The sequence below is a fragment of the Lepidochelys olivacea genome (assembly GCF_965140295.1).
Source record: "Lepidochelys olivacea isolate rLepOli2 genome assembly, chromosome: 7".
NCBI classification, from domain to species: domain Eukaryota; kingdom Metazoa; phylum Chordata; order Testudines; family Cheloniidae; genus Lepidochelys; species Lepidochelys olivacea.
Window position 1 is genome coordinate 60001791 of NC_140417.1, and position 144179 is coordinate 60145969.

Consider the following 144179-nt stretch of genomic DNA (forward strand, 5'->3'; position numbering starts at 1 on the left):
ACTTTTTTTTTCCAGTGGAAAATTGGGGTTCTGACGCAGTGAACATTTCCAAGAGTTGTGTCCATTGCCCTTGAATGTTTTTGACTTTTCATTGGAAAACTGAACATGAACCTCCCATAATTTTAACCCCCCAAATTTTTCAGTCTTTGGTTGAAAAAACCCTCCATTTTTTTGGATTTTTTTTTCAGTGCAAAGTTGAAATTTTCCAATGAAAATTTTGATAGAAAATAAGGGAAAAAATCATTTTGTTAAAATTTTCAGCAGAAGAAAAAAACCAAGCACACCCCTGCATTTTTTCAACTAGCTCCACTTTCAATCTTATATTTGAGATTCACTGGGAAAATGACTCAGTGATCTGGTGGAAGTATATAAAAGGTAGAAGATCATAGAGAAGCTCAATGCCACAGATCTTGTCATGAGGAGGGCAGATTCAAAAATCATTAGGCCGGAGTTTGAACTAAACAAGGAACTGGCACCAAAGGGAGCAGAGGATTCACCATTAGTGGAGTTACCTGCTCTCCGTCGGCCCACCACTTTCTCAGCTCTGCAGGCCTAATCCAACTCCACTAAAGTCTTTCCATTGACTTCAAGAGCTCTGTTATTTTTGGCCTTCTCAGAAGTTTCCACAGACCAAACAACTCTCAGCTGAGTAAGTGCCAGCAGCTCAAGTATGAGACCCAGCTCATTGTCAGATTTCTCAAAATGTTCACCTCTCAGGTTATTAAGTTTGGTCTTTGCCCCCATGAAACACATGAAATGAATCAATATCTCTTGCTAAAGCACAAAGGAATTCTCTGGCTTCATGCCTCATTGAGACACCAAAAACTGAGCAGGGAGGTGCAAGTTTCTCAGTCCGGGATCGTATGATAGTCCAAACATCAATGCTGTATGTACAGAAATAATATCCAGAAGGCAGATCTCTTTTAGCACTTTCCTGTCAATACATTTTCAGCTGTTATTACTTTTAATAACCAAGCATATGCTTAAAGGGCCAACACTTGGAAATATCATCGGGACTGCACAATATGCACGTGCTAACAAGCAGTTGTGCATGCAAAATATGTGTTTTATATGCAAAAACATTACTTGCATGCCAGTCGGTGCATCCATTGACCCTTACGGCACATGCAAATGCCTGCTTTATGCATTCAGCTATATTTTTGTGGGTAGAAGTGTATGCTTGAAAAATAGAACCTCAAATCTTTTGTTGTGTATTATTCATGATCATGTGGTTCTGAGCTGGCGCAAGCTGGCCCTTGTGAAGTCCACAAGATGCAACGAAGGTCCAGTTTGTTAGCATTGCTGCATCCTTTGGATAGTAAATTTGGTACCCTGTGGAAATGATGTCCAGCCAGCAACGTTTACCTTTGTTCCTGCACATTGTGACCCATCTATGAAGCTTAAGTATATATGGGTGTGACTGTTCATCTCTGAGAATAAATAAATAAATAAACAAGGAATGTGAAGACAAACCACATTTCTTCTTCATGGAACAATTTACCACGCGATGTTCTGACCAAATAGCTAAATCAGCAACTTGGTTATAAAATTGGTATTGACATGGGATGGACACAGATCAGAAATTAGCCAGGAATTTCTTCCTGCATGTATAGAGTTGCATGTTTAGGAGCATTCTCAAAGGTTTGTGCCTTTCTCTGACACAAGAAGAGTCAAATGCTTTCAGGAGTAGGATACTGGACTAAGGGGCTGATCCAACGAACTATGAAGTCAGACTCTTTCCACTGACTTTAATGAGTGTTGGAAGAGACTCTATGGGTATATCTACACTGCAATCTAAACCCAGGGTTTGAATTCAGGCTCAAGCCTAACCCCTTCCCCTCTTCCATCTACACACAAATTGCACTAACCCAGGGCTTGGATACAGGACCCCCCGGGGTGGAGTCCAAGCCTGAGGCAAGCCAGGACCCATGGTTCAAGCCCTAGTGCTTTGTAGTGTAGACACAGCCCCACTGGACATGTACTGTAGTAGTCTGCCAAAAGTATTCACAATCCTGTGGACTGACTGACTTTGTCTTCTGGACAGTCAAGTCTGGTGGCCAGTCAAGTTATCCCACATTGCACCACAAACAAAGGGCTACAGTGGCCACATTTTGGGAGGATGCTTGGAAGTCTGGGAAATGGGTGGCATAATGCATTGTGGACCCCAGAGCCCCAGGTTGGGACCTAGGGCTCAACAATTCCTAACCTGGGGTTACAAATGAGTGTAGACGCTCAAGCCCTAGGTTAAACCCAAGGTCTTGGAACTCGAGTTCTACTAATCCTGGGCTTATATTGCATTATAGAGTTATCCTGAAGGGACCAGTTTTCTCTATCAATTCTGCTATGTTCCCAAGTCTGCATATGAAGAGCAGAGACATTTGCCTCACCTCAACATATTTCCTGAACCTGTGGCCCATGCTAACATTTACAGCTAAATCTAAAGCAATAGTTGGGGGCTGCTCCGTATCTCACTCTTATCACGTGTTACTTCCTTCAAGACAGGAAAGGCCTGCTTCTGATCTCACTTTCGCTAGCTTTCTACAAATACGACTCCACCTAATTCAGCTGAGTTAACTGGGATCAGAATCATGATCCAGATGTCTTTCAGTTATCATCATGTTTATCAGAATGATTGCTTCCTGCCATGTTCGTTAATTATCCTGCAGTGGGTTTATGCAGACATCTATCATGGTGCTCTCTCACTCTGGCATATTAATTACAGCGTCCAGGTTAGCTGCACCAGCCACAGTGTATAGACTGAAAAGGTGTCTGTTATGTATGGTTCATACTGGAGGTAGGTTATCTTCTTTATCAATGGAAAAACTAATATGGAATCGCTGGGGTTTTTTGGTCTATTATTTTGCTGACTTTCAAATACACCTGGGCTCACAGTCTAAGCAAGGTGGGCGAGAGCTCAAGTTTGATTAGTGAGGTTTTGGTTCCTCTTAGCATCCAAAATAACAGCAAAATTACACCATAATTAAGGAGGTGGAGCTCCTATGGAAAGCTCTGAGCTTGCTCTGTAGTGATATAAATGATGTACAATTTCTACCTCAAGTGTCAGAAAATGGCCATTAGCAGTAAAGCAGAGCACCTGTCTGATGGGTTTTCCTCCTGAGTGTAACTTACTGTAGGCAAGGAGGGTATGAAAGGGGAGGTAGCAGAAAAAATAGCCAGCAGGTGGATGAGCTGCTTTTTCTTATATCCCCCTGGCAGTTGCTTTTCCCACTGGTCCACTGTCACAGGGTCTGAGCCATGAATGAATTTACCCTCCCAACACCCGTGAAGTGGGGAAAGATTATTATCCCCATTTTATACACAGGAAACTAAAGCTCACAGTGCTACTGTCACACAGTCACTTAGGCGTGGCGATGCTGAGCGTCACAGCGACGAACTTTTAGGTGCCTAGAAAATCACTGGGATTCACAGAGCCTGAGTCTAGTGCCCAGGTATCCTATACAATGCATGGGGCAAGATGGATGCCTAAGAAGGGGATCCACAAAAGCCAGCACACTAGGTGGAGCCATGCTTAAACTAGCCAATAGGAGAGACCCATGACAGGGTGTGTCCTAAGCCCCACCCTGCTCACAGAGATAGGCACCTACTTCCTGGCTGCAGGGATTCTCAGCTGCAAACACTTTCTTGGGGTTAGGCAGCTGTGTGATTTCTGCAAGGAAGCTGGGGTGGGGAGTGGGGGCATGGGGGAAGAACAATCTCCCTCATAACTTGTAGCCCAGCGGTTAGGAGACTCACCTGGGATGTGAGAGAGCCGGGTTTAAGTCCCCCTGTGACGGTGCCCCCCATAAGGCTTTATGGAAACATGCTTATGAATATATATGACATAACTGTAATATGTTCTATGTTACATATGCCATGTAACATATCTATGTAAAGGTTATAATCTACTGAATCTATTAATCCTATTTGCATGCATGTATCATTTTTGTATTCAAAGTTATGAATATTGGCTGTGTACTGGCTTGATTTCTAAATAACGTTAGTAGAGCATTTGGTCCGTTCCCAGAGAAAGGAATTCGCAAAGTTAAGTGCCCAATCAAGAAGCACTTAAGGAACAATGCATCTTGGAATGCTCCGATCCACATAAGAAGTCTTCCTGGAGACATTCAAGATGCCACGTGGGCAATGGTTTCTGCCTGTAAAAACTGTGAGTCATGCATGGACATGTGACTTGCCCAGGTGACTCCAGAACTCCATCTCGGAGCTGGACTTTGCACAGGAGAGAGGAGGGGGTCTCCACCCACAAGAGAAAGCCCATTTAAGCCCGTGGGAGACCCCTCCATTTGGTCTTCAGCTGGCTAAGCAGATGGCCTCTCTACCCCCAAGGATACCTGATAGAAACTGGAAAAAGGACAGTAACTACAGGGGGTGTGAGTGAATGCTGGACACAGACTAGAAAGAGACCAGTCTGCAAAAGAGAGCTTACTGGAACTGGTGACGATTTATCTGTATTCAGTTTGATTAGACATAGACTTTCGTGTTTTATTTTATTTTGCTGGATAATTCACTTTGTTCTGTCTATTACTGCCTGGAAGCACTTAAATCCTACTTTCTGTATTTAATAAAATCACTTTTTACTTATTAATTAACCCAGAGTATGTATTAATACTTGGGGCGGGGGCGGGGGGGGGGGGGGAAGGCAAACAGCTGTGCATATCTCTCTATCAGTGTTATAGGGGGCAAACAATTTATGAGTTTATCCTGTATAAGCTTTATACAGGGTAAAAAGGATTTATTTAGGGTTTGGACCCCATTGGCAGTTGGGCATCTGAGTGTCAAGGACAGGAACACTTCTGTAAGCTGCTTTCAATTAAGCCTACAGCTCTTAGGGGATGTGGTTCAGATCTGGGTCTGGGTTTGCAGCAGGCTAGCGGGTCTGGCTCAAACCAGGCAGGGCACTGAAGTCCTAAACTGCCAGGGCAGGAAAGCAGGAGCAGAAGTACTCTTGGCACATCAGGTGGCAGCCCCCAGGGGGTTTCTGTGATCGAACCTATCACTCCCCCCCCCACCCCCTGAGTGGGAGAAGGGATCTGAACAAGGGTCTCCCACCTCTCAGGTGAGCGCCCCTAAATACAGTGGAACAGCTGCAACAGGACAGATGGGGAGCCCCACATCACAATATGCCACAGACCAGTGATTAGAGCACTTACCTGAGAAGTGTGAAACCCCTGGTCAAATCCCTGAACCCCCTCAGGCCAAGGGGGCACTTGACCTGGAGGTCTTCACATCCCAGGTGAGCGTTCTAATGACTGGGCTAGAAGTCATGAGGGAAATCCATCTCCTCCTACCCCCCTGCTCTGAGCACACTAATGGGATCAGGCTCTGCAAGTGAGCGAGGTGGAGGAACCCGTCTTGCCTGGTTCATGCAGCGCTCTGGGATTAGGTGTCCAGACACCTGGGGTGGGCTGCAGTGCACATGTGCAGAGGGAGAAACGCAGGCAGCTAGGGAACTGTTACATGTTAAATGCAAAAATGTAGGTGCTGAGCGAGTTTAGGTGCCCACAGGGTTTAGTGGCAGTTGAGCAGCTGTTTTGTGAATCCCAGTGGGGCCTCGTTCTGGGATGTAGGCACCTAAGCGTCCTTTAATGAATCAGCCCAGAGAGATTGAAGCCTGTGGTAGAGGAGACTGGAACCTAGATTTCCTGAGTCTCCGCCCAGTGCTCTAGTCATGAGATCATAGACCCAGTGTAGCCCCACTCCCACCTGCGGGCATATAAATTAGTGTCATTTCGCACACTCACTGAATGCCACTTGGGTGTTGATAATAAGAGAGACCTAGGGCTGATTGTTAACAGGAACACATACTCTGTGAGTAAGCAGTGTGAGACTGTAGGGGAAAAAAACCAAAGCAATATTTTGGCTGAATATGCAAATTCATCTGGTCACAGACCAGGGAGGGAATATGTCTTTTTATATGAAGCTGCCAAAACCACATCTAAAATACCAAGGTCCGATGTTTAGAGTACATGAATGAGTTTCAGGACTAGATCTGGGCAGAACGAAGAAGAGTTCATGGAAAATTTCAGTGAAAATGAAAAAGTCATTTTCATTAAGATTTTCCAAGGAACATTTTGATATTTCAGTGAAAATTTAAATATTGTAAAAAGTTGTCTGAAAACCAAAAATCTTCCTTTTAGCAATGCTGCCACAGTTGCCCCATGATCTCATTCTCTTCTATGGGTTGGGCACCCTGGTCAGACGACATCTCAATTTTACACTGAAAAACAGTTTAGATGGGAAATTAAAGAGAAAAAAAAGCTGTTTCATTCAGCCATCAAAACCATGATTTGACCCGGACAAGTGGAATTTTCCAAGCTTGAAGTCACTGACTTCTCAGGGCTTTGTTAGGCTTCTATAATTAATCTTTGCAAAGGGTGCTGATATCTTTGCATGACAGTCACTATATTTATATGCAGATTATTATTAATATTGCATTCAGTCCCAGGCCGCTCATTACAAAACAACAACAACAACAACAAATTGGAAGGAATTCAGAGAAGCACAGTAAACATGATTGAGTGGCTAGAGGGTCTGATTTACGGAGGGGCTATTAAAAGAACTAAATATGTGTAGCTTGGCCAAAGTACAGCTATGAAGGGGATCGTGGCGTGGGGGGCTGTAGGACAGACATCCACAAGTATCTGACGGGGGCTCACCACAAGGAGGGAAAGGAATTGTTTGGTGCTCTCAAAGGAGGGCTAAGTAAGAGTAATTGGCTAGAATTGTGCGGAGGACAGTTCAGGCTCATTCTCAAGAAGGACTGAACACTAAGAACGATGGGACTGTGCAATAATCTCCCACGGGAATCGGTGAAAGCTCCAGATCGTAAGTAATTTAACAACAAGCAACAGGCGAAGCACAGGGACGATGTTGGAGGGGACAATAGTGTGCTGGTCATTGGAGAGAGACGCAGTGGGTCAGACTTACAAGGGCCATTTCCAGCCCCAATTTCTACGATTCTAGCACAATTCAGCTGTTCCTGTGAGTTGTGTGAGCGCAAGGAGGACCTGGTGACCCCTGGTAATGGGTTGCATAAACAAGAGACCAGTGAAACCACCCACTGAAAGGCAGCGATTCTCAGCCCACATGCCCCTTCAGGTTATTCTGACCAGCCCTTCCCTGGCTGTGTTTTGGTCACTCAGGGAGAGCCCGGTGAAGAGCTGGTGCAGGGGGTGATCACTGCCATGCTTGATATGTCCAGGAGCACTGAACTGATGGTGCTGCCCAAACCGGAGCCTCTGACTTCCCTGGCTCCATGGGAGGATCCAGAAGTTGAGATGCCAGAGGAAGAGGAAGAGGAGAGGCAATATCCCTTCCAGTGGAGTTGGAGAGAGCCTCACGCTAATCACAGGGCAGTGTCCCGACACCAGCTACCAAGGGTAACGAGTTTGGGTCGCTGTGAACTTCTGTGACGTACTAAGGCCAAGTCCCAGGCAAGAGCACCACGTTATAACCATAGCACTCAGGAACCCCAAATGAGGGCCCTGTTCTGCTAGGGACTGTACAGATCAGTCACAAGGAAGACTGTCCCAGCCCCAGAGAACTCACAGTCGAGGTTTCAAACAGGATAAGATGAGAGGACAAACAGGATGCGTTGGGAGGCTGAGGTTGCAATAAAACCAAGAGTTTAGCTGTGTAACCCTTCTGCCGGATACAGACAGCAGCAAGGGCTGGGATCAAAGTCTAGGGGTCCCTCTTAACTAGGGTGACCAGATGTCCCAATTATATAGGGACAGTCCCGATTTTTGGGTCTTTTTCTTACATAGGTTCCTATTACCCCCCATCCCCATCCCGATTTTTCACACTTGCTGCCTGGTCACCCTACTCTTAATATTAACACACACTGCTGGCTCAAGCCCCTGTCCAGCAACAAAAACGAAACCTCCCCCTATGGCGTACTTAACAGGCAATGCTTCCCTATTCCCAAGCACGGAGTCTGTATGAACCAAGAGAAACTGTGTTGAGGGAAAACACAGCTACAGTATATTTATGTGAATAGTAAGTAAATCACCTCCCCCCAGGATAACTTTGGCAGGGTCCTTCAACTCAATTCCCCAGGCACCACTGTGAACATCGGACGAGCAAGTATCCCTTTATCACATCACTTCCCCTGCCCTCATCTGCTACACCCCACTCATGGTTTGGGGTCAGTAGGCACTCAGCCAGGCCTGTCTCCAGCCCCAGGGGAAGTGCTGCTTGGTCCAGCTGTGTACCTGCCTATCCACTCAAGACAGGACTGGTCTGGGGCAGCAAGACAGAGATGAGCTCTTAGAGGGATTTAAGGGGGTCACAGCTAGGAACGCAGAATGTTGCTCACGGTGACAGGATGCGGGGGCTCTACCCTGGAAAGCAGAGACTCTGCAAAGAACTTAGGAGTCCTGTGGGACCCAACTGGACAGGCTCTCCCTGCACAGTGCTGTGGCTAAGAGGGCTACTGTGATTCTTGGATGTCTGAACAGGGGCTTATTGAGCAGGAGTAGGGAGGTGTCAAAAAGTTGGGAAGAGTCCAGAAAGGATTCAAAGGGAGAAGCAGCAAAACTTGGCCATGGCCTGGATGCACGGTTGATTTGTGTCTGAGTGCTCAAAGCTTGGTATCCTACAAATGGGCCTGACCCATAGCCCCAGGATCAGACACCCCCCTGGGGTCATCGAAAGCTGGGTCTGAACTGTGCAGCCCTGGTCCAGGTCTACTTTACAGCGACTGTTCTGCACATTCTAAGGAAGAATTGTGTTTGCAAGCTGGTGTCTGCTGCATTACAGCAGGGTTTCCCCCCGCTGCCAGTAACAAAAAAACAACCCGGTGCAGCTGTTAGAAGACAACAAGGCTCTTGAGGCAGAATCGTGGCAGCCTGTGGAGAGAGGAAAGCAAGTGCCATATCTGTATGCTGCACCATTGCTGAGGGAGCTAGTTATCCAGGAACAACATGCGTGCTGGGGAACACCCACCATGGAGTCGCACAGTGTCCCAGGAGGGTGTGCAGTACTGCACAGGACAGCAAGTTCTCCTGGAAAGGGATGAGTGGAAAGACTGTACAAACAAGAGATCAAACAGCATATGGCGTGCACTTCTCCCAGACAGCAAAATGTTTATTCAGAGCTTGGAGCAGGACTGGAATAGCCACAAGCTCTTCAGAGCCACAGTTTGCGCCAAGATTCCCCTCCTTTGGGGACATTGACTCAGAGCCAGTTTATCTTCAATTCTACAGCTCCACAGCCTGATCTCCACATCGCAGACCTTTCCCCATACCGAGTCACAGAGCATCTGTCAGAGAGAATGAAGTATGGAGACTTTTACCAGCATTACTGTCCGTATCATGGTATAGCCTACCATCCTGCACTGAGATCAGGGCCCTTTCATGCCAGGCACAGCACTGCACATGGAGCGGGAGATATTCCATGCCCCAAAGAACCATCTAGCCAGTCACGGGAAGGGAATTAGGCACAGAAAAGAGAAGGTACTTGCCCAAGGTCACACAGTGGCAGACACAGGTCTCCTGATTCCTATCCAGGACCTGCCCTATCCGCCAGACCAAACCCGACCTCTCCTGCAGTCACCTGGTCAAACATAATAAGCTCTAGGTTCATCACCACACACACCAACGCAGTAAGCAAGCTCCTCATTATTGGCTCAAAGTCTCATTAGTAGAACTGGAGCTGATCTGGATTTCATATCCCTCAGTGTCTGGGGCCTCTAGAGCTGGGGGTTCAGCCCATTACCAAGGTAGGGGAGAGCTGCAGAATTCCAGTCTGGATCCACATTTGGACTCTGAATCCACCCTTCTGCCCCCCAACCCTTCTGAGTTTACAGCTGTTGGGGTCCATGGTTTTGGTTCAGGCCAAGCTCTGCTCATTTTGGGTCAGTGGCCCTGAGTTGGACACAGTCTCGGGCAGATCCATCCATGTCCCGAAACCCACCAGCATAACTAGCACTAGTTGTCCCTCTTGCTGGCAGGCTTTGCAGAGTCCAGGCACTCGCAGGGGCTTACAGTCTGAATGCCCCTCTCCTGCCTAGATATGGTTGCTCCAGAACAGCCACATGGGTGGGGCGCTGCAGGGGGACAAGTGCTGCCTCTGTCTGCCCCTGCTCTGTGCATGCACAGAAACCAATCTGGCATCTTCCGCCAGGAAGTGTTGATTATGTACGGCGGCCTTCCACAGGGGCCCCAGACTCAGAGTATTGCAGAGAGCAAGTTCTCATTGGAGATAGACCTAAGCCAAAACCCCAGGTCCAGAGGGATTCCCAATTCCAGCCTTGCACCTTGGGCCCATCTCTATTGATAACTATCAGTATTGTGGCTTCATCCCATTGAGAGCACCTGTAGCCCAGGAGGACATCAGTGCAGCATTAGAGAAGGGAAAGCAGAGACTGGAGCCAGATCTGCAGGTCCCTCATGGTGGAGAGGAGACAGGCCATGGTAGCTGTCTCCTTCCTCCATAGCCCATTCTGTCTTCTGGATCACCTAGGTCACACTGTGATCAAACAACGAGCGATGTCATGACCTGGAGATGCCACAAGATAATGTGGCAATGTCAAGACTTTCTCCAGGAGGGAGTGGCCAAAAATAAAGACCCATCATGTGAAATCACAATGTTGTGTTTAGCCTACAGCCACTTGGTGGGGCTGGCTCAGTTTCTCTCCCTGGATCTATGGGCCAACATCCCAGCCTCTCTCCCAGATGTCCACGGGTTCTGCCTCTTCTCATGTACTCCTCCTTAGAGTAATTGTACTGAAGTTCTCGAGCCAGTGCCTGCTTTCCTCAGTGATGACCTGCCCACTAACTGGCTTTGGCAGTAACTCAGCACCAGTCACTGCCCTGGATGTACATTCCAACCCTGGAGCATACAGCTGGAACTCTGAGCCAAAAGTATGGCTCTGGCAGGCACCTCCCAGACGCTCCTTGACGTATTACCAAAGGCAGCACTGTGATCTCTTGCCATTATAAGCAGCACAGTGATCAACAAATATGGCTGAGGACAGCTATCCCGGGCCACACACGTTCCCTGTCCCACATGCCTGGAGTGGTGACTGTGCAGTGTTCTGATCCAGCCACATACTGTACAGAGGATGTTCAAAATGGGTGCTGTCAGGGGCAACCTCTTTGCCAGTACCTGACACCTGAATGCAGAGGAAAGCCTACATTGCACCATGGCAGAAACCACCTGCAGTCACTCTCCTCTTTATCCTGGGGGTGTGGCTCCTGGAGGCGCTGATCCTCTCATACCAATGGGCCCAATTCCCCTCCCATGGCAGAGTAAATCAGGAGTAACAACACCAAAGTGAATGGAGTTATAGCAGTGTAAGGGAAAGGAGAACCAGCTGCATTGACCTCATCGGAGTCACTCCAGATTCATATGGCTAAAAGGGAGATCAGGGTCAGAAACTACAGCATGGATGCAACAAGGAGCCATGCATGCCCGTCCCAGGCCAGAACTTGTCCCTCCAGACTTTGACATCAAGCTGAGGCTTCTGAATTTGTTACCATATCCCATCTGCTATTCATTGTGCCTAGCTTGGCTAATTGATCACAGAGTACATTGTGTTAGACTTGCAGTGTCTTTACTGTGTATTTTCTCCTAGTGATCGGTACAGAACCACCACAAGAGCCAAATCATTTCATACTCACTACTGTGCACAGCATTTTAATTTCATTTTATGAGCTACTGGCTGTGCCATTAAGACATGGGGACTCCACACAATCCACCTCCAAATCTCTCTCTGTTGCAAAATCTAACAGAAAGAATCCAGACAAGGCCAGCATAGATAAGCGTACAGGCTGCTGCAATCTGTAATATGCCACAGATAAAGCAGTGTCTGAGAGGGCTCCTCAAACACTGAGAATGGGCAGCATGAATCCATTACGCAATTAACCGACAAAGAACAGACAATAATCCCCAATACATTTTCACTAGGAGATTCCGAGCCATCACTCATTCATCTCATCATCCTTCACATCTGCTTCCTCTCAGTGGCTGTGTTATTAATGTAATGGCAGGAGTCATTAAGAGCTCTCCTTTCATGAGTGGAACTCGCAGTGACTGTGGGAATCCTGCATGCAGAGAAGCTACAGGATTGGGCCCTGACTTGCAACAATTAAATCAATGGAGTTTGACCACTGACTTCAACTGGAGTAGGATCAAGCCCTGAATAAGCAGAGCATGATAAATGTGCATTCATTACGCCAATCAGCTACTATCAAATGATACGTGTAGCTAGCCATAGATCTCTTAGCCAAGGCCCTGATCCAGCAAAGCACCTAACATAAGCCTAACGTTAAACATGCGAGTAGTCCAAATGGAGACAACGGGGCTGCTCCCGTGGTTAAAGTTAAGCATGCACTTAAGTGCTTTACTGGACTGGGGTCAGAGTTTGTAACTAATCGAGATCTTCAGATGGTGTAATTTGGTGAAGCTCTATTGATTCCAAATGGAGCTATGCTGATTTATGCCGGCTGAGGATCTGGCCTCAGACTCCGTCTGCCCCCTAGAAGCACTGGTCTCACTGGCCATATTAACCCAGTCTTGTTCTGGGATTAGATTCCCATGCTTTTGAATCTTAGAGCATGACCATCCATCATGAATGCACATCACCAAAGCAGGGGTTTCACTGGCCAAGAAAGGCTTGGCCAATGGTTGCCCGAGTTCATCTCAGGCTCTCAGCTCTGGGCCCCCTTTAGTGTTTAAATACAACCTGTTTCCTGTAGTGCTCTCAGACTGCTCCCTGCAGGCTGTGCTCTCTTCTGGCCTCCTCCTGGAAGTCACATATGAACTGTATTCTCTCATTCTTCAACATGGTCAGGCACCTATGGTGTCTGGCTTCCCACATCCTGGTTGTTGAGGTGACTTGATCCTCCAGCTAAGCCCCCAAAGTCCACTCCTTCCAGCAGAAACAGCATTCAATGGAAGACACCATTCTTCCATCCCAGACCATGCTGGGCCTGCAACAGTCCTTTCTTCCTCTCTTTAATTCCAGGGGTGACTGCTTCACCTCACTACATGGCAGCATATGGGGAACCCCCTCTCTTCTATGGGTTCCCAGCCATGGAACCCCAGAAGAGCTGAGGCCTCCATAGCCATACCAAAAGAACAACTCAATCTCTTTCCCAAGGCCTCTTCCTATGCTACCAGTTTACCGGGCTGGCCTCCTGCTCTCTGAAAAGAACTGATTCCTTGGGCTCCTCTCCTGGGAGTCTCTCTCTCTCTCTCTCTCTCTCCAGAAGCAATCCCAGCTTCCACCAGGTCTTCCTGAAGCAGCAGCACATCCTTGCTGGTGTTATCTCTTCTCCCTACTACAGCCAGATTTCAGCCACAGCACTCACACACCCCCTCTCCTCTTCCCTCCCAGACAGCCTTTTTACCCTCCAGCTCCTAGTCACCTGAATCCTTGCCTCCACCTGTGGAGACTGGCCAAATCTGACACAGGTGCTGAGAGTCTCTCTGCCCTCTGAAAGAGCCAGCTCACCCGGTGACAACAAAAACCCTTCCACCAATGATCCCTTGTCAAAGTTCCCATCGGGCTTAGAGACCTGGGCAAAGTGGGGAAGAGATGGCCAGCCCTCTGTGGAGATAGAGGTGGTTAGGGACTATTTAGAAAAGCTGGACATGCACAAGTCCATGGGGCCGGACGAGTTGCATCCGAGAGTGCTGAAGGAATTGGCGGCTGTGATTGCAGAGCCATTGGCCATTATCTTTGAAAACTCATGGCGAACGGGGGAAGTCCCGGATGACTGGAAAAAGGCTAATGTAGTGCCAATCTTTAAAAAAGGGAAGAAGGAGGATCCAGGGAACTACAGGCCAGTCAGTCTCACCTCAGTCCCTGGAAAAATCATGGAGCAGGTCCTCAAAGAATCAATCCTGAAGCACTTGCATGAGAGGAAAGTGATCAGGAACAGCCAGCATGGATTCACCAAGGGAAGGTCATGCCTGACTAATCTAATTGCCTTTTATGATGAGATTACTGGTTCTGTGGATGAAGGGAAAGCAGTGGATGTATTGTATCTTGACTTTAGCAAAGCTTTTGACACGGTCTCCCACAGTATTCTTGTCAGCAAGTTAAGGAAGTATGGGCTGGATGAATGCACTATAAGGTGGGTAGAAAGCTGGCTAGATTGTCGGGCTCAACGGGTAGTGATCAATGGCTCCATGTCTAGTTGGCAGCCGGTATCAAGTGGAGTGTCCCAAGGGTCGGTCCTGGGGCCGGTTTTGTTCAATATCTTCATAAATGATCTGGAGGATGGTGTAGATTGCACTCTCAGCAAATTTGCGGATGATACTAAACTGGGAGGAGTGGTAGATACGCTGGAGGGGAGGGATAGGATACAGAAGGACCTAGACAAATTGGAGGATTGGGCCAAAAGAAATCTGATGAGGTTCAATAAGGATAAGTGCAGGGTCCTGCACTTAGGATGGAAGAATCCAATGCACCGCTACAGACTAGGGACCGAATGGCTAGGCAGCAGTTCTGCGGAAAAGGACCTAGGGGTGACAGTGGACGAGAAGCTGGATATGAGTCAGCAGTGTGCCCTTGTTGCCAAGAAAGCCAATGGCATTTTGGGATGTATAAGTAGGGGGCATAGCGAGCAGATCGAGGGACGTGATCGTTCCCCTCTATTCGACATTGGTGAGGCCTCATCTGGAGTACTGGGTCCAGTTTTGGGCCCCACACTACAAGAAGGATGTGGATAAATTGGAGAGAGTCCAGCGAAGGGCAACAAAAATGATTAGGGGTCTAGAACACATGACTTATGAGGAGAGGCTGAGGGAGCTGGGATTGTTTAGCCTGCAGAAGAGAAGAATGAGGGGGGATTTGATAGCTGCTTTCAACTACCTGAAAGGGGGTTCCAAAGAGGATGGCTCTAGACTGTTCTCAATGGTAGCAGATGACAGAACGAGGAGTAATGGTCTCAAGTTGCAGTGGGGGAGGTTTAGATTGGATATTAGGAAAAACTTTTTCACTAAGAGGGTGGTGAAACTCTGGAATGCGTTACCTAGGGAGGTGGTAGAATCTCCTTCCTTAGAGGTTTTTAAGGTCAGGCTTGACAAAGCCCTGGCTGGGATGATTTAACTGGGAATTGGTCCTGCTTCGAGCAGGGGGTTGGACTAGATGACCTTCAGGGGTCCCTTCCAACCCTGATATTCTATGATTCTATGATTCTATGAAAGTTCAGTGCCAAGAAGGGTGGTGGTGGTCAGCACATCCTGAAATACTGTTGGCCAAAACAATTCTGGTCTTTATATATTTTAGTCCCTATGCCAATCCTTGATGTGTCCTTTCTTGAGATAGACCTGAATCAAAACCCTGGATCCAAACTGCCCCAGGCTCTGCAGCATTTCATCTTTGTCGTGGGAGATTGATTCATTAGAAATAATGAGCTCGCTTACACCACTTTCACACCATGACTTCACCCGATCTGCATGGAGATTACATCAAGAGGCAATTCATATCCCTCAGAATCCAGAAGAAACTTCTCATATTAAACTCCTTCAGACTCTGCTGCTAGCCATAAAAAAAAAATCACATTTCCTCAGGGTTGCCAGAAGCAAATGTAAATACAGAAGTTCAAAAGAAGAATCCAGTTTTCACAGCTGCATCTTAGCTAAATTAAAAAAAATATAAAGAAGAAGAAGAAAGGCAAACTGACCTATAGCTTTTACAACAGAACAGGGCAGGCAAAAGTAATTGTTCCAAAGCTGTTCTGGATGTTTTAGAAACTCTATCATTTCCAGATTTGACCAGACTTTTTTCTTTTTCTTTTTTAATTGCATTATTTTAAAGGCAAATACTATTTTTTTTTTGTTAAAGAGCCTATATGAGCATCAGGTGGCAATAAAATATATATGGAGCAGTTAGAAAAACATGCCATTTCAGCCATAAGTGTGACTAATTGCATTCTGAGCATTGCCTAATTGTGTGACACTGGTTAACTAAACAACAATGCATTTTTTCACAGGCTCTGATATTAGCTCAGACCATTTTGTGACTTTCCCCTCCTGAGAGAGACATCGTATTTTTGAGCATAAATCTAGGTGGGATGCAAACTGGGAGAGGGACTCTTGCTTTGTTTTTGCATGTTAACTGCAGTTTGAAAATTCTGCCGGTTGTCATTTATAGTGCATGATATATTTTAGCGACAGTTACATCTTGGAGAAGGTTGGATTCCAGATCCACACCACTGACTCTTGTATTTATGTATACACATAAATGGGTTTGAATTGTGAGTAAGTATGCTTACCATTGTTGGCTCCAGTTTACTGGTTTCTTGGTATGTGTTTGAGAGATCACACAGACAGAAAAAGAAAAGAAAAAGAAAAAACATTTTGAAAAACTTGCAAATATGGGATGCTCTCAGAGGAGCCACTAATGAAATAAATTCTACAGGCAGTCAAAATACCTCTTCTCCCATCCCCATAACATGGATCACCCTACTGGTCATATACTCAAGGGAGGCAAATTAAAAGGACGTAAAGAAATCATCTCTTTGGAGGAGTGTTTGATACTACACCAGTTGGTGAATTTCAAAACATACAGCTCAACCCTTTGCTTCTAGAACTATGTGTCACCATTCGACAAATGAGAAGAGATGTTCAAATTGTTTGCTGTGAGTAAATTATCTGATGGATCTAGCCCTACTTTTGGTAATCATTTTCTAACAGATCCTGATGTCTCTAAATATATTTGTTTTTCTCAAGTGTTCATCAGATGGTTCAAAGAAACAAATTTCAGCCTCTAGGTTCTTTGCAAATGGTTCATTAAGACCCAAATCTTCCAAATTTGGGGTGCTTTAGTTTTAGGGATCCAACTGATTTTCCAAAGTGCTCAGCACCGGAAGTCCAGTCAAAGCCAAATCAGGCTCAAAGCATTTCCAGTTGAACATCCAGCAATTAAGGTGCCCAATATAGAGATAGTCTTTGAAAATCTTTTGACTGTTTGGACCCAGATCCAGAAAGATATTTAGACTCCTAACTGCAATGGAAATCAGTGGAAATTAAGAGCCTAAATACCTTTCTGGATCTGATCCTTGATATTCAGTATTCATGATGTGTCTGGTCACCTAAATCACATTATGTTGTTTCTGCTCTCTGATAGGATAACTGGAACTTTTAAAATGGGCCGTAATGAATGGTAAGAAATGAAGCGAAGAGTGAACACTCTCCATTCACAGAGATCTTTGTTCACATGTGAATATTCGCACCAAGAACAGCCTTTGTATGAACAAAAACCTGGCCATGTGCACATAGGCACCTGGTAAAAATATTCTTTTGGGGGACTGGGGGAGGCTGAGCAAAACTTAATTAACTATTGTGCAGAGAGGAGACCCTGGGGGACGTGGCTGGAGTGCGAACCTGCCCCACACTCACTCTGCAGCAATGGCACCTGTCCTATGTGGCTGGGCCTGGCTCCCCGCTCCAGCCAGTTGGCTCTCACCGCTTGCAGAATTCAGGGGAGCCGATCACATGATGCATGTGTAACGTTACACCCCATATTATTCATATAAATATGGTTATGATATGAATATGTGCTAACGAAGATATAGTTTATGCAAGATGGGTCTTGTAAGGTATCATTGGAAAGGTTATAATTTACTGAGTGTGATTATCCAATTTGTATGCCTGTATCATTTCTGTAGCTAAAGCTAGGAATATTGACTATGTAACAATTACAACTGTGTGTGTATTTGGGAGACACCCACCAGACAACTGGCCATCACAGCCTTGAGGGGCCATTAGGAAGAAACAATATGACTGTAAAGATACTAATCTCTCTCCTTCCTGAGAGGCATCCTGGGATGTAGCTGTGACACGACCAGGTCAGGTGGTCCTGTCACCTGATACAAAATACCAGCTTGGACACTGCAGGTACTTTTCCTCTGTAGGGGGATGGGGATCAAACAAAGGTTTCCTGCTTTAGGTAAATTCTTTTTAAGGCTGGAGAGAGGGTTAATCTGGACTCTCCTCCATTGCCTACCCAAGTAGAAAGACTGCTGAAAGTACCTGAAGGGACAAAGGAACTAACCTGAGGGGAAAGGCAGGTGTGAATCCAGACTTGCCTAAAATAACATTTTTTCTTCTTGAAAATTACTTCTTGAAACCAGTGTCTTTAAGGTCTTAAGCTTAGTATGAGTGTTTTGTTTTATTTGCTCAGTAATCTGCTTTGTTCTGTTTGCTATCCCTTATAATCACTTTAAATCTGCCTTTTATAGTTAATCAATTTGTTTTGTTTATTATTAAACACAGTCTGTGCAATATCTAACTGGGCGGGGGGGGGCAAGGAGTTGTGCATCTCTCTTTTCACATTGAGGGAGAGGGCGAATTGTTATAAGCTTGTGCTGTGCAGATCTTTCTATATAGTGCAAGACAGTATTATTTTGGCTTTATTCCCCAAAGGGGGTGTGCACGTGAGTTCTGCGTGAATCCTCTCACACAGAGCTAACTTCAGTATGTGTCTGCAGCTGGGTGTGGCCCTACCTGGGTCCCTCAGCTCTCCAGGCTGGTGAAGCAGGAGGGGCTCAGTGAAACCCCAGTACATCAGATGGTATCCCAGAAGGGGTGTCCAAACCATCACAGTGTGCATCTGCAAGCAGGTGGGCCCTCCTCACTTGATGCCATGCCATGGCCTTGGTGCCACTAGATATGGGGCTTCTTCTGATATGCTGGGTGGGCAGAGATAGATGGGGGGGGCTCAGACCCTCTAGACTTAGCCACCTGATGCCTATGTATGTGAATAACAAATAAGAAGGGGCAGAAATATTGTCAAAACAAACAGCCCGTCTAAAATCAGGCTGGTACCCAGCAATGAGTATAGTAATAACTGTGCACGGTGTCAATAAATTGTGTAGTCAGTGGCTTGGCCACGCTTTGGTTCTCTATGAAATATAGTCAAGGGACCAAATAACCCATATCAGGCAGGTTTAGTGCTCTAAGCCAATAAGAATATAGTACAGGAATAAGGTTCAATACAACACCAGTGTCCGGGAAGCATTGTTACATTCACCTTACACAGAAGGTGTGCTCCCAAAGTGACACCCCAAAGCTGTCTTTTTATACCCTATCTGTTTCAAGTAAAAGGTACTGTGTACATCACCTGAAATTAGATCTAACCGATCAGCAGTCTACCTTGTTTTTCTGGTGCCATGGTGTCCCTCTTATCTCTTTGTTCTGAACACAGGCATTCCAGGTACTGAAGGATGAGAAGGCACCTCCTAGGTCGGTATTTGGGTAGGACAGTCACGTGTCCTCTTCCTTTGAGACATTCCAATAATGGACTGTGAGAATAACTCCCTGTGAGAATAACTCCCTACCTGTTGCTATGGTAAAACCCCCATATGTTTTACTCCAGCTAAAACAAGGTGTTATGGGATACTTGGCATGGGTGAGCAGAATTGTGGGGAGAGTATAATACAGTCTGTTAACATACCTTGCCAACACTTAGGTATAGTATTAATAGAACATATATGTATAGGCTAACGACTTACCAGTACGTTCACTGTAATTTCTCCAAAGGGAAGAACCGAAAATACTGAGAGGAAATGGAATTCAAGGCACTCCATGTTTTCTCTTTATTGCTTTGCCATCTGTGGTTCTGCTTTGGGGGAGGAGGGGTGTCCGTCTGTGTGCGCTCACTATTTGTGTAGATGAAGGCTGCATTCTCAAAATAGCGTACTGGGAACTGGCTCACATTGATGTTACTAAAAGCTACATGGCTACATCTCAGGTTCTGCTTTGGAAATGTACCCTAAGGAAATGCCCTGGCTCCTTCCCACATGCTTCCCTCATTAATACGGAGGAAGAGAGAGAGAGAATACTACTAGGAAAAGAACAATCTGCCAAATGCACAGTATGCTGTGCCCATCAGCAACTGCCACACCATTCATGGCATGAATTTCTGTAGATTTCAGTTTAATGACCTGGTCAAACTGAGAAGAAGCCATAAAATACCACTGCAAACACTTGTATAAACAGGACTTTATTTGATTAAACTGAAAACATATTCTGACTCATCATTAGAAAAACAAATACTAGGAGTTGGTTATATGTTGATTAACCTGAGAGTTAGCCACAGAGCCAGGAAAACATCTGCTGGCTTGAAGATCTAGCTGCGAAAGAAAATTATATGTTGTTTTGGGTTGATTTTCAAACCAATCTGTGGTTATCTAGGGAGTTTATGATTGTTACTTTGCATCAGATCACGGCCATTGAGAACTTCACGGCAGGAGTAGGAATAGAACTCTGACCCTCCTACATCAAAAGCACAGGCCTCTACCAACTGAACAAAAGGAGAATTGCCACTAGCTGTTTGCAGTATAGGGCCTATGACACACAGCTGAGCACTTCTGATAGCATCCACTAGAGGGCAAGAATTCACACCCAGACTGTTCAGTTCATTACAATGTTACACCTGTTATATAACTTTCATACGGTTCAGGAGCATGCCCAAACCATTCCACCCAGCCACAGTGTTTTCCCCTGTGGTTTGCTTGAGATTCTCTTTTAGGCTAAAAGTTTCACTGATTGCAACTCAGAAGAAGGCTGGGGCAGGGCGGGGGGAGGGACATTTTTCAATTACAAACTAATTTCAGTGAAAAATGCAGATATGACGACACCAAATTATTCTTATTATTTTTTAAATCCCTAAAAAATTCCAATCTCCACGCTCCAAAAACTCCAAAACATTCTGTTTTGTCATTTTTCAGAATGAAACATTTCAATTTCTGACGTGACGTTCTGTTCAGAATTTCTTTTTATTTTAATAATTTCAAAACCATGTAAAGAAATGGTTGACATCAAATGAAACATTAGCGTCAACCCAAAATGATGTATTTATTTCTTTATTTTGAATCACCAACAATTATGAATATTTTTGGTTTTGGTCAGATCTGAAACAATTTTTTTCTGGGTTTTCAACACTGCTAACGAATTGAAAAATCCATTATTTATCCTGCTCTATTCAAAAGCTAGAGAATACAGGTTTGAGTTCATTGCATCCAAGATCTCACCGGAACACAGTTCTACTAATGCACCCATTGGACAGTATACACTACAAGGAGGCTTATCCCATGGGTGCTGAGTGCACACAGCACCTCCTAGGAGATGTTCAGTCTCTCACAGCATGGTCCCTAGAGCTGCCCTGCAAAAACTTTGTGCATCCAAGAAGAATTTATTAAACACAAGAATTCTGTCTGAACTGCCTCTTGGGCTTCCCTGCAGCTTCTTTTGGCAAAGCTAGCGGTAATGTCTCCACGCTGCTATGATTTACACCTAATATGTCACCTATGACTGTCAACACATCTGCCATCATCAACAGAGTAATAAAATATATATACAGCATATTAGCATCTCCTTATATATATATATATATATATATATATATATTATGGGACTCTCAAACAACTCATTCTATGGGGGCATATAAAATACTTCCTGCTATTCAAAGTTTATCCACGCCTCTTTGATTACGTTATACGGCTACAAATCAAGACCCACCTCTCTCCTGAGTTTTATTATTATTGTTACAGTATTTGTCCCAGGGCTGAGATCAGGGCCCATTGTGCTGGGCACTGAACAGACACACAGGGTACGTCTACACTTCAATAAAAGACCCTCAGCACAGCAGTGTAGATGTTCGGGCTCAAACTGGAGCCTGGCTTTGAAACCTCTCAAGGAGGGAGGGAGGGTCTCAGAGCCCAGGCTCCACCCTGCACTGCAATTTTGAGCCCTGCAGCCCAAGCCCTGTGAACCTAAGTCAATTGACCCAGGCTCTGAGACTCGGTACCGTGGATTTGTATTGCCGTGTAGATGTGCCCATAGTGAGAGACAGGCCCTGTCCCAAAGAACTTACAATCTAAACAGACATAGAGGGGCAAATGCTCAGAGAGGTAAAGTGATTTGCTCAAGGTCACACAGCAGGTCAATGGCAGAACCAGGCCTAGAACCTAAGTGTCAGGCCACCAGCCCACATAGCCTAGCCACTGCACCACATTGCTGTCAGATCCTCAGTCCCTTACTCCCTTATTTCAGCCAAACTGGATATACTTCAGGACTAGCCCATCTCCGCTGAATCCAAACAGTCTGGAGGAACGTGCCACATTTCATAACGAATCAACAGTCAGCAATAATAAAGGAATCCAGTGTCCAGCATATCTCTGATTCACCACAAAGCTCTGGATTTGTGTCAGTGCCTTGGGCCTTTGGACATGCCTCCAATTCAGTTGGCTTCACGTTTCCTCCAGATCATTCCACCCATCTTGGACAGCTAGTAATGACTGGCCTGGACCAAACCCCTCCCCAACTTTGGGCTAACAGTGGATCCAAATCCAAAATTCATGGCTCAGGCTTGTCTCTGGCGTTTACCATCTTTTCCATTTAAGGGCCTAGTTCCAACCCCACTTCAAAAAGGGAAAGTAATGATCTCAATGTACTCCTGTCAGAGTGACACATGTGATGGGGAGAACCAGGCCATTTAAGTGTTTAGACGTGTCAGGGTTCTTCTTCCCCTGAAGCCCAGGGCCCTGTGCAGCGAGGTAGGATTGGAGAGCCACCAGCCCCTTGCAGGACAGAGCCACAAGGGAGAGGAAGAGGTGGCAGGCTGTGAGACATGGCATCTCCCCAGCTTCTGCTCTCCTTGGATGAGAGAGGACAGACCCCATCGCTAGCCCTTCCCCCATTATCGAAATGTAAACTTCATTGCACTCAAGTGTCCGACAAACTTTAGAACTGGAGCTGTTTACAGATGTCCTTGAAGTCTGGTTGGAACCACATATACAGTCAGGTCTAGTGTTGGCAAGGATAATGTCCCCTTTGTACATTTATCTTTCAAAGTACATTCACAGACAGCGCTGTTGCAAAAAGGGAATTTCCACTGCTTGCATTCCTGTCTCTGATCCATCCCATTATTTATCTCTCTCCCAGGGTATCTGTGGTTAGGAGAAAGAGTTCAGAAAGTGCTTTCTAATGGGAGACAAACTAAATAAATACAGCAAAATAAACAATGTCAACATGTGGGACTGCAAGCAAACCAACCTACCTTCAAGGAAGGGAAAATAAAGCAATGCATTGCGTTTATAAAACACTTTCCATTCTCAAGTCTCAGAACACTTTACAAACAATCCCCTAGCCTAACTCCATGGAGCAGGTATTATTCCTGTTCCACAGATGGGGGAAACTGAGGCACAGAATGGTGACTTCCCCAGGATCACACTACAAGCCTGCAGCAGAGCCAGGAGGGACTGAAAACTTGACACCTAGTTCAGTGGCTTGGCCCTGTGCTCCCCATTCCTCTTTCAAGGAATGCTGAGGGCTGGTTTGATGGGGGTGGATGAGAGAACAGAACTTAGATTATACGACTGATTCATAAAGAAACCCGTTCATGTGCTACTGCTTTCCCTTTCCCACAAGAAGAGAGATAACACATGGAAATTCAAAGGCAACACATTGAAAATGAATAAAAGGAAGCGCTCATGATAATGTGTTTGTTATTAACCCAAATACACCTGGCTTAAAGTTCTGGAGGCCTTTAACATAGGTTTGTTACTTGCCCCATCACCTAACAGCCAATTCCATACATAGCGTAGAACCCCCCACCCTCACTGTGCCATTGTTCTGTGACACTTGCTGGGATGTTAAGTCGGACAAATAGCTCAGTGAGATTCAACAAAGGAATAACTACGTATGTGATCTGATATACAGGGCCAGATCCTCAGCTGGGATAATTTCCACCAGCTGAGGATCTGGCCCAGAATCTGTAGCTACACGAGCTAAGATAAAAGATAGCCCTTATCTCACTCCCATACTGCAGAGCACAAGCTGATTGCCTGGAAGCTCTAGGACACAATACCTCCCACCTGCATCCACTTCTCTACAGAGTACAGCACAAATGCCCAGGTGCATTGCGGGAGGACCTCTGACACAATTAATTTAGGCCAGTGCTTGAGAGTGGATACCAGACTACAGGGCTCTTTCGGTTTAAATTGCCATGCATAAATTTAGGCTGGAAAAACAGAAGAAAGTTTCTAACCATCAGAGGTTCTGGAACAGCCTCTGAGTGGGGGCAACTAACCTAACTAATTTTAAAATGGAGTTTGATAAGCTTATTTGTAATGGGATTATATAATGGGGTTGCCTGTAATAGCAAGGGACTCAACTTGCTGATTTCCAGCCTTCCGTCCTATGTTGCTATGTTACTTCTGACATAGAAACATGTAGGTTCTTCCAACCGAGCCCCTGCAGGTTGAGTGCTTCCCAGGAACTTTTCATAGACCACACTGTGAGTGGGGAGGAGACAGACAGGGTGATCTTTGGCCAGAAATATCTCCATGTTTCCCTGGAGCAGTGTCCGTAATGGCATTTAGAGAGCTCAATAATAAAATAAAGCTAGTAATAGTGATCACTTGCATTGCCTTAGCCAGACCTCTCCCCGCGCCACCCCCAAAATACCGAACACTAATTCATCCTCACCATACCCCTGTCAGGTGAATGTTTTTATCACTTACAGATGGGGAAACGGGGCCAGGGAAGTTCAGTGACTCGCCCACGGCAGTACAGAGCTGCAGTTCATGCTCAGGAGTCTCTCGTTCCCAGCTCTGAACTCAATCCCACTAGTGCCTAGCCAGCAGCTAATTGAGATTGGTTTGAGTTTCAGCCAGCACAATCTCATCCATGGGTGATGATGCTGGCTTCAGGAAGCGGCTGGAAGAAATGGTGGAGCAAATATCATTTCCTCTGATTGAAGGACTACGTCTGCTGTTGATTACTAGGGGTCACAATTGATGGGGGGAATCTAGACACACACACACCCCCAGCTGTTGCTGGATGATGATATTACAGAAAGGACCCAGTCAGTGTTTTACAATCTAAGGATCTGTCTACACTAAAATGCTACACTGGCGTAGCTGCAGGGCTTCAGTATAGACACTACATATGCCGATGGGAGGGGTTCTCCCACTGGCATACGTAATCCACCTCCCTGGAAAGGCCGTAGCTAGGTAGACAGAAAAATTCTTCTGCTGACCTAGCAGTGTCTACACCAGGGATTAGGTCGGTATAGCTACGTCTTTCGGGGGCATGGGTTGTTTACACCCCCAAGAGACGTAACTATACTGAGGTAGGTTTAAGAGTAGCAGCCGTGTTAGTCTGTATCCGCATAAAGAAAAGGAGGACTTATGGCACCTTAGAGACTAACAAATTTATTTGAGCATAAGCTTTTGTGAGCTACAGCTCACTTCATCGGATACATTCTCACGAAAGCTTATGCTCAAATAAATTTGTTGGTCTCTAAGGTGCCACAAGTCCTCCTTTTCTTTATACTGAGATAAGTTCCTAGTGTAGACCAGCCCTGAGTCTAGCTAGGAAGCTGTGTCTTTTCCTTTCCTTTGTGGACCTTACCACTGTTATCCGAGCTTTTGTTACCTTGAGATTGAATTAACACCGTGGGCTACTGTCATGTCTTTTGGTATTTACACAACAACAGTAACATGAAGGAACCAGAGAGGCACAACTGGGTTCCAAATAACCACGTCTGCTAACAACACACAAACTTGCATGGCCTAGGTACATACATATCGCTCCTCCAGTTGGTTTCTGGCAGCTTTTGTAATATAGAACATGGTGAGCTCACAGACTCCTTAAAGGGATACACTCCTGCTGCTGCACAGTACAGCTCTATCCTCTCCAACCATCCGGAGACTGCAGCTGGCGCAGAATGCAGCAGGCTACTTACTGAGCAGGGCACTTTCCTGGGAGCTTGTGACCCCAGCATTCCGGGAGCTGCACTGACTGCCCATCGGTTTCGGGGCAGTGTTTAAGGTGTTGGTTATAACCTACCATACCATATATGGCTAGGGACCTGAGGTATTGCCACAGCTCTGGTCAGCAAGGGTGTTCAAACTGGATCCCCCCCTTACAAGGGAGTGGGCAGCTGGCAGGGTGTTCTCTGTGAGGGCTCCAGGACCCTGGAATTCACTTCCCATGTGATCTGAAACAGTTTGAATTTGGTGACCTTACAGGCATGCTGCAAAATCCACCTCATCAATTCCCTGCCAGTGCAGGGGCTTTGGCGTTGGCGGTGTCTTGGTCACTCCTGTTCTCTGCCTGTGGCACACAAGAGTCTCTTGAGGACCGAAATGCTTTAGTTTGACTGAACCCACTGGGCTCAGTATGCGGGTATTTGGGGAGAAATACCCCTGGTCTGTGCTATGCAGGAGGTCAGATTAGATGATCTAATGGTCCCTTGTGGCCTGATCCTCTATGAAACTCAGAGAGGGGGTTTGGAGAGTGTCAAGCTGTATGGAGTGGCTCACAACCCTGAACACAGACCTCAGGGCAGACTGTCACAAACGGGGCAGACACTTCAAACTGCTGGTGTGTTCCATAATTAGATTTCACCAAGCCAGTAACAAACGTAAACTCCTGGATCACTGTAACAGTCTCACCGTGGAGTCACAGACAGTCCCCTGAGATTCTCCATCTATCTTGCCACCCAGACAAACTGAACTTGGTGATAAATGGTCACTTAAACCAAAATCACATCACACTCAGGTTGCTTCCAGTCCAACTGGACCAGTCACTTACTCCCAGATTAATTGGTACTCTAGATCCTACACCAAAGACAACGCCTGTAGCCAGTTCTGTGATAAACTATCTAAAGGTTTATTAACTAGACAAGAGAAATAAGAGAGTTATTTACAAGTTAAAGCAAGCAAACATTTACACACCAATGAGTTAGCAGCTAAATACTAAGGGTATGTCTACATTGGCGGAGTTACAGTGCCGGCAGTTACAGCGCCGCTCAGAGAGCACTGAAGGGAAGCTGCTGTTGTGTGTTCACACTGTCAGCTGCCTGTGCAAAAGCGTGCTCACACTCGTGGCACTTGCAGCAGTATTCGGAGTGGCGCATTCTGGGCAGCTATCGCACAGAGTACCTCTACCTCTTCTGCCACTAAGAGTTGCGGGAAGGAGGAGGGGGTTGCAAGGCTCCCTGGGTCCTGTCCCAATGCCCCATGATGCATTGCTTTGCAGCCCAGCAATCCCTGTGCTTCTGTCCCCATTCAGCACCATCTTTCAATGGTTTGTATACTGGGTGCTCTGCCTCTTCGGTCTGCAGGAGTGGATCCCGCACTGTTGACCAATATGCTGCTTGCTCTGACTAACATGTCATGAGTGGCAGTGGAGTTATTCCTTAAACTGCAAAGGCAAGAGGAGTTTGACATTGATCTCACCATGCGTAGTAGCTACGACACAAGATTGCTTGTGGCATTCACAGAGGTGCTGACCACAGTGGAACGCCGCTTTTGGGCTCAGGAAACAAACACTGAGTGGTGGGATCAAATCATCATGCACGTCTGGGATGACGAGCAGTGGCTGCAGAACTTTCGGATGAGGAAAGCTACATTCATGGGACTGTGTGATGAGCTCACCCAAGCCCTGCGGCACAAAGACATGAGAATGAGAGCTGCCCTGCCATTGGAGAAGCATGTGGCGATTGCACTGTGGAAGCTGGCTACTCCAGACTGCTACTGATCGGTCACTAACCAGTTCACAGTGGGAAAGTCAACTGCTGGACTCGTGTTGACGGAAGTGTTCAGGGCCATTAATCACATCCTGCTTCGAAAGACTTTGTGTGTGACATTGTGGGTGGCTTTGCACAAATGGGCTTCCCTAACTGCAGAGGGGCGATAGATGGCATGCATGTTCCAATTCTGGCACCAGACCACCTAGGCACAGAGTACATTAATTGCAAGGGGTATTTCTCAATGGTTCTCCAGGCACTTGTGGATCACTGTGGGCATTTCACAGACATTAACGCAGGCTGATCCAGAAAGGTGCATGATGCACACATCTTTCAGAACACTGGCCTGTTCAGGAAGCTGCAAGCAGGGACTTTCTTCCCAGACCAGAAGATCACTATATGGGAAGTCGAAATGCCCATTGTGATCTTGGGAGACCCTGCCTACCCCTTAATGCCGTGGCTTATGAAGCCATACATGGGGAACCTTGACAGCAGCAATGAGCGGTTCATCAACAGGCTGAGCAAGTGCATAATGACTGTTGAGTGTGCTTTTGGCCATTTAAAGGCCCACTGACGCTGCCTATATGGGGAGCTGGACCTGGCCGATTACAATATTCCTATGCTTATATCTTTGTGCTGTATGCTCCATAATACTTGTAAAGGGAAGGGTGAAAGCTTCACTCAGAGCTGGACCACTGAGGCTCAGTGCCTGGAGGCTGAATTTGAACAGCCAGAGACCAGGGCTATTAGAGGGGCCATAAGGATCTGGGATGCCTTGAGGCAGCAATTTGAAGCTGAATGCCACTAATATTTGTTGCTATGCTTTGGAGTACAGTGCTTGTGTTATAAACATACGGCTAAGAGTAGCATTAAATCCCTCCTTTACCTGTAAAGGGTTAAGAAGCTCAGATAACCTGGTTGGCACCTGACCAAAAGGACCAATGGGGAAAGAAGATACTTTCAAATCTTGGGGCGGGGGGTGGGGAGGTTTTGCTTTGTGCTCTTTGTTTGTGTGTTCTCTCAGGAGGCAGAGAGGCACCAGGTCAGTGAAATCCATCTCGTCCAAACAATCCTGAAACGAGTCTCTAATATTACAAAAAGTGTAAGTAAACAAGGCAAGGCACGTTAGGTTATCTTTTGTTTTAGCTTGTGAATTTTCCGTGTGCTAAGAGGGAGGTTTATCCCTGTTTTTTGTAACTTTGAAGTTTTGCCTAGAGGGGAATCCTCTATGTTTTAAATCTTATTACCCTGTAAAATTACCTTCCATCCTGATTTTACAGAGGTGTTTCTTTTACTTTTTTTTCTTTATAATAAAGTTCTGTTTTTTAAGAATCTGATTGGTTTTTAGTGTCCTAAAAACCCAAGGGCTTGTCTGTGCTCATCTGGTTTACCTATTTGGTTGGTAGATTATTCTCAAGCCTCCCCAGAGAAGGCGGTGAAGGGGTTGGGGGGATATTTTAGGGAAACAGGAACTCCAAGTGGTCCTTTTCCTGAATCTTTGTCTAACTCACTTGGTGGTGGCAGCAGTACTCATCCAAGGACAAGGAAGGATTTGTGCCTTGGGGAAGTTTTAACCTAAGCTGCTAGAAATGAGCTTAGGGGGTCTTTCATGTGGGTCCCCACATCTGTACCCCAGAGTTCAGAGTGGGGAGGGAACCCTGACAGCTTGTAATGCTAGGAGGTGCATGATTCTTCTTCATGGGGGGATGGGGAGCAATCAACAAAGTCATTTGTCCTCTGAGGTTCTCCAAAGGTTTGTCTGATGTCTATGGGCCTCCTTGTGTTGGGCAGGAGATAACACCTCTTGTGTCAATCTAGTATTTCACACTTGGTACTGCTTCTCTCCTGGCTGTGGGGGTGTACAGTTTTAGAACAAACACTTAAATATTACCTTATGGCATGGGACACAGATACTATACGTGAGATTAATTCAGGCAGCAACATACAAGCATTTCATAGAGTCTAAACACTAAATACATTCTTATAGGACTAATACCTATTTTGAACAAAACTAACACAGAGATGACCTGGTCTGGTCTCCAGCTGCAAGGTTATCAGTTCTTACCTAATGCCTGCAGCCTGGCTAAGAGCTGGCATATGCCCTGCCCTCATCACAGAGACGCCTGAGAGTTTGCTTCTCAGAATGATGAAGGGGCAAAGGAGTTTGTATAGATGGCTGTCTGACTGAGTTAGTTGGAGTTATTATTTTCATGCTGCTGGGTTTGGTTTTGGGGCAGTATTAATTATGCCTCAGGGCGCCTACAGTTTGAATAGGTGACTTTTTTATTATCGAAATTGAAATAAACAAATCAATCAATCAGCCAATCAGTATTGCCTCTCCAAACCCCAGATTTTGTTTGATAGTACAGGCTTCCATGTGATCAGATAAGTCATCGTAAGTTACTGGAGCTTAAAGCTACTTGCTTCCAATCGCTCCCATGCTTCAATCGCTCCCACGTCTGACCACAATGATTTTGTAACACACCACAACAACGAGCAAATCCCTTCCCTATAAAATAATTGACTTCTAATTTCGTACAAGGTTTCACTTTCCTAGCCCGACCCTGTCTAATAAATATACTGGGTCCATTTAAAACAGCAGGTCCGTGGTAGTTAAACGCAAAGCATTGCAATTAAGTGGGAGCAACCTGATTAAAATGTTGTCTTTAATTATGTGCTATCACAAGAAAAAACATTTTATAGACAGGGCCCACCCTCCCCAGGCAAGGCCTAATGCTAGACAGACAGGACCCTGGCCTGAGCCCAGACACTCGGCAGACATTTCCTTCAGACAGCACTTGGTGCAGAAAGCAAGCTGTCCTGTCCCATGTGTATTTTCAGCAGACAAGCCTAAAGACAACACAGTCATGAGCAAATCTGGGGACTGGGGTAGAAACTCATGTTATCTTCAGACACGCCTCACCCCCAGGTCAGCAGGAGTATAGGGTACGAGGTTAGAGTGGGACGAATGCTTGTAAATATGGACCCCATTAACATACAGCATTAATTACATTAATCAGCTCATTCATGAAATGGCTGGGCTGCCAAAACTTTCCATTTTTTGATTAGGGACGGGCAAGGCAATATGGGCATGGGGCCAAAGACCCGGGGGCCCAATTTAGTTTTGATAGATTAGAAACAAGATGAATCTACCCTGGATAGTATTAAAGAATCTTTTATTATGTGCAGGGCTGCCTTTTAACGGCCCAGGGGACGGCACTATCTCTCTGCACTACTCCAACCAAATAGCTGTCAACATTCATAACATCTGCAGATCCCATTAGTCCTGTTGGTATGACAGCCTGGAAGGGCTGACGGGGCCCAAAAATAGCTTGTTTGGGCCAGACTCTGCAAAGCTCTGGGCACCCTCAGCTCACCTGCAAGTCAGCAGGAGCTAGGTGCACTCAGCCCCGCACACGATCGGGCCCCAATCTGTTCCTATGATGCATTCATTCACTCTTTCATTTTTTCTTCTAAAATACTAGGTGCCCTGAGAGCTGCTGTTGTTTCCTAGTGGGCTAATGGTATTTAATTGCTGTCAGGTCAATCTGCCCAAGACAGAGGTACGTAGTGGACCCACTGAAGTGTGTGAAATCCAAGGATCAATTAAAGAGCGAAAAGCTGGCAAGTCTCCCACTCGCATGGCTTCGGAAGAGCGTTCTATTTATTGTTCAGCGGGTGCCAACTTCCTGCTGGCTCAGGTACAGGCAGTGATGAGCTGCCAAAATCTTAGCAATGGGTTCCCTCCTCACCCCACGAGGGGGTCGTTGCCCACCCCTGCCCCCCGGGACTCCTGCCCCATCCAACCCCCCGTGTTCCTTGACGCCCCCACCCAGGACCCCTGCCCCATCCACCCCTCTCCCCTGTCCCCTGACTGCCCCCAGAACTGGGCAGAAGGGTCTCATGGGCCACTGTAGTGGGTGCCCACCCCACCCCTGAGAGCCAGAGGCACCTGCCGGGGGGGGGGAGGTGGGGAGTCCCGGGGGTGCTTACCTGGAGCAGCTCTCAGAAAGCATCTGGCAGGTCCCTCTGGCTCCTAGGGGCAGGGGAGCATAGCTGGGGGGGAGCAGGGGGAGCGGCCACTCCCCCACTGATCACATCAAAAGTGGCGCCTTAGGCACCGAGTCCCTGGGTGCTCCAGGGCTGGAGCACCCACGGGGAAAATTTGGTGGGTGCAGAGCACTCACCTGCAGCTCCCTGCCCCGTGCCCGGCCCCAGCTCACCTCCGCTCCTCCTCTGCCTCCTCCCCTGAACGCACCGCCCCGCTCTGCTTCTCCACCCCACCCCAGCTTCCCGCAAAACAGCTGATTTGCTGACTAACACGGCTGCTACTCTGAAACCTTTCCCTCATCATTCCCTTGCCCCCATCTCCCATGACATTGAATGACATTACCCTCATATAGCAAACAAGAAGTCAGGTGTTACAGCAGCATTGTGTGATTAGATCATAGGAGTGACTCATAGATTTATATGTTTAGAGATGCTAAAGGGACTGCTGTGACCGTCTATTCTGATCTCCTGTGTGCAATATCCATTCTTGATTTAAAAATGGCCAGTGATGGAGAATCCACAGTTATCCTTGGTAAATTGTTCCAGTGGTTAATTATCCTCAGTGTTAAAAGTATATGCCTAATTTCCAGTCTGAATTTGACTAGCTTCAACTTGAAGCCACTGGATCTTGCAGCCTCCTTTGTCTATTAGATTGAAGAACTCATTATCAAATTTCTGTTCCTGACATAGGTATTTGTAAACTAAGATCAAGTCACCCCTTCACTTTTTCTTTATTAAGATAATTAGATTAACCCACATAAAACCTGTTTTTACATAGATAAGAGAAAAATCGTGGCTTGTGATTAGCTCAAAAGAGTTATACGATGAATCAGTAAATCTTCATTGTTTGCCTCCTTGGACTTCAATAACGCTGAGATTCAGAGCAATATTAACCAATCACATTGCATACACAAACACATGAATCCTGACTGATGGCAGTCAAGTTCAATAAAATCTATTATTCCCTTCTGATGAGGCTATCAGATAGCATATGCAAATCATAGGTGAATAATAGTTTTGTTTGTTTGTTTCCCTTTGGATCTCTAATTTAACTCCCCTTTTAAATGTTACTTTAAGCGGAAAAAATCTGAAAACCAGGAAATGTACAAAGTGATCATTATTCCCCTAAATCTAAATCTTGTTTTCTTTACTCTCTAATGAGATTTTCATCTGAGTGAATATTTCAGGCTTTGCCCCTAGATACCACAAATCAGCAGAGAATCAAATTTTGCCCTGTGATATACGTATGTGGGATCTACACATATTCATCTTGGGCCAAAATTTGGCTCACAAATACACATAACTAAGCACGAGAGATTAAGCAAATCCCACTACCCTTGCACATGTTTCAGAGGAAGAATAATGTTCTTTGCATGTTGGAAATATAATAAATTCCCTTACCAAGGTGGTAGACACTTTAAAAATACCTATGGTAGCTGGAAAGGAAGGAATGTGCAGCTGTGGTCAAATGGCAAACAAGATGTTAGGACAAATGGAAAATAATACAGAGAACATTCTGCCATTAAATAAATCAATAATGTGGCCTCAGCTGGAATACTGTTTGCATGGCTGGTTACCCCATCTCTAAAAGGATGTTGCAGAACTAGAGAGGAGAGGGGGCTTTGGAAAAGAGGAATGAGAATGATCACGACCCTGGAAAACTCACCTAAAAAGAGAAATTGGAAAGATTGAGACTGTTACCTTAGAAAGGAGACCAATAAGAGGGGACATGATAAAAGTATGTAAAATAATGAGTGGGACAGAGGCAGTAGACAGGGAGAACAGAAGCTCCCAGTCTCCTAACACAAGAAGAAGGGGACAGTCAATCACATTAAAAGGTAGCAAATTCAAAACCAATAAAAGGAAATACTTTTTCATGCAATATGTCATTAAGCTGTGGAACTCACTGCCACAGGATACCACTTGGTAAGAAGATACCAAGATTCAAAGACCAGCTGTACATTTACATGGGTATTAGGAATATCCAGATCCACCTCATCAAACATCCTTCAGGGCTTAAGTTGATCTTTAACTATTGGAGATCAAGAGGTTTCTTGCAGGTTCCTCGGATGCATCTGATACTGACCATTGTCAGAGACAGGACACTGGATTAGATGGACCCAAGCCTGATACCATGTGGCAATTCCTATGTTCCTCCAGATAATTATCCTTAAACAGGAAAATTGTCATTAAGTGATAGAACAGTGACTATAAATGTCAGTTGTGATTCTGAGACAGGACTAAGTTACATGTGAGAGCCAAGAATGATTCCACAGAAAGGATAGATCAGAGGCATTCATCTGAGAGCACAGGGACAAATCACCGTGCCAGAAACAGGCTGTGGTTCTTATGGAAAAGGGTCTGCAGAAATGGCACTAACCTTTGGACTACAGTACTCAATAGAGCTTTCTGTATAAAATATACTACAGTCGCCTACAGTGAAAGTCTAAAGGATCGGGGTGATCAGATGAAGGAGTTAAATCCTATCTGGCTCTAAGTCTCTTGAAAAATATCCAGTCTTTCTTAGCAGATGCTCTGCCAGGAAACCTCAGATGTATCAGATTTGTCAGGGGTAGAAAGGGAGCTGGGTTGGTTTTGTCTAGGAATGATGTTTGAACAGTATCAGCACAGCACCCATGTAGCAGGGCTCCTGTAGAGACAATTTCACCTCCCCACACACCAACGCTGACTTGATCTGATCTCTCCAGTCTATTGGTTTGCAGATTAGAGGAGCTCTGCCCCCTGGTTTCTTGTTATTTGGCTTTTTTGGTAGGAAGCCTGCATGCTTTCTCTACACAGACTGGATCATTGCCCATCTCCAGTTGTGAAATCTCAGTGAACTGGGTTCTTAAGAAGTATTTAGCCCTCCATACCCACAGGCAGGCCAAGCATTACAGCATTTCAGCCGCTCATGTGACTTTCCAGCATTTCAGTTTGGCATCAGTGTATTTCTCGCTGTTCTGCACTCAGGGCAGGAGCGCTGGCCAGCTGGCTGTGCTCGTCAGCCTGTGTTTCTGCAGCTCGTTCCCTGTATGTAATACCATTCTAAGTTCTCTCCATCAAGATGCTGCAGCAGGCTGCACAGCAGGGGTTCCACGGGGTCAGGGCAGCACCCACAGGCGTGACAGTTGCTTGGGATTGGTGCATTTCCTTGGTCGTCCATTTCCTTCATAAGGGGCCAACAGAGAAAAGTTCCCAGAGGCTACTTCATGGGAGGGAGATGGGGGAACCCAACACAGCTACTTGGTCTTCCCTCTGCCTGACCCAAGGGAGCTCCAGTAGTCCGCACCAACCTTCACATTTCGGTCTCCCTCCACGAACAGCCAGTGGAATTCACAGCCCCGACCCAGGCTCCCCACCCATTGGATGGGGATTGTCACAGCCCAGCTGGCTGAATGGGGAGCCACCTAAGTTAGCCAGGTATGCAGTGCACCGGCCTGACAGGCCAGAGGGAGGAGCCCAGCTCTGCTCAGGATTCTCAGACTGGGTGACACTTGGTGGGGCAGGGGGGGCATGCAGTGTCACATGCCCCTCCCTTCCCCCAGATTTTCTGCTTGCTTTGTACTGAGCATGCTCACATAGACTGGGCATGCTCAGTAACACTGCTGAAGCCAGCTGCCCTCACTCTGCGCCCCCTCCCCGTCACCGGCAGGCACGGGTCATCAGTAGGCCTTAAGCCAGCTCAGGGCTTTCTCTGGAAAAATGAGAGCTAGAGAGAGACCACCCAAAAATAGCCAATAGCCCAGCAGCCAGGGCACTCACCTGGGCTAGGAGAGACAGGGCTCAGTTACCTGCTCCAAATCAGGCCACGTAGGGATGTGAAAACAGGTCTTCCACATCCCAGACCCCTAACCCCTGGGCTGCAGGATGTTCTGGCGGACACCCAACTATTTTCTGTGTGGGTTACGCATGGTCTGAGCCCCACAGGAGAGATAGGCAGGGAAACATCTGGTCTGAGAATCTCGCCAGGACGTAGGTGTGAGCAGGGGCTCCGAGAGCTCTTAGCTATGTGGTGGCATCAGAACTGAGGTAGTAGCCATGTCACAGATGGGGCTAGGCAGCAACTGAGTGTGGGGTTTGAGAATGTTAGTGGCACCTTAATGTTGGACTTTGGTGCCTCGTTCCTTGTGAATCTAGCCCAGATCCCACTGAATTTCTAAATCCTGGAGGCTCCTCTGAAATTCCCAGCCTGAGTTGTGCATTCTGTCCTCCCAGAACTTTGGGCCAAGCAAGGCTCCTGATGAAGGGAGTTTGGGATCTGATCTCCTCCAAACAGGTTCAGTGAGTCCTTGCTGCAACAAGGAGCACATTCCTAAAGGGAAGGAGCTGGACCAGCCTTCAAGGGATGATTATCGCTGGGCACCATGCTATTACGGTTACTAGAGAAAATTCATAGCGTCTAAGGCCAGAAGCGACCATTAGATTGTCCTGTCTGACCTCCCGTGTAAACAGGCCAGAGAATTTCACTCAGCTACTCCCTTACTGCGCCCACTAACTTGTGTTGGACAAAAGCAGAGCTCCCAGAAAGGCATCCAGTCTGGATCGGACGATTTTGAGAGAAAGAAAATCTACCAGTGCCTAGGGAACTGGTTCCAATGGTCAGTCACCCTCAGTGGTAAAAATGTGTCTTAGAAATTGGAGGGTCTAATTCTGCATCTATAACCAGTGTAATAAACGAGGAAATTATTGTGCAATAGGTATTTCATGTGTATGTGTGTTCAGTGCTACACCAGTGCCCTCTCAGAATAAAGCTGTAGGGTTACTTACTCTCAGCTATTGCTCTGGCTTGGATGAATGAAGATGTTAATTTTCCCCATCGGTCATGCTCAGAGCTGTACGGAGTTTTTGTTTTTTTATTAGATTAGATTAAAGTAAGGGACTAAATTCTGGTTGAAGAGGCTCTCCAGAAGGGACATTAGAAAGAGCCTCCTAGTAGGCTATCCAAATTATCCTAATTGCCTAATTATTCTTATCACAGTAGCGAATTAGGCTGACTTTACAGCTGCACTCATAAACAGACTGCAAGCTATTAAAGCCTGCAAGCAGCTGGGCCAGGAAGGAGGGACTTGGAGAGACAAGTGGGCCATGGAACTCTTTTACTGAAAGAATTTACTGAGGACAGCAATTACTCAGAGGGAAGAACTAGGGACACAGCAACCCACCAGGAACACAGACAGACAGTGCCAACCACAGGCGCAGAAGTGAATCTGCACTACCAAAATTCTGAAGCCACCCGCTCCCAGCAGATTCCAACCTCTAACCCTTCAAAACCAAACTCACTGTTTCCTCACCACAACCCTGAAAGGCAGGCTAAAAAACCCAACCCCACTACTGAGAACCTTCACTTCTCCTGTAACAGAGGAGCAAGGGCAGGTTGACCAGAGAATATTAAAGGAAAATATTCCCCAGGTGCCACCGTGCATGTCGACACCACAGCTGGGAGCGTGCCGAGGTAGACAGGCAAGCGCTAGCTCGGCTCAAGCTAGCACACTAAAAATAGGACCATAGACGTTGTGGCATGGCAGCAGCACGGTGATGTGCCCAATTCCAAGCCAGTCTGACTCCCTAGGTCTGAGCTCGGGCAGCTAGCCCATGCCATAGCATCCACACTGCTTTTTCGCACGCTAGCTCAAGCAGAAGTAGCGTGTCTCTCTAACCAGGCTGGGAGGCAAGGTCCCAGCTGCAGAGTAGACATACCCATAGTGTCTTGGTAGACAAGTGGACTGGACTCATTTGTTCTATTATTACACTTTGGTGCCCTTTTCATTGGTGCCCACTTGTAATTGCTAAGGGCCAGATCCTCAGCTGGTGTAAATCCGTGTAGCTCCATTGACACTGGCATCTAGAGCCTTAAATAAAGCACAAAAGCATGATATTGCCATGAAGTTATGGCGCTCGATTCGCTTTTGCATCAGTGTTAAACAAAAATCCAGACTAACAATCCCACAGCACAGTTGGCAAGGACAGAGGTGTTTTTTCTGGTGACACGGCCAAATTCCAGGTTGTGGTCTCTCAGCCTAAAATTCCCTGCAGGGGGCTGGGATATGGAACAGGGAGCCATGTGGCTCTGAACTTAAACAGTTGCCACGTTCCATCCCAGAGGTCTGCCTGTCACGGGAATGAGAATTGACTTACAAAGGGCTTTGACATCCATTGAGAGGAAAGCTTCCTTCTAAATATAAGATCCATTGTTATTATTAGTAGTATTTATTACTCAGTTTTGGCTCCCAATTAGAAAAAAGCTCGCTATAACCAAGTCCAGAATGTAAACGTTTTGACACCCCCGCAATCTGTGTCCCTTGTGGTGATTGTTTGTGATGGGGGAAGGAGTATATCACTGTTTCTGGCATTGATCCTCGCCCAGACAAATTAGTTGCTTGTGAATAAAAGTCCACGCATTTTCCTGCTGAGATAGGTCCCCAAGTGTCTGCTATTTGAATTCCTGTAAAAGGACTTTCATGGCTGGAGGAATGGTTAAATAGAAACCAGAAATCGCTCTCGGAAGGGCTATGTATACGTAATTCAAAGGCGACCCAACTGAGTGGTCATTTTTTCCCCATGAGACTGCAAAATTTTGACTTCCCTCATTCTGAAGGGCCCAGTTTGCCTGATTACATCCATCATCTCTTGTCTGTTTCCTGCAAAAAATAAATCCAAGTATTGTAGGCTGCATTCAGCACCAGCATGCAGAATCACAGGTCAATCCGGGCACAGAAAAGAACACTCCTTCCGGAGTAAACTCTACCTTTTCCTGAAATGCCTGAATGCTGTTTCCTAGCTAGGACCTGAAGTATCAAGATGATGCTCCTTAGCATATAAATCTGATGGGATCCCAGCCCAAGATGGCACGGCTGCAGAAATAGAGTGGTAGCTTAAAGTTATCCCAGCAACCTTTTATAGATACTTGTTCTTCCTGAAATTAATAGAAATCCCAGTTACATCTTTCATTTCCTTACCAGAGTACAGCATGTGCCTCTTTACTTTCTATGCTGGGATGTTTTCATGTATGCAGTTTTCTCATTAAATGTGCACAGTTCAAATAAATATTGCAAAAGAGCTGTTTTGTACTGGTTACAAGTTCAGAACTGAGATTCCTCAGGTTGCTCTTGTAACCCTAGTAGCTTTGCACCCAGTAATGACTCTGGAGCCTTTAGCAATCGAATGCATTGGTCAGACTGGATCCCCCTGTTCATGCACCCGCTGGCATGGATTCATGCAGTAAATGGGGAAGCTTGTATTTTAGCTTATATATTATATAAGGGTTTGGAATTGTGTAGATGCTGACCAAATCACTGAACGGGAGGTTTGTGCTGAAGGGAACTGAGTTTGAACGGCTAAAGCCATGAACACTGAGCGGTTCTAGATTCAGCTCAGTTTTACTTAGTGTTAATTAACAGAGGTTGCAAGGTTACGCTCTGTAATGTCTGCCACTTTCCTAACTGAATGGAGGGGGAGACAAGCAGAACGGGCTGGCTCTCACAGCCACTGTACTGTCCAGGGCCTGTTTCTCGGGCTACAGAGAGCTCAGAGCTCCCAGTGGGAGTTATGGGAGCTCAGCGTCCTGTGTGAGGCACTCTGCACTTTGCTGGGTGGAGTCCCTGCTGCTGGAAAATACGATGGGACTTTGGGCCACATTTTTCCAGGTGCTCTGTGGAACCACTGAACCTCTCTGGATCAGGTCCTGAGCTGGAGTAGGGCAGCGAGATGTGACCAGCAGGCCAATTCAAAGTAAAAACATTTGGCTCTCTCAGAAGAAAGAAATCTTTCAAAGTGGCAAGATAGTTGTGCCAACATTTGCATCTTATTCGGTAGGAAATGTGGGGGAAGCTCAGGTCCTCTGTGCAAAGCACAAGGAACCTGGTTTGGGGCAAGGGTCTGGTGAAGGTATCTCCTCCACTTGGCATCTGGAGATGGAATCCCAGGCATTCCACTGCAGTTTGGTATTTCCATTGTTAGGATAAAGATATTCAGGCCTGTCTGCAAAGGCCTGTACTTTAAGAATTTAGGTGTATTCTTATCACTTGGCTAGTTAGGGGTATAAAAGAAAGAATCAAAATCACTGTCTGCCAATGTAAGGTCCTTCTCTTACTGTGACAATCTGAGGCCCTGTTCTTAGGCTAAGGCCTTTGGCTAAGCAGCAGAGGCAGCCATAAGCTAGGAAGCGAACAGTCACATCCTCACATTCCAAACTAGTCACATTGAAATAAGGTGCTATTGGGCTGTCAGGCACTGTCAGGACAGAATTATATTCCTATCACCTCCAGAGAAAGGGAAGTGCCTAGAAAATGTAAAAGGAAACTTAGTTTGATAGCATCCTGTCTGGCAAGAACTCACTTATCAATAGCTGGGATGTGAAATCCTCACTTCTGTATTGTTTTGTCATTATAGTTCCCACTTTGCTACTGTTTGTCTGTATAATCTCTGTCTGGTTCTGTGATTGTTCCTGTCTGCTGTATAATTAATTTTGCTGGGTGTAATCTAATTATTGTGGTGGGATATAATTGGTTAGCTAATCATGTTACAATATGTTAGGATTGGTTAGTTAAATTTCAGTAGAATGATTGGTTAAGGTATAGCTAAGAATATTACTATATAAATTAGGGGCAAACAGGAAGTAAGTTGGGATTCAAAAATAAGGAAAAAGGAACTTGTATTTAAGCTTGCTGGAAGTTCACCCCAATAAACATCGAATTGTTTGCACCTTCGGACTTCGGGTATTGTTGCTCTCTGTTCATGCGAGAAGGACCAGGGAAGTGGGAGAGTGAAGGAATAAGCTCTCTAACATCCATAGTCACAAAGAGCACACAAGTTTCACAGGTTCATAGATGTTAAGGTCAGAAGGGACCATCTAGACCGGTCATCGAATCTGACCCCTCTGAAACAGGAGAGTAATTTCACAAGTGATTCCTGCAGTAGACTTGGGCCAGGACTAGAGGGCATGTTTCAAAAAGACATCATGCAGGATTCACCTGTTCTGAGTCAATTTAATATTCACTGCCCTAAGACTTCGGGAACACAGAATTAAAGTTGTCTGGTGTTGCTTGGTACCCATCCAGAATGTGGAGAGTGGCTAAATTTAAACCTCTGACAACCAGGAAATGAAGAGGTAAGCTAACAAAAGCTTGAACATTTGTGGACCTTTGCCAGGCACCCAATATGCCTGTCCCTTGCTCCATACCTTGCTCTCAGCAATGTACGCTTGGTGCATGCACTGAACATGCCTGTTCTCAGCTCCCCAGCCCAGACTCAGCAGTTTGTGCCTGTACTACGCACCAGGCATGTCCATTCTGAGTGCCTGTCACAGACCCAGTCCACCATTCCCAGTGCTTCCCAGCAGGAGTTCAGCAAGTGTATCCCAGGAGAGATCTGAATAGCCCTGGCTGGGACTTCCACAGACCTCTCTGGAGCTACAGTGTGGTAACAAGTCCCTCCCATATCACCGCTCCATAGTCCTGACTCAGCACTGCTAACCAAACCGTCCCAGGTTAGATAGCACTGGGGGTGCATTCGCGAGCTGCTGAATTCCCTCCAAAGTGAACATGCCACTCGAACTTGCAAATGGAGCTCCATCCACCCAGAGACACCAAGGGCATGACTACACTTCAAGCGGGGCTGATATTTCCAGCTCAAGGGGACATACCCACGCTAGCTCTGATCAAACTAGTGTGCTAAAAATAGAGCATAACCATAGCAGCGCAACCAACAGGAGGGGCTAGTACCTGTGGTCTCAGAGGGGATCGTACTCAGGGCAACTAGTCTCTGCCCTCCAAAAAAAGAGATAAGAAGCGTACAATTTTGATATTATACTGTGATGCAGTGGGGGCTCTGGAACCGTTTTGTAAAAAAACCCCAAATTTGGACCAAATTTGGTTACGCCTACTCAAAGCCCCCATGAGGCACTCCAAGTATGCGTGCCGATTTTAGAGTATTTAGAAAAACCAGCTCTTAAATCGTTACATGAATCTTCCCTATAGCACAGCTCCCATTTGGCTATAATGTAATCTGCATTTGCAGGCTTGAAATGTCAGGTTTCATGAAGCATGACATATGGGAGCATAATCAGAAGCAGCCTGGATCCAAAATGGTTCACTCCGAAACACAAGTGCCTTTTAGCCGGGATTATTTGGTACTTTTTTGGCGGGTTTGGAATGATCTCAGGAAACGTTGGGACATCATCAGCAACATCGCTTTTAGTTCCATTTCTTTTCGCCTCTGGCAGAAAGGACAATGCGAGGAAACACTTTTTTGGCCGTATGGCCGACTCCCCTGCTATGTCTGCTGACATGCGGGCAGTGCTAGGCCACACGCCAGTTACTGAGTGTGAAATTGGTTTGCAACATGGCATAGGCTGAACCTTTGCAGTTCAGTGCAAGATAAGATTGTTCATAATGTTAGTTTTACTAATTTTTTTTTTTTTGCTTTTGAGCAACAGAACTCATCCCTGAACTAACAAGACCCAACTGGGAAATGTTTAAAACCTCAAAAGACCTATTCTTTTTTTAAATTTTTTAATATATATGTTTGAAACTCAAGCCAGCTACTGTCACTAACCCACAAGCCTGATCTGTATTTCCATGGAATCTAGGCCATTACACACAGCTGTAGACTGAGTATAACAATCCACCATTGACCTTTCGTCAGCATTGCTGAGAGTGGATCGGGAACTTGGCTTAAGCCCGTTGAAATAGAAAGTTTATTCATTTTAAGCTAAAATTCCTTATGCTGTAGAGATACACACATTTGTTGTAATGGGTTTATTTGTGTTTTCTCCATTCTACGTTAGCCAAGATTTTCAAAAGAGGGAACCTAAAGTTAATTTCTGATAGCCATGTTTAGGGACCTAAATTAATGGCCTAATTTTCAAAAGTGCAGAGCACCCAGCACCTCCCACTAAAGTCAACAGGTGCTGCTAGGGGCTCAGCATTTTGAAAATAATGCCACTTATTTAGGTGCCTAACCATGGACTTGACAATTTAACTCTTGGCTTCCATTTTGTAAAATCGTGACCGCTGTGGGTATGTCTAACCTGCAATTAAACACCCGCAGCTGGCATGGAGTTTCATTGCAGTGTAGACATACTCTTCGTTTAAAAGAAATACAATGACCGGAGCCTGATCCCGCAGCTCTTACTTGTACAAGTAGACCTTATTCCTGCAAGTAGTCACACTACAGCAAATAGAACGACTTGTATGAATAGGGATGGCTCATGTGGGTGAAGGATCAGGCTCCTTTCTGTGTATGCAGAAGTCACTACACAGAAAAGTCAGTACCTATTGAATTCACAAAGCCACTCTGAGACTAGCAATGTGTAAGAAGGGGTGTAGTGCTAGGCTACACTGATTGGAGCCACTGTAATATTTTGCAGTAGACAGGCTAGTGAAAGCCCATGCAAGAAATAGGCATCTCGTTGCACATATGTTTTCCTTTAATTATTGGAAAGCACGATTTGGCTTTTCAGGGCCTTTTCTGGGCTAAAGATTGGGAGATACTGCACATAATGGGATATATTCTTTGAACGGAGTCCAATATTCCCAAACTAATTTCCAATCTTCAGAATAAGGTCTGTCTTCTGGGGATAGCAATATCTGTGGTTTCGATCTCTCACATGCTACCCAAATGTTTCCTCATTATGGTCTCAGGTTTCCTTGTCACTACACAGTTTACCCAAGCTCAGATGTAATCAGCAGCAAAACATTCATCCACATGAACCAGGGCCATTTCCCCCCCCCCCCCAAGAATACCTCCATGTTTGCTAAATATTTGTCAAGCAAACAGTTCCCAAAACACTGTTGACCATTTCCTCCCTCCTTCTGGTCTATTGCAATCTTTGGCTTCTTCCCTGTGCTTACATTTATTTATCGCAAGGTTTGGGAGATTTGGTGGAAAGCTATTTTTGCCTCTGGGCAGGGAGTTGACGAGTTCGAGACCTAGCTGTAGAACAAAACCAGGCGTTGTGTGTTCACTAACACCCTGTCTTGGTGTCAGGGAGCTTTGGGCTGCTCCGAATATTTCTTCTGCACAGGATACTCAATTAAGATCTTGTCTGGTACAAATATTTAGCCTATGCTCTGCTTTTCAAAAACAGGAATGTGCAATGTCTTTCACTGTATCATTTGCAGTTCTGTAATCAACGAATACAACCCGATGTGGATTTCAAAGTGCTTTACAAACATGAATTAATTAAGTCCTACACCACCACGCTGAGATAGGGAAAGAGCCTCATTTCACAGCTGGGGAAACAGCATACAGAGTTGGCCAAGATCATCCAGCGAGTCAGTGCCAAGCTCAGGAACAGAACTCTGAAGTCACAGTTCTCTTCTCTAACCACTAGACTCCACTGCTTCTGTTTATCACCCAAATATGTGCTTGTCACTTCTGCTTATCCCTGTTTTGACAGGTAAATTTGCATTGTCAAGTTTCCTTCAAGGAAAGTAATTTGTAAGGGTAGCATAAAGGCTGTACTTCTTTGCAGCTGCAGCAACATTCACTTTTTCTGCACAGTTTACATTCCCTTGTAACTTTAGATATCTGGAGGAACAGGCTCTGAAATTAGCAATATAATCAACAGTGCCAAAAATCCATTGTAGAGTCTATAACAGCAACAGGTGACATGCAAAAACTTCTGAGATTCCAGGCAGATGACTGCTAAAATTTCAGACACTTTCCCAAAATGTATGCTGGTTTGTGATGGCTGTCGAATGTCACTGAGTTTTGTCTGAATGAACAGAGCACTGGTCCCAATGCTAAAAGTTGTGTCCATCCTTTTCTGTTGTTGTTGTTTCCCAGAGCTTCATACTGGGCTGCTATGGTCTAGTTGGGAGCTAAGGACGGAAAGTCAAACTAGATGATCAAGCTACAGCTGGATGAAATTTTTCAGCCAAACATCTTTGGTGAAAAATGCCGATTTGTGAAACCAAGACATCTCACAAATTCATATTGTTTTCGCCAAATTGTTTCCACTGGGGAAAATAAAACAGAAAAAATTGAAATGCTTCATTTAGATATTTTCTAAACAAAATGTTTTGATTTTTCAGTTCAAAATGAATTTTCCTTGCAATATTTCCTTTAATTTTATTTAAAAATAATAAGAAAAAGTTTTACATGATCAAAACCTAAACATGTGGTTGCAAAATATTCAAAAGGAAAAGTTGCATTGGATCAGCATTCATGTCATGCTCCCCATCAGTACCTGACCTGGGCCAGGGAAGCTAATGATCCAACCAGTGGACCAAATTCAGTGATGAAACCTGGTTATGTGCCAGCTGAGGCTCATTGCGCATACACTTAGAAGACCTTTTTTAAAAAAAAACTTTTCAATTAGATGACATTTTTGAAAAAAAATTCATTTTTGGTTTGACCTGAAACAATTTGTTTTTATAGAGTTAAGGTGGGTGAGGTCCTATCTTTTATTGGGCCAACTTCTGTTGGTTAGAGAGACAAGCTTGCGAGCTTACACAGAGCTTGTCTCTCTCACCAGCAGAAATTGGACCAATAAAAGATAGGACCTCACCCACCTTGTCGCTCTAATATCCTGGGACCAACATGGCTACAACACCACTGCAAACAAATTTCTTTATGATTTTTCGGAAATGTCCATAAACTGAAAAAAAACATTATTTGCACGGTTCTAGAGCTAAGAATCCCTTCTGGCCTTCAGCTCTATGAACCTGTGAATTACCGAGGTTAGGTCGTTGTGTGCACTGATGAAATGCAGCTTCTTGACCAGCTGACAATGGCAAATTGCATTTCTCGTGAATGGTGCTGGGTCCAACAAATCTTACACATTTTGCTAAAACATTTAACACAATGACCTTTAGCTTTGGACTTTCCTTAGCTGCAGCGTTGGTCACAGACGTGATTCAAAGTGGCAGCGTGGTGATACATGCTAATCCTTCCAGATCACATTGACTTACTGTACAAGCTGTGGCTTGATTTTTGTCAACTGCCAGAGCTGTGGCTCCAGACGTGTATCAAAAACTCCAGATGTGGCCTTTCTGCTTCACCTCTCATCCCTCAGCCCACCGACCACAAGCGCTAGAAGATCTTGGGGGAGAGCATGACGGGAGCTGGGCTGCAGGGAATCCAGGACAAATACTGTCCGGGAGTCATTCAGACCAGGACCGGGACTTGAAATGTACATTTTGGGACTGTCCGACCCAATTAGGGATGGGTGGTCACCCTACTGCACACTGGCAAGAACCAATGGGTCAAAGCAGGGTGCTGGGCCAGCCCTCTGGGACAGGAGTGTTGTGGCATGGGTGCGGGGCCAGCTCATTCTCCAACACCCCTCCAGGTTCTTCCACCCTCCCCGGTCCTTCCCACCATCACCCCTCACCTGGTGGCAAGACCTGATCTGACCCTTCAGTCTCTCCCATTCCGATGGGGCTGGAGCAGCCCTCGACCTCCCTAGGTCTCTCCCTCCACTGGGGCCTCCTAGCCCCCAGGGACAGGGGAGGGGGCTCTAACTGCAATAGTGCACAGGACCCCAATTTTTTTAATCTGGCCTTTGCAGCTGATGATCTACCTCTCCCAAGTGAGACAGGCATAGAGAAAGGTGAAGGGGCAATGGAAACAAAGCTTCAGACAGAGCAGCACTGCCTTGGAAGACTATAGAGTCCTAGCAAGCATTGCTGGGCATCTGGCTCAATGCGGGAATTCCCTTTGTGAAAATGCCAAGCCTCAGATCTCCAGATAGCTGCAGGATGGAGAACCAAACCCCATGGAGGAGGAGGGATAATGCTGCAGGAATCCCACCATCTCAAGGGTGCATATTATTATTGTTCCTGTGATATTTTTTTTAATGCACAGAGAGCATGAAACCAAGTACATGAGCACTGCTTTCTTTGAAAGGAATGGTGCTGCCTCAGGACAGAGGGACATATACAATTGTTTCCACAAGGGCTTAGTACTGGGACCAGTAATATCCAGCCAATTTCATTAACAACCACGGGAAGAATGAAATTCAGCAGGGATCAGTTTTACAGATAAAACAGAGCCAAAAAGAGCTGTGATAACTGATCAGAAACAGAGATCAGGAGAACTTGGAGATTTGGTCAGACCTGTGGGAGATGAGATTTTAATGTGACAATCAGAAAGTGTAAGATAATAAAAGTGAGAGCTGGTATAAATAGAAAGAGGTCTCAGATGGAATTCAGGGGAAAGAGAGTTTAGCCAGAAATTTATTATTCCAAAGTAAATGTGAGTTCACAATTCCACAAGGACATTCTGAAGTTCTCACTGACACTGGTTTATATCAGGAAGAATGCCATTAAAGCTAATGGATTTACACTCGTATAAAACCAGTGTGTGAGATTAGAATTGTTCTGTTCGCAGCATACACACAGTGAAGCTGGATAAAAACAAACAGTCTTTCTGAAAAGTTGCAATGTAATGTGACATTATTGCTTAAAATCCAGAACTTTTACACACAAGAACCAAAAACAGAGAGAGACAAAGCAGGCTGCTCCCGAAGGCATGGAGATACAACTCCTCCATTTTGCTCTAAGCTGGCTTTTGTAGGCTGACTGCTGAAGACCCAGATCACTCTCTAACCTGCAAGCAGGACTAGGAACCTCCCCTCCACATGAGAATTTAAAGTGATAGTTTATAATTTTACCTCAGTTTTAAATATACCACAAGAATCAGGCCCAATATGCCCTGCTGGCCCTGTGCACTGCCTTAGTGAGTCCCCATGTGCACTTTACAGCTGCAGTCAAAGGATACTGATCAGAGAAGAAGGGCTAACATGAGTGAATTGAGTGAGGTCTGTGTTCCCTTTTCTGTCACTGTCCCACCGCGCAAAGGTCAGTGAGGATTAATAAATACCTGCTACTCGGATTATCCTCTCCACTCTGCAGACAGTGGGTCAACCCCTCCACCCCACCCCATAGATCCCTGTCTGGGGCCATGGAAAGAGAAGTGCGGCCTCCAAGACATCATTCTCCCATCCCCATTGAAGCTCACTGGAGGATCAAGATCTGTGGCGGGGACAGGTATTTCCGCCAAGGTTTCTACTCTGATGTAATACTATGAACTATTATGCACATGGTCTCAGTGCCCCAGATACACCCCTTTCCCCGTCCCATTTCTAAGGGGGCTTTATGGGAGACATGATGATGCTGTGAAGCCAGGAACTCTGGAACATAACAGCTTCTGCTCAAGCCCTCTGTGACTACCCCAGATCCACATCAACCTCAGGTACCCACTGCCTTGGAGATCCTATCCCTGCCCTTTCCACAGGGGTCAGACTTGCCCTCCATCTACTAGTAAAGATCCAGAGGACACCTGGTGAGGGGAATCTTGCTGGGTTCCTTATTACCTACGTGGGTTTCCCCAGGCCATGGCCTATCTGGTTTTATAGCTTGTAAGGCCTGCTGAGATCCTCAGATGGAAGGCGCTGCAGACATGCAACTTATTCTCTGCCAACAGCAAATTGAACGCGACCCCCCAGTTCTGTGTGGGGAAGGGACATTTCCAGAGAACTTTTTGTACGATGTCTTGCAGCCAAACCACAGGGTAGTGTTGAAAGACGTGAATGCATCCTTTTTGTTCAACTGGCCAAAGCACAAAGAGCAGCAGGAATAATTGCAAAAGGTCAAATTAAGCTGCAGTCAAGAGTTTGTGGCTGGTCATTAGAAGGAACGTGGCAATACATGTTTACAAGAGGGCTCCAGTACAATGACTCTCCAGCGCAGATACGGGAGATGAGCTTGTGGATTACAGATGGAACGGCAGTGCAGGTCCGGTCTGATCCCCATCAGTGCATGATTCCTGCATGTTGGAACATCAGCTCTGGCTGCCTAAACTGAGCAGTTAGATTCTGGGATTTCCCATGTTGTTACGCAGTGTAACTCTCTTGAGAGATTTATACCAGTGAGAGGAGAACAGACCCTGGTATGTGTATGTGTATGTTGTATGGAGATGGACAGAGGAAAAGGCATTTCTTTCGCTTTCCCCACCACCCAGACACACACATACGAAATGGTATGAATTGGGGCTTCTTCACCACTCAAACAACTCAAAGGAATAATCTGAAAACCAATGTGCAGTAGGTTTCAGAGTAGCAGCTGTGTTAGTCTGTATTCGCAGGTCCTTAAAGAGCTCATCCCTGCTTACAGGCTTTCACCAATACACGTTTCAGAGACATTAACACTCTGTGCGGGCTGAAGAAATACAGGCCGAAGTCGGTCACTCCCGCACAGCAGTGTAACTCCACTGAAGTCAATGAAACTACTTCAGTGTCTGCCACTGAGAGCCTTGTGATATTATAATGTATTGGTACAAATGATTAATCACTTAGATCTATATGGTGTATTTGCCTTTGGAAACTGAAGTGATTTATAAACTGAATGATTATTCTACACTAGGGGTTCTCAACCTTTTTCTTTCTCCCCAACATGCAATAAAAACTCCACAGCCCACATGTGCCACAACTGCATAGAAAAGCCACAGCCGGCATTAGGGGGTAGCAAGCAGGGCAATTGCCTGGGCCCTGCGCCACAGGGGCCCCTGCAAAGCTAAGTTGCTCAGGCTTTGACTTCAGCCCCGGTTGACGGGGCTTATGGCCCCAGGCTTCAGCCCCATGCGGTGGGGCTTCAGCTTTCTGCCATGGGCCCCAGCGAATCTAATGCTGGGCCTGCTTGGTGGAACCCTTAAACCTGCTCATGGGCCCCCAGGGGGCCCCAGACCCCTGGTTGAGAACCACTATTCTAAACTACATCAGCATTTCTATTAGTGATCACAAATAGATAGATCCTGTCAAACCAACTTGAGATCTTTTTTTGATCACATTACGAGTTTGGTTGATAAAGGTAATAGGGCTGACATAATACACTTAGCCAGCTTTTAATCCATGTGTGCCATGTTTTCATTAATGTGTGCCATGTTAATTTTATATCATTCTAGTTTTTTAATCAAAGTGTCTAAGTTATATGTCTCAAAATGTAATTGTAAATGGGGAATCATCATTGAGCGACTATGTTTCCATGCGGTCCCACAAGTATTGGTTCTTGGCCCTAAGCTATTCAACATTTTTATCAATGACTGGGAAGAAAACAAAATTATCACTGTTAAAGTTTGCAGATAACTCAGAATTGAAGGAGTGGTCAATAATGAAGAGGACACATCACTGATACAGAGCAATTTGGATGGCTTGGTAAACTGGATGCAAGCAAATGCTATGTGTTTTAATACCGCTAAATGTAAATGTATACATCTGGGAACAAAGAATGTCAGCTATATTACACTAGGATGGACTCTATCCTGGGAAAAAACTGGGGGTTGTGGCGGATAATCAGCTGAACATGAGCTCCCAGCATGACGCTGTGGCCAAAAGAGCTAATGCGATCCTGGGATGCACAAACAGGGGAATCTTGAGTAGGAGTAGAGAAGTTATTTTACCTCTGTATTTGGCACTGGTGAGACTGCTGTTGAAATACTGTGGCCAGTTCTGGTGCCCACAATTCAGGAAGGACGTTGATAAATTGGAGAGGGTTCACAGAATAGCCACGAAAATGATGAAAGGTTTAGAAAACCTGCCTTATAGTGATAGACTCAAAGAGCTCAATCTATTTAGCAAGAGAAGGCTAAGGGGTGATTTGACCACAGGCTATAAGTACCTACATGGGGGGACAAATATTTAACAACGGGCTCTTCAATCTAGCTGAGAAAGGTTGAACATGATCCAATGGCCGGAAGTTGAAATTAGACAAATTCTGACTGGAAATAAGGAATAAAATGTTAACAGTGAGGGTAACTAACTATTACAACAGTTGACCAAGGGTCATGGTGGATTCTCCATCCCTGACATTTATTAAATCAAGATTGGATGTTTTTCTACAAGAGCTGCTCGAGGAATTATTTTGCGGGAGTTCTCTGGCCCGTGTTCTACAGGAGGTCAGACTACATCAGAGGTTCTCAAACTGGAGGGGCAGGCCCCCTTAAGGGGGTCCAAAATGTATTTTGGGGGGGCAGACAAGCTTTAGGAGGAAAAATGTACTGCACACATTTTACCCACAGCAATGAGTAACTAGCAAAGCTGATTCCTCCAGACATATCAGGTCTTCACATGGCTCTGTGCATTTTGATGGATTTCTGTGAAGCTTGCATAGCATTATACAGAGTCATTGCCATCTGTACGTTAAGCCATTTGCTACGATGCCTACATTTAATTGTAAGCATTGACCACAATTGCAGTTTTGCTTTTGCTCTTATTACAATGGATCGTTGGCTGTGTTTGAATCGATGCCTCACTGCTTTTCATGTTTAGCAAGAGTTGCAATCTGGTTTTTTTATCCGTATATGTACTTGTGGGGGGGAGGGGGCGTAAACTACTATAGATACAAAGAAGAGGGGTGCGATCAAATAAGTTTGAGAACCACTGACCTAGATGATCACAATGGTCCCTTCTGGTCTGTGAGTCTCTGAATCTATATAGATCATACGGCATTATATAGCCCAGACACAACCTGAGCCCGATCCTCAGGTGCGCTAGGACAGTATTGGGCTAATCTATTGGTACAAAGCTGCCCTAGTTGACCAATCCCACTGGTGGTGTAGAGCCAGCCCAGTGGCTCCTTCCCCATCTCCCTCCCCTATCGCAGTACATGGAATCCCTACACCCCATAGATTCCCAGTTTCCTGGGGCACTGCCCACAGGCAGCCTGTAGTTTCTGGTAGCAGTGAGACTGAGCTACTTCTGTGTCCTGGATCCCCGCAGTGTCTGAGAGCCTACGTTATTAATGGTCTAACATTGGAGGTCAGATCTGGTATTGAGCTGCCTGAAATCTAGGGAGGCACAAAGTCTATCCTTGTTGAATGCAGCCTGGAGAGTGGCGGTCCCTCAGCTGTCTCTCCGAAGCATGTGGCTGCACTGAATGGGCCTCCATGTCTACGCAGCAAAGAAAAATCCGCAGCTGCCCCGGGCTGGCTGACAAAACTGGGAGGAGAGGTCGATACACCGGAGGGTAGGGATAGAATACAGAGGGACCTAGACAAATTAGAGGATTGCGCCAAAAGAAATCTAATAAGGTTCAACAAGGACAAGTGCAGAGTCCTGCACTTAGGATGGAAGAATCCCATGCACCGCTACAGACTAGGGACTGAATGGCTAGGCAGCAGTTCTGCAGAAAAGGACCTAGGGGTTACAGTGGACAAGAAGCTGGATATGAGTCAACAGTGTGCCCTTGTTGCCAAGAAGGCCAATGGCATTTTGGGCTGTATAAGTAGGAGCATTGACAGCAGATTGAGGGACGTGATCATTCCCCTGTATTCGGCATTGGTGAGGCCTCATCTGGAGTACTGTGTCCAGTTTTGGGCCCCACACCACAAGAAGGATGTGGAAAAATTGGAAAGAGTCCAGTGGAGGGCAACAAAAATGATTAGGGGGCTGAAGCACATGACTTATGAGGAGAGGCTGAAGGGACTGGGATTAATTAGTCTGCAGAAGAGAAGAGTGAGAGGGGATTTGATAGCTGCTTTCAACTATCTGAAAGGGGGTTCCAAAGAGGATGGATCTAGACTGTTCTCAGTGGTACCAGATGACAGAATGAGGAGTAATGGTCTCAAGTTGCAGTGGGGGAGGTTTAGGTTGGATATTAGGAAAAACTTTTTCACTAGGAGAGTGGTGAAGCACTGGAATGCGTTACCTAGGGAGGTGGTGGAATCTTCTTCCTTAGAGGTTTTTAAGATCAGGCTTGACAAAGCCCTGGCTGGGATGATGTAGTTGGGGATTGGTTCAGCTTTGAACAGGGGGTTGGACTAGATGACCTCCTGAGGTCCCTTCCAATCCTGATATTCTATGATTTTATGACTCAGGCTCGCAGGGCTCGGGCTGTGGGGGGTGTTCATTGCTGTGTAGACTTGTGGGCTCAGGCTAGAGCCCAGGCTCTAGGACCTTGTGAGGGGGAGGGTCCCATAGCTAGGTTGCATATCTACACTGCAGTGAAAAAGCTTTGCAGCCCAAGCCCCAGGAGCCTGAGTCAGCTGGCGTGGGCCAGCCACGGGTGTCTAGTTGCTAGGTAGACATATCCATACAGCTCCAATTGCTCCCTCTGACTAAAAGGGATCTAGCACATCAGAAAATGCTCCTCACTGAAGCTGGAATTTTGTGGGAACAGATCAGTTTGGACTAAATTTTAATCAGGAAGGTGTCTCAGGTCCGGGATGAAATTTCTGCTTCGAGAGAGGGAGAGGCCTGCGCCAGAATAGCAAACAGCCTAGTGGCCAGGGCACTCCCCAGAGATTTGAGGAGACCTTGGTTCAAGTCCCTGTTCTGATTCAGGAACTTGTACCTGGATCTCTCACCTCTTAGGTGAGTGCTCTGAGCAGCACCAGGCTATCTGGGGTGGGGGTGCCTCTGTTTATTTATTTATTTATTTATTTACTTATTTGGTAAAAAAGTTCCCAAAGGTCTTGGTTTCCTTCCAGTGCAGAACAAAACCAAATTTCAAAACCTCGACATCTTTCACGAAATGGAACTCTTGTTTTCCAGCCAGCCCTATTCAGGACATGTAGAAATACCACAGAGGTGCCCCTTTCTGAACTCAGGAACATGGAGGTTCTCTGGACCCCCTCCTCTCACTCAATTCATAACATGGGCTGTCATACGGGGAATGAGTTCCTGTAATTGTGAAATCTGAGAGCTGCTAACACAGAATGAAAGAAACTCTCGCCTGAAATGGCCGATCCCCTGCTGCCCTGTGAAGTACAGAGACAGCCTTTATGCTTCGGGCTCTGAACCACTTTATAAAATCTTTTTATAGAAACGTGGCTACATTATTAAAAATCAAATGGCTGTTTCAGTGAGGTTCAGAATCTAGCAGGAGAGAAAGCATTTGGGGTTATTTTACATAAAACAACCTATGTTATTTTTCTCTGTTGGATTCTTAAACTAAAACTCTATTAGAGAAGAGGGATTTGTAGGAGATGATCTCTTCTTCCTCTCCACAATTAAAAATGTCAGTGGGAAGTAGCGCCTAATAATATTTTACTGAGCTTTTAAATGGTCTCATCTTACCAATAAAAAAACAGCTTAGAAAATGTGTAAGAGAACAAATCATGATCAAATACCGCGTTGTGTATACGTTGGATCCAAATCCAGCTGAAGCCAATGGTAAACTCGGGCATGGCCTGTCGTTTACTATGTATTTAATATTACTAGTATTGATATCATGGGAGCACTTAGGGACCCCAATGGTGATCGGGGGCCCATTGCACTAGGTGTTGTACAAGCACAGAAGAAAAGACAGTCCTTGCCCCGAAGAACTTGCAATCTAAATAGCAGAAGTCCTTCCTAAGATTGTAAATGAATACCACTGACTTGCAAAACACAAGAGTGTTTTTCTAGCAAGCAACTGGAATGCTCTAGCCGGTTGGGGTGTTAGCCTGAGGCATTGGAGATCTGGGCTGAAGTTTCTTGCAATGCTGCACCATTGACTTCTTGTGTGACCTGGGACAAGTCTCTTGGGGTTTGTCTACACTGCAGCTGATAGTGTGCTTTCCAGCACAGACAGACAGACACATGATACTGCGCCAAAAATAGCACAGTGGCAGCAGCTGCTTGGGCTAGCCACCTGAGTACCATCATGCCAGACCCTCCGGGCACTTGCTCGGCGGCAAAGTAGACATGTCCTTAGACTCCCTGCGCCTCAGTATCCCATCATAAAATGGGGAGAGTTGTGCTTCCCTAACCCACAGGGGGATTTGTGAGGCTAAACACAAGAAAGACTAGGAGGTGTTCAGATGCTATGGTAACGTGGGCTATGTAAGTACCAGTGATAGATCTTTACCATAAGTCCTGTAGAGTATGGCAATTTCAATGTACTGAAATATTGTGCTACCTTAACAATATTGCCAGCCTCACACATTCCAATCTCACAAGTTAATCCCACAAATCATAAGATTGGTTTAAAAATCATGAGATATAAAAATACTTTTTATTGGCCTGCTGGTGTTTGGGATTCCTGTTCTCCAGCTTTTCTCTGCAACCATGAAGGCTTGCCAGCAACATAGTATTGTAAATGAAAGCTAGATTCTCAGGTAATCGGATTCTGGCAGCGGTGACATTAAGAAAAACACTAGATATCAGGAGACTTGCAATAAAATGGTTAGCGCTGGTGACAGTGCATTAAACCAACTACCCCAAACTTGCCCATCTTTGTAGTTTTCTCTCGGTAGCAGGTGATGTCAAAGTGGGCCATGACTTTCAGAAGTGATGACTGATTCTAGGTACCTCGGTGTTGAGGCAACAAACTTGTAACACGTTGAAGGGGCCTGGTTTTCAGAATGTGCTGAGCAGCCACCCTGTGGAAATCAGAGCCCTTTAAGGTGTCACAAGTTGCGTGCCCAAACATCACGAGTCATTTTTGAACATCTTGGCTGTTACTTTTCAGATGACTGCTTCCCAACTCTGTTCATCTGTAGCAAACTTCTGAATAGCTAATAGACTGAACTGACTTACCATTTGCTTAAGATATTTCTATGCCAACTCAGGAGGTTATGGGGGTTGGGGGTGGAGGGAAGCCATGTATTCTCTAAGGAGTGTTTCCAAACCAAAATAACACTTTGCATGTACAGCATCTATAACCTGAGGATTTCAAAGCACTTTATAGAGGCTGGCTGAGTATTATCCTGAATTTACAGATGGGGAAAGGTATAGAGTGGCTACATGATTAGCCCAAAGCCATGCAGTGAGACAGGAGTATATCCCAGGTCCCACTTCTAACCCCAGCACACTGCCAGTCTAGACAGCAAGAGAAAGGAAAGGAGATTGAGCCCCAAAGGAAAGAAGTGGAAAAACAATCATTCAGAAAACTAAGCATATATGAGTTAAGTGCTTGTCTGAGCCACAATGAATTGATTAAGACCAATGGGTAACAAGGTGCATATTCGTCTTAGTACCAAGGAAAGTTGCAAATTAATATCACTGTCTTACAGTATGTGGAGAAGTTATTCTAGCAATGATCTCGTGCAGTGGACTGGGTGAAGTATGGGAATCAATAATGAAATATTTTGTTACATTGAACTGTGTGTTCTGTGCATTAGTTTTCCAGCAGCCGTCTTACCACTCCGGGGGTTGTGCATGGGTTTGTTTGACAAGATGGGCCAGTTGATTCCTTTACAAACCCACTGACATCGCTTGAATGTTGAGAGCACGTAGCACAACACTTGGGGATGGGAAGAGCAGAAAATTCCTGTATCCAAATGAATGTATGGAGAATTTTGGGAAGGCTGAATGAGTTCAATTTGGCCATGACACCACAATTCACATCCCTGGGCTTTCCACCCTTACCCTCGGATTTCCACTCAGCCATCGAAGCTATTTCTAACAGTACAGCACTTCTACACCACTATGAGAGTTTGTATCCTGCAGGTGTGCTCAGCAGAGCAGGACAGATAATTTTGGGGGGTGGAAACTGTTGCTGAGAATGAATATATATATATATATATATTTTTCATCAACATTTTCAGTGAAAAATCTAAATGTCACCCTTCCACTCAATTGTATGGTTTGTGTCAACCAAAAAATGGGGGGGAAAATTGGCCCAAATCTCCTGCAAACTAAATATTTTGCAATTTTCAACCCAAATGTTTTGGTTTCCCAATAAAAAGAAAATCAAAACTTTCCAAGGAAAGCAGATGCTTTCTGCAAACCTTGTCATGTAATCAAAACCCCAATTTTTCACCAAAAATGTCCAACCAGCCCTAGTGCCCTCTGTGTCCAATGGGAGTTGAAGGCCCACATCATGTTGCAAAACTGACCTCTTGTTCAGTACAGTCACACAGAGAACATATCTTATACTTGGCCATCAGCACCACTTCCCAAAGCACCATGGACCTTCCACAGAACGGCTAGCCAGGACCAACCATACTCAGCTTGTGAGATGTAACTGGCTCACAGCACAGAGTGGTGAACCACAAGGGAGTAGGGTACTAATAGGTTAAACAAATGAAAGCCTACTGCCTCCTGGAAACATCAGAACATCCTCTTGTGGTAAGGGAAGGTGAAAGGAGAAAAAAAGCAAACGCTCTCATTACTTTCCATAAACATTCACTCTGGAGTGACACTGCCAGGAGCCTAACTCCATAACAAACCAAAATATCCCAGCAGGGAAAGTGCACTCATCCATCCAGACATGCTGCTTGTGCCAGGGGCTACCAAGGGGCAACATTATGCCTGGCACATGGGTACTGCAGAATCCATATTGCCAATCCAGTGAGGGCAGAGAGTAATGCTTGCTTCAGTCCTGGAAGTGACCGGACTCCAGTCTCCTTGAACTGTGGGGCCAAATTCAGAACTGATGTGAAAACTGATGTAAATCCAATCCCTTTGACCAACTCAGGGAATGTCTGTGTTAGAAACCCTGCAGCCAGGGGATGAAATCTGTCTAGTTACACTAACACAAACTCCTAACATACACACTTAAATGTGCTTTCCTGGTTCAGCTTAATTCGGTGATTAACTGAAGAAGTAGGGATGAGATCCCAGACTCCACGGTAGCTATTTAATCTCAGCATTTACTCCCTCCCCCGGGGTGTAAACTGAGCAGGCTGCAGAAGACACATAAGTCTTAATATTTTTGCTTCCTCATTTATTTTCAGTGAGATCCTCTTTGATCTCCAACAGATCCTTGTCCTTTGCCAAATCCACAGCTTGCTCAGAGATGTCCCCCCTACCCCTGCCTCCACATAGGGTACTTTCACATGGGTAGGCTGAGAACCAAGATACTCACGTTGCTTTTAAATGAGCCTCACACAGCGCACAGAGGCGTTTAGTCACCAGGCCATTACACCTGGTCAGAGAGCCCCCCATCCCTTCCCTCACTGCCCAGGGCTGACCCCATCTCTGGCCTTGCTGCATTTTCTCTGTGGGTGGCAGCTGGAAAGGAGGCATTGGTGCATTAAGGAAGACTCCCCGCTCTGTTAAACATGCTGGAGAAGCCAGTATGGAGGAAGCTTTGGATTTTTCAGCAAAAAATCAGATTTGCTGACAGCAAAACATTTTGAAAATTTGGGTTGGTTTCACCAGCTTGCTTCCGTCAGAAAAAAACCTACAAAAAATTCTGAAAAAATAAAAATATTTCCATGTTTTGGTTCAAAATGACTTTCCGTTTAGAAATTTCCTTTAATTTTGTTTAAAAAACCGAAAACATTTTAAAATAGTCAAAAAAATCAGAACATTTTGATCTGAAATTAGGTTGTTTGTTTTTTACATTTTTCAATTTGCCAAAAATGTTTAAAACCCCATCGTTTTCGGTTCGATCCAAAATGTTTTTTTTTTATTTTTGGAATTGCCAGTGATCTGAAAAATCAATTATTTGTACAGCTCATCTCAAGAATACTTAGGGGCAGATGCTTGGCCCTACTGAGACCTCTCTGAACTGCTCTGGTGGTGCAAAACAAACCTGAAATTGAGTTAATTTGTCAGCTGGGGAGAGCCCCAGGGTGGGAATCATCCAATGGCATAAAGGAAGTATAGCTACCCACTGCAGACCCCCTCACATGTAGGGGGAGTGTCAGGGTGGGAGAAGGCGCAATCAAAAGCCACTGCACTCCAGTGCTCTCTGGCAGCACAATGGCTCCTAAGGGCTGTTACAAGCCAGAGCAACTTAGAGCATTCCCAACTGCTGCCAGCTGAGTTGACCGTTACATGGTCTGGGCAAGCACTAGCAAAGTGGAGACTGTGATTTGCTGAGTGGGGATTGTGACCGCCCTCCTTAAATTCCCTTTGTGACAGGGCCTCCAGAAGGCAAAGGGAAGATTGCAGTGGAGCCTCATCAGGAAAAGCTGTTTGGCTACTAATTGGGAGGTCTTCAGTTTGCTTGAGAGCAGCCAGAATGTTCCAATTCCTCACAGCAGCCTTGGTAGTCTGTGGTACAGAGTACAGGAGTGCAAGACATGGCAAAGAAATGGACTGAAACAGCCAGCACCCCCTTCAGAAAAACAGCATTGACCATGCCAAGGGACTATTGGTGTCCAGAGAAAGAGACTTAGGATGAGGACCTGCTAGCTACTGTAACCAAATGCACCAGAACTGACTCCTGGATCAAATCCTAACATCTGTAACTCCTACTTCAATGGGATCTTTGCCTGAATAAGGACAATTGAGTAATGATTCAGGATTGGGCCACAGACAGCAGGAGAAGCAAACCTCTCATGACACTCTTCATTTTTCACATCTCAGTTATTGCAATCTCCTCCTCTCTGGCCTCCGAGACTCACCTTTCCCCTCCCTTCAGTCCATATGAAACACAGCCACTGGAGTCATCTCCCTTTCCTTTGGATTTGATCACACCTCCCTCCCCTTCCAAATCCCTCCACTGGCTTCCCATCCACTAAGGCAGCGATTCTCAACTGGGGGTCCGCGGCCCCCTGAGACTCTGCAGCTGAAACCCAGAGAGCCCAAGCCTCAGCACTCCGTGCCACAGGTCTGAAACCCTGAGTCTGGTCCCCCCCACCGCCCCCACTGCAGTGCCAGAGTGGGGCAGTCCTGGCGGGGGCAGCTCCACACACACCCCTTCCTCCTCTCCCTGCCCCTGAGGCCCCACCCCTTGGCCAGGTCGGAGCTGGGAAGCCAGAGTCAGGCAGTGCACACAGTCCCTAATTAACCCCTCCCTGCATCCTGAGCAGTTTTCAAACTTTTTGAGCTAACCCCCCCCACACACACAACCCAGACAGACTGGGTGGCCTGCTGAGGTGAGTCAGGGGGTGGAGGTGGTGCTGCCTTCCTGAACCCTGCTGTGTGGAGCTGGCCCAAGCCCCACTGGCCCCTACCCCCCAAAATAGAAGTTGGACTACGCCTACGCTCGAGGGCCCAGCCCTGGCCTGGAGTCCCAAGTCCCTCCCTCCACCCCCAGCTGGGCCCTGGAGTTTTTATAGCATGTTGAGGGGGGCCTCAGAAAGAAAAAGGTTGAGAACCCCGCACCAAGGTATCACATGTCGGTTCCTTGCTACCACCTTCAAATCTCTATACATCTCCCTTTGCATCACCCCTCACCAGCCCCTCCCCATCACCAGCCTTCCACCCCCATTGACCCATCTGTTAGTCTCTCAGTCATCTCTGTGCTTTTCCCACACAGCCCCCCTAATCATTTGACAGCCTCCCTGAGCTCATCCACAAGGCGCAGACCTTGTCCACTTTAAGTCGCTCTTAGAGACCCAACGCTGCCCTGCTGCCCGCAGAGAATCTAGTTGACGTGTATAAAATCCATATTTGTGGTTCCTCTTCCCCGACCTCGCCTGCCTGTCTAGGACCCCGTATGTATAGCCGCTACTGAGAGGAAGGATGGTCCAGTGGTTGGATACCACAGACATCATGAGTGATCCTGAAAAATCACTTATGCCCAGATCCTCAACCTTTCCTATTAATACCTTTGAGGATCAAGGGCTTAGTGTCGCCATGCCTCAGTTTCCCCATCTATTAAATGGGGATAATAGCACATCACTGCCTCACAGGGGTGTTTTGAGGTTAAATCCATTAAGGAGTTCTTAGGTACTATGGGGATAGTAGCTGCCTTAGATAGCTACTGATAATCAGTAATTAGTATTACACATACTAAGTCTGGACCAGGCTTTGCATCCCCCTATGCACACCCTCTGTGTGCTTCATCTTAACAGTGCTGCTCTAGAATCTGCTGGAAACATCAAAAACAGCATGCTCTGGTTGTTAGCATCCTCACCAGAAACCCAGCCACCAGACACTTACTCTGCTCAGGAGCAATCTGTACCTCCTAGACTTCCGGGAAGTGCTGAGTGTTCCCATGCTGCGCTGCCTCTTCTTGGGGAGTGATTTATGACCCTGACCTTTTTCATCCTGTGTTGGCTCACTCTTAAGCTGCTGGGCTGGCTCTGAGAAGGTCCTCCAGCACACTCTCTGAAGAGAACAAATCGCTACGTAGGCAGGAGCTGTCCCTTTGCGTTTCTGGAGGGGTGTACCTGCAGAGTGCCTCATGCTGCTGTCCTATGATCTGTGCTGCATTTCACGGCAGCTCAGGTTGCCAGGCAACAGGAACCAGAGTGTAACAGAGTTTTGAGAAAGGGCTGGATAATGTGATGAGCATTAATATTACTGGTAGGTACAGAAACAGCATCAGTGATATATAGGAAATCAGCCATCAAGTTAACCACCAGCAATGGCTGGGGAGCAATTCCACCATCAGCACCTCCATCTTAATGCACAGCATTCTGGGCTGTCATCTGGAGTGACATCCCCAGATGGTTTCCTAGTCCTGGCCTGAGCAACGGCCTTGAGAGTTGCCTTGGTGTTGGTTATGGGCCTAATCCGACCCCCCCCCCCACCCAGGACTTTGACCAGGGACCATGAGTCACAGCTGCTCTGCTAGTGGCTCAGCACAGCTGTGCCTCTTCCCTCCATCCTGATCAGCTGTTTAAAGGTGTAGACAGGAATAGGTGTAGTTTCCACCCCTGGCTGATCAGCAGTGGAGAAGAGGAGCCATCGCTAGGATGGGCAGAGCCAACCTGAAAATCTTGCTGGAGGTGAGGGGGTTCTAACCACCTGTACAAAGGAGGCTATGCGTGAACATGTCCAGCCCATGCAATCTGAACTCATCAGCACTCCTGGATTATTTTGTTCTATCATTTCCATCCAGAAGCAGAGGCATTTTCTGGGGTGATCCTGACCATGCTGCAAGTGGTCTAATAAATCGTAAGCTCACAGGGGCCGGGACCATCTACTACCTTGTGTCTGTGCAATGCCTAACCCAATGGGACCTCAACCTCAGCTAGTCCCTGGGTATTTCCGTCATGTATGTGACTAATAATAATATCCACTGGCTCTGGGAAAAATAGTCCCTAGGAGCTGAATCTCCTCCTCCCACAGAGACACACATGGGACGGCGATCCAGGTGATAGTGAGCAGTTTACACACCTCTACCTCAGAGCCAAGTGATAGCGGAATGGATCCCTGGGTGACTTTGCAGCTCCAGCTGCTGGTGATGACCAAAACTGCCTCCCCTACAATGGAATGATTTGGGGGGAACTCAACAAAGGGTTGGGAAACTGCAAGGAGACCTCAGTGGGCTTTCTCCCAAACCATTCCATTGGGGTGGGACAGTTTGGGACCGGAGTTTGTCTCCCCCCAACCCAGCCTGCAAACACACACACATGGAATGGGCAGCAGTTTCTTCCTAAAGTCCAAGGAGTCCAGGAACCAAGGGCCAGCTATAGAGACTCCCTGTGCGAGCTCTACCCCTTCCCTCCCTTGCCATGTGGCCCCTCCCAACTTCACTGAGTGGCTCAGTTGGAGCTGCCTGGCCAGATTCTCTCTCAGCCACCACTGGCTCCAGGATAGAGAGGATGGTGGAGGAGCTAATATAGTCCCAGGTTGCATGCCAGGTCTCGTACCAATTTTGCTTGGAAATGGGCCTCTCTCAGTGAAGACCAGCCCTGGAGTTTGGTCCCAGATACTCCTCTGGCCTTCCCCAAAGATCCAGGTAGAGAAGGAGACAATCATTCAAAGCTTTTGGCTCAGGCTCATTGCTAGATTCTGACTCCAAATCCTTCCTCCTCATGGTCTTTTCTCCTACTTCACGTGGCTCCTGGTCTGGAAACCAGTGGTTGTGAAGGAACCATAACCCTCGCTATGATCATCCCTGACTTTCCTGCCTGCAGCACTCAGGAATTGTAATTCCATGAGGACTCTCCCAGGGAACTGTTGATGTGGAGCTCTGCTCTATGCCTGTTGCCAGATGCAGCTTTGGGAAAGTCACCCAAAGCTCAGCCAGCCTCGCAGCTCATGTCTGTTCCTCAGTGCAGGAGAAGTCAACTTGGGGATCCTCTCAGGTGAGAAAGGGTTAGTGGATCCTGGACCTGGTGCACCCTGATGTCGAAGTTTCTCTTTCCCTGACTCCATCCTGTTCACAGTTCACAGGCAGCAGCCTGTGCTGGATCACCATACATGGATCCAGCCTCCGCTTTCACCCCATCTGCATGCTGCTCCAGACTGCCGTGCTGCCATCAAGTCTCTAGCCTGGTGCACCCCATAGGAATGGCAGTGAAGGAGAAGAAGTTGTCTAAGAGATGGAGATGATTTGCTGTGTGGCTTTTAAATACCGCCAGAACCTCCCTAGTGCTCTCATGCTGCATTTTCTTCTCTTGCTTGCTTTATTCCAATCCCCTACTCTAAACACACTTTTGCTGTTCAGTAACACTTCTTAGCACCCACTTCTTTCATCCAACCGAGACAAGAAAGAGAATTCTACGTACCACTCTCTGCCCACCAAAGGCGGGATTTCCAAAGATGCCAATAAGGAGTAAGGTAACCAGACCCCATTGAATCCAATGGGATTTGGACATGTAACTCTCTTAGTCTCCTTTGAAAATCCCATCCCAGTGTATTAGGTTTCTGATCTGTATAAAATACAGAGCTGAGAAAAGTTCATAACAAGTCATTTATGCGGCCAATCTAGCTTGTTTCCTGCTCTCGGGATTTTCAAGGGCAGATCGAGATTTTCTCAAATGAAGTTATTTAAAATGATTTGACAAACATGCTTAAAAATTCCTTGGGTTAATCACAATCATTTCTCTGCAAGTAGCTGATATTCACAATGGTCCAGTCTGTGTGGGGGTGTGAGGGGGGGCAGGGTTGGGTCTCACTTTCTCCACCCCAACATGCTGTTTTATCTTCAGCCACGATTCTTGTCTGCCGAGTCTCTAGCTGGCTCCATGTTGGAGTGTCTCTCTCTCCCAAGCCTGCCATGGAGTTGCAGCTGCCTACATTACAATGGGTTTGGCCCAGAAAACTTACGTGGTTTGCCCAAAGTCCTACAGGAAGACTGTGGTGAAGCTGGGAGCAGAACCAGGTCCCCGTGAATCGTGACTGCTAGTCCTGTGCCTGGACCACAAGACCATTCTTGCTCACTGGCTGCTTGGTTCCTCCCCTCCACTGTGTGAATCTGAGCTTGTGAGCATTTCATTTTTACAACACAATGTCAAATTGTTTGCGTGTTACAGCAGATGCAGTTAAATTGCCAGTGCAGCCATGAGTGTTGGAAAATCCAGGTACCGCTAAACTAACGCTCCACCTGGTCTGAGCTAAGGGCCACAGTCTGCACCCAGATGTCCATCCTCTGAGCCATCTCACCACTCACTCACTGAACTAAGCCGTTGAGAGAAAAATATCAAAATGTACAGGCAATAGGCAATCTTCTGAATTGCCATCCACAAAAAGCCTCCTGATCAAATCTGACTTAATCCCATCTAAGTCCCTGTGCACAGAGACCAGTGGGAATGTGCCACCGCTAGGGTTTAAATCTTCACTTTGCTGGAGTTCAAAGGCCGCCCAGAGCAGGAAGTTTTTGACGTAACCTCTGACCACCAAAGGACCACAGTTCATTATGCATCAAAGAAGGATCTCCAAAATGGCGCATGCTATATAAGGAGGGTAGCTGAACCACTCTGTCATGTACACATTGCCTAACCCTCTCCGTAGCTTGTTGCTGTACTGCTGTAGGCCGCAACTAGTAACAGCGGGCTGGGAAGCAGCTTCCTGATGCAGTGTAGACATATCCTGAAAGATCCTTCACCCCCACGGTCCCTAGTACACAGCTTCAGCCAGAATTAGCCAGAGCAGACACTCTGGATACGGGACTGAGGGCCAATGTAGGATCAGTGGGCTCCTCACCCCCTCTGGCCAGGGCTTGCTCAGCTCGGAACTTTGCCTCTCCCCAACTCTGGCCAGTCCCCTACCCCCACCCCCAGTCAGGCCTCTCACACAGAAATCAGCCTTCTCCAGTCTTCTGATTTCCACCAAAGTCAACAGGGTTCTGACAGAGTGGTGGATGAGGAGAACTGGCCACAGTGCATTGAGGGCCCAGCTGCATACCTAGCTCGGCCATATAAGCAATGAAATATGCAATCCTCTCATTATTTTTAATCTGAGCTGCCCTCACCAGGCACCTCCCTGTAAACCTCCTCCTGGCCCTGGCCAAGCAGGCCGTGCATCAATGCAGGTGGACGGAGCTCAAGTGCCCAGGGCTCTCTGACAGTGGGACCATGTCCCTGCTCCTCGTTCATACACCCAGGTGGAGTCCATTTGGGCAGCGTCCACCAGCCCCTCAGTCTCTTCTCAGAGCAGCAGGCATTGTCTGGAGGGGGGGTCTCTGTTGTGGAGCCCCCTTGGGATCCTTTTTGCTGTCTCACACCCAGCTCAGCACTCGCTGTTTGTCCCTTGAACTTAGTTGACCACAATTCCTTTTTGTCCCCTCCCTCCTCCTGAGGGAGTAGCCAGTATCAGCTCGTGGGTTGCCTTGGGGGTCTTCCCTTCCTCACTGGGGTCACACCTCTCCTGTGCCCAGTATTAACTCTGCCCGAGCCCAGAATATCAGCACCATAGAATCATAGAAGTGTAGGACTAGAAGGAAGCTCAACAGGTCAACTAGTCAAGTCCGTGGCACTCAAGGCAGGACCACATAATAACTAGAACATTCCTGACAGCTGTTGGTCTCACCCCCTGACTTCACTGGAGATTGCGAGCTGTCCCAGCACTGCTGTGGTGACACAAGGAATCTCTCCCTGAAAGGTGCTGGCGACATTTGGGGAACATCAAAGACAAGGGCTTTGGTAGGTTGCAGAGTAATAATACCTGTGGACCTCTTCTGCCCATCCTCTACCTTCTAGACCATCAACAGGATTCTCAGCTCCAAGAGAACCAGGAACTGCACCCAGCTCTCCCGAGATAAATACCAGCGCTAACTCAGTGCTTCTCCAACTTTATACAAGAAAGATTCCTTCCTGAGCCAGCTCCCCTCCATCCTCCACTGCTTTGCTCTTGAGCAATTTCATAGACCACCAGAAAGGGTACATTGGATCGCCATGGACCACAATGTGACTTAATCCTTAGCCAGGCAGCTTCAGTGTTGTTATCACTTTCAGACATCACAGGTAATTACCAAGGCTCCTGTAGAAAGGCTTAAATGGTCAGCCACTATCACTGCAGCTCATTAATTATAACTCGGATCGTAACTTTGCCTGATTGCAACAGCATTATTTAGAACCAAAGGTAATTTAAGCAATCATGTCATTGCTGTTCTAAGCAGAAAATGCATTGTAATTCCCCTTGTACCCCCCCCCCCGCATTTGGCTTGGCTTTGAGTTGGGTCCTTTTGTGACTGTGGGATTGAAATGTCAGTTTTGGTTTAGAAAAATAAAGGTAATTTGATCCATTCTGATTCAGTTCTGGGGCTGGCAGATGCTGTACAGGGAGCTGGGACCAGATTCCTTCCAGCAAGAGTGCAGACTGGCCAGCATTGCTTATTCATAGACTTTAAAAGGCTGGTGGGCATTCCGCAGCTTATAGAGCCTTCTATTTTAGGGAGTAATTGATGCTTTTCTACAATAATTAGTAAAACCGGATTGAGCTCATATGGCATTTATACATCAGCTTTCAATTACAGAGCTGCCTGATGGCTGATCTAAGATGTGAAAGGCCATATCTGCCACCACAGCCGCTATTCTTATGCAGGAAGAAGGGTCCCATGGGAGGTACAGGAAGGAGGCCCTAAGTGGAAGCCTGCTCACCCCCCAGACCAGCAGATTCCCCAAGATCTGGGTGGATCTCAGGGATCTGGAGAGATCCTGCACCTCTGCATTGGCTCCCGGTTCCTCTCTCCTGAGTGGGTCAGAACTGACTTACCCACCAGAGCTCCCGTTGTGTCAACAGTGAGACAAAGCCACTCTGTGACCAGACATAGCCCACCTAGGTGGGTCAGCAGACAGGATCAGGTTACTTGAGCTTCACTCTCATTGTTTATGGTATCCCCTGAACATCCTTAATAGAACTAGAGGCGTGTGATTCTGCTGCCTTCTGCTTTCTTTGTATCTATAACAGTGGCAGTAAGAGCTAACAGCTCTTGTGAAAAGACAGCAACGTAGATTCAGATTCTGGTCTCAGCCATACCAGTGCAAACCTGGAGGGATGCACTGAAGGCAGGTGTAAAAACCTCATCTGCACGGTGCATGCTGAGTCTGACATTCTGCTTCCCTTACACGCATGAGACAGCAGAATGTGAGAGTCGAAGATAGACTTTGACTTGATGGACAGTCAGCACTGTTGAAAAGTCAGCACTGTTGAAAATCAGTCATGTATCTACGAGTCTAGATATGGATTTAGGAACCTTGAAGGAGGCTTTCATGTTTTGGAGATTATCTATTATTGGAGTAGTGCCTTGGAGCCCCACACACAGTCCCCACTCCCACTGTGCTAAGCACTGTAGCAACATAGAACTAGAAAGCTGTCACAATTCCTTGAGGTAAATATTGCTCTGGGACCTGATGCTACATTGCCCTGCAATGTCTTGTCTGTCACTTATACCAGTGCAACGTGCTACCAGATCACACAGGTGGCACTTTATACTTGCCTTGTATCTTCTTAATACCTTAACAGCCTGGAATCTTGACTAAAAACTATATTGAGATTTTACTTCTCTCTAGGGACATGCATATTTTTTTAATCATTACATTAAGTAAAATCGAGTGTGAAAAAGGAAAAGAACAAAATTATCATTTCATTATGTTAAAAATACAACACTTCTGAAGAAAACTACCTTAATTTTAACCTTTTAATGGCATCTTTACATGTGCACAGCATCTCCCCCGCCCAAACCAAGGTTTAGAAATCATAGGCTACCAAAGCATGCATAACTCAAGAGTGGATGTTTTCCTAGAAAACATGGTCTAGCTCAACCAGAAGTTCTGGGCTTAATGCAGGAAGGATTGGATGAAATGCTCTGGGCTGTACAATGCATGTCAGACTAGATAACCATGATCCCCCTTCTAACTTTAAAATGTATGAAGCGATGAGTAATAGCGACTGAGAAGCGGAGAGATGCCTTGATGTTGACGGTAAGATTTAAGACTGAGGCATATCCATTATTTCTTGCCCAATATATCTAAGGGAAAGGCAGCAGACAGCTCTGTAATGACATGATGTGTTATTTATGTCTTTTTGCTGCTTTCCACATTCAACATCTCCTACATCCATTGTAGATCCAACATCTACTACATCCATTGTAGGTCCAACATCTCCTACATCAAGTTCCAAACAGGAGAGCTGGAAGTTTTCATTTGCTTGCTAATTGTTTTTGTCTGCCGTGATCAGATAAGAACAAAGATCACTGTCCCAGCTCAGAGCTGTGTCTGCGGAAGTATTCCAGAGAGGTAGCTGGGATGCTGGGGACAGGGTAGCAGCCTGGGGTGGCTTTGACCCCTTATAAGTGCAGCCCCTTTTGCCAGTTTGGCCACTTGACAGAAGGGTGGTTCCCACAAACAGCAGCACTGAGGCAGAGACTGTGGAACTGCAAGTGAGCCCGCCTGCCTCCCCTGTGTTGGAGAGACATGAAGCCTGGAGGCCCAGGCCAGGAGCCCAATGGACAGGCCAGGCATCCAACTGCAGGCCACAGAGAGCCTGCCCATGGCTGGGACTGCCCCAGGGCGGGCACTAAGCCCAGGCCAGGCAGCGTTTGTGGGATGAGCTGCCTGCAGGGAGCCAGGTGCCAGCAGCCAAGGGGAAGCAGACCCTGATTTCCTTCCTGCAGCAGAAGAGGAGGCGCCATTTTGTCAGGAGACCAGCCTGGAGCTCCCAGCTCTACAAAGGAGAGACTGAGCCTCAACATGCTGCTGCACATGTGGGACGACTGCCTGTGAGCTCAGCCCAGCAGGCCTCCCTGTATTGGGCACCAGGACATGGCCAGGGACCCCCTGCCCTGAAGAGCACTATTGGCTTCCCAGCAAGGCACCATCCCTTCTTATGGAGCTCCAACAGCCCTGCTGTGGGATGACTCATTCCCCTGCCATTCCTTGTGGTCCCTGCCTTTCTCCCTTCTTATATTCGGTCCCTCGCTTTTCCTCAAATACTACATTTATTTATCACTATCCTCTGGTGGTCCTGAGTTCCTGTTGTTATAAATTGTCATGGCCTAGAGGCCATGGAGGCTCACTATTAATTCCTGCCCTTGGCCACTTGGTGAGGACACAGCACAAAAAACCCAGTGCCATTGATCCTAAGGTGGGTCTTCGCCCCTGACAAGTGAGGAAAAAGATGCTCTGCCCTGTTGGGACAAGGGGCGCCCTGGGAGGGCCTGGACTAAGGACCAAGGCACCCCGGGACTGCCCAGCATAAGCTTTCAATTCTTTGTTTTTTCTTTTGAAAACTTTATTTGAAAACAAGCTGGGGGCAAAACTGTTGTTCATTGTCATGACCCCCAGCAGCGCCAAGCCGCTTTGCCCGCCTCCCAGCAGGCACTCGGGGAGATGCTGCCATGCCTCAGAGGGGGGGCTGCATGTGTTCCCTTTGAGTGCAACCAACTCTGCTGTCTGATGATGATGGGGTGGGGCCCTGACTCCAGTTCCAGGCTAATCCCAGCCACACTAGCCTTGCAGAGTCCTGGTGCTCCCAGAGAGTAGCCAGCCATTTGGGGAAGTGGCTCCTTTCACCCTCCATCTCCTACACACCAGCCAAGATGTTGCTTCTAATTTGCCCTAAAGAGGTTGACTCTGCCCCTTTAAATGTACCGTTTAAGTGTCTCCTTAAGTTACTCTTGAATCTTATATTCACCTCTTCTAACCCCGAGAATTGCCTCAGGCAGCTATTTCAACTGCATTTTGGCCAGCTCGCCTTCCCATAATCCCCTGGGGGAGCTCACCTGTCTGGAGTTACTCTCCATGCAAAAAAAATGAGGAGTACTTGTGACACCTTAGAGACTAACAAATTTATTTGGGCATAAGCTTTCGTGGGCTAAAACCCACTTCATCGGATGCATGCAGTGGAAAATACAGTAGGAAGATATATATCCACAGAGAACATGAAAAAATGGGTGTTGCCATACCAACTGTAACGAGACCAATCAATTAAGGTGGGCTATTATCAGCAGGAGAAAAATACTTTTGTAGTGATATTCAGGATGGCCCATTTCAAACAGTTGACAAGATGGTGTGAGTAAAAATAGGGGAAAAAGATTAGCATGGGGAAATAGTTTTTACTTTGTGTAATGACCCATCCACTCCCAGTCTTTATTCAGGCCTAATTTAATGGTGTCCAGTTTGCAAATTAATTCCAATTCTACAGTTTCTAATTGGAGTCTGTTTTTGAAGTTTTTTTGCTGGAGAATTGTGACTTTTAGGTCTGAAATTGAGTGACCAGGGAGGTTGAAGTGTTCTCCAACTGGTTTTTGAATGTTATAATTCTTGATGTCTGATTTGTGTCCATTTATTCTTTTGCTTAGAGATTGTCCAGTTTGGCCAATGTACATGGCAGAGGGGCATGTACATTGTCTCCATGCAAAGGCCAAGAACCCCCATAGGAAGCCTTAATCTAAACCATTGTGTTTGCAAAAGAAAACTCATTGCTAGTGTATTCCTGCTGCTAAGAGCCTCCCCCATGACATCATCATTGGCAATCCTGCGATACGAGGATGATCGTTACCACAGATTTACATATGGGTCCTGAGGTGCCTCAGGAGTCCAATCCTGGAACCACAGATCTGCCTGCAATAGGTACAGACATTTCCTGGCAGGTCAGATGCCTGCTGAGAGAAAGTTCTTTCTTTTTCCTTCCTTCTCTCTCTCTCTCTTCAGCTTCGAGGGCAAGGTGCTTCTCCTCGAAGCGGGCCACTGCCTAATGGAGGATGTGGCGGCATTGAGTTTGGTTGGTGGTTTGCTCCTCCCAGCTTGTGATGTCCACAACAGTTGTCTGGAGATACTCTTTCAGTGTGTCTTTGTAGTGTCTCCTCTGACCACCAAGGGATAATGTGACCATGGATGAGTTGAGAGTAGAGGGCTTGGTTTTGGGAGGCAAGAGTCTGGCATCCGCACACAATGTGCAACCCAGTGGAGTTGGTACATGAGGATCATTACTTCAATGCTGGTGACATTAGCTTCAGTGAGGGTGTTGGCGTTAATGCAGCAATCTTGCCACTTGATGCGAAGAATCTTCCTGAGGCATTGTTCCAGAATCTTGAGGAGCTGTCAATAGGTCACACAGGTTTCGCATCCATAAAGAAGCATAAGAATAAAAATTGTCAGCAATAAGTCACGGTCCGTGAAAACGCATCGGAGCAATTTCCCAAAAGAAGCACTTGCGCACTGGGTCCTGTGCTGGATCTCACTGTCGATTTCTGCATTTTGAGAAAGTTGGCTACTGAGGTAACAGAAGTGCTCAACTGTCTCCAAAGTCTGTCCCTTGATGGTGATTTGTGGTGGGTCATGTACAAGGCCTGAAGCAGGCTGATGGAGCACTTTGTCTTCTCAATATTGAGTGAGAGTCCTAGGCTTCAGTAAGTTTGTGCAAAAAAATCCAGTGTGGACTGAAGATCATTCTCAGTGTGCGTGAGGATGGCATAGTCATCAGCATACTGAAGATTAGTAATGGACACCTTGAGGACTTTAGACGTGGAGCAGAGAAGTCGAAGATTAAAAATGCCTCCCATCCATTCTGTATTGAATGTCAACTCCATTGGGGAGGTGGTCTTTAATGAGGACCAAAATGACTGCTAAATAGATGGAGAACAAGTTTGGGGCAATAACGCATCCTTGCTTAATCCCAGTTTTGATGACAAAAGGGTGCATCTCCAGGCCATTACAGAGAACAGTGGCAGTCATGCCAATAACCTATTTCCCCTGCCTAGCCCAAAACTGTTCCCAGCCAGATGAAAGCCTAGGAAGCAGGTGCACTTCTCCCCTCACACCTCAGAGAAGTGTGATCAGGCTCAGCTAAAACCATTTAAATGTTGATTCTAGGAAGCAACAGCGATTTAAGGCTTAGTCTACACCTAAAAATTAGACCTACCTAGCTACATTGCTCAGGGCTGTGAAAAATGTTATCCCCTGTGCAGCACAGTTAGGTTGACTTAACCCGCACTGTAGATACAGCTTGGTTGACAGAAGAATTCTTCTGTGAACCTAGCTATTGCCTCTCGGAGAGGTAGATTACCTACACTGACAGAAAACTCCCTTCTGTCAATGACGGTAGCATCTACACGACTGGGGCACAGCTGCACCGCTGTAACTGGGCCGCAGCAGCGTAGGCAAAGTCTCTGAAATAAATGATGAGGCCCAAATTCTGCAGTCTAGTGAGTACATGCAAATCCCATCCATGTCAGTGGGAATTTTGTGCTTATTTCCAAGATTAGAATCATGGTCTCTCTTAGCAAGGGGCCTAACAATAACATTATGGTGGGTGTCACTATCTCTATACAAATCTTTTCTGAGTGTGCGAGAGGGGTTCAGTCTGAGGAACTGCTGCCTTGCTGTGAGTCTTGTGATGAGGTTTTTGTTTAGGGAGCTGTGGCAAGCAGCAATGGAGTTTCCTCTCTGCCTTAATCTCTCTAAGTAGAGTCAATGCTGGAGGCAGAGCTGCTCCCTGGGAACCAGGCATTCTTGTTTGGGCTGTGATTCCTGAAAGAGGGGCTTGCCTGTGCGTGCTCTTTGTAACCACTTCTGTGCCAGGACTGCTGTATAGAGTGTAAATGAGAAAGCTGCACTGAGAAAGTAACCGCACTCCCTGTCACTGATTTCTCCTCCAATGGGAAAACAATCATCAAGGCCCTGAAATTGGAACTGCTTTACCAAAAGGACAAGAATAATGATAGCACGTTTTGAAAAATTGGGACAAAATAATCCCTGATGCTACTCTATTGGAGGTGGCTGAGTGGCCGGAATGCACTAAGATGCGCTTCTCAAGGCTGTGTGAAGACCAGAAAAGGTGGAGGAAGACTGCTGGCCGGTTTCTCTGGTGTGTTGTGATGTGACTCTAAGCTATTTTGCAGCAGGAGAGAAAGTATGTATGACTGTAGTGCCGCTACACTAGGATGAATTTGCCCCCACTGCTCCTGCTCCACTTCCCTCTGTTACCACTTTGCATTGCTTCCAGATTCCAGAAGGGAATCTTTCCCCCTCAGGGACTCTAAAATGGGGCTCTCCTGATGCAGCTTCCCAATTGGAAGGGGTTTGAAGGTGACACTGGAAAGAGAGCGACAAACACAAAATTCCTTGCTGACATTACAGCAAACAGCTGACAGCGCCATTCCACTGATTTTTTGCTATTTTTAAGGGCTCAGATAAAATTACTTTAAGGGGTCTGGTGGTTTTGCTGAAAAACTGTCACACTGCAAAAGGAAAAAACGGTAATATGCATTTTATGACTCCTTTTAGTCACTTGATGTTTTTGGCCTTCAACATGCAGACACTATGGAGGTAGTCGTGGAAACCACAAAATGTGCCAATTAACTGTAAAAATAAGAAAAATGCAGCAAAAGCGATAATATATTGGGGGAGAGAGTTACTGTAAGAAATATAACCCAAATCTATTGAAAGGAGCACTTGGTAGACCAGGGTCAAGTCCCTTCTCTACTGAAGACTTCCTGAGTGAGCTGAGGAAATTCTCTTAGTCTCTCCGTGTCTCAGTTTCCCCCACCTCTACAATGAGAATAGTAGTACTTCCCTACCTCACGAGGTGTGGTGAGGATAAAAGTATTTAAGATTGTGAGGTGCTCAGATACTAGGTCATGGGTACCAAGTAAGTACCTAACATATAGTTGTTCTGTAACACCTATCACCATAGTATCTAAGCACAGAATGCCAAAAATATCATGGAGAAAAGAGACTGTGGCTAGAGATGGGTTTTCTTCCCCAAATTGTTTGAGGTCACTGGATCTCCACTTGAGTTAGGCCCCAATCTTGCAAACACCTTTAAACAAGTGAGCAATCCCATTGGCTCAAATTCACCCACATACACAAGTGCTTGCAGGTTCAAGCCTTAACCAGAATCATAAACTGCTTGTGCTTGCACCAACTGCTGGCTTCTCAAGGATGCTCTCAGAGCTGCTCCAATAATTTGTTGTTGAACAATATTTGTTGCAAGTGTTGGCAATTTTTTTCCATTGAATAATTGCTTGTGAATAGATTTGTCCATGATTTGCCCTGTTCCATATCCTATCTACAACCAAACTGGGGCAGATGTGGGAGTGCATCTCTCTGGAAATCAATTAATTCTGACACATCAGGGAAATTCTAATCTGTATGTCTAACTCAGCTAGGCTTTTGCATAGCTCTTGTGTGTGGGTCAGGGTGGCTATGCTCAGATCTGACAGCAGGGGGTGCAGTCTCCCTGCCAGCTACAGACGGAAAAGGGGGCTTTTCATGGCTGTGTGGTTATCTGGAAGCCTCGAGGAGTGAACAACAAGGCAGCTGATTGTCCTAAAGATATGAGAGTAGATGCCAATGGATGTAAAAGGCTACAGTTAGAACAGTAGCAATTTATACCCATTCACTGTACTGTGAAGCAACTGACCACACGCACATGGAAAGGTGCCGGGCAATGAGGACCCGCTCTTGGATCTATTTCAAATAAGCAGTAACAAGCAAATTGATGTTCCTAGAAATTAGAAAGACGGTTCAATTACACAATTGGGGGGTAGGGGTGTTCGATTCCCCCACGTTGGAGAGTGAGTCATCACCGAAGTCCCACTTATGCTCTCACAATAAGAAAAGAAAATGAGGCTTAGATGGAACTTTAGTGATGTGTAGGTCTTGTGCCAATCATCTGCACAGGGGCTAATTCCACCCCAGGTGATCAGCACTTGGAATCCTCTGCACCTGGAGATGGTCGAATCAATCACACCAGGATTCAATGTGACAGCTACTTGGATCTCAGTGATATCTGGGGCTGTAAACGATGGGATTTTAAAAGCATCTATGTGAGTTAAAAGCACAAGTCTAGAGTTGATTGAAATGGCTATTAGCCAAGATGGGCAGGGATGGTGTCCCTAGCCTCTGTTTGCCAGAAGCTGGGAATGGGTGACAGGGGATGGATTACTTGATGATTACCTGTTCTGTTCATTCCCTCTGAAGTACCTGGCATTGGCCACTGTTGGAAGACAGGATACTGGGCTAGGTGGACCTTTAGTCTGACCCAGTATGGTCATTCTTATGTTCTGTTCTTTTCCATCACCAATTCTTTTGATTGAAAATTGAGTTTTTTGACTGAAATCTTTGTGGCAAGTGTCCACTTTCCTCTACATTTTTTATCTGAGAAGCAGAATTTTTCCTCTCGGTTTCTTCACAAAAAGGCAAAAATTCACCTGCAATATTTAGACAAGAACAAAAATGTTTTTAATCAACATTTTCTTTGGGAATTTCTTTCCCAGCCAGCACTATGGAAACCTCATTGACAAGATCTGGGCACTTAACTCACTTGGGAGCTTTCAAAATCCCTCCTGAAGAGGGACAGGGTCATGATTTGGAAAAGTACCCCTAGCTAGCACATTATTTCTACACGAGCTTTAACTTGAAGTCAGTGGGACTGAAGCATGTGCTTAAAGTTAAGCATACATTAAATATTTATAGTAAGGCAGCACCCAGAAGTCCCAACTGAGGTTGGAGACTCATTATGCTAGGTGCTGCCCAGACACAGAAAGAGACAATCCCTGCTCTGAAAGACTCGGAAGCTAAAGACACAAGCAACTGAGGGTGTGGGATGGGGATCCAACATGCAAATGCAAGAACCCAGCTACTTAACTTTGGTGACCATTGTTCACACATGCACACCCTCCTGCTCTTCCCCAAGCTTAAGACAGGAAGGAAGTTTCCCCCTGGAGGGGGTTGCCACCCACCTCTGGAGACCTGATCATTGAGCATCTTGTTAGAAGCAGGTGGGTGTATCTCAGATGATCAATTTCCTACAACCCCATTTGTCCTGCTGTCACCTTCTCTGTCTCTAGACTCACCCCATCCCCCCTTTGTTGGCAGTCTCAGCAGAGAAGCCAAGGAGTGAATGGGTCACCTCTCACCCTGAGAACAGGCCCCTAGATGTCCTGGAGGAAACGTGTGCTGTACCTGCTCCCTGGATAAGCCAGCTGACAGCCCTGGAGTTTCCAGAGCTTTGGTGCTTTTCATCAGCACTAAACTCACTGGAAGAATTATACGAACAAGAATGATTTTCCTCCAAGTTCCCTGAGTTACAGCCCCCAGGTCTGGCACAAACTGTAAACGGTTTGGAATGTATTAATATAATATCAATTAGAAAACTGAGCCGGCCCTGTGACAGAGGCATTTCAAGCAAGGTCTCCACTAAAAAGTAGAGAGCGGTAGATTTCCATTGCTTGAATGTATGAAGTCATTTAGCAGTGGGTAATATTAAATCCAGACATGTCCAGAATTTAACTCCAATTAGGCACTTCTGGCCTGAGGTGTGGGGCGGGGGGTGAGCAGGTCTGTGCTAGCAATCTGGACTGTGTTATATTCCCCCCACCCACCGCAAACTATCTGACAAGCTGAAGGTGGAATGACCTGAAATAATAATAGCATTGGCCTTTGACATTATTTTTGCTATTGCTAACAAGTCATATTTTTCTGCTTCCTGATTGCTCACCGTTTTCATGTGTTACAATCCAGGCATTTTGGGGTTTCTCTCCCCACCGGCATCCAGCACGGCTTGCTAGCTATCCCTTTGCGTCTAATTCCAGATGGACTGAGCCTCTCATATTCTGGAGCCTCTAATACTTTCTGAAGTTATATCACCAAGTAATGATTTGCAATGGCTTGAGATCATGTCTACAGAAATGATTCTTCAGCAAATCTTTTGTGGTTCCAATCTGAGTAACAGTGGAGGAGGGGTGGGATTAGGTACATGCCCTGATTTGTCATCTGGTCACACGTTCTCTCCTTGAAAGCCTAGTTGGAAGTAACAAATGTCAAATTTATGTGTTTAGCTCAGGGGTCTGTGCTGTCAAACACCGTTAAGGCTTCATTCAAACAAGAAGCTCTGCCAGGCTGCTGAAGAATTCACATGCTTACTGCACAGAGATCTAGCTATCTAGGTAATAAATAATAATATTAATTTCAGTAGTAGATCTCAAAGCACTTTACAAAGGCAGTCAATATCACCCACCCATTTCATATCCCGTATGACCCTCATTGCTACCATCTGATAACCATTAATGGATTGACCTTCACAACAGCCTTGGGAGGCAGAGCAGTGCTAGGATCACCATTGTACCAATGGGAACAGAAGCACAAAGGGCCAGATTTTCAAAGGTAAAAATGCAGGGAAGTGCCTAGTGGGACTTTCAAAAGCACCAAATTATGCATCTTTAGCTGCTTAGGTACCTTTGAAAATCTGGCCAAAGGAGTCTGAGTCTTTCGCCCAAAGCCTGACAGGGAGAGTCTGTCTGTCATAGAGCCAGGAAGCAAACGTAGGTCTGCCGAGTCCCAACCACTACCTTCACTGTCACTTTGACCTTTGCTTTGCTTCGCTTCGCATCCAGATGCCTAGGAGTCCCAAGTTCAGGGTATGAAATGATGTGCAGTGCTAAACATTTTGGGCAAACTTCTGCTGCCTTTACTCACATGCCATACGACTGAAATCACTGGGCCAGATTCTGATCTCAACTAAACCGGAGTAACTGCAGCGAGATCAGCATTTCCTCTGGTTTAAAACTGGAACAACTCCATTTGCTTCTGTAGAGTTACTTGGGATTTACACCAATTTTTCCGAGATCAGAATCCAGGCCAATGGACTTAGCTCACAGCAATAGACTCTAAAGCCAGAAGGGACTAGTGTAATAATTTAGTCTGACTCCCTGTGTAACACAGGTCAAAGAACTTCCCCGAAATAATTCCCAGAGCAGATCTTCTAGAAAAACATCCAACCTTGATTTAAAAATTGCCAGTGATGGAGAATCTACCACAACCTTTGGTGAATTGTAAATGGAGGGACACTGTCAATATGCATGGAAAAAAGTTAAAGTGAGTAAATATGAGAGCCTTACAAAACATTTTGGTTGAAAACAATTCCCATGAGATATGGGTTTAATTGAAATAATTCACAGGGAAATGTCAAAAATATCAGCACTTTCAAATTAACATTTTCATTTCACTTGAAAATGGGGACGTTTTCATTGTGAGATTTTCTGGGACTTTCCATCCTGACAACATTTTGAATGTTTATCCCATTTCGGGACAAAAACAAATGTCAAAATATCAGGGTGGGAATTTATTTTCTAAACAGCCACCACCAGCAACAATCACAGCCAACAACAACAACAATTAATTTAGGGCCAGATCATGCCTAGTTGCTGTTTAGATGGGGATAAAAAGCAAGGAACTTTCCATTCCCTGTGCTCCCCAAGATTGCTCTCTTTTAGTAGCTTGGGGTGTGAACCACCTCTCAGGGTCATGGCTCAGTCTCCTTCTCAGCAGGGGCATCATTTCAGAAAAATTCTGTGGGGAGGTGGGCAGCATAAAGTTGTCAGCATACAGGACATTCTCTGTTATTCTATTCTATCTGCAAAGTTGGGAGGAGTATTTAGGCCGATGAAAACTGAGTGGGAGCAAACCAACTGCCCCTCTTTGCCCCTCTTAGCAAATGATACCGCTACTTCACAGCAGCCAGCAGAGCTGGCTTGATATGCAGGTGTGATTGTATTGCACCCTCTGAAAGGATTCAGTGAGCTGAAAGGCGCTGTGCCTCCCTGAGGCAGAATCAGCCCTGAATGCTATACAGGGGCTAAAAGTCACCATGGAGCCCATGCTTTGCAAATCCCTAATACAAGTCTGCTACCTTCTGTGTGACTAACACCAGTGGTGGATTAACACAAGGGCCTACGGGGCCTGTGCAAGAGGCCCTGGCCAATTTGGGGGCTCCCTCAGGAGCGCCAGAACCTGGGTAGAAGTGGAGGAGCCACCAGTGCCAGAACTATGGCCCTGCCTCCTGCTCCTTCTTTTCCATTGGGATCCCACCCCCTGGCCAAGCCAGAAGGTGGAGCTGGGGAGTGGTGAGAGCTGCCCAGGGAACCCAGGTCACTGTGGGGAGCCCCAGACCCTCCATATTCCCCCTGGGCACACCGCTGCCAGTGGGACGCAGGGGTGGGGACTCCGCTCTGGCCTCCTGCCCCCTCCAGGGGGCCTGAAGACATGTTTACAGGAAGATGAGGCCACTTCTAAAGTGTGGGGTGGGGGGATATGGCCCTCCTGCCCCTCCCCCAGTTCTGGTGCTCCTGGGCCCCCAGGATGTGGGGGGCCCAAATGTTCTTTGTGCCCAGGGCCCTAATAAGTTTTAGTCTGCCTCTGCTAACGTGCACATTTATGGGATCTGGGGCAATGTGCAGTTCTGCATACGTCAGAGTGTGATGTGTTTAGAGGATATGGAAGACTCTAACAGTGACCATAGACATGGGTGAATATTGCCTTAAATTCATATCCAAATTGAATAGCATGCCAGTGGGGGATAACACTATCTGCAGCACAAGTACATCCTTAAAAATATAAATGCCGTTTTGACAGGCTTTCTGAAAAATGTCTGATAATAAAATCAATAATAGTGGTAGGATCTAAATCCCTAACCACAGATCAGGGCCCCATTGTGGTAGGAATCTTCCAAACACAGAACAAAGACAGCACCTGCCCCAAAGATCTTACCGTCTCAGTATAAGACAAGAGATAACAGGTGGATACAGGCAGCTGTGGGTGAGCTCAAGGGACCAATATGACAATCCCGGTTAACATAATGGGCATCAGTCGCAGCACATCAGCTACATAAGCTGTCAGGTGTCAACCACTCGAGCCCCAATCTAGCAAAGCACGGAAGCCCGTGTAGACAGTGGAAATAATCACATGCTACAAGATAAGCAGGGGTGTAACATAATGTAATTGTGCACCACGAAGGCAGGGGCAGCTGGAGGGAACAGAAAGGGGTGAAGTATGGAGAGCAACTAGTAAGGATGTGTAAAACACCCCCCCCACACACACACTCACATCTTAACTTACAATCTCCTGGTAGTCACTATTTCCTGCCACATCCTGCCCAGTGCCCCATTTTCTCCCCCAGGAAGGAGAGTGACCCTTATTTGGCTCACTCTTCAAGAGAAGCCCTGCTCACTCTTTGGCTGGTTACAACACGGGCGGGTGAATGGGAAGCAGGCAGAAGCAGTGCACCAGGCCTCAGAACAACATCTTGCCATTCGGGGCTCAACCCAAGTCAGAGGGAGTCTGTCCACTGACCTTGTAGAGGTTTGGATCAGGCTCAAGGGCAGAGAGGGGAAGCACAGGCCTACAATGGTTGGGAACCATTGTTTGGGAAAAGGATGTTTTTTCTTGTTCTTGTTTTAACCCCATTCTGAACCGAGATAAAGTTCAGCAATAACAGCGCTGAATGCACTGCAGACCTTCACAGCCAATGCCAAGTCCTTTCTATCACTGCTCTTCCACCCACTAGCTATCACCACCCTGTCTACTATCAGAGTCATCCAGCTAGAATGGGTCTCTGTTCTGTGATTATGGGGCCACTGGAACTGTTCTGGATTCAGGATGGGATCAATTCTCCTCTGTATGTTTTAATAAATGTGGCATTATCTCCAAAGAAAGTCTGAGGAACATAATAAATACTGACCCCAAGTTTTGAATTTCAGCAGAACCTGAGTCAATCACTATCCCTTACTACCGGCCCCATCAAAATGGCCACTATAGAGAAGTCTTGTAGAAGTTACTAGGGATGAAATCCAGGGTTCTATAGAAATGACTCAAGAAACCGACAGAAAGTGACAGAGGCTGAGTTCCTGTCTGTAGAGTTCTTTTGTTTTCTCCAGTAGAATTCTGTAGCCAGGATATAATTGTCAATTCCATACAATGGCCTAAAAACCTGAAGAAAGGATCTCATTGGCGATCATATTCTATAAGACTTTGTCATAAGGGCATGGACAAGACAATTTTTATATCATTTACATGTGTCTGATTTTGGTTATTTACCTAGTAAATTGTCTTTATTGTTAATTATTTATTAATTATTTATCTGTTCACCTGTTGCAGCTTTATATGAACAGGATTAACCACATTTAATTATTGTGTACAGTCATAATAATCTATATTGCATTCAATACATGTTTATAAACCACCCAAATGGCTGCATTATGTTTTCCTTCACTTTCCTACTCTTCCCCATTGTAACTTCGTCCTGTTTGTCCTTATACTAATTTAGACACTGATCCTGCAAAGGAATCCATGCACAAACCTTATGGCTGCACAGAATCCATTGACATCATTGGGACAACCTATAAGCAAGAAGAGTCTGTTTATGTGGCCTTCTTTGCACGATCAGGGTCTTTGACTGCAAGCTCTTCAGGATAAGAGATGTATCATCGGTCTGTATTGTAAAGTTCCGGGCACACTTACATGCCCCGTGTCAGTAGTAAATAATATTAGGATATTTTTATGTTGCTGTATGGAAAAATACTGAAATACATATTTCCTCTCCAGCTCCTGACTCCATGGGCTCCACGTACACACACACACACACACACAAAATCATATATGCCTTTCAATCAGCAGCTAAAGGACAGCACCTTCTTCTCCAAAAACAGGCCTTTGCCCAGGACATTGATCAGCTGTTGCTAGTGTGACAAAGTTCCTGCTCTACCTTGGTGGGTCTTGCTCTTATTGGCGGATTTGCTCGCCTTGGAGCTTCACAGCAGCCCTCAGCTGCGCCGTTTTTCTGAATTCACAGTCCAGGTTGACTCCTCCTGTGTCTGACCAGGAATTGGGAGATTTGGGGGGAACCCGGGCCCGCCCTCTACTCCGGGTTCCAGCCCAGGGCCCTGTGGAATGCAGCTGTCTAGAGTGCCTCCTGGAACAGCTGTGTGACAGCTACAACTCCCTGTGCTACTTCCCCATGGCCTCCTCCCAACACCTTCTTTATCCTCACCATAGGACCTTCCTCCTGGTGTCTGATAATGCTTGTACACCTCAGTCCTCCAACGGTCCGCGTTCTCACTCTCAGCTCCTAGTGCCTCTTGCTCCCAGCTCCTCACACGCACACCACAAACTGAAGTGAGCTCCTTTTTAAAACCCAGGTGCCCTGATTAGCCTGCCTTAATTGATTCTAGCAGCTTCTTGATTGGCTGCAGGTGTTCTAATCAGCCTGTCTTAATTGTCTCCAGAAGGTTCCTGATTGTTCTGGAACCGTCCCTGTTACCTTACCCAGGGAAAAGGGACCTACTTAACCTGGGGCTAATATATCTGCCTTCTATTACTCTCCTGTAGCCATCTGGCCCAACCCTGTCACAACTGATACAAGAATAGTACAGTATTCTATAGTAATAAGGCCTCCCCCTCAAAAATAAATAAATTATAGTAACAAAAAAAAAAACCGTCCCTGTTACCTTACCCAGGGAAAAGGGACCTACTTAACCTGGGGCTAATATATCTGCCTTCTATTACTCTCCTGTAGCCATCTGGCCCAACCCTGTCACAACTGATACAAGAATAGTACAGTATTCTATAGTAATAAGGCCTCCCCCTCAAAAATAAATAAATTATAGTAACAAAAAAAAAAAACCGTCCCTGTTACCTTACCCAGGGAAAAGGGACCTACTTAGCCTGGAGCTAATATATCTGCCTTCTATTACTCTCCTATAGCCATCTAGCCCGACCCTGTCACACTAGTCATAATGCTCATAGCCTTTGTAGCCCTAAGAGTTGCCAGTTCTCATGAGTCTGCCAATATTTGGCATTTATCTTAAAACCCCAGCTGCTGGAATTAAGGGATTCTTTGAGAAGCTCAGCTGTCATCTAACACCACAAGGAAGTTTCTAGCCCTCATGGTCAGGGGAAGAAAAGCTTGAAAATGTGATCCAGCAACTTTCCTCCACCAGGAGGCCAATAAAAAGAATCCCCATTTATAATATTTTTAAAGCCTGGGATGTTTGGGGGCTGACTTGTCATGTTTCAACTCTTAGGGTTGGCCATACTGAAGACTCCAGGCGCTATTGGGCAATAGCCACATACCCTTCAGCAGATTTGGCACTCCATCCAGGGTAGGAGAGCAGAGCACATACGGATGACCAAGTATCCTACATAATGTCCCTCATAGGGCTGGTCGAAAAATTTCTGACAGAATAGTTCTCTATTGGAAAACACTGATTCAACAGAACCCAACGTTCTGTGGGGATGTGTTGGTTTAGTCAAAAGTTTTGACAGAAGCCAGGCAGGTAGGCTGGGCGGCCAACCCACCAGCCAGCCCATCCACTAGCCAGCTGGCCAACCAGGTGTCAAGTAGATGGACAGGCTTTTCAGCCTCCCAGACTGCCTAGCTGTCTGTTTGGTGAGCTTCCCTGTTCTCTGAGCTGCTTGCACCCAAATGACCAGCTAGCCAGCTTCTCACCTGCCTGTCTCCATGGCTACCCACCTGATGGGCTGCCTGGCCAGCTCCCCTCCCAGAAGGCAGGAAGGGTGAAAAGCCATGGCCCCTCTAATTCTGTGACTAGCTCAGGAAAGTGACGACAGATGACAATGTACACAAGCTGCTGCATGATGACTAGACCAGTGATATTCAAGTGGCTCTTTAATGCAGCTCTTTGCAGCACCTGATATTAAAACACTGTGTGATTTCATTATTAACCAATCTAAGTTATTAACCAATCAGGATACTTTTACTATGTTATTAACCAATTGTAGCTGATAACATAATAATACTTGTATTTTCCCATTATACTGTTTAAATATGAATATATAGTACGACAGTAAATGAAAAAGAGACTGTGGCTTTTTTGGCTAATGCTGATAGCCAGTTTGGCTCCTGAACCACTGAGGTCTGAGTATCATGGGTCTAGACGCTCCTGCGCTTGTTTCAGAAAACGGCCCATAGGCCCTAGAAGAGCATCAGATTCCAGGCTCCCTGCTCAAGGGCTAAACCTATAGGAAGAGCACATTGCATGGCTGTTTGTTGGGCTACTATTTAATACATATATATTACACACCTATACATTAGCTACCCCATACACAAAAAGGCCTGTGTGCTGCTGAGTATACAAAGTATGTTAGCAGGCACATGTGCCGGGTATTTACCTAGTGCTAAATACCATGTTATTTGGCAAGCACGAGGGATGCTTGCAGCAGGAGCTTTGGAACAGAAAGAAGATGCATGCTGGAGGCTTTGCATAGCCAGTGCTGAGGAGTGTTTGAGTCTCAGAATGGGACAAGGAGAGCAAGGTTGGAGTGCTAATTAGGCCGGACACAGGTTTTGTTTGGAGTAAAGTTGCTACTAGGAAAGCCTCCTATGCGTACCATTGAAAAAGAGGTTGAGTATTTAAAAAGATTGAAATCCTGGGAGATTTCCTAACGACACATCTGTTCTAGCATGTTGACAGGTTTCAGAGTAGCAGCCATGTTAGTCTGTATCCGCAAAAAGAAAAAGGATGCATCCGATGAAGTGAGCTGTAGCTCATGAAAGCTTATGCTCAAATAAGTGTGTTAGTCTCTAAGATGCCACAAGTCCTCCTGTTCTAGCATGTTGTGTCCCAACTAAGCAGAACATACCTTGGCATTGAGCCTGTGACCCAGTGGTTGAGCAGTTTCAAGTCCGTCCAGTAGAGGGCAGCTGTGCAAACAGACACTCCCCGGTTCATTTTAATTCCTTTGCAGACCAAGGCCACTTGTGCAAGGTTGCTGTGCAATGTTAGAACGAGTGTGAATTAAACAAGCTGTCTCCCTCCCAAGCCCACTCACTCCATTTCCAATCTGCTCCTTCCAGGAACGCCCATCCTCACAGAAGGAGGGTTTTCCCAGGCTGTATGCATGTAGATTTTACATGACTCTGAAGATCACATGGAGTCAGAGTCTCTTTTTAATGTCCTCTTCCCTCTCTCTCTCCTTTCTTCCCCATGCTGGCCTTGCTCCACTATGCGTCAGCCTGGGTTCTGCTGCCTATGAAGCATATAATCCAGTTGTCAGTTCATAAAGCGTGGTTTATTACCCAGAGAATGGAGGTCTAATGCTAATAAGTCTGCAGAAGGTGCAGTGTGGTGCGCCACAAGATTGCCATCCCCCCTGAATGGAGAAACCAGCTGCTGTCCTCACCACATGACTGCCGCTCCTGGGACACGGCTGGTTTAGAGAAAACGAAAACCAGGCCCCTATAAAGGTTGTTATTCTTTTACTGGCCAAACATACTCCGTGGCACATGGAATCGGGGAGCCAATGTAGTAATATAGGCAAAGTGGAAAGGCTGCCTGAGGCCTACTTTGTCATCCGGTGCCATCCCATCCTAGATCAGTCACTGCTCCTAGTGGTTGTGGGTATGATTGCTAATCCTAAGTATTTTGTGTGAATATTTTAGTTTTTTTCTCCATTTGTTGTAGAAGTGTCCCAGCTTTTCGATGAAACCCTTCTAATTTATTTTTTTTAAACTCCTCACTGTTAAAGGCTTGTAGCACTAATTATCACTTTCGGGGGTTGGATGGTTTTTGTTGGTGTTGAAAAACCAGAACATTTTAAACAGAACTAAAATGTTCATGGAAAATTTTCGTTCAGCACAAAACTGCATTTTTCGCCAGAAAAACATAGTTTCACCTGAAAATTTCCCATCACATTGGGCATAGGATTTTCTTCTTAGTAGCACCCACAATAAGAGGAGGTCTGCTCGCTGCCATGAAGAACTCAAATTCTGAACAAGACAAACAGAGAGATGGAGGGTAGGTAAGAGAGGCACAAACAAACAAGGTGCCCCAGAGGAGACTGGCCACAGTTTGATCACAGACAGTTATATTGACCTGATACGGTGGGGCTGGCTGCAATCAGATTGGCTGTGGGAGACAGGAGCCAATGGAAAGGGAGTAACCATGGACAGAGACCTTCACCTGCATGAGTGTTGGGGAAGTGTTTGGGCCAATAAGTGGGGTTGTAACCCAGTGCATGGACTCCTGCTCCCAGTCCCGGGCTCCACTCAGTCCCCATTGACACAGGCTCCAGCTCCATCCCGTGCCACCCAACTCTGTTACTGCCTCCCATTGGCACAGGTGTGCCCTGTCCTCACCCACCACGTGGGCAACCTGGCCAGAACTTGATTGGCGCTCAACTCCTGAACAATGCAGAGGCAGTGACTCGAGCTGGTGGCAAGGGGAAGGAGAGCCAACAGAGTGGCAAGAGGCAGCAGCAGCTTTACCAAAAGACTGCGCTCCTCAGCGACTCAGCCCAAGCTTTAAACACATGTTTTTCCAGGGCTGAACCGCCCTGCGGCCCCTCGCACTTTTAGCACTGTGCCTGGTGCTCAGATCTGAGTGGGCCTGGGTGCTATGCCCTTGCTCAGCCCCACCCCAGAATATTTCCATCATCCACTTATGACAGTGCCCCCCAAAGTTTAAGGTGTTTGTCCAAAAAATCCAAACCACCTGACTTGCCAAAATCAGCATCTGATCCTGAGCTAAAAAATCTGGCAGGTGGAAGGCCCTGGAGATGGAGAGGACTGATAGGGCCTGCCGGCTCTGGAGCAGCTCGTCTACTGAGCACCCACCATTTTCTCCCATGGGAGCTGCAGTGCCAGAACCTCTCAGTATCAGGCCCTAAAGCTGGAAATTTGTGAAAATCAAACAGGTTTGCGTCAGTGATTTTGGCACTTTGACCTCAAATTCTTTCCTCCGTTCCCCTTTCGGCACTTTCAGTTCCGGTCCCAGGAGGAAAACAGAAGTGAAAATAAAACCCTACCTGACATTTTAGACTCTTGTGAACTCCTCAGCTCCAATGGGGGGGAGAGGTTTTAGAGGGGTGGGGGTTATTCCTTTCAAATAGGCTGGCACATCTTTACTCCGGAGGGGGTTTGCTGCCTGTTGTGCTCAGAGACGGAGGCCATCTCAGGGGAAGGCGCTGACGAGTCTGAGCACATTCAGCTGGACTTGGTTTCGGGATGAAAATCCTTCTGGCAGAGTCACCGGCTTCACACTGAACATTTTGAGCCGCCTACAGACAGCATTCAGTGAGGAGCGTTCTCAGGCCACTCACTGAGAAATGGATTAAATAGCCCAAACTCGACAAGCAGAGAACCAGATCTGAACACAGGAAGCCTCTGCGTGCAGCTGATTTCCACGCTTGTCTCTGGCAACCCATCAAAATGTGTGTAACCTTAAGGACAGACTCAGAAAGAAACCGACATCATAGAAAGATACTGAAAGCTGCCAAGGGATAGGGGCTTTCCTCCCTCAGACCCAGCCGGAAACTTCAGCATAGCATCAGCTGAAGTCTCAGGTGCAATTAAGCTAACACTTCTGCTGCTGCTGCTACTACACTTCAGAGGCTCCAAGCAACCGTCCAGTATAAATAACTGGCCTTAAAAGCCAGGGCCAGATTAATCTTTTTGTGGACCCGGCTCCAAACATATTTGAGGGCCCCCATGGAGGCCATGATGCATGGCACAGGGAGGGTCAGTCCCCAGAGCGAGGGGCCAGCCAAGGGCAATGGGGCATGGCATGGCAGGGGTGGCCCCGCTCTGCCCAGCCCAGTGCAAGGGTATTATGTACAAACCGGCAGTTGCCAGATGCACACTGGCCTGCCTGGCCCTGTACTGCCAGCGTGGTCTTTCCCCTCGTGGGGTGGGCCCATGCCGTGCCACACATCCCCACGCCCAAGACAGATAAACAGCCCCCGACTCCCTATGGCCAGTGCCCTCCCCATCCAAACCCTGCCACAAATGCACAGCGCCCTGCACACCACCCCTGCCCACAGCCCCACCACAACTGCCCAGCACCCCACACAGACCCCCCCACTCCCTAGTGCCCCAACACACACATCTTCCCCACCCCCTAACAACTCAGCACCACCCCAGACCCCCCAGATACTCCCTCCCCCAAGCCCTGCCTCCCGGCTGCACTCACCAGCTCTCCTGGGAGGTGACTGTTTGCCGGGCTGCTCCCAGGGAAGGAAATCGCTCCATCTCCTTGGGAGTGGAGTGATCTGGCAGGCCAGGATGTGCCCTGGCAAGGCTCCTTCAGGACCCATTTGCCTGGAGGGGCCCAGCCAAGCCCCCCCTCCTGGCCTCCAACATCCTCCCCCACCTGACTGAAACTCGCCAAGCTTCTGCACCAGTCCCAGGCAGCTCAGCTCTGGGGAGACAGGTGAGGCCCCACAGGTGGTAGGAAGCAGTGACTGCCCGGAACTGGAAGTGCATGGGAGTCTGGCCAGGGGGCAGAGAGGAGCCCTTGGCTGACTGGCAGGAAGGCCAAGAGGAGCAAGTGGTGGGTGGGGGGAGCCAGCGGCTGGCGGGGTCTCGGGGTGCAGTGCAAGTGGAGCAGGCCGGGGACCCTTCTGAACATGGGCCCAGCTCCATGGCACCACTGGCACCATTGTAAACCCGGGAGTGTTAAAAGCAGCCACAGGTAAACACTGCCAACCTCAGAAACTGATGAAAAGAGTGGCCAGCCTCCAGGTCTCCATCCCTTCGTCCTGCAGTGAACCAACTGCCAAATAGAAGGACCTGGACATGGAGCAGAGCTGATAGGCCCTGCCCGCTCTGCAGTAATGCATCTGCGAAGAACTGGTGGTTTTGTTTCTTACAGTTTTGCCAGCCTCCCATGCATCCCAAGTCTTGGTCTGTATCACCTGGCCTCAGCGAACTCAGTGATCATACGGCCCAGGACTACTGGTGGGATCCAAGTTTTGGAGAAGGGTCTGATAACTCTGGACTCACCAACCCCAGCTGTCGGTTCAAGAGATCCAGCGATCTAGTAGAACTAAGGAAACTTAACTGACTTTCAATAGACAGTCAGCATGGAGCAGAGAATGGATGAACAGAGGTTTATAGCCCTGGCTGTAATTTTGTCCTGATGAATATCTGGGGGAAATGCTAGGCTGGCTATCATGGTACAAATGTCAAATATCAGGACCACAGAAGTGAAAGTCCTGAGCAGTCACAGACCCTGCCTCACATGCAGGGCCCAGACCTATCCATTTATGGAAAGCTTTGGCTTCACAAGGATCATAATTATTCTCCTTTCACTCCTTGACATCTCTCCTCTATTTCCTCTTCCCCTTGTATAGTCAATTCAATTCTATTCAGTTTCTCACAACACCACTATCACCACAGTATCTGATAGGGTTGACCAGGTGTCCGGTTTTCAACAAGAACACCTGGTCGAAAAAGGACCCTGGCGGCTCCAGTCAGCACTGCCAACCGGGCTGTTAAAAGTCCGGTCGGCGGTGCTGTGGGGTTAAGGCAGGCTAGTTCCTACATGTCCTGGTTCCGCGCTGCGCCCTGGAAGCAGCCAGCAAGGCTGGCTCCTAGGCAGGGGACCACAGGGCTCCAAGCGCTGTCCCCACCGGTTCCCAGCCAATGGGAGCTGGGTGGGACGGTGCCTGCAGGCTAGAGAGGCACGTGGAGCCTCCTGGCTGCCCAGCCTAGATCCCAGACCTGCTGGCTGCTTCTGGAGTGCATGCAGCGCAGTGCCAGGACAGGTAGGGAGCTTGCCTTAGTTCCCCCGCTGTGTCGCTGACCGGGAGCCGCCTGAGGTAAGCCCATGCACCAATCCCGAGCCCCAGCCCCCTGCCTCAGCCCTGACCCCCCCCCAACTCAGATCCTGCACCCCAAACCCCTCATCCCCAATCTAGAGCCTGCACCCCCAGCCCAGAGCCCTCACACCCCCACCCCAATCCTCTGCCCCAGCCCGGAGTCCCCTCCCACACCCTGAACCCCTCATTTCTGGCCTCACCCTGGAGCCTGCCTCCCCAGTTAGAGCCCTCGCCCCCTCCTGCACCCCAACCCCCTGGCCCAGCGAGAGTGAGTGAGGGTGGGCGAGAGCGAGCCACTGAGGGAGGGGAAATGTAGTGAGTGAGGGGCAGGGCCTCAGGGAAGGGGCAGGGCTAGGGTGTTCGGTTTAGTGTGACTAGAAAGTTGTCAACCCTAGTATCTGAGAACCTTCCAGAAGTGCACTAAGCAACAGGACTAGCATTTGTCCCTTCCTGTCCTCTTAGTCTGGGCTTCTTTTTCCAAATATTTTAACCCCTTCACTGCTGTTGTTTGTGTGTCATTTCATAGGATGGTGGCATTCCTTTGATGTCACTATTTCAAAGATACATAGCCAATACACGAGGCAACACCTGGTGTGCATTTCACTCTGTCCATACACCACATATGTTCAGCAGCATCCAAAGGGTTAAATAAAGGCCTGGTCTACCCCTAAAAACTAGATGAACCTCACTACATCGCTAAGGGCTGTGAAAAAATTTTCACCCTGTGCATTAGTTAGGTTGATTTAACCCCCCCTGTAGATGCAGCTAGGGCCACAAAGAATTCTTCTGTCAACCTAGCTACTACCTCCCAGAGAGGTGGATTACCTACATTGATGGAAAAATCCCTTCCCTTGACTGTAGCTGTGCCACTGAGGCTGCTGTGGTGTAGACGTACTGGAAAGTGCTTTAAGGAGTTTACAGTGGGGCATGTAGCTGTCAGAATGTGTTCAGGGCCAATGAGTTCAGTAGTTGCCATGGATTGGATTTGGCATTGTACAGCTATGCAGCCGGGGCAGTCTCACCCATGAATTCTTTTATAACACATCTAATTCTTCTCTGCTGAGCAATGAGACTCAGAAAAAGTGGGAGAAGCCATTATTCTGCTGCCTGTTAGATCATGTTTGTCCCTCAGGCTGCAGTAGGACTTTGCATCTGATATCTGGCAAGGTGGCATGGAGTTCAGGCATGGACTGGCATTAATCGGCATCAATAGGAAAATCTTTGCAAACCAATTTGCAAGGGGACCTCAGTCCAGCCTCTAAACCTGCTGTCAAGGTTCCTTCCCCACTCTCAACGCTAGGGTACAGATGTGGGGACCTGCATGAAAAACCTCCTAAGCTTATCTTTACCAGCTTAGGTCAAAACTTCCCCAAGGTACAAAATATTCCACCCTTTGTCCTTGGATTGGCCGCTACCACCACCAAACAAATACTGGTTACTGGGGAAGAGCTGTTTGGAAACGTCTTTCCCCCCAAAATACTTCCCAAAACCTTGCACCCCAGTTCCTGGACAAGGTTTGGTAAAAAGCCTCACCAATTTGCCTAGGTGACTACAGACCCAGACCCTTGGATCTTAAGAACAATGAACAATCCTCCCAACACTTGCACTCCCCCTTTCCTGGGAAATGTTGGATAAAAAGCCTCACCAATTTGCATAGGTGACTACGGACCCAAACCCTTGGTTCTGAGAACAATGAAAAAGCATTCAGTTTTCTTACAAGAAGACTTTTAATAGAAATAGAATTAAATAGAAGTAAAGAAATCACCTCTGTAAAATCAGGATGGTAGATACCTTACAGGGTAATTAGATTCAAAACATAGAGAATCCCTCTAGGCAAAACCTTAAGTTACAAAAAAGATACACAGACAGAAATAGTTATTCTATTCAGCACAATTCTTTTCTCAGCCATTTAAAGAAATCATAATCTAACGCATACCTAGCTAGATTACTTACTAAAAGTTCTAAGACTCCATTCCTGGTCTATCCCCGGCAGAAACAGCATATAGACAGACAGAGACCCTTTGTTTCTCTCCCTCCTCCCAGCTTTTGAAAGTATCTTGTCTCCTCATTGGTCATTTTGGTCAGGTGCCAACGAGGTTACCTTTAGCTTCTTAACCCTTTACAGGTGAGAGGAGCTTTCCCCTGGCCAGGAGGGATTTCAAAGGGGTTTACCCTTCCCTTTATATTTATGACACCTGCACCAGCTATTTAGTCACAGAAGCACTCATGGGCTGTGCAAATGACATTGCAGATATCAGTCAGATAGCTAGCTGTCTAGGTAGCCAAGTTACATGTGCAGGTGTTACTTGTGTGCACAAGAGTCAGTTTTCTTCATTCACTTTCAGGATCGTCTCTGCCTCAGTGGAGCTTTGAAAAATGAAATTTGCTAACGGAATCAGTGGAGCATCTCAGATGTCTGAGAGGGTGAATAAGAACATAAGAATGGCCATACTGGGTCAAACCAATGGTCCGTCTAGCCCAGTATCCAGTCTTCCAACGGTGGCCAATGCCAGGTGCTTCAGAGGGAATGAACAGAACAGGTAATCATCAAGTGATCCATCCACTGCCTCCCATTCCCAGCTTCTGGCAAATGGTCAAACAAGAGACACAAGGATATGATCAATACCTCATGGAGCATCCATAATCTGCTTCTGCAGGAGAGCCAGCAGAAGGCAGTATTAGCAGAGGAACATTTGGCTTGAAACCTGTGCTAGCCAAGATGGCAGCATAAATGGATAAATAAGAGAACTCGAAAGAGAGGACCCAGGTTCACTGTCAGATAATAAGCAGATATTGGCTTCTTGTGAGATGAGCTTCAAGATTTATTGACCCCCTACAAGTAGATCTTGAGAAAGATGAGGTCAAGATCACTGTTAACCACAAAGGGCAATAAATCTCCCTGTTCATTGAAATAAGGATCTACAGGGGTATATATATTCTGGACGCTTTCATTGGAAATATTTGGAAGTCTCTTATGGCCATTAATAGCTGAAGTCTATCCATTACTTTAGACTAATGTTCTACAAGGAAGCCAAAGTTACCAGTGTTAAAACAAAACCTACTACTGATCTCTGATGAGTCAGCCTAGTAGACGAGATTAGCATATGTGAGCTGATTGGCTGCATTAGGAATTATGTGAAATCTGTTATTACCTCAAATGAGCCAATTAATCATTTGTTTCTACAATCTAATTGGTTAACATTGCTCCAGACATCTATATTGTTGTTGTCTGAGGAAATAAACCACATAGTTTTGGAAGAGTCCAAAAGAATTTAATAGGGATGAAACCAATAGACATTAAGTAGGGTTCTACACATTATTCCACGAACGTACAGAAATTAACAGAGACTAAGTTCCTCTGAACATCTTTAAACCCTCCTATAGAACAAAGAATTATAAACCAGCTTTAGAATTCTTTAGATTGGGTTAAAATTTTATGGAAATGTTATTACTAGAGCTGGCTGAAGACTTTCTGTCAAGATTTTTGATACACCATGTGTTTCGTCAAAATGGAAATTTCCATTGAAAATGTCCAATTTTGACTAATTTGGCTGGGTGGGGAGGGTGGAGTTCATCAAAAAACTCTCAAAAACTTTTTTTTTTACTTCAGTTTTCAGCAACAACAACAACAAATCAGCCAAAAAGTGAAAATATATTGGTTTTGAGTTGTCAGTTTCCAAATTGGTTTGTGGGAAAAAATGCATTTCCCAGCAAGCTCTGGTTATTAACATTATGCATGAAATTCCTCCCCCCGAAACTTTATTAGCAACCAATTAAGGTAATTGAAATGCAAAGCCCACCTATATAGAACCTTAATAACATAGAAACATCCAATGAAGTGATCCCTTAGCAACATGCCTTTGAATCCACATTGCACAATCACAAGAAACTCTTTGTAGCGTGTTGAAAACTATATTAAAATCACACGCTATAATTTTAAGTGCAAGGGATTTCCTGGTCCTTCTTGCACACTAGAGAGCTCTCTAGAAAGCATGCAGCCTGGATCTCCAGCATTCAGTCTGCAAAGAGCCAACCTCGAGTAAGGTGGGTTGAGTTGTGCTTCTCTGCCTTAAGGAGCAGCCTGATTTGTCTCTCTCTGGTTTTGGTTCTTCTGTGTTTGGGCTCTAGAGTCTCAGAAATAAAGGTGCCTTACATTTCAACCTTTCAGAAAGAATAGTTTATGTTTTTATCTAACTTCTGTGTGCCTATGCTGTGAACAGAACCCTCCCAAACGCCTCCAACACATGAAGAAACAATACATATGCTTCAAACGTAACACCAAACAGTAAGTACAACCTCAACTGTGCTAACTACGGCAGTTTGGCCAACTCTTGCAATTTTATCACAAGTCTCAATGTCTGCCATTTTAGTTAAGACCCCAGTTACTGGAATCATGTGATTACATGAAAATCTCAGCTTACATTTTTTATTTAAAAGTAAATTTCCAGAACACAATTGTGGAGAAAACCTTGAACACGAGCCCTAAAGGCTCATAAAGTAGAAGACAAATAAAAAGAACCCATATTTATTATTTTTTTAAATCTCATTTGGGACATGTCTCATGATTTTTCAATGCTTGAGGTCGGAAATGGTCTACATGCCATAGACATCTGTGCACTGGGTAAGTGTGTGAAGCATTATGGGTCTATGGAGGAAGTATGCGGTAAGATGGGTTCATATTTTGTCTGTGGGGCTGTGCGGCAGAGAAAATCATCTCTAGCATGACTTTGGGGGAGGTTTCCAAGGGAGTCTCACACTGTGACAATAATTTATCAACAGCTGTAACAACAGCCAATGCTGTGGCAGCCAGAGGGGACCACAAAGGACAAACAAGAGAACATCGTCCCTGATTTCTGTCCCTTGAGGTACTCCCAGAAGCCAGTGATACATATAGGTCCTGTCTGATTCCTCCTCATTCCAAGGACTTCTCTTAGGAGACATTAATAAAAATCAGACAACAGGATGTGAAATAAATAATATACCCTGCCAGCTCAGCATAATGCTTATCTATTACCTAGCTTCTTATAGCTATAAAAAATCTATGTAATGCATTAAAAATACACCTAAAGGACATTAAGGTTGCAAAGTCAAACACTCAGACATTAGGAGATGGCAGAATTAAGGTTGCCTGTACAACCTTAATTTGACCCCTTTGTGTGTACACATTATGATACGGTCTTTAATTACATGATCACATAATATTTTTTTCTGCAGAATCCAAAGAAGTCTTTGCATGTGTGAACTGCAATTTTCAGAGGTTTATAATTTGGCCAGATTTCACAGGGATGGCGAAAGGTACATCCCTGGCACTGGTTGGGGCCACCCCACTGCTAAATTTCAAGCCCCTGCTCTGACATGGAGGAGCTAAAGCTTCTCTAAGGAAGGGTTGTAAGAATTTTTTAACATGGGCAAAACAACATATTTTCCCCTTACCTCATTCTCTGAAATGGCTGAATTGTTTTTTGCTGAAATTTTCTAGAAGAATTCAGCCAGAGGCTGACACCTGGGATGGGAAATGTCAGTCCAAATGGTTAAAGTTTGGGAAAGTTAAGCAACTCAAAACAGGGTCTAATAGGGGAAAATGTTGGGCAATCTTAACTTTAGGCGTTGCCACCTGTCCTACCTCTAATAACGACCTGTAATTAATAATTAATATATAAATATATGCACCTAGGAGGGGCTGTGCTTTGTGCAAAAAAATTTAACCCCTTTTTCCTAGGCAACAGGCATAAATGAAACAAAAGGAGAACTAAGCAACCAAGAAAAGGCATAAAATTCTACTAACAGGACCAAACATACCAAGAAAGAGAGAATATTGGTCACTATTCTTCCTAATTACTTTAAAAAAAAAGACAAATTTAAAAGTTATCGCAGAAAACAGTCTCAAAATCTAGCATATGTTTCAATATTTACTCTTGCTTAGTTCGCGTATAATCTCTTAAACAGGCTGCTTCACTAATTCACATACAGACCATGGAGAAGTGTTACCTGGACAGTATGTCTACACTGCGATCACGGGCTAGCTCAGAAACCAGAGCAGAGACACTGCAGCAGCCCAGGCTTCAGTGTAGGAGGTTATTTCCCTGAGTAATTTCCCAGGGTTTCTGGTGGGCTTGTGTAGCCCCCGCTGAAGCACGTACTGGTAACTTAGCTAGCTAGATTAAAGCTAGCTCAGGTATGTCTACATGAGCTGCTCTCACACCCTGCGACTGCAGTTCAGACATAGCCTTAGATATAACGTTATGTCCGCTGTAAAGTGCACCAGGAATTTGTTGTATTTGGAGGCCTTTTAATGGGAAATAAGTGGTGTTCTAGGTTACTTATTAGCAATGCTGTTAGGTGTAGTCATAGTTTTACTGCACCAGCAGTAAAGGGATTCAAACACAACACGCACAGCATTGCAAGTCCCAGAAAGAAATGTAATTTAACAACAATAAACTAAATTGTTTAATGTGAGAAAACATTTAAATCCTTCCCCATATCCCTTTAAAAATCACACTGGGCCACATATCTCTGCTCCTTGCCTTGTATATGTGATCAAGAGGGGAGGTAGTGAAAACACACAAGGAGATGACAGATGTACAAAAGGACAGATTGGTAAAAAAAACGGCACCACATTACTGGGATATCCAACCAGAGATGGGTTATTTTTGGTGGTCCAGTGAACAACTCAATAGGCTTCTCCCATTAGCAGGAGCCCTCCACCCCCCTGTTCCTTTCCATGCCAACTGGTACCCTGCCTTCCCTTGCACTTGTCCTCATTTGCACATTTATTTCCACATTTGTTTTCTGCACAGAGGACCTCTGTGTATATGCAGAAAATATCATAGACTCATCTAAGTATTAATCTCGAATATAAATGGGCATGGATTCGATTTTTAATCAGTAAATGTCTGTAACCATCATTTCACCACACACACCCAAGCCGACAACAAATACCTGCATTGATAAATCTCAACTTTTTTCTTATTTTGCCTATCAACAGATAGGCAAAGTGAGAAAAAACGCTGCATGAGAATTTATTAGAATTTGATTTCAGGCTATTTACTATGTATATTTTGATGTGTGGTGTTGACAATTTGTGTTTTAAGGGTTCTGAAGCTTTACCTTTTTGAATCTCAACACCCACTGCCATTAAATAATTATTGTCTAGCTCCCCCACCACACTCATTGTGTGATACCCCCATAATTTCCCATAACGGAAAATGCCAAGATAAAAAATAGGGAGAAAAATGCTTAAAACCCAGAATTCTGCACAACGATAAAAATTTAAATCTATAAAAATTAAAAAATGCTTAAAAATAAACACTGATATTATCTGTCGAAATTATAAAAAACTCAAATACTACAAAGCCTACATATAAGGCTAGTCCATAACTGAGATTCGGCCTAATGCAGCTGTTCTCATACTGTAGCTCATGACCCCATTTTAATGGGGTTGCCAGGGCTGGCGTTAGACTTTCTGTGGCCTAGGGCCAAAGCCTGAGCCCCACTGCCCAAGGGCCAGGTTACAGGCCCCGCACCCGGGGTTGAAGCCCCTGGGCTTTGGCTCCCCTGCCCAGGGTGGTGGGGCTTGGACTGGGCTTTTGCCCCCTCCCACCCGGGGTGGTGGGGCTTGGGCAGTCTCAGGCTTCGGTCCCCCGTCCTGGGGTCATGTAGTAATTTTTATTGTCAGAAGGGGGTCACAGTTCAATGAAGTTTGAGAACCCCTGGCTTAATGCTATATGACCCTAAATGCTGAAATGGTGTATCCCAGCTATGTGTAGGTTAGAGAGAGCCAAAGGAAAGGTGCAACTTTTCAAATACAAGCCATTTTTAATTCCCTGCAACTCCAAACCAGATTCATGTCTCACTTCCCGGGCCAGATCTTGTCCCTTAACAAGCCAGTTGCGAATTCCCCCAGCCTGGGGTGGGGGGTGCCCAGGTGGTATGGAGCTGCTGGAGCAGCTAAGCACCCACCCCCTCTTCGAGCCCCTGGCATAGGGAGGTGGCTGGAGAAATGGGGCATGTGCTTCTGTTATCCTTGTGCCAGAACAGCCTTTTGGGACCACAAGGAGCTGTGTGTAACTTAGAGCAGCCTTTGCCTCCCCCTCACAAGCCCTATGCTGAGCACAGCTCTTCCAGACTCAGGAATCAGGGTTAAAGTATTGGCATGCTAATGTCATTTGTCAGCAAATCCATTTGTCAAATAAGTTGGATGTTTCTACTAAAACAATCAACCATGAAATAGTTAATATCCTCATTTAAATTGTCAACCGTAGGCTTCAGAGTTAACAGCCCAATGAGATGAACACAGTAGTTCACATCCTTCAGAGTTATTGTTTCAGGCTGCCTGCAGACTCAGGAAGACATCACTGCATTGGTTTTCACTCAGGTCACATTTTAAGGGTTTTCTTTTGTCACAGGCTGGCCAGCCCTTTAAGGGGAGTCAGGCATAGTCTCACCTGCATACCCTCCCAGGTGATCCTGACTGGTTAGGGATCAGAAGGCCTTATTAAATTATTAGACCCAGCTGCAAAGGGTTCATGGGATGCCTACAAAGGACTGTGAAAGCTTAGTTGGGAAAAGGAAGCTGCAGAAGGGGCCGTTGGCTCCTCTAGGCCCTGGAGAAGGTAACTCTCAGGCTGATACCCAGGAGGAGGGTGGTGGTGCCAAGATAGATGACTGCCTGGCAGAGTTTTTTGAGGGATGGCAGGGAAACTAAGGGAGGAAGAATAGTGCATGGCATGATGGGCCACCCGGGGGTGCTGCAGAGACCAGCCCTGCCAGGCCTCACAACCATGAGGGCTAGAATTATTTTGTTCTTAGATGAAAGCTGCGACTCTGAAGCATCCATTCAGCAACAAATCTATTCAATGACCATCATATTTGTGGACCCTCATTGCAACGGGGATAGAAACCGATCTAGTGAAAAATGTAAACCCTCGTTGGTTGAAAACTAAATTCAGCACACGGAGACATCGTTAAGTACAGAGAGTTGGAGGGTTATATGGTTTTCTCAATATTAAACCAGACAGAGACAAAGAAATGTCATAAAACCAGGGCAAATCCTATTTCAATGCTTCTAACTTTAACATATTCAATAGATTCCCTTTAAGCTTTCTCAAATATTGGACCTGAACCCCTTCAGTAAGGGGAATGGGTCTGGGGAGGAAATATTTTGTTTTTCTTCCAAGTTCCAGGAACAAATCTGCATTTTATCAGCACTTTCCAGTGCCCCCTTAAATATGAAGTTGCAGGCATGGCCTCTTTAATCTAATCTATCCATCTAACTATCTGCATGATAGATGGAAGGAAAAAGTATTGTATTTACTTTCCCATCAGAAGGGAAGGGCCAAACTTTGCCCCTATTTGTATCCCTGTAAATCTAGAGTAACTCTATCAACTTTACATCACTGTAAGGGAGAGTGGAATTTGGCCCCTGAGGTTAACCAGCGCCAAAAGGCAAATCATTTGCTTTGCTAATGAACCAATGAACTTCCCTTCTTCCCAGCTACATAAACAGTAACCACTTCATTACCCTGCCAGAGAGCTGCATTTGCTAAAGAATGAAGCTATAATTAAGTAGTGTGATAGCAGTCATGCCCTGGAACAGTTCAGGGCTTTCAAAAAGCTACCTGCACCATAAGAACCGTTAGTCAGATCTTTCTAGGGATGGGTGCAAAGCAGATGAGAAGCATGCAAAAGTATCAGTCTCATATCCGGGTTATTTCAGAAAGAGCACTTTGTACCTGAAAAACCCTGTGCGTATTTTAAACACTGTATTTGGGGCGTATTCATGATAGCAAACTTTCCTGCAAGATTTGTCCTGAGGGAAACTATTACATTTCTGTATTCTCTTCTCTCTCAGATGCACACCACTATTCCACATAAATGCACACCCACTTCTAGATCTGCACAAACACAAGTGGAGTTTGTAGTAAAACCTCAACACATCTTTATTTTGTTGAGCATCTACCATGCAGGCTGCTTCCCCACATACTTACCAGAGGTAAAGGTGGCAGTTTCAAGTTCATTTGAAAGATGTGCTATCAGGCAATAAACATATCATTGAGACACAAGACACAGAGAATTTCAGCAAACTCTAAATTTGCACCATATGGTACTAAAATCTGGGTAATATTTATGTTCAAATATTATAGAAGGATACATACCCCAAATCCCTTTTGGGCAGCACTTTAGTTTCAGTGGCTAATCATTATTAACTCCTTAGATATTCATCAAAACACACACTGAGTATAAAGTCCTAATTTTATAGCTTTCCAGTTCTCAGTGAAACAAACTGATCAGTGGAGAAGTTTTCACCACAATGCATTTCTGTAACATTTTTCAGAGTAACAGCCGTGTTAGTCTGTATTCGCAAAAAGAAAAGGAGGACTTGTGGCACCTTAGAGACTAACCAATTTATTTGAGCATTCACAGGCATGGAACTCTATATTCTTTCCAAGGAATGAAAGCTTGCCTTTCCAGTGATTGGGCTGAAAATACTCAGCTGACACCTGTGTAGCACTAGAAGTTAATACCTGGCGCTATTTTTCACTTTTTACACTAACTAATTTTCTCATAGACAACCTAATTTAACAGAGTGTGCATTTACCTAATTGAGTGGGTGTGTGTTATACGAAATGGGCAAAAAATGTCATTTTCCTATAGTCAAAAGGCAAATGAATCTTTTCCATCAGAATGACCTTGAATTTTAAACTGAGAACAAGAAAGAACAAAAGCAAATTTTTCATGAGAACAGGCACACAATGTGTGTGTCTCTCCTCTGACTGTTTGCACTGAACTGAAAACAAAACAGCTGCCTGTTGCTCCAGACAGGGGAGGAAAGAGCTCCAGTGATCAGCACACCAACCACGGTCTCCCTTCTCCACCACCTTGTGTGACCTTGGGCAAGTCACTTAGCCTCTCTGTGCCTCGGTTCCCCTTCCATGCAATGGGGCTAATAGCACTGCACTGCCACCCGGGCATGTTGTGAGGCTAAATACAGTAAAGGGTGTGAAGTGGTGAAATACTACAGCAGTGGGGGCCATATAAGCACCTTATAAAGATTCAGACAGAAATTTTTTTACTGAATTGAAGATGAAGTACAGCCCTTAAAACACCACCCATTCTACAGGGGATTTCATGAACAGCAGGTGAATTCCACTAAACAGCACTGAAACCCTGTGGAGCAGATGGAATTTTAAGGCTGTGGGACAGGACAGAGAGAGCAAAAGGCAAACGTTATCCAGCTAAATCCACCATAGAAAAGTGCTTTTTAATGCCACAAGTTGTCAGCAGCAAAAAGTTCTGGGTTCAGTTTTCTAAGGATTGCTTCTGAAAACTTGAAATAACAACAGCTCAAACCCCCACCCAAAAACTGGGAACCTATGTACACCACCCTGAGCACCCTTGATGGGCAGCACTTCCTCACTCTCATACACAAAGCCCAGGAGTTTAAAACAAAGAGAACTGGAAAAGGGGGTGACAACAGAATAAATTTGGGAACACCAGCAGTTAATAAATTAACATTATTCGACTCAGCTTGCACCCTCTAGGGTGTTTTAACAATAGTCCCAACTTCAATCCTCTGGCCATTGTGAGTGGCTAAAGCGTTCTACCCCCTTCCCTCCTCCCCACTCACAGTTTGCTATCTTGGGCTGGTGGAGTCCAAGGAATCTGGCAAGTCAGTGGCTCTGGGGCTGCTCTGGGGGGGGGGGGGGAAGGGGGCTCTACCACCTGACCCAGTGATTTCAACTTTGATTACTGGGTAGGGGGGCCCACACCAGAGTCTCTCAAGTAGATTGCTTCTCTCTGCAGCTTTAACCTCTGGTGCTTCATCACTTTCTTCTTCTCCAGCACCTCTGAACATGTTTTGCTGGATTAAAGTCATAGTGATCCAAGGATGGAGCCTAGACAAGGATCCGGAGGCCTCACTCGCTGAGCCCTGCTCTAACCATGGAGCTACTGCCTCTCTAATGAATAGAAAAGATAACAGGGTGTACCCATCACAGCGGATACTGGTGCAAACTCATCCCTGTGATGAACACAGTCTACACAAGGTCTGAGCTTGGCCAATGGGCTTGCAGTGTGTACGAGAGTGGGCTATGCCCCTGGAAATGCTGTTCTAGGGATGAGCCTAAACAGACCAAAAGTCTGGGGAAGTTCAGCTCTGGATCTAACCTCCCAGCCTGTGCCCATCAACCTCATTGACCGTATGCCTCAGGGGTCAATAAACTCTGACACCAGCCTCAACAGAAGCACCGTTTGCATTGCTGCTGTAGTTGAATGAGGTTCTACAGAGAAACTCCCTCTTTGCTGAGAGATGGTTGCTGCTGCCGTATTGAGAGAAATAGAGACGTCCCAACTGCCGCCAGCTGAAGGGTTTCTTGTGACCCTTCTTTTAATGGCCGGGCTATGGCTGGGACAGCTGCTGTGCTGTGATTTCAGATCCATGCGCTTGACGATTTCCAGATTTCCTTTGGCAACATATTTTTTAATTATAGCTCGTGTTTATCATTTCATTGTCAAGCTGCCTGGGAAAATAGGGCTGTTTGGCACCATGCTCAGAGTAGTAACAATCCCATCCAAAGCAACCCATCCTTGCATAGCCCACCCTGAATTGCAGCCCTTCTGAACAGTGTTGGGTGGGCAGCCTTGGAGACTGAAGGCCTCTGTTTATCCACAGAACAGGTCTGAGCAGTGCAGGCTTCCTGGCCACAGACACATGCCATGCTCCGCCAATAGATCTCACCAGTGACCTTAAAGGACCCCTTCTAGAGGGTGACGAGACCATTAAGCCTCCATGGCCCATTCAGTCCATAGGTGGCATCTGCCCATCCAAGACAGAGGTTGGGCTGAGATGACCAAACAGTTCTGAAGAGTGCAGCCAACATAGGCCCTACCCAGAGCCCCTGGAAATTAATGGAAAGAGTCCCATTGACTCCAGAGGACTTTGGATTAGGTCCCAGGAGCATCCTCTAAGAGGTGACAATTGATATAGAGTTAGACTTTTTGGGTAGTGTTAAGCACTGGTTTGAACTAGCTCAGAGCCTTTACACAGGGGCTGACCATATTGGTGAATGGAGCTGAACCTTTGTACACTAGACTTGAGTCTTGCTTTCCATATTAAATGATACAACTCCACTTCTGCACATCTGCCAGGTGACTCTCTCCAGTTTTGCTAATTTGGTGCTGGCTTTCTACAAAAATGACTGTAGTCGGGTCGCAGGGGTGAAGTTGGAGCTGGTGGAATAATCTGTAGTGAAGATGGGAATTTTTCCAACAAATGCTTATTCATTGAATTAATATGTCATCCTCATTCAGCCAGTTTGAATGTGGCCAAGGGCAGAATTTGACCTATCACGCATTGTACTTCATGATCTTCAACTTGTAGCCATCTTTATTAATGACCTGGATGTAGGAACAGGGAGCAGCACACTGATCAAATGTGCAGAGGACACAAAGCTGTGGGGTTTGCCAATACTTTGGAGGATAGAGCTAAAATTGAAAGGAATCTTGATAAATTGGAGAACGGGGCTACAGACAACAAATTACATTTAACAAAGACAAATGTAAGATGCTACACTTAGGGAAGAAAAGCCAAATCCACAAATGGGGACTACCTGGCATGGTGGCAGCACTACTGAGAAGGATCTGGGAGTTATGGTGGATCCATTAACAGAGGCATAGCATGGAAGTCGCAGGAGGTGATCGTACTGCTCTACTCAGCGCTGGCTAGAGCTCAGCTGGAGTACTCATCCAATTATGGTCACCAATATATAGAAAGGATGTAGAGAAACTGGAAAGGATCCAGAGGTGAGTGACAAAATTGATCAAAGGGATGGAATGCAAGCCAGACGAGCAAAGGCTGAAGGAACTGGGTAGGTTTAGTTTGGAAAAGTGGAGATTAAGGGGGAACATAATAGCAGTCTTCAGATACTTGAAAGGCTGCCATAAAAAATGGAAAAAAGTTGTTTTCTCTTGCCACAGAGGGCAGGACAAGAGACAAGGGGTTCAAACTACAGCATAGCAGTTTACATTAAATCTCAGGAAAAGCTTCCTAACTGTAAGAACAGTAGGCCAGTAGAACAGACTGCTTAGGGAGGTTGTGGAAGCTCCTTCACTAGAGGTTTTCAAAAAGAGGCTGGGCAGCCATCTCTCTTGGATGGTTTAGACACAACAAATCCTGCATCTTGGCAGGGGGTTAGACTAGATGCCCTTGCGGTCCCTTCTAGCCCTATGATTCTATGCCTGTCCCTCTCTAAAGAAGAACAGAAAAGAGAGAAGGTGGAGATGAAAATTATAATAGCCTGAGATTATGGCATCTATGCAGCCCAGTTCTTCTCCAACATCCAGTATTCTGACCTAGGGATCAAGAACAGTTTTCCAAATCCCTTTGTACACCTAAAGTTCTGCTCACTCGGAAGTTCAGTCCCTCCCTGATAGGCCCAATGCCTCTTTCAAATTTCATTCAGATACGGACTGGGATCAGTTGGCTCCCTGATGGGAAAGGATGATCCCAAGTAGACCAGCTGGTCTGACACCTTCCCATATATAGACATACACAGAAAAGGCCACCAAAGAGCCAACAGGATGCAACCATGCTGGGCCAGGTTCCTAGTGTGCCCCAGAGGAGAAAGCATCTGGGTCTACATATCTCTACAGTGCCCTGCGAAATGGGACTCTGATCCCTGACTGGGTCCTCTAGGGCCTGCCTATAATATAAGCCATAAACAATACTCATCATCTCATTATGCCCCATCGCTCTGCCCTCTGAAGTAAGTCATCATCACAAACCACATCTGCTTCCTTCTCCTGGTTACTGGGATGTCATCAGAAACTCATGATGAATGTGCTGAGCCTTTAACAGCAGCATCCAATGGCCTATGCAGTGAGAGACACTGACAACGATTGGAGCCAAATTTAGCGATGATGTAAGTGGGCACAACTCCCACTGATTTCCATGAAAATTGCACCCATTTGCACTAGGGCTGAATTTGGCCCATAGGTTACATAGGGAAATTTCAAAAGTACCTAAACGAACTGGGAGCCAAGGTCTTACTGACTTTCAGTGGAACTTGAGCTCCCAAGTCACTTAAGCACTTTGGAAAATGTTACCCCACACCCACTATTCAACACACAGTATGTGTGCAAAGCCCAGAACACTGGTACCTGGCTCTCAGCTGGGGCCTCTGGGATTCAAATAAATAGTAACAATAATATATGAAAATGGAGTTGAGTCCAGTGGTTCATCTCTCCAGGTTGCCAGTTCAAACCCACTCCATCTGATGGCTGCTTGGGGTCCTAGGCCAGTTCCAAGTGGCTGGATCTCATCATCACAACTGATATTAACTGATCCTCTTTTTGGGTGGTCTCAGCAAAATGGCCATAGAGATTATAGAAGGTGAAGTTTGTTGTATAAAACTCTGCTGGGTTCAGCCAAGACCTGGGCTAGCTGTTGCCTCAGTTATGGAGCAAATCCTTCCAAACCCTCTGGGATTAATAAAAACAAGGAGCCAAAATTGGAAATGAACTCTTTAATAACAAAAAGCGATAACATGAGGGTGGAGTGAAAATTGGGAAATTCCATCCCACGGGAAATTCCTGTGTTTCAACACTTTTTTCATCGTAAATTCAGACAAAAAGTCAAAATATGACATATTTTGAAGAATGAAAAGTTCTGAAAATTTTCAATTCAGAAAAAATGAAATGAAACTTTTTGAAATTCTGGAATCAAAAGGTTTTGGTTTGTTGAACCAAATCAAAACATTTTCTTTTGAGTGAGCTCAACATTAAACTACCTCTGTTGGTGTCATGATGCCTTATGGGAGCTGTAGATCAGGTGCCTCAATCCCCTTTCCCCCCCAATGGCTACGTACCACAAATTCACTACGTTGCCCATAAGACTCCCATAGTCATGTGACTCTCATGATGTTTGGTCAGAGGGAACCAGGTGGCTTGGTCAGAGGGAGAACTGCAATGCATCATGGGAGATGTAGTCCAGCCAAAGAGCCCAGCTCATAGGGGACAAAGGGCACGTGAGACACGCAAACTACAACTTCCAAGAGGCACAGTGGCACCATAGGGTAAAATAATGAAGACCTGGCTTTTATATGGTGCTTTTTATGCAGTTCAATGTCAAACTATCTTGAAACAAAACATTTTGATTCAGTTCCACACATAAAAATGTTTCCATTCAGGTCAAACTGACCAAAAATGAAATATTTAGTTTAAATTTTCCTGATGGAAAAATCAAAAATGTCAACAACATGGACATTTCAACAACATTGAAATTTTCCCACATAAAAAATTTGGTTTTAAGGAAACTGGATTTTCTGTCAAAAAAAAGAAAACATTTCAACAGAAAGTTCCCACACACTGAACTCAAACCTTTAAAGAAAAGATTTGAAATTTAACATGCTTCAGCTATTAACTCAGAGTCCTCACAGCCAGGAAAACAAAACAGAATGATGTCATCCCCAGTAACACATTGTTCCCCAGCCCTTGTGACTCTGTGGGAGGAAGGAGCTGAGCTCCCAACTTCTTCCATCTTCCAATGGCCATTCCTAGTGGGACAAATCTGGAGCTCTCTTGAGCAGTGACAGGAGCAGGTCCCAAAGTGGCAGCCCACCACTCAAACCTCATTGCTCAGAGCCAGTGTCAGCAGAGACCTTCCCCTCAAACACCAATCTGGAGGCTTCCCCTGACTGATAGTTACCCTCTCCTCCAGCCACATGGAACCTCAATTCTGCTCAGTGGAGCATGCTCACTCCGCTGAGCGTGTTCATGTAGCCCCCTGATGAAATGTTACAGGTCCCCCATGTGCCTGATCCAGAGGATGTGAGTCTACTATACTCCCACTGAGGGAGCTGTGGTTTTTCAATCAAACCGCAGCAGTCCAGGCTTTTAGCTCTGGAGGTCCCCAGTTCAAGTCCCAGTGTGTCAGCCAAGATGGCGGCACCATTGCACTAGTGCCTGCCAAGACCTTCCCCTGCAGGGCGGCAGAGGGTGGGGGTTACAGCTGTACTGCCCTCTCCTTCTGTAGGTGGCTTCTCCAGGTTGGGCTTGCACCACATGACAGTGCGACGTCTGAGAGGAGTTTGCAGTACAGTGTTGCATCTGGGGACAGTGAGGGCTCCAAAGCTGTCAAACTGGCATTAAATTCACTCAAAGTGTGATTTAAAAAGTAGTGCTCACCCACCTGGCTCACCATCTAGTGCAATGAGTAACCAAGGTGTAGCAGTAAGATGTTGTAAAAATACCAATGTCAAGTTGCCTGTTTTCCTGAACAGATGTCTGGATTAGCTAGCATCTCTGTACAGCCTAAAGCCACTCCGCTCTTGTTTGGGGACCTAACACAACTGGCTAGTGACCAGAAATTGCAGGAATGATTAGAAAACATCTGTTCCCATGTCATATGTTGTACTATCCACATTCCATCAGGTTTGCTTCACATTACTCTTTCTATAAATGTCTGGTGAATTGGTCCCTCTGGGATCCAGTTCAGCTTTGGAAGAACATAAGTATAAAAGGAGGAATGAATCGAGGGAGCTGATTGCATTGCAGATTATTAGCATGTCTTCTAGGGGAAGACAGTTCTCTGTGGACCTATCTCACAGAATCAGTTCATTTCTTCTGCTCCAGGAGGAAAGATTTATTTATCTCAGATAATGTAAAAGTCCCTCCACTATGTCCATAACCTGAAGCTGAAGCTTCTTCTGAGCTACTAGTGTCACTGGTGACAAGTGCAAGCAAAGGGAGGGAAGTGGCCTCAAAAAACAATCGGAGGCGTGGATGTAAGTGAATGCATGTGGAGATTTAATCTCCCCTCTTGTAGTTCTGTATTTATACTCCCATGCTCAAAATGTTCAGGGAGAACCGAGTGAGAGCCTGCCCTTCTATTTCTCAGTGCTTTGCGAACACAATGCTACGTGGCCCAGCCTCCCAGAGCTGCAGTGTGCCCACTTTGGTGGTTTGCACAGCTAATGCTTCACCCAAGATGTACAAGTGACCGGTAGCTCTTAGGCCAGGAGCATGAGAGCTGCAGTGCAGCTGACAGTCACAGACACGAGAGATGGAGTGGATTGAGGCTGGATCTCTGATTCAAGGCTCTGGGCTGGGGCCCCCCATGAACACACACGTTTTAATCCAAGGAGGCTTGTGGGAGCCCCCGCCCCAGTCCTCTGGGATCTCTTCCATCCTCCATGTGTTCTCAAAGATAATCACTTATGGCTCAGAGATCTCTTCAGCCAGTTCCTTACGTATTCTAAGATATACTTCATCAGGCCCTGCCGACATGAAAACATCTAACTTGTCTAAGTAATTCTTTAGTTGTTTGTTTCCTAGCTGAGCCTCAGATCTTATCCCATTTATACCAATGTTCATTATGTTAGTTGTCCAATCACTTCTAACTTTTCTGGTGAAACCACAAAAAAGGCATGTAGCGTTTTGGCTATTGCTGCATTTTCTGCTAGAAGAGATACTCAGACCTCTGTGGTTCAGAAGCCAAATTAGCAATCAACTTAACCCAAGAGGGTGAATTCATTGTTTCATTTCCATATATATATATATATATATATATACATATATAATTCTCACAGCAAAATGACTGACCAAGTATTCTGTAATTGGTTAATAACATAGTAAAAGCATCCTGATTGGTTAATAACTTAGCTTGGTTAATAATGAAATCACCCAGTGTTTTAATATCATGTGCTGTAAAGAACCACAGGAGACACATTAAAGAGCCACTTGAGGCTCCCGAGCCTCAGTCTGAGTATCACTGTGCTATATTTTTTCCTGTCTCATTGAGTAATGGACCTACCCTATCCTTGGTTTTCCTCTTACATCTAATGTATTTTCAAAAAGTTTTCTTGTTACCCTTTATATCCCTTGCTACTTTAATCTCTCTCTCTTTTATTTTTTTTTTTTTTTTTTTTTGCCTTGGCCTTTCTGATTTTGTCCCTATAGGCTTTTTATATTCATCCTTCATAATTTGACCTAGTTTCCACTCTTTTTTTCAGTTTCAGGTCATTGAAGAGCTCCTGGTTAAGACAGGGTGGTGTCTTACCACACCTCATATCTTTCTTATGCATTGGGATAGCTTGCTCTTGTGCCCTTAATAATGTCTCTTTAAAATACTGCCAATTCTCCTGAACTCTTTTTCCCCTTAGACTTGCTTCCCACAGGATCTTACCTACCATTTCTGAGTTTACTAAAGTCTGCCTTCTTGAAGTCCATTGGCTTTTAATCTGCTGTTTTGCCTCCTATCATGAACTCGTATCATTTAATGATCACTTTCACCCAAGCCGCCTTCCACCTTCAAATTCTCATCCAGTTTCTCCCTGATTGTCAGAATCAAATCTAAATCAGCCTCTTCCCTAGTCACTTTCTCCACTTTCTGTGATAAAAAAGTTGTCTTTAATGCATTTCCAGAACTCGTTGGATTATCTGGGTCCTGCTGTGCTATTTTCCCCACAGATGTCTGGGTAGTTGAAGTCCCCCATTACCACCAACTCCTGTATTGTGGATGTTTTTGTTAGTTGTTTAAAAAAAGCCTCATCCATCTCTTCTTCCTGGTTAGGTGGTCTAGACCAGTGCATTGTGCTTTAATAATTACAACATCCCTGTAATGGATTTTGTCCTAAATTGCTAATATGGACTCTCAAACTTAATTCCATTTTTGTCTGGGTCAACATCAGGGCCGTCATTTGGGAGGAGGTATTATGGACCCTAAGAGGCCTGTTGACCTCACTACCTTCCAGCTCATCAATCAGTGGTGATTTAATCAGATGAGAATGCTGTTTGCTTTCCTCACTCCCAGGAGCACCACCTTGACTTGTATTGCTAATGGGGAGAGGAATCCAAGAGACCCATTTCACTGGTTGACAAGGAGACTTTATTCCACACTAAATATGCTCTTAAGTGAGTGGCAGCATTTTTCCTGCTGCAACTGGATTTATGCGTCATGTCAGCTCAGCCCTGATTCAGCCCTGGCCATTGGACAAGGACAAAGTCCACAGCTGCCTGGCACTCACACTAGAGAATTTTTCAGAGTTGGTTTTGCCCTCTCTGTGCGTTATCAGGAAATGGGACTGTTTGTGATTATGTCTAGCAAAAATGACTGTTGGGAGGATGTCAAAGTGGGCTGCGTCTGGTTTTGCTGCAGATAAGCCCTCAGGAGTTGGGCTGATTCAGCAAAGTTTATCCAAGTTATTCCAAATTTTTCAGTGACCAAAACAGGGCTGCAAATCTCTTGAGAACAGACTTTCTCCAGAGATTTCTGAGTGGTCTGGAAAGATCACCAACACAGCCTTCCTTACAGTGTTTAAGTACTTCTGTTGCCAGTTATGACGAAGTGAGACTGTTCTTAATGTTTCCTCTGAATAGTGTGGGGGTACCTCAGTTTCCCCTACGCAGTTCTTAAGTATCTAGGTGGTGGGATAAGGGTGTACGATCGTTGCAGAGCCCTAGAGGGCAGGTGTGTGCAGGGGTCTGGACACAGAGGATGGCCAACACCCTGTTTCCCGGCAACTGATGGCCTGGGCCCTTCCCCCCTGCAAGGTGAGAGCTAAAGGGTTGGAGAACAAAGGAATCAGGTGACCTCCTGGCCGGGAAAGGGACAAAGTTCAGAGGAGGGGGGGCTGGAGGGAGTTTCAGTTTGGGGCTGGCTGGCCCATGGAGTGAAGGGCAGATGTGGTTGTCTGGCTCACTGCCCCCCAAAATGGACCCAGCTGAGGGGTCCCATTCTCTGCACCTACAAGCTCTGTTTTAGACCATGTTCCTGTCATCTAATAAACCTCTGTTTTACCGGCTGGCTGAGAGTCACGTCTGACTGCGAAGTTGGGGTGCAGGACCCTCTGGCTTCCCCAGGAGCCCCACCTGAGCAGACTCGCTGTGGGAAGCACACGGAGGGGCAGAGGATGCTGAATGCTCTGAGGTCAGACCCAGGAAGGTGGAAGCTGTGTGAGCTTTGTGTCCTGAAGACAGGCTGCTCACAGGAAGGCGACTGCCCCAGAGTCCTGACTGGCTTCATGGGGAGCAGTTCCAGAGCATCACCCAGGGACTCCGTGACAACAGTCTTGGCCAAAACCACAAATATTTATAAAAAAGATATTCCCCCTTCTCCTCTACAACAGAGCTATGGTCATGTTTAGGACCATTCCTGTAGCATTTTGTAGGGGTTTGTTTGTTTAATAAGGAAATTTTCAGCTTGCATTGCCAAACTGTGGGAGAGAAATTATAAATTCATTTGAATATTTTGAACCTTGGTTGAATTTTAGGAGAAAAATCAGGAGTGAGAATATCAGAACTGTCAGACCGGATCAGACATCTGGTCCACTATTTAGTCTTCAATAGTGGCCCTAAACAGCTTCTTCAGAGGAGGGTGAAAGAAACCCTGCAGCTGGCAGCTCTGAGGTATCCTGTCCACACAGAGAAGTTTCTTTCTACTTACACTCATTAGAGGTCAGTCTATCTATGCAGGAGGGTTTATCGCCTTTCCCAAGCTCTTGTTTTTAGAATCCTCCTCATCATCCTTCTGGATGGTCTCATTATCCATAACCAATCTTCCTCTGAGTTCATGGCCTCACTGATATCTTGTGGCAGTGAGTTCCACAGGCTAATTTTGCAGTGTGTGTGAAAAAACTATTTCCTTTTAGCACTTTTATTTTTGCTGTCTCTCAGTTTCATCAAATGTCCCCTTGTGGTTGTGTGAAACAGTGCAAATAGAAGTTTCTGATCTCCCTTTTCTAGACCATTCATGATAGAGGTATGCAGAATAATGTCCCTTCTTATTTGTCTCCTTTCTAGAATTAGCAGAGTCCCAGTCTTTTCAATATCTCCTCATACTGAATTTTTCTAGGCCCCTAATCTCTCCTGTTGCCTGAACCCACTTCTAAATCTGATATATCATTTTTGAGATAAAGTGACAACAATTGAATACAGTGTGTGGGGTAAGAGCATCCCATTAATTTATATGATGGCATTACAATATATTCTATATTTTTCTCCATCCCATCAGTCTCACTGGAAGGAGCAATCATAGAATATCAGGGTTGGAAGGGACCTCAGGAGGTCATCTAGTCCAACCCTGCTCAAAGCAGGACCAAGCCCCAATTTTTGCCCCAGATCCCTAAATGGCCCCCTCAAGGATTGAACTCCCAACCCTGGGTTTAGCAGGCCAATGCTCAAACCACTGAGCTATCCCTCCCCCCCTCAATTAAGCTAACCAGTTTAAATTAGCCTCGCTTGGTTTTGTCTTGGATGTGACTGTTTTGTAGTGTTTGTACCACATAGGCCTGGGCTACCCTTAGACATTAGATCAACCTAGCTACAGCGCTCAGAGCTGTGAACAAATTCACCCCCTGAGCACCGTAGTTAGTCTGACCTAACGCCTGGTGTAGATGTGGCCACCTCTCAGAGAGATGGATTAATACCTCAATCTAAAAAAGAGTTGACACCGCGGTGCTACCAGGGCACAGGTGCAGTGCCGTAGCCCTGCCGTTGTGCCAGCTGCAGCGTAGACATCCCCTGAGGTCACTCTAAAGCTGAGCCCTAGCCTCCACAAAGCCTTGGTATCAGTGTAACTATTTCAGCTGAGGTGTGATTTTGTTAAACAGATACAGCCCCTAGTGTGGATGCAGCTATATCACATTGAAGGTGCTTTATACTGGCCACATTTATCCCCCCTTCCCTATGGGAATGAACTATTTTCCGGTATAAAGCACATGTATACCAGTCTAGCTGCATCCACACTGAGGGGCTGTACTGCTTTAATTATCATGGAATAGTTAAAACAGGGACATTTTGGGGGGTAGATAAACCTGGTCTTCACTTAAAAGTTAGTTTGACATAGCAAAGTCCATCAGAGGTGTGAAAAATCCACACTCCTGACCCACATAGCTCTGTCTGGGGTGTAAATGCGACTATGTCAGTGGAAGAATGCTTCCATCAGCAGCGCTGCTGTCATATGGGGAAGTGCTGTTCCTACCCTGACAAAAAAGGCCTCTTCCATTGGTGTAGGCTGCCTTCACTACAGGGCTATGCCAACAGAGCTATGCCAGTGTAGTCTCTGTAATGTAGACATGGCCTAAGTGAATAAAGATATTGGGGGGGGGGGGTTTCTAAACCTTGCTTTCTTTCTAATTGGCTTCTTGACCAAGATGTGTATTTTTTTGTTCTCATCGTAATGTTCCAGTTTCTCAATGAAAAACTAGAAACTGAAAATTATGACCAAAAATGGGTTTTGAAAAACTGAACACTTTTCTGCTTTGGGGTTCAGTTTGTCATTGAAAACATGGTTTTTATTTGTTCAGGAAAACTTTCCAAAAAAAAATGCCCATAATTCTCCATGAGAATTTTATTTTTAAAAGAGTGTTTTTCAGCCAGCTCCAGAGGGATATTTTTAAGGCAACAGCAGGGACCGAAAACTGAGGGCCTGAGCAGCCTTTACTGGGTGAAGACAGAGGGAAGCACAACCACGGTATGATGGGCCAAGCAGATAGGAAAGCCAGGTATCTAATTTTCTTCCCCGGGTCCCATAGTCTGCCACAGTCTCTATGCACCAAGGATGAAATGAACTCACTTACAAATGGCTACCTAATTTAACTCCTTTGCTCCTTTCTAGAAAATTCATGAATGGATTTGTGTGGGGACAACACCATTCTCCCCCACCAAACAAGACAAAAAATCCTTTTCAACCTAATGTATATAAAATCTGCACTGGAACTTGTGTCTCAAGCTTGAGTCCAGAAAAAATATGAAGTGAGGGAAGAAGCTTAGAACAAAATCTGCAACTTGGCCTTAACTCTAGTATCTCTCTGGCAGGTATATTTCCTCCTAGGACTGACTACTCCTAAGGCAAAAGAAGACAAAGTAAAGGCAGGAGGAGTTTCAGCACTCCACTGCTCATATCTCATTTCAGTCCATGCCGTTTGGAATGTACTGCAACCCAGGTGCCACTTCACAAATACGTGGGGTCACGGGGGTGAGGAGTCAGAGCACCGGAAGAGGAAAGGGGATGGGGGAAAAAATATATCACCAACCATTCATTTACTTTCTTCTGACTCTGCCAGCTAAGAGGCAAAGCCATCACTGGTAATAAAGTGTAATACGACCGCTTTAAAGTGTTGGTTAAAGGTAACTGCATCACCACCTGCTTGATTTCCCCAGGGTGTAAACTGATATGCAAACAGTGTAGATCATTTCCATCTGCTGGGGCTAGAGGGGGCAGGAGGATCCCTTTAAGTTTTATTTACAAGCCTGTGTTCTGAGGAAAACCAAGCAGGCAGGACATGTCTCCCTGTGAAAGGAGACACTGTGTTCAGAGACAGTTCTTCCCCAAACACTGCAGCATCTATGCTCACAAAGAGGAGACCCGGTCAGTGTTTTTCATATGAAAAATTTTCTCATCAGAAAACACGGTTTCAGCAAATGCAACATTTTCGGTGGGAAAAATGTTGATTTTGACAAAACCTTTTGGTTTTCCGATGGGGAGTATGATGTTACACTCCATATGCTGTATGGAAATATGCTTATGAATATGACATAACTGGAATATGATTTACACTAAATACCCCTTGTATGGTGTCATTAGAAAGCTTGTAATCTACTAAGTGTGTTCATCCTATTGGTTTGCATGTATTATTTCTATGTCTGGAGTTAGGAGAATAAGATATAAACTTGTATAACTCATGTAAACATATTAAGTGGAAGCCATTAAGGGTGCTTCAGAATCAATGAATGGTAAATGGCTCTGTTTACTTGCAAACCATCCGGTGTACAAAGAAAAGGAGTACTTGTGGCACCTTAGAGACTAACCAATTTATTTGAGCATCCTGTGTACGTGTGGGCCAGCCCAGGAAGAATGGAGGCTGGGGTCTCACCGGACATGTGGCCATGTCACATGATGCTGGAATCCATCTTAAATCTGGTACTTTTCCATTTAGAAGGAGGGGTGGGGACCCAGAGAGACAAAAGATTCCCGCCTTGTGCCAAAGCTATAAAAGGGGGTGGAGAAGGACAAAGTGGCTACAAGTCATGAGAAAACCCCTAGTTACCACCTGAGATGGCTGCTGGAACTAACAAGGACTGTTCCGGGGACAGGATTGGGCCCAGACTAAGAAGGAATCTAGTCTGTGAAAGAAGCTTATTGGAACATCTCTGAGAGTGAGATATTACCTGTATTCAGTTTCTTAATGTATTAGGCTTAGACTTGCATGATTTTGCTTTATTTTGCTTGGTGACTTATTTTGTTCTGTCTGTTATTACTTGAAACCACTTAAATCCTGCTTTTTATACTTAATAAAATCACTTTTGTTTATTAATGAACCCAGAATAAGTGATTAATACCTGGGGGAGCAAACAGCTGTGCATATCTCTCTATCAGTGTTATAGAGGGTGGACAATTTATGAGTTTACCCTGTATAAGCTTTATACAGAGTAAAACGGATTTATTTGGGGTTTGGATCCCATTGGGAACTGGATGTCTGGGTGCTGGAGTCAGGTAGCCTGCAGAGCTGTTTTCACTTAAAGCCTGCAGCTTTGGGGGCATGGCCCAGATCCTGGGTCTTTGTTGCAGCAGGCTTGCATGTCTGGCTCAACAAGGCAGGGTTCTGGAAGTCCCAAGCTGGCAAGGAAAACGGGCTCAGAGGTAATTTTAGCACAACAGGTGACAGTCCCAAGGGGGTCTCTGTGACCGAACCCATCATGCAGAGATTCAAAATGCAATTTTTGTTTCAGGCTGATCTTTCACAATGACAGGACATTTTTTATTTTGAAATGCTGATTTGAGATGAAAAATGTTGCCTCAGGTCATTTTCTTTCTATAGAAAGCGCCAACATTTTCCATTTCGACATGTCCAATTCAAACCTCTTCAGAAGTTTGTGCTCCACAAAATGTCTCTATATTTCAACTTTCCTTTTCAATTCAGGGAGGAAATGTGTTTGGAAGGGACTAGATTTCCTGTACTATGAAAATTCCATGTTCAGCCAGCTCTAACAACGAGGCAATGATCAGTGATAGAGTGAGATGAAAGGAGACCTGGGTCCAGGCCTGCTAGAGGGCCCCATCAAGGAAAAGGACCCAACTCTCAATAAATGATTGCTACGCTCCTGACTTAGTGCCCTACCAATACTACTTCCTGGGTCCTGAACCTGATCTGTGGGTTCTGCCTTAATCCACCCTTGGACATGCTCCTTGCTTCCTAACCAGGGCTAGATCAGGAAAAGCCACCATAGAGTGGGTAAGTGGTCTAGGTATCAGAACACTGGGGTTTCTGGCCTTAACTCTGACCACTGATCTGTGGTAGGGTTGCCAGTTTTGGTTGGATGTATTTCTGGAGGTCTCATTACACAACATAATCTTTAATTAAAGATTAATCTTTCATTCCTGGAGATTCCAGGCCAATCCTGGAGGATTGGCAGCCCTAATCTGTGGTGTCTAGCATAATCGGCCCCCAATCTCAGTTTGGGGTAGGAATATATAAAATAATGATAAAACACTAAAATGACAATAAAAGATAAATAGCACATTTCATTTGAGGATTTCAAGGACAGCAGATGGCCCAAGTCACAATATGTGGGGGTGCTCTGGTCTGAGCTATTATAAAGATAAAAGCCAAGTTCAAAATTTGGATTCAGATTCAGTTCCCAGCCTGAGGCTCAGGACTGTTTGGAGCAGAGGTTTTGATTCCGGCCCATGTGTAATATGTAAAGTCAAACCTCTGTCTGCTTCATCAGAAATGTCTCTAAGTTCCTGCAGCCCAAAGGCAACATAAGACTATCTGGTGCCAATCAGGAAATCAAACCCAGGCCCAGTTCTTGTCAGGACTTCAGGGATGATTAATGGAATTACACATGTGAAGCATGAGAGAGAGAAGGACGTGGGGTCGAGGACACTGACAGAGCAGAACAGACACTTTGGGGATGTGGAAAGGCCACTTGCTGATGGGGAGAGTTCTAGGACTTTCATTCCTGACTCAAAGAAAAACAATGGAAACAGGAGAGGGGAAAGGGAAGGGCCAAGAACTTCGCTCAGTCCCTGAGGCAAAGCAGTGATGCTGATTCATATGGAATATAAAGGCAAAATCCCCCTTGGATCCACATGGGAAATTCCCGAGCCAATAGTCTGGCCCTGTTGCGAGATCTGGCCACAGATGGTGAGCAGAATACGGGCACCAAGGTCCAATGTGCACAGAGGGGAATACATTGAACTCTTTGAAATTAACTCCTTAGCTGTGACCAGTCACTTTGGGGCCTGTTGTGATACCTTTACCCACATGGAACAGTGCAATAATGCCTGACACCAGGAGTAGTAGTGCCATGGAAAGCAATGGCAATGCTAATGCTTGTGAAGGAAGCAACACGCTACTCACTCCGGGCAAGGAGATCTCAGTCTGACCCTTTCTGAGCTGCGCAGTCACCTTCAAGCACTGCCCTGTTCTGAAAAAGGAGCCTTAAAAAAGTAGCATCGTGGAGCTCTCTATTTACTACCTCTCAGTGATGCCAGACCAAATGTACTCAAGCTACAAGCTAAAAGAGCCAGCCTTGCAAACTCATCTGAGCGCTGACAGTCAAGCCAGGCTCATCCTAGCTCAAGCATTGTCCCCAACAATACAGGAACTGTGATGATGCATGGGCTAGAGTAGCACCCGACTCCTCCCCCTGCGCTGTATTGGGGATGTGGGGCTAATTGGAGCAAATAGGGTTCAGTGCTATGATAATTGTTCAAGTTAGCAGATATTAGTCTGAATACACACAGGAGGCGCCATCATCACTTTCCCCAGGCCCGCCCTCTACTCCGGGTCCCAGACCAGGGGCCCTAGGGATAGCGGTAAACCACTAGAACTAGCAGTTCCTTCCCCTGGGCTACTTCCCTCTCCTGCCCTCCAGCTTGTGGGACTTCCTGCCCTCCCTCTGCACAAACCAGGTGTCCCTTTACCTAGGGTCTTGGTCTTCTTAGCCCACCGCAGCACTTCGCCAAACTCTCCTCTGCTTCCCTCCAAACTGCTCTCTGCTCCAACACCAATCCACTATGTTTCAAGTCCTCCAAACTGCTCTTTGCTCCAATGCCAGTCCACTCTGCTTCAACTCCTCCTCTTGTCTGATTGAAGCAGGGGGGGTTATCATGTGACTGGCTTCACGTGCTTTAATTGGCTTCACATGCTTTAATTGGCTTCAGGTGCTTTAATTAATTTATAGCACCCTTTCTTCCCTCTACAGGGAATAAAGCTCCCTTCTAACACTCTCCTGCTGCCCTCTGGCCATGCTATATCACATATTCTCCCCTCCCTGTCCCCACTCAACACCATGGGGTTGGGCTACTTGGGATGAGAGGCAGTGCTGTCGTGATAGGCCATCAGCGTTGCCGTGTTGGCTTCCAGCCCTATGCTGTACCCGGAAATGGAAGGGCTGCAGGGGTAGGAACCATCTAGTCACTCTCACATTCTTCTCCTTGTTTCTGTGCATCCACTGGAGCGGGGCGTGGTCTGTCACGAGGGTAAACTGCCACCCCAGTAAGTAGTAGTGGAGAGTCTCCATGGCCCATTTTACCACCAGACATTCCTTTTCAACGACGGCATACTTTTGTTCCCTGGGGAGGAGTTTCCAGCTGAGGTACAGGATCAGGTGTTCCTCCTCCCCTACCATCTGGGAAAGGACGTCTCCTAGCCCTACCTCCAAGGTATCTGTTTGTAGGACGAATTCCTTCTCAAAGTCTGGGGCTATGAGTACTGGATGACAGCAAAGGGCTGTCCTTAAATCTGCGAATGCTCCTTCCGCTGCATCAGTCCACTTTACTATCTTGGGGCCCCGAGCTTTTATCAGGTCCGTCAATGGCCCTGCTCTTGTGGTGAAATGAGGGATGAATCTCCCATAGTACCCTACTATCCCTAGAAATGCTCTGACCTGCTTTTTGGGGACCGGTCTAGGCCAACCCTGTATTGCTTCCACTTTGTTCCACCTGGGTTTCACCAAGCCTCTCCCTACTACATACCCGAGGTATCTGACCTCAGCTAGCCCTATCATGCACTTGAGAGGGTTGGCAGTGAGGCAGGCCTTCCACAGGGCTTCTAGCACCGCTTCTACTTTTCCGAGGTGCGTTTCCCAGTCAGAGCTATGGATGACTATGTCGTCTAGATAGGCGGTGGCATACTTGGCATGGGATGGCAGCAATTTGTCCATAAGTTGTTGGAATGTTGCAGGGGCCCCATGGAGTCCAAAAGGGAGGACAGTGTATTGGAACAGGCCATTGGGTGTAGAGAAGGCCGTCTTCTCCTTGGCATCCTTGGCCAGGGGAATTTGCCAATATCCTTTGGTCAGGTCCAGAGTGGTTAGGTATCGGGCCTTGCCTAACTGATCAGCTAGCTCATCAATGTGTGGTATCGGATAAGCATCAAATTGGGATATTTCATTCAACTTCCGGAAGTCGTTGCAAAACCTCAGGGTGCCATCAGGCTTGGGGACTAGGACGATAGGGCTGGACCACTGGCTGTGGGATTCTTCAATAACCCCGAGTTCCAGTATCTTCTTCACTTCCGTCCTAATTTCTTCCCTTTCAGCTTCCAGTATTCGGTGCGGTCTTATCGTCACCCTTACTCCGGGACTGGTGACAATATGATGTTGGACCAGTGTCGTATGGCCCAGCTGTGTACAGAACACATCTTGATTCCATTGGATCATATCAATGACCTCTGTTCGTTGTTCTGGGGTTAATTCGGGGGATATCCTAACCTGCCCCGTGGGTCGTCTGTCTGGAGTGGAGCTCCCTGATTGACCAGGCACATCTCTCGGTCACGCCAGGACTTCAGTAAATTGATGTGGTAGATCTGCTCTGGCCTTTGGCGGTCTCGTTGTCTGACCTTATAGCCCACCTCCCCAATGGCTTCCACTATCTCATACGGCCCATGCCAGCTGGCCAGGAGTTTGCTTTCTGCTGTCGGCACTAACACCATCACCCATTCTCCTGGCTGAAATCTTCGTACTTTCACCCGGTAGTTGTATTATGTCCGCTGGGCCTCTAGTGCTTTTTTCAAATGTTCTTATACTATGGGGCTTACTCAAGCAATTCACTGTCTCATCTGTGTCATGTGCTCAATGACATTCTTTCCTGGGTTGGGTTGCTCTTCCCAATCCTCCTTGGCAATATCTAATATTCCACGTGGGCGGCATCTGTATAGTAGCTGAAAGGGAGAGAAACCAGTGGACTCCTGGGGGACTTCCCATATTGCAAACATTAGGTACGGTAGAAGGGTATCCAAGTCTTTTCTGTCCTGTGCTACCACCTTCCAGATCATACTTTTAAGGGTACTGTTAAACTGCTCGACCAGGCCATCTGTTTGTGGATGGTAGACTGAGTCCGTAGGGCCTGGATGCGGAGAAGGGAACATAAGTCCTTCATTAATTTCGACATGAAGGGGGTTCCTTGGTCAGTCAGGATCTCCTTAGGGATGCCCACTCTGACCAAAACCTGAAATAGTTCTTTTGCTATTGCCTTGGACGTGGGGTTTCTTAAAGGAATGGCTTCTGGATACCGTGTGGCATAGTCAAGGATGACTAGTACATTTCGGTGGCCCTGTGCCAATCTTTCTAGTGGGCCCACTAAGTCCACGGCTAGCCTCTCGAAAGGGACTTCAATAATAGGCAAAGGTACTAATGGGGCCCGCAAGTGAGGTCGGGGGCTATGCAACTGGCATTCTGGGCAGGAGGCACAATAGTGTTGGACCTCCGCATGTATTCCTGGCCAGTAAAACCTTCTTAGGACTCTATCCAGTGTCTTGTCTACTCCTAGATGTCCCCCAAATAAATTACTGTGAGCAAACTCTAGTACTACCCTTGCGTGTTTCCGTGGGACTAAGAGCTGTTCTACTTCCCCTCGTATTTGCGCTATCTGGTACAACAGATTGCATTTGAACACATAATATGGCCTTGGGCCTTTGGTCTTTCCCTCCACGGGTATGCCATTTACTTCCACTACCTCCTCCCTCAGATTCGCGTATAGCGGGTCATTGGCATGGTCCTGCCCGAAATTCTCACATGTGGTACCGATCTGACCTAATTCCAGGAGACCTATCTCTGCCCCCTGGGTTGCTCCTACTTGGGCTAGGAACCGCCTCCGAGTCCTCACTGGCCTGAATTGTCTCCTGGCCTCCTGAATGGGTTCACCTACCAACAAGGGAGGCTTTCTGCTTCTCTGCTAGAATCCAGGTCCCTAATCTTTTATCTGACTTCCTTTCCTGCCTAGATTTTCGGGGTTTCCCGGGGGATGAAAATAGCTCTGGGGTAAATCCAGCAAACATTGGGGTGAGGCTATCTGTAAGTGTCTCAGTCTCAGCCTGGGGGTTGCTACTCTCTCCTGGCTCTACTGCGGGGAGTAAGCTCTCAAACCCTGGGAAGTCCCTACCAATTAAGACTGGGTAGGGGAGCCTGGGGAGCACACCTGCAGTTACCCTGGTAGTGTTCCCCTGGATCTCAATCCATACTGGGATTGTGGGGTAGAAATTTACAGTGCCATGAATGAACATTATCCCTGTGTTTTTGGCCCAGGTTAGTTGGTCTTGCCCCACCAACTTCCCTGAGACCAGCATGACAGCACTCCTGGAATCCACTAATGCTATGGTCTCAATACCATTCATTTTTACCCACCTTGTATACCCATGCTGGGTCATTGCGGCCCCTATCAGGCCGATTAGGCCACATTGCTCCCCATGATCCCCCAGATTACACTGCATAGGGCTCTTCCCTGTTGGGGCATTGGGCTGCTATATGTCCTAATTCCCCACACTCGTAACACTGACCCCTTACCCTGGTTGCCGCCCTCTGCCTGGGGCTATTTGGCCAGCCCCCCCAGCCCTTTCTTCCCAAACCCCCAGGTCCCTTCTTGGCCTTGGGCCATTCCTCTGTGTCTTTCCTCCCAGTTATGGTTCTCCTGGAGTTCTCGATGGTCTGGGACCTTCGGTTTGGGACTGGCTTCCTGGTTTGCCGTGTCTCACCCCCTGGGGTCTGGAACAGTTCATGGACTGCCAGCTGTCTTTCCACGAGGGAGACCAACTCATCATAGGTGGAGGGGTCATTCTGGCCAACCCAAGCCCAGAGGCCTGGTGGTAGCCCCCTCATATACCGGTCCAGTACCAGGAGCTCCATCATTTTCTCAGAGCTGAGGGCCTCAGGGCGCAGCCTTTTCCAGGTCAGGTGGATCAGGTCAAACAATTGCAATCGGGGTGCCTTGTCCTCCATATACTGCCACTCATGGAACCTCTGGACTCACAACGCCGTCGTTACTCGACATCTCGTCAGGATCTCTGCCTTCAGCTGGGGGTAATCTGCTGCAGTCTCCATGGCCATATTGTAGTAGACCTTCTGGGCCTCCACACACAGGAACGGGGTGAGGATACCAGACCACTGATCTTGGGGCTAGGCCTCCCGCAGGGCTGCTCTCTCAAAAGCCAGGAGGTATGCCTCCACATCATCCTCCCATGTCATTTTCTGTAGGCAGTGGCTGACCCGTATGGTCCGGGTCCTGTCGCAGTTGTGGTTCAGCTCCATAAGGGCCTTCATCTGGTTCACCAGCTCCTGCAGCAGGGCTCGGTCCTGGGCAGCCTGACTCATCAAGAGACAATTAGTTTCCTGCTGTATCCGAGTCACCTCCTGTTGGGCGATTGCTTTGACCCGGGTAGCCTCCTGCTGAGCCGCGGTGGCTGGTATTAGGGCCTTGACAATGTTGTCCATTTTAGGGATGGGATGGTTTTGGCTACCCCTGGTTTAAATCTACAGCCCAGTGATCCCACCCGACACCACGTGTGGCAAATTGCCAGCACTACTATGATAGGTCCTGCGCTTTCTCTTCTTGGGGGAGGGGGCATTCAGGGCGCCGTTTCTCGCCCCTGATCTGGGGTATCAACTGTCCCACTAGTATCCCAGAGAAGGGGAGTGGAGAGGGAGGGACCCAGGCCCACCCTCTATTCCGGGTTCCAGCCCAAGGGCTCTAGGGATAGCTGCAAACCACTTGAACTAGCAATTCTTTCCGCTGGGCTACTTCCCTCTCTGGCCTTTCAGCTTGTGGGGCTTCCTGCCCTCCCTCTGCTTGGGCCAGGTTTCTCCCAACCCCTTGTGTCTGTGGAGTCCCTCTGTTCTGCACAAGGCGGGGTTTCCCTTTATCTAGGGTCTTGGTCTTCTGGCCCACCACAGCCCTTCTCCAAACTCTCCTCTGCTTTCCTCCAAACTGCTTTCCTTCCAACTGCTCTCTGCTCCAACACCAAACCACTCTGCTTCAACTCCTCCAACTGTCTGACTGAAGCAGGGGGGTTTTATCAGGTGACTGGCTTCAGGTGCTCTAATTAATCTATAGCAACCTCTCTTCCCTCTATAGGGAATAAGGCTCTCATCATCCTGGGGCTTACATATCTCCCCTCTATCATTCTCCTGCTGCCCTCTCGCCATGCTGTATCACAGAGCAGTGGATGCAAGGATCTACCGTCCTTCTGCAGACTTGTTTTCTTAATAGAATGCCTACAGAGAGTCATTATTGTTAATAATTGGTATTACAGATAGGTTACTGAGGCACACAGAAAGGTGAATGACACAGTCCAGAGGTATAAAATCCCAAAGTATTCCTGCCCCCAACCTCCCTAAGTTCACATTGCTTCTCCACCCAGGTCATAATTACCCAGATCATCGAGACCCTTAAGTAGAAAGCCCCCAAATTAGTCTGGAAAGTTGAGCCCCCACTCCACAGTGAAATACCCTTTTAAAATACATTCACAAGGCCAGCACCTGAGGTTGCATCTTGCTGGCATTCCAAAGAGCAGCAGAACAACATCAGAATCAGCTGCTGGGGGGGAAAAAGTTTCCTCCCCTCCCCCCACCTGCTTCTTTCCAGGCAAAAAGCCACTCTGAATTAAGCAATGAAAACAAGCCTGAAGCTGGAGGTGCTAACTCTCCACTGAGCTCATTGTCAGCATCTTACTCTTCATTGCAGTCCAAATGAGTTGAATCCTGGGATGGATCAGTTTGAGGGCTTACCCAGCAACCCAATTATGTGGAGGCTGAGGAATTTTTATTTAAAAAATAACTCAGCCGAGCCATGCATCAGTGGATTACTCCTAAAGAAAAAAAAATGGCTGATTGATTCTTCTACTCTCTAGTTGCTCTCATGTGAATTTCACCAGTAAATCCTGCACTGGCAACCAGCCATGAGGAATAATGGGGACTGGGAATAGGAAGGATATGTACAGATGGATGCACTGTGTACTGCTTTCAGAGAGAACCTGTTTCTTGAAGCAACAAGTCATTCATTTAACCCGGGTTATAGAGTTCCTTTATGGAGGGCAGTTTTAGGCAGAGATTTCTTGTGATTATTGGACCTAAAAATGTGTCCCAATTGTAAGCTCAAATGTAGAAAGTGAGCAAAAGTTGATAAAATGTCAAAATGACCTATGACTTTTTGCCTGCTTGGAAATTAACCATGGAAAATAGGTCAAGTTGTGTTCAGTCAATGAATGTTATGAATAAATATAAGAAAACCAGAAAAAGAAATGTTGGATTAGCTCAACCAAAAGAAGCTAATGATTTAATTCAAGGACTGTTGAAATCATGTTTACAAACAGAAGCTGTGGAGCATTAATGAACCAAAATTGGCACAACGAACATTATGCCTAATTGGTGGACAAAATAGCAAGGGAACGAACTATGATGCCCACTTTTCCCATTTTGGGGTTTCTTAAAAAGAGACTTTGAAAAAATATTTAATCTCTCAGCCCCACTTGCATCCCAGCCCATCTCATCTCCCCTCACCCCAGGACAGAAGGAACAATACTTTCTTCCTGAGAGGAAGTCCAGTGGGCCTTGCTTGTCTTCAAAGAACTTTGTTTTTCACTCATAAGTCCTGGAAATCATTGTATTATCAAGACATCCAGTCCTCAGCCATCTTTGGGGGTACCTAACTGCCAGCACCACAAAGGCATGTAAGAACCTGCTCTGTTCACTTCCTTTTGTATTACTTTTCCTCTCCTTCCTTCCTCCTAGCCTATCTCCTATTCTCTCGGCTTTTCACCAAATCCTAAAATTAGCAGCACTGCATCAGCACAGCGAGATGTGAGGACCACAGTCCTCCCCTGCCTAAGAAGAAAAGATGCAACCAGATGATAGCCCTGACCAGAGTATGAATCAGAGTAAGAAATCGGTGCCTGCCTATCCAACCTGCCATGACTCACCAGCCATTCAGTGTTCCAGACACAACAAAAGCCATATTTCCCCCACCTTTTCTATCCTCTCTCTCCTCAACTTCAAACCTGTCTGTTTGTTAGAAACAGGAAAAGTGAATGCCTTTTGCACATCAGGATGGGAAAGCAAAGTTTACTTTTTCCTTTTCATCAAACAGCTAGTTTTTCTAAAAATAAGTCTAATATCTTGCCTCCAAAAGGAGAGAGGCTATAAAGGTTTCAATTACCTTTGTTTTGTATAATCACTTACTTTCAGTTTCAACACAAATGGCTGTTTTAATTTTTTGTTTTCTTGTGCTTAAATCAATTCACTTTCATTTTTAGAATGAATGCTTTTCCATGTTTCCCAAGGAACAGAGTAAAACCCAAGGCCTCCGTAGAAAATAACCCAGACACTAACTTTAATGTTGGCCAGTGAACGAGCTTATCAACACCTTTCACTCTTTTGACCTTTAAGATCAATACAAGAGATCGTTATAATGTGATTCTAACAGCTGTAAACTTCAGGCCCCGTCCTGCATTCCTTGCACATCCAAAAGTCCCATTGCCTCCAAAGAACAGAGATGTAATCCAAACCCGCTTCCAGCTCTGAATTTTGCAGATTGGTTTATGTGGGAGTTTTGACATCAATGGGAATTTTGAATGATCCAGAAATGCAGAGTGAGACTGGGTCCAAAGATGGAACTTGATGTGTAGGGAGGTAGAGGAATGATATCAGAAATGAAAGGAAAAACAATGAGAGTAAAGATAATTGAAACTGCTTAATGAGAGAAAAATAAAAAATAGAACATTTTTCTGTCTGAAAATGCCAATTCCTTGAACACCCAAAACTGTTTGTGGGAACATGTGGATTTCAACGAAATTTTGATTAGGAAAAAAAAATGGAGCAGAACATTCTGATAGGGTCAAAAGATGCTCGCTTGGCCTTTTGTAAACAAAATCTTTTCATTTTCCTTTTCTAAATGACTTTTCATTTCCGTTAAAAAATGTTTTAAAAATATATTCATACAAGTCAAAATTGGAACAATATTTTTCAGTTTTATTGAAAGAAAATGTTTCAATCAACGCCAAGCAATTTTCCCCCCAGAATATTGTTTTGTGGGATATTGCAATGTATTTTGTTACGGAACAGAAGCAATTTCAAAACGGTGGAATTTACTGTGAAGTGGAATATACCCTGTTCCCACCCAGCTCGAACCGCACTTTTAAATTTTAGTGTGTCTGCCGAAGGCTGCTTCCATTTTGAGTTCCGCTCAGATGCGGCATGTTGCAGAAGAGATACACACACACCGCTTGATCCACCATGAAGCCTTTACTTCTGTTTTCTTGTTTCATTCCTAAAATGCATCATCCAGACTGAAAGGAGAGTGTAGCTTTGTGTGCGACGGGCAAACCTTATGAAGATCGGTTTGCATGAAGGACCCACAAGCTAGGATGCTAATCAGGAATTTGCCCTGATTTCAGGAGTCCGCAAATTTATGCTGGAAATCTGGCATACATGCTTTCTCAAGAGATTTCAGCCATTCCCGCTTCCAGGCAGACTGGAACTATCACCAACATGGCCTCCTTTGCTGTATATTGGCATTTCATCTTTCAGACCTGGCACGAAGACAGCCGCTCAGCAGCGTATGAAAATGAAAATAAAAGTTAGCGGCACTTTCTCGAGGATCAGGGCCTGGATTTAGTCTGAGTCAGAGATGGGTCAAAGGTCTAGGGTATTTGTATCCAGGGCTTTAGAGTTAGCGTGGTTCTAGTACAGCCTGGTGGCAGAGGTTTGGGTCAGTACTGAGCCCTGCATTGACATTTAGTCTAATCAAATTTTCCTGGGCGCCTCAGACGTCTTCCTTTTAAACGGGACTTACTGACACCCGCGAGCTGATACAAAACAGGAACAGAATTTTAATAGGGCAATAAACGCAGGGGAGAGAGGGCTTGGATTTCAGTTACCATGAGGAAATTGAGGGCCACCACATCTGAACTCCTCATTGCTGGCTTTAAAGTCTCTCCCAAGCACCTTTTTATCCCTTAAAACGGGCTAGAATGAGAAGGCTGGAGGTGTGAGACCTAGGTGGTGAGCAATACAGGGGTCAGGGGGCTCTGCAAGGCTCTGCTCAGAGAGGCTCTTATTTTGATATTGTGAAAGGGGGAAATCAGGCTCTTATTTTTTGTTTCTTTCCCCCCTCAGTTTTTTCTATTAGGAAAAGGGAGGTGGGAACTAAAAAAAGAGAAAGTGGCAGGGGGAAATCCACTTTCACTTTATTTACTTATTTTTTTACTTCCCCACTCCCTTGTTTTTTCCACGGTAAGAAAGGGGAAATATTTTGAAAAGACCAGAGTTGGGTTTTACTCAAAGCAAAATGAAAAAAACAAAAACAAAAAACACACCTCAGGAAAAATTTCATATGAAACAAATTTTTTTAAATTGAAAATTTTCACACTGCACATGTACTCTGCTCTCTAACCCAAATGTAAATTGCGTCTTGGGATACTTATATGACCCTCATTAACATAGCATCTGAGCACCTCAGACTCTTCTCTGTATTTGGCCTCGTAGGGCAGGATTCTTATCCCCACTGTACAGATGGGGAAACTGAGGCATTGAGAGGCTAAGGGACTTGCCCACGGTCACACAGAAAACCCATGGAGGAGCAGGGAGCTGAATCTAGGTTTCCCATGCCTTTGACTAACGCCCCTAACCAGTGGCCCACGCTGGCTCTCCAGCGAGTGTGACTTAAGAGCAGCCACTGGAGTGAGAGAGTTGCCATGAGGCAGGTGGAGTTTTTCAGCACATGCTGCTGGAAAAATTGTATTTCGCTTTGTGAACTCGGAGTTGGTATGTCACTGAGAGGGACTACAGATCGTGCTCTGTTAGGCCACAGAGCTGTATATCTGTGCTGTAAGTGAAACAGCATCAAGGCATGCTAGAATGGCACCTTGCTGTCACTTGGTATCACATCTACATAGCTGGCTATATCATTAACCTAGTCCTGTCCTCTCTCAGCGTATGCTGTGTATTGAGTGTTTCACTGCCCCATCAAGGCGAACAGGGAAAAACACTTATTACCCCTGGCCATTTTCAGGACTTGAATGTCTTTGCTCAGTGAGCACTGCTGTGTTTAGCCTTTCGCAGGACAATGCATATTGTATCCCATACAGGAGCTGATTTTCCAAGCATCCGGAGAAAGCAGAGGCCTAATGCATCTCACACATAATCTGTACTACTGCAAGCAAGCTAAAGGTATACATTTGAGGGCATTTGTTCCCCATGTTTTTAGATGATTCCTCACAGCCTACAAGCGAAATATGTTCCAGTAGGGAACTACAGATGTTAGTCTGTGTATAGCCCCCTTTGTACGAATGTGTGGATTAAAATGCACATGGCTGATGCATTGAAGTTTATCCAGCTAGGAGACTTATGAAGGATACCCTATATGGAAACCATGTGTAGCAAAAATGACTGTCATAATGGAACGGAGGTGTCCACATGTCAGTGGCGGGTAAAGGGACCGTAGCCACCCCAAATTAGAGTGTTCTGGGATTTTTTTAGCTGATTGGATGGGCCATATTCTTGGCAGGTGTAAATCAGTATAGACCTCTTTGAAATCAGTGGTGCTCTAATACACCAGCTGAGGATCTGGCCCATAAGGTGTTATGATTGTAAGAAACATCAAGTGGGAATTAGACTAACTACCAGAGGACCATCCACAGACAGCTAATGCTGAAAACATACAATGTTCCAGTTTCTCTATGGTGAATCTAGATACACTTTATGCGCAAGCAGAAATCCAGCTTGGAGATGTCAGAAGGGCTTGAACTGTGGCTGATGGAAACCAAGTAAGATGAATTGGATAGAAGGGATGCACGGGCAGGAGACAAATGATAGGCTAAAAACCATCACAGATGGAAGAGCTGTGGAGGAGAAGAAAGAATCATGGTGACAAGAAAGGGAAGAAGGGGAAAACATATAGAGTAATTCACCCCACACACCAGCAATAACTGCTCTGTCCTTGACAACTGAGAAGATGCTGGGGAGAGTAGAAGGAGCCTGTCCATGAGTGGGAGCCACTTGAGTGGAGAAGAGGCGAAAAACAGTGACTGGAGACTCAAGGAACAAAGACAAAGAACAGGATGGGAAGGTGTGCCCAGGAGAGCAAAAGAGACTTGGCAAAAAAAGTTCCAGCAGGGAATTGCCACTAACTGGGCTCCATGTGGGAACAAAGACGTGTGATGGGAGAGCAAACAGAACCAAGCACTAGTGTCATAGGCAGGAACCTGTGAAAAGAACTGAAGGTGGGGGCTGATGTTCATGATGTCCTTCTGCTTCCATGTGCTGGTAAGGGAATGAGAAGGCTGCTGCAAAAGCTTAAAGGTGTGGGGTAAGGCTGGGTCCAATATCCTTCTATTCCAGGGGTGGCCAACCTGTGGCTCCGGAGCTACAAGCGGCTCTTCAGAAGTTAATATGGGGCTCCTTGTATAGGCACCAACTCCAGGGCTGTAGCTACAGGTGCCAACTTTCCAATGTGCTCATTGTTCAGTCCCTGGCTCTGCCACAGGCCCAGCCCCCACTCCACCCCTTCCCACCCCCTTCCCTGAGCCTGCCATGCCCTTGCTCTTCTCCCCCTCTCCCTGAGCCTCCTGCACGCCACGAAACAGCTGATCAGGAGGTGTGGGGAGGGAGGGGGAGGCGCTGATCGGTGGAGCTGCCAGTGGACGGGAGGTGCTGGGAGCGGTGGGGGGAGCTGATGGGGGGCTGCTGACGTATTACTGTGGCTCTTTGGCAATGTACATTGATAAATTCTGGCTCCTTCTCAGGCTCAGGTTGGCCACCCCTGTTCAATTCCCTCTCATGCCAGGCATGTGCAACTGAGATGGCTCCACTAATGAATAGACCATCCGTTTACCTCTGTGTTTTGCACTGGTGTCACTGCTTCTGGAGTACCACATCCAGTCCTCGTGTCCATAAGTCAGGAAGGTTGTAAGCCTTGTGGTCTGAGGGCACTCACTACTGACACCTCATGGTGAACAGGGAGAAGAGCGGCCTAGAGACTCTTGAGAACTTCAGATGGGCCGGGATGCCATAGGGCAGGGAGATCTTTGCCGCCATCTCTTGGTGAGCAAGGGGAAAGACTGAATGGGCCAGGCCTCATTTGCATTTCAGTTGTGCCACAGTCTGGCACATTTTAATTAAAACACAGTTACGTTTTGAGTTTGGGGACAATAAAATGCTACTGTTCCTGCTGGGAAATGAAGGGATAAATGATAGAAACCAGATGTGCCTTGGGTGAGGGGTCACCCTGACCAGGACCACAGTCAGGCACAATTAAATAAGGGAGCCTGGACATAGGCAAAAGAGAGGGCCTATCTTCTGCTGGGAGTGCCTCTGTGGTGATAAGGACTCCATCTACCATTGAGTCCTCTCTAGAGAGAGGAGCTGAGGTAAATACAACACAGTAGATGTTGCAGAGTTTAGCTGCCTCTGAGGTGCCAGACACTAAAGAGCTGAGGCAGTGCTGACACAGGTGATGGCACTGAGGTCGCTTGGGCTGAAGCTGCAGAGAACTGAAGCCTACTTGAGGCACTCTGGTGTGGGCCTCCCTCCTCAGCAATCAAAGCTGAAATCTCTTCAGCTGGGTCAGGTCATAGAGCCCCTGGAGCCACCCAAGTAGCACTGACCTGCCCAAATCCTTGGACTTCTCAACCTTGGGCAACAAACTGGTAGTGGGGAGCACCAGCCACTCACAACTGCCAGAGGAGGACTTAGGATGGGACTGTTGTTCAGAGCTCTTGGGGCAGGGGGAGAGTCTAACTGAATATTGTTAAGTTATTAATTGCTGGCTTTCTTAAATTCATTCTCTTGTCCTTCCCCCAATAAAGTTCTTGGTTCTAAACCCCTGGACTCAGTGCTTGTGAGTGTGGAAGCATTGCCTATCAAGGGCTCGCAGGGTGGTGTATATAGTTTCCCCGGTTTAGAGGAGGGAAGGTTGAGCCAGTGTAATTTACATTTTCCAAAGGAACCCCAAGAAAAGTGAACTCATCCCTTTTTACTGCAAACAACACCCGGCAGAAGGGTTGCACTCAAACTGGAGAGGGTTAAAGGATTAAATGATTTAAGGGTTGGAAAACATGCCTTAACAGACTCCAAGAGTTCAATCTCTTTAGCTTAACAATGAGATGGTTACGAGGTGACTTGATTATAGGCTCTAAGTACCTACATGTGGAACAAATATTTGACAGTGGGCTTTTCAACCTAGCAGAGAAAAGTGTAAGACAATCCAATGGCTGGCAATTGAAGCTAGACAAATTCAGACTGGAAATAAGGTGTAAATTTTTACCAGTGAGGGTAATTAACCATGGGAACAATTTACCAAGAGAGTTGTGGTAGATTGTCCATCATTGACCATTTTTAAATCAAGACTGGATGTTTTTCTAAAGATCCAATTCAGGGAAGTCCTATAGCCTGGGTTCTACAGGAGGTCAGACTGGATCAGGGGTGAGCAACCTATGGCACGGGTGCCAAAGGCAGCACGCGAGCTGATTTTCAGGGGCACTCACACTGCCTGGGTCCTGGTCACCAGTGCAGGGGGGGGGGAAGGCTCTGCATTTTAATTTAATTTTAAATGAAGCTTCTTCAACATTTTAAAAACCTTATTTACTTTACATACAACAATAGTTTAGTTCTATATTATAGACGTATAGAAAGAGACCTTCTGAAACATTAAAATGTATTACTGGCACGCGAAACCTTAAATTAGAGTGAATAAAGGAAGACTTGGCACACCACTGCTGAAAGGTTGCCAACCCCTGGACTACATGATCACAGGGGTCCCATCTGGCTTTATAATCTGTGAATAAGATGCTCAGTGAAGGGGAGACCCAGCAGCAGCCAAGTGCGAGGTCACTGCAGCCCCAGAACATTCAGTGGGAGCCTAGCGGTGCCTTACAACTGTAATTCAGTCAGCCCCACAAAAAGCAATTGAGGGACCCACAGTTGTAGGATTTGTAGGCCCCAGAGGCTAGCTATGGTCTCATGTGGAAGGACCATGAACAACTGAGTTCCGTTTGTCTCCACTGCCACTGGGAGCACGGCGACAGGCAGAGGGAAGGAACCCATCCCCGTGGAGCCAGAGTAGAGTCCTGCACCCTTTCAAAGCATAAGGGACAGTTCCTCAGCAGGTGTGAATTTGCATACTCCGCTGACTTCAGTGATGTGTTAGTTTGTACCAGCCAAGGATCATTGGCTCTCCCTACCTCCGGCTGCTGGCTGGGTAGCAAACAGGTGCAAGCCATTCGGCAGACTGTGGCATGTGGGATCACCACCCATGGAAGTGACTGCTCCCAACAGGCGATCTCACATCAGACAGATGCTTAGACGTGGGGCATGCAGCAGAAGCCTTAAGAGAAAGGATGGAAGTCCCCAGAGGCACAACACCCCCAGAGATACATGCTGAGAGACAATACCAAAGCAGAGCAGGTGGCCACGGTTCCAAGCCCCCAGCAGAGGGACTGAAAGTAGATCCCAACAAGATCAAGGCAGTCAGGGATATGCCAGTTCCAGTGGATGTGTACCACACTTTGGGGTACTGTGCTTCCTAGGAATGACACGTTTTCTGAAATCTGGCTGCAGTAACAGAACCCAGACAGCAACTCGCAAGGCAGGATGTTGAGTGGGGCTAGGTGGGTCCCCAGCAGCAAGTACAGAAATGTCAAAACAAATGATAACAGATGCTGCAGTCCTGAAGTACGACCAGCCAGGAGAGCCACTGACACTCCAGCATGATGCTTTGGAGAAAGGATTGGGTGTAGCTCTTTTGCAGGAGTAGCTGGTTATCTCTGCCAGCAGTGGCCTGTCACAGATGCCCAAATAGAAAAAGAGCTTCTGGCAGTGGTCTTTGGAGTGGAGCAATTCCATCAGTACACATACGGCCACCCAGTAATAGTGAAGTCAGACCACAAACCCTTGGAGACAATCACGGCAAAGCCCCTTCTTAGTGCTCCAGAGAGATTTCAGCATGTCGATGCACTGCGGGCACTGCCAGGAAGAGCTTGGGTACTGTTCAGAACAATTAGTGGTGGTCACTGGCACCCTGAGCAGGGCCTGTTTACCCAGCATCAGTGAGCTGAGGGGGAAGAGAATCAGGATTTAATGAGGCATGTCAATGGGTTTATCTCTGGGTTTCAGAAGTGAGGCTGATGGAAATCAAAGAGGCTGCAGAAAAGGGCATCCAACCACAAGCAGTCAAGACAGCAATGCTTGCAGGATGGCTAAAAGACAGCAGCCAAGTGCCAGTAGGAGCAGAACCAAATTCTCAAATTAAAGATGAGCGGAGTGTGCAGGATGGAATCAAGGCCAGAGACCTGTTGTCCCCAACTCATTACATAAGGATGTTATGCAAAAAAAAACCCCACATACACACCAACAACAACCTGCCTCACACCTGGGCATTGACAGCTGCCTGAGATAAGCTTGACAGCGTGTCTCCTGGCTGGGAATGAAGACACAACTCTACTCCATGATAAAAGGGTGTGTCATCTGCTGCCTGTGGGATACGTGCCAGCAGAAGGAGACTCTGCTACCAGTTGAACTGCCCTCCGGACCATGGGAACAGGTGGAAGTTGACTCATTGACCTTCAAGGGAAAGTAGTACTTGATTACAGTTGACCACTCATCAAACTTTTGAGAGTTTGATGTCCTGCGTGATACAAGAAGCAAGTCCGTGATTGGCAAACTGAAGGCTCCCTTTGCAAGACATGGCACTCCGGACACTGTATTCACTGACAATGGAGCCCAATTTGCCTAGGGAAAATTGAAGGAAGTTGCATGCAAATGAGAGTTTGACACCACACCATCTCCCCAGCATCTTACCCACAGAGTAATGGTATCAGTTGTGAAAACAGCTAAGAGACTGTTACACGAGGTTGTTTCTTCTCCTTCAGATCCCTTCTGAGCATTTTTGGCACACAGGGATTCCCCATCACAGGGCACCAAAATGAATGGGGCCAAGAACCAAAACACTGTTACCAATAAGGGGAGACCTATTGCAGCCAGAAGGACACCATCGTGAGGAGATGGCCAAACAGTCAGAGAAAGCAGGCACCAGAGTATAACAGGACATCCAAGGACACAACAGCCCTGGAGACAGACACTGCTGTGAGGATCCAGCCATTAGAGGGACTTATGAAGGAACGGACTAAAGGAGTCAGGAGGGGTGCAGTGGTACGCAGGTCATACAAGGTGACTGCAAGAAGGACGAGTGACCCAAAGGAACAGGCCAGTAGAAACATCCAGAGAAGGCCTATGAAGATCATCACAGACCAGACAGAACCATGTAGGGGCCAATCCCATAAGATGGGAAGAGACTCCACAGAGAGAGTTTGCTAGGCTCGGAGACAGAGAGAGGTCCCATCTGGTGCAGTTACCCATTGCAGAGACCCAACTACAAAAACTATGTAACCAGCTGTGCCTGTGGAGAAGATAATTCTTCAACTTGGCTACATGCTACCAGTCTCTGGCAGAAGGGACGTGGGGTGAAAGGTCTGGGCATCAATTATTTGTTTTTAATATTTATATTAAAATGTTTGTAAAATAGAGAAGATGTGTCATGACCAGTGGAACTAGACTTCATATTCCCTGGAGGGATTGTTATTGGCAGAACACGAGGAAAACAGCATTTGTGAGGAGTTGAGCTGGAAGCTACTCAGCCACATGGACAAACCAGTGCACGGGATTTAATGAAGTTCCATTTGTTTAACTTAACCTGCAGCTTCATGCTTTGCTAATGAAACAGGCCCCAGCTTCCCCATCTCCCTGCAGTACCTAGAGAGGGTGCATCTGTGTCAGCTCCTGCTGACATGACTTACACCAGTGTGGCCAGCCTGTCACACATTCAGAGCCAGGCTATACACACACGCACAAATTATATGAGGTTTCTACTGCTGTAATGATGCTGTCATCAGCAGATTCTAGTGCTGTGCCAAATGTTGGGTTTGGAGGATAGGGTAAAATATGTTACAGTAAATAATATATCGTTCCTATAACCTCAGCCATAAAACATTCACTCTTCTCTACAAAGTCCCATCTATTTCTTGCAGTAAACTTGCTTTGACCTGGTTATCCATTACACCAATAATTGGTCTCTAATTAGTCCATCTGCTAACTTCAAATTCACATCATTTATGTTTACTACATTAATCTGTAGCATAATGGTCTCATCTGACATATGGTTTCTTGCAAAGAAAATGTGCCTTTTCCAAATAATATTCGTGTGTGGATAACAGTATTCTTGAAACATCTGAATGACTAGAGCGGATTGAAAATGGCATTTCTCTGATGCGGGAAATTCAAATACTGAATTGTTTTCAGTTTGAAGCAGGATAAAATATCTAAACTTGGCATGGAACAAAAACTTCCAACAATTTTTTGGTTTGGAACTGTCTAAATTGTTTCATAAGAGCGGCCAGACTGGGTCAAACCAAGGTCCATCAAGCCCAGTATCCTGTCTTCTGACAGTGGCCAGTGCCAGGTGCCCCAGAGGGAATGAACAGAACAGGCAATCATCCAGCGATCCATCTCCTGTTGCCCATTCCCAGCTTCTGGCAAACAGAGGCTAGGGACACCATCCCTGCCCATCCTGGCTAATAGCCATTGATGGACCTATCCTCCATGAACTTATCTAGTTCTTTTTTTAAACCTGTTATAGTCTTGGCCATCACAACATCCTCTGACAAAAAGTTCCATAGGTTGACTGTGCGTTCTGCGACCTATTGATTTCATTTGATGACCCCCTAGTTTTTGTGTTATGAGAAGGAGTAAATAACACTTCCTTATTTACTTTCTCCACATCAGTCATGATTTTATAGATCTCTATCATATCCCCCCTTAGTAGTCTCTTTTCCAAGCTAAAAAGTCCCAGTCGTATTAATCTCTCCTCATGTGGAAGCCATTCTATATCCCTAATCATTTTTGTTGCCCTTTACCAATTCCAATATATCTTTTTTGAGATGGGATGACCACATCTGCATGCAGTATTCAAAATGCGGACATACCATGGATTTATATAGAGGCAACGTGATATTTTCTGTTTTATTATCTGTTTCTTTCCTAATGATTCCCAACATTCTGTTTGCTTTTTTCACTGCCGCTGCACATTGAGCAGATGTTTTCAGAGAACTATCAACAATGACTCCAAGATCTCTTTCTAGAGCGGTAACAGCTGATTTAGACCGCATCATTTTATATGTAGAGTTGGGATTATGTTTTCCAATGTGCATTACTTTACATTCGTCAACATTGAATTTCACCTGCCATTTTGTTGCCCAGTCGCCCAGTTTTGTGAGGTCCTTTTCTAACTCTTCGTAATCTGTTTTGGATTTAACAATCTTGAGTAATTTTGGATCGTCCAGAAGCGGATTTCCCATGAAACACACAGTGCCCTGGCTCAGGGCCACCCCAACTACAGGGGGCCCCAGGGCCGGGCAGCCCAGCACCCGCCAGCACCCCCTGTGGGTGGGACCACTGCTGGGGCAGAAGCTCTTGGGGAGAGCAGGGAGGGAGTGGTTTAAGAGCCGTGCTTGAGGCGTGGCATGTGGTGGGGTCTCCCAGCTGGTGAGCAGGGCTCCTGCTGGAATCCCAGGACTCCTGCTGCAGGTAGCCAGGGGAGGCAGGCAGTGAGGAGCCAGCTGGGGGCGCGCTATAGGGGAGGCGGGTGTGCTCCCCTGGTGGGGCGTCCGTCCACGCCTGTCCTGCTGCCCTGCTCCTCTGGATGCCGGGCAGCGCAGGTGCAGTCCCTGGAGTGCACTGCTCCTTGTGGTCCCGGGAAGAAAGCCAGGGGAAGGGAGTGGCAGGCCAGGGGGTCTCAGCTCTCACATGCTGCTGCCGCCACAGCTCCCTTTGGCAGCGAACAGGAGCAGCGGCGGGGCAGGGACACATCCACCAGCCAGTCAGGTAAGGTAACCCAGCGGCCACGACTGGGACTGCCCCAGCCCTGAGCTCACCCCCTCCCCCTGTGCACTGCCCCCTATACACACACATCCCAGCCTCCTGCCCTGAGCCGCTCAGGTGGTCCCCACACACCCACCCACACCCTCCTGCCCTCACTCTTGCACCCCCCCACACACACCCAGCCCCCTCCACACACCCTGCCCTGACTCCTGCACCCTTCAACCCCTGAGCACCAAACAGGAGTTCCTGCACCACTCCCTCATCCCCACCTGCATCTTTCGCACCAAACAGAAGCTGCCTCAGGTAAGCACTCCGCACACCAACCCTCTGCCCCAGCTCTGAGCCCCCTTCCACACTCTAACTCCTTGCCATACCCCACACTCCAACCCCCACCCTGTTCCAGCACCCTAACTCCCTCCCAAACCCCACACCCCAACCCTGAGCCTCTTCCCGCATCCTAACTCCTGGCCAGACACCACACCCCAATGTTTTTTTAAGGTTTTTTTTTTAATAAAGGGCTCTTATCCAAAGCACTTTACAATAGTTAGCTAACGGTACAAACAATATTTGGAAAGCTCATTAAGTGGTCTGCCAAGACCCTCAGCGATTTTCAAGTGGTCTGTGAAAAAAAGTTAGACCACAAAAACAATCAAAGTACCTCACTTTGTTTTCATTTACTTCCTATTACTTATAATATAGGAGGAGGAGGAAGAAAAACATGAATGAAAAACAGGGATGGGGGAGATAAGAGAGAATGTTCTTTTTCTTGGCTAGGTCCCGAGGGGGGCCCCCAAAAATGAAGCTGAGCACAGAGCCCCACTAACTCTAAATCCGCCACTAGTATTTGCAAATTTTGCTTTTTCACTGTTTACCCCTTTTTCTAGATCATTTATGAATATGTTGAACAGGACTGGTCGCAGTACAGATCTCTGGGGAACTCTGCTATTTACCTCTCTCCAGTCTAAGAACTGACCATTTATTCCTACCCTTTGTATCCTATCATTTAACCAGTTACTGATCTAGGAGAGGACCTTTCCTCTTATCCAATGACAGATTACTTTGCTTAAGAGCCTTTAGTGAGGGACCTTGTCAAAGGCTTTCTGAAAATCTCAATACACTATATCCACTGGATGCCCCTTGTCCACATGCTAGTTGACTCCCTCAAAGAATTCTAGTAGATTGATGTACCATGATTCATGTAACATGTGCTGGGTAATAATATGGAAGACTCCATGGTTCTAAAACTAAACTGGCTCTTTATTACAAGAACTATTTATTGAAATGCTGCACATAGACTGGCTTCCTGGTGCCTCCTCCAAACTCTGCCCTCTTGCCACCTGTGCTCCTCCCTACAAGTTCCACACAGGTTGGAACAGAAATGCTTTGTTTTGGCTTGACATTAATCCCACCATCTGCCTGAGCCACCTGAGTGCCACACAGGAGGTGCAGTTTTTTGTCCCTCCTCATTCTAAGTGATGGGCCCTGCAAGCTGACTGGACTCCATCTCACACAATACCCTGCTGTCACTCCCTATGGCTGAACTGCTGCAGTGCCACATGGGAAAGGAAACTGCAACTCCCATGAGGCACTCAGGTGGATTGAGAGATTAATGTAGATTCAAACCACAATGTTTTGTGTTTCCGTTTCACCCTTTCCTGGTTGCTTTGCGTTAGTTTTTCCTAAATGAGCTGCTCTTGATGGGAGAGGAATTGTTTTGGGGAACTCGGTGGCCTGTGTTATACAGGAGGCCAGGCTAGATGATCACAGTGGTCCCTTGGAATCTATACATCTATCAATTTTCCTGATGGACTATTTTACCAAAATTGATCTTTTTCCATAGAAAGTTTTGATTTCCAATGGGAAGATGTGCCATGTGACTTTTCCTGGCCAGCCCTAGGAGTGGCTTTGCCTGGCAGTGTGTAGTCCCCTCAGTTGCTTCTCAGTGCCTGTGCTGTGCAGCAGCTGGGAGGGTTGGACTCTCTCGTGTTTCTCTGCAATGCCACTTGCTTCCAGGCAGCTTGGGAAGCCCTGTACCTCCCTCTCCCAGTTCTCTGCCAGCCTTCCTTCCAGACTGAGCCATTCGGGGATTTTCCACTGTGGACAAAGATTATTTTCCTTCTTCTCACACCTTGAATAAAGGCTGACTTACAGGAGCACGGACTGAGACTGATCTTTAATGCTGGCCCTCATCAAATGAAGGGGGATGTCAGTTTTAGAAAGGGTTATAACCGCGGTCACATGGCTGGGCTAAGCATCTCCTGGCTTCCATGGCTGATACACACGGCTGGGATGGGGGAGTGCGCCTGGTGATTTCCAGGGGGATCAGATGGCCACCTGCTACTGCCTTGCTCGTTACCTGTGAGGTGGTATTTCCACTGTAAAACAGCTTTTCCCTGCAATAAAGATTCTTTCTTGTCATTGGAGGTAGCACATAAGGAGCATAATGGGGGAGGTTGAATCGAACCATTGTTAAGCCATAAACATGTGACAGAAACAAAGGGCTGGTGGTGCTTTTCTGCATCTGTGATGAAGGGATGAAAACAAATATTGAAATAAGGGGATTTCCTGCAGGATGAAATCCCAATTTCCAGCCATCTCTAATTATTTCCTGGGCTGGGGTGCAGACATACACAGACATATGAGCCCTACTCCCTATGCCCCGATCCATAAACTACTCTGTGGTTTCTGTTACACAGCAGTGATCTCTATGGGGTTGGAGGAGAGCCAAAATGAGGGTGGAAAAGTTCCACCAGATGCTTCCCTGCTTCTCATGGGTTTCCAGAAGATTGCACAGGTGTAGCTGGCAGTCAGCTGACCCTTTATTCATTAAGGTTGAGAGAAACCAGATCATGACAGAGCCCCAAGAGTTATGCTGCTTTTACATCTTCTTTTCTAAAGCAGTTATGCTGCTGAGTACCAGACTGCGTTCTCAGTTATCCTGGCATAAATCAGGAGCAACTCCACTGAATTACACTGGTGTCAAGGTGCTGTGAGATCAGCATCAGGCTATCAAAGCAGTGGCAGTGCCTGATCTGAGCACTTCCATGGGTTGCGATTAGGTTTTGGGACTGGGCAAGACCTGAAGTCACAATTTTCTCAGAGAACACAATTCTTTCATTTTTGTACAGACAAAGGGAAAGGCTGGCCAAGCAGGCATCCAGCCTGTCAATTCTGGGAAGCCTGGAGAAAGGCGATAAAGAATTTCAAAGTCAGCAACAAATAACATGGCAGCAACAAAGAGAGAAGTCCTAGGTCAGGGAAAAGTGGTGGAGAAGGGGAACCAGAATGGCCAGGCGCTTGGGATCATTGATACAGAGGATGAGCTAGGTCAAGGGGAGAGCATGCCACATGGGAATGGCAGCCAGCAAACTGCAACGAAGCAAGACCACCCAGACGCAGTGCCTCCCATCCTTCTGATTCGTCCCCTGCTGTCAGGCGGCCAAAACACAACCCACCTCATCACTGCTCCACAGTCTCCTCTGGTAGCTCATTAGTTCTCCAATCCCTTAGTCCCCCATCTGAGACTGAAATAACTCAAAAGGAAAACTCAAAATACCCAAAATCTGTCCCCAGGCATTGTTCTCCCCTCAGAGCCTGGTAAGCAAAAGGGTTCCTTCCCAGAGTCACATTCAGAAATGACTTCCCAGGGGGTGACCCACCCTGGGGCTTGACTTGCAGCTGTCCTGCTCAGAGCTGACTCCCTAGAGTCAGCCCTATCAAACAACTGCTTTAGCTCTCTTATAAGGAACCAGCTGCTGGAGAAAGGGAACCTCCCCACAGCAAATGTCTCTGGTTAGCTCATTTAGCAAGCCTGCTCCAGGCTTCGTGTCTCCTGCAGACAGCTCCCTCATGACCTCTGTCTCCTTTGCTCTCTCACAATCCCCCTAGAGAGTCTGTTCCCCTCAGGGATGACAAATGAAGTGGCCCTAACTAACAAACACAGACCATAACGGGAAAATAGGGAAATGGCCCACAGCGAGACACAGCTATGAACTTCTAAGACCTGTGATGAGCCTTGGGATGGCTCCAAGTTGTGTGGAGGCGCTGAGGTCTGTCTGAGTCAGCTCATGGAGAGAAGAAAGGGACTGAGGAGAGGAGGTGGGTCTGTTGGGTTTGGAGGAAAGAATGTGGGACAAATCTGGGATGTGGGCAGAAAAGGAGGAAGAAGGAGCTCAGGGAGTTCAAACAGAGGAAGTTGACATCATCAGAAGAAGCATTCAGGCTGAGCCAAGCTCTGAAGAAACTCCGCTGTCTCCAAGAGACATGGGGGAATGACAGGGTCAGGATTTTAATTCTTCCCCAGCTCTCTTCCATGTCTCTCCCTTTCTAAGGTGACCTCAGCCTCCCCCATCTGGCTAACCTTGTGCTGGGGCCCTTTTAGCTCAGCCCCCCAGGAGAACTGTCTCCAGCCACACAGGAGCAGCAGCAACAGCCTCGTGCGAAACCTCGCTTGGCCCTTTGACCTGCTCATGGTAGTAATACTGGGCAAGATGGGGAATGCTCACCTGGAACTGGGACTATTTTTTCTTAAAGGTGATCTTCAAAGGAATAAGAAAAGTTTGATCCTCTTTTCTCCTGCATGAGGAAGCCCTGATGGGTGTTTTTTAAAAAAATGTATTTGTTTAATTCTGCTTGAGTTTACATTGAGTCACAGATTTTAAGGCCAGATGGGACCACTTAGATCACCTAGTCTGGCCTCCTGGATGTTCTCCTGCAAAAGGAGAAACCGCGGCTGGGCGGAACCTACATTATTGTCAGCAGAGTGAGTGCTTCTGCAAGGATCTAGCTGAGTGACTGCTGCCCTGGGGCCCTGAGCATTTTCCCTTGGAAGGAGAACATGCTTTGCTTGGAACTGGGCTGAATAGCTTCAGTGCGATGGAGCCTATTGGCCTATTTGTGTTTGGTATCAATGTTAACGAAGAATTCCCTGAGCGAAGTGAAAAGCTGCCATGGAACCCAGGAGCGCAGCAAACTTCAGAGCCTTTCAAGCTTCCAGAGGTTGTTTTGTTTGCACTTTGATTATTTTGCATCATGTTTAAATTGTGGTTGTAATGGAAACCAGTTTGGGCAGAAAGCCAGCCCCTGGGTCTAGAGTAAGCAAAAAGCATAAGGACCCAGAGAATTAAAGCAGCTGGCATTTGCTTTCTCAGCTACATCATCCTGTGTTACACATAACACTGGCACACCTTACTCTGAAAATGCCACCATTATTGCCTCTACAGAGCAAATGTGCTAGTGGACAAGAAGAAGGATGTTTGTTTGTTAGCTGCCAGTCTAGCAAACTCACTTATCACCTGTACAGCAGCAGGGACTGACTGCAGGATCTCTAAAAGTGTGTGTCTTTACTGCCTGAGCTGAGCAATCAGCTTCCACAGCTGTCAGGCAGACTCATAAATGGCTATACATGGACTAGCCACTAGAGGGGGGCCAAGAGCCACATTGTTGAGGGGCGGGGGTTAGACAAGGATCTGAGAGTCAAGCTGGGTTCATTCCTTCCCCTCTGTCATCACCAGTAAAAAAGGTTCTGCAGGCCTAATTCTGCTCTTAGTGACACCTGTGTAGTGCGCTTAGTGACACCTGGACTACACAGCCACACAGGGGTACCAAGAGAAGTAAGACCCCAGCCCCTCATCTTGGGTCTGGGCATGCAGAAGTAATCAGGTGTGAACTCCATGCCCTGAATTGGTCAGGATAGAGCTGGAGGGGCGGGCTGGAGAGTCTGAACCACAATGCATAGCCTAGCACAGCCGAGTCAGCAGAGAGGGGGAAGTATTTCAGTTATTCAATTCAATGAGGTATACAAGTGAGAAAAAGACGGACTCCCCTCTGGTGTCTGTCAGAGTGTTGCCAGTTTTATCATGAGCCTTGCAATATTTGGTATTTTTCTTAAAGCCCCAGCTCTGGGAGTCATGTGATTAAGTGAAAAATCTCAGCTTTGATTAACTCCCCCCATAAGTTTAGCTCCCTCCTGGTTGCAGAGAAAAGCCTGGGGTGGGGGGAGAACAGGTATAAACAGGGACTTAGATGGCAAAAATGTTTAAAAAAAGAAACAAGCGAACAACCCACATTTATCATTGTTTTAAAAAACACACGATCCTCAAGCCAATCTCATAATATTCTCAGGCCTGACTAAGGGTTTTGGAGCATCTGGAGTTGGTGATGCTGGTGTCAGAGGCTGATATGACCCACCCACAGTAAGATCACTATGGGCCCTGGGTCCCTTTGTCTGTTTCGAACCTGGTAGCAGGTTGCTCCGCAATTCAATGCCATCTCTGACATCTCTTTCCTTTCCCTCAGAGTCTGGCACACTTTCTCCTCATTGATGAGACATCTTCTAGGAATAGGAATCATCTGGATAGGTTGAGGCCTTCTCTGTCTCACACTCCCACATACCTGGGAGATTGGAGAAGAATTGCTGGTTCTTGGTCTGTTACTCCCTGGTGGGTTTTCGTTTTGGGTTACTCCCTAGTGGGTTGTCGTGTGTTGGTTGTCGTTTTCCTCCCCTCCTGCTAAGGGTGTATTTTACTCTCCTTCATATGGGGTGTCTAAATCCTCTGAATATCAGGGACTATTTTTACTCCCCTATCAACCAGGGGTTTTTATTCTCCCACCTCCTTCCCCCATTTGACAGAGGAAGTTTGAAAAAAATCCCAGTAAGCGGGGAAGGAGAATAAAAAGAAAACCAGAAATGAGTGGGAGTTTATTAAAACCCCCATATTTATGGGGTGTGAAAATATGGGGCATGGTTTGCGTTGTTTAAAATAACCCTCTAGGTATGGAGGGGAACCCATATATGGGGGCAAGTGACAGAATCCCAGTATGAGGGGAGGGGGAGTACAGAAAGTCTACCTATATGGTAGGGAGTGTAATACCCTGAACTAGTGTCCGGGGTGCGTGTACAAATATCTAAGTGTGGGTGAGTAAGTAAAAGTAGTCCTGGATTGGAGAAATTAACCAAGACACCGGGGATAGGCAGGACAGCTCAGTGGCTAGGGAACTAGCTGGAGACTTGGGTCCGAGTCCCTGCTTTCTCCCAGACTCCCTTTGTGACCTGGGACAAGCACTTAATCTCTTTGGTCCAGCTTCTCCAAGAGATTTAGGCACTTTCATGATGTCAATGGGAGTTAGGTACCTACCTACCTTTGAGGCTCTGGGCCTCAGTTTCCCCTCTGTACAATGGGGGTAATAGCACTGTCCTACCTCCCCGAGATGTGTGCGGATCAGTGCCCTGAGCATTGGAGAGAGCTGGGATACTGAAGTAATGGGGGCCACGGAAGTTTTGTATTTGATATGAGGTGCATGGGGGGACAGGGGATGGGGATAGTTAAAACCTCTGTGTGTGGGGAGGGGTGTTAAACACAGCCCGTGTATGAGAGCGAGTAACTAGGCTCCCTTTGTGGAGTGGGATAAGCTCCGTTCAGTTCTGTGAGGCTTTGCCAGCTGTCCCCGTGTTACCAGCATGCAAGGGGAAATGACCCGTTTGCCAGAGACCAGCACAAATTACTGCCCTCCTGGTGCAAGCAGGACTGCAGTGCTGGAGGGGACTGGGCTGATACGTCGCCCACAGACAACAACACCCATTCCCCCATGACTCTGACTCCCTTCTGCACACAGTCCTGTCCCTGCACTGGGTTCTTTATTCCTGCATGGCTTGGCCAGACATGGTGAGCGTCCCCTGAACGACCCCATCGTCCCTCCAGTGGTGGGTGCTGACGTCCTGAAGGCTGGAAGGGAAACGCACTAAATTTGTGCAGTAATTTATATCGGGGCTCGTGTGATTTGTAGTCGCTAACGGCAGTGCTGCAGACGCTTGCCTCAGTGCATTAAGGCGCACCAGTCAAATAAATAGATAGCAGCTTTATAGGACACATGCCATCCATCCATGTCTGCAGAGCATTAACCAAAACTCCCAGCATGCACTGGGTCTCATGTAAAATCTGGAGTGGCTCACGGGTGGGGAAAATGAAATAAAGGAATAGTATAAATTCTGGAAAAGTTCCCAGGTTTTGAGATGGGCTCAGCTGCAGAGTTGGGCTGTGGGTCCTGACTGGAATTTCCAATCACCCCTCCAGCCCCGGCCCCCAGGGGCTCACGCTTGGTCCCTTCCTTATCTATTTGTCTCTTTCACCCCCTTCCCATTCCTCACCACATTCTCCCCACTTAGTAACTGGCTTAGATACCGCATCCGGGATGACATCTTCCCTTC